The 144,179-nt window shown below is 37.1% G+C and overlaps 1 long non-coding RNA gene across 2 annotated transcripts; it reads left to right on the top strand.

Annotated features, from left to right (window-relative positions):
* Window positions 1–25,629: 25,629 nt before the first annotated feature.
* Window positions 25,630–111,424, top strand: LOC149165875 (uncharacterized). 2 transcript variants are annotated; one of them, XR_016260365.1, is made up of 3 exons: window positions 25,630–25,856; window positions 26,013–26,142; window positions 111,164–111,424. It is a non-coding gene; the product is annotated as an uncharacterized LOC149165875 (long non-coding RNA). The 2 variants fall into 2 exon arrangements; XR_016260364.1 differs by having other exon boundaries at window positions 26,013–26,257.
* The last annotated feature ends 32,755 nt before the right edge of the window (window positions 111,425–144,179 follow it).

The following is a 144,179-nucleotide window of genomic DNA, read 5'->3' as shown; positions in this document are numbered from 1 at the left end:
CTAAGTGAAACATTTATGGGTATAAAATAAATTGCTAGGAAAATGAAATCAGATCTAGTATTAGAAAACTAACATGGCATTAGAGCACTAAAACATTAAGGAGTAGCAAAAGAATTTTCCAACAATTATATTTTTTTTGGGGTTGGATCATTGGATTTGGAAATTGTGAGAATGGTTGCAATAGGGCTTTGGTTTGAAGACCTATTGGAGGTTGCATTACCAATAACCAAATTAGCAACACCATCCATAACCAATAACCAATAAGATATTAAGGTCTAGAGGATCATTTTGGATGGGGTAAAGGATTATGTGAGCCCTCATCTTTTTAGAAAGCAATCAACTAGGGAAATGTGGGAGGCTTTAACTAAGTTGTGCTAGAGTGACAATCACAACAGAAAATTGGTGTCAAGGGAAAACTCTAGAGCACCAAGATGTCCAGGTTAGATATCGTAGCATATTATCTCACCAAGATCAGATAGGTCCGTTATGAATTGGTTAAAAGTTGGGGAGGTTGTGTCAGATGAGGAGCTTGTGAGGATGGTTGTAAATGGCTTCACAAAGCCATGGGCTCTCTTCATTAAGAGTATTGTGGCATGAGAGAAGCTTCCAAACTCAGAGAGGTTGTGGGATGACTTCAACTAGGAGGATATTTTGAGAGGAGTCTCTACATGGTGGTCAGTATAAACAGTGACGATGAGACCCTGGCCCTTGTGAGTCAGGCAAAGAAGGGCAAGGGGAAGCCAAGAAGAATTCCATATGAGAGACTACTTCAGGATCTGAGAAAAAGTTAAGTGGGGAATCCAAGAAGAATTCCATATGAGAGACTACCTCGGGATTTGAGAAAAAGTTAAGTGCTTTGCATGTCACTAGCTTGGCCACAATGTAAGTCAATGTTTGAACCGGAGGAAGGGTAAGGGTAAGGTACAAGGAGAAACTTTCGCAAATTCACATATTAGTGAGTTGACCACCAGGTTTGAGGAATTATCACTCGTGTCTTGTCTTTCTGGCACCATAGCTAGGGGTGCATGGTTCATGGACAATGGTTCTTCTTGGTATATGACGGGATGATGAGATTTGTTCACCAACATTTCGGAGGGAGACTTAGAACTACATGTGGAACTTGGCAATAATTCCAAGTGTGCAGTAGAGGGGTTGGGACTTTTAGTTAGAGTTAGGATATCCCTTTGAGGTGACAAAAGTATTGTATGTTTGAGGGTTGACTAAGAACCTTCTAACAATCTTAGCCATGGAAAACAAGGGGAATGAGGGTTTTTTTCGAGAGGGACAGGTACTTGCTAAGTCAAGATATTTTAGTTTGAACACAGGTTGGGTGATTGGGAGGAAAGAAGGGAACTTGTACACGTTGAATGGTCAACTAATATGTGCCTTGCTTCATGACAATGACAACTTGTGCGAATTATGGCATAGGCTAATGGTACTAGCACTAGCACAAGTTTCGAAGTTTTGTTCATTGTCAAGCGTTGACCCATTGGATGAACGGGAAGTATACGAGTATCTATCTGTTCCTTTATGATCTGACTACCTACATAAGGTCGAGCCTGTCCAAGTTTTGTTCACAGATTAGTGCGTCTTGTCCCTTAATGTCGCTGCCCAAGAAGCCACAATGGATGACCAATTAGAGTATGACATAGACAAAGTTGATTTCGTTGTAGAGAAGTTGGACTGGGTAGAAATGTTGTTGCTGAGATGCATAAAACTGTTGGAAGCTTCTCAGGCTTTTGGTGTTCCAATCCCACAAAGGGCAAGAGAAAAGGAACAAGGTTTGTTGCAACGAATAAAAGTCTAGGAAGCGATAATTTTGGCACTAAATTAATTGGACTTTTTACTTCAACGATTGACAATGTATTACGTGGTTCACACAATCTCTTCAATTGTTGCTTACAAGAATTAAGATGTTATCTCTTGCCATCAAATCTTATAAAGGGTTCAATTCAAAAGAGATGAAGGAAAGAATCGTAGTTACAAACAATAATGATGAGAAATTGGTCAAACTGTTGGACAACGCCAGTTTAATGTTACTTGTAGTCCTTTTCCATGGACTAAAATATTCCAAGGATGATGGCACTTTGGTTAACATGGCATCTTCATTGTCAAAAGAAGGAATATGCGCCTTCCTTTTTGACATTTTTGGAAATGGGTAAAGTGAAGTCCAGTTTTCATATGAAAACTATTGTAAGGACATTCAAGATCACGTTGAAGATTTGTGAGTTGTAGTTTTGTATTTTAAGGGAAAGAATTAAAGCACCATCAACAACAAAGGTGACAATATTATCATTAAGAATTTAACATTATCATTAATATCACTTTTACTTTAAAAATTTAACATTGTTATTAATTACAGAGCTTTAGTAGGGCCCATTGTTATTAATTACAGAGCATTAGTAGGGCCCTAGGGTTGAAAATTAGGTTTCCCCGCTCATAAATTATTGTTTCAAGCAAAATTTCGGTGGGACGCCCAACCCTTTTGGAGACCCACAAGCACTCCTTTTGGGGAAATGCATCCCCCACATTGAGAAACCGTTCCCCCCTTCATCTTCCTAAGTTTCCCCAAAAGGGGGATATGGGGAAACATTTCTCGATGCATCCCTCATCCCGGGTGCATGGTAAACGTGGGATGTGAGCACCCCACCTTGGGGGACGCGTCCCCTTGGAACAGTGCTTCCAAGTATAAGCATATTTGCACCGTAGACAACTTTTTTTGGATAAAAGTATTGAGGGTCAATTAGGTAAAGTTTTCAAGCATAAGATCAATGAATATGGATTTATTGATGTCAAGGACAAATCCAAAAATGGATTATAGCACATGACAAGAGATAGCTCAATGGATTGGTTTTACAAAATCAGCAGTGCCTTCTATCCCTAGATGTTGGATGACCTTAACCACTTATGGCTACCAGGATGAGATTGTTCCTATAACAAGTGTTTTAATTTGATAAATCTTCAAATATTGATAACAAGAGGACGTTATTGTGAAAGGCTAAGAGAAAATTAGATGACAGGTTTACAACAAAGGTGGAGAACATGCTTGATGATTTTGAAATTGCAGCTAAGATTCAAGATAATTTCAAGGAATACCTTGATAAATTGAATAGCATTATTGAAATGGCTTTAACAATTACAAGAATAGTTTTTAGATTGTGGCCATCCTACAAGTATTTTGAACTTAATTTACAATGGCTAATGGCTAACTCCATTGAGGTATCAAAAGGCTTTTATTCTAGACTACATGGAAATCATAATCTTACATGGGTGTACCCCTTGGGTATTGGTGATATCCACTGTGTTTGAGCCCAAGCCCATAGAAATGACATCAAATAATGTGTTTTGAGGTGAAGGTTACAAATGTTGATACTTTCTTGGGCGGTGAGGATTTTGTTGATGCACTATTGCAATATTTAGTGCATAAATTCAAAAAAAATGAAGGCATCGATTTATGAAAAGATACGCTTGTTGTGCAGAGGTTGCCAACAGTCGGAAGTTAAGATTGAGCTTTATTCAATCCCTTGACAGATATTAATTTGCCTTTGTTCACAGTAGATGCCATTGATACAAGAGTTAAATATTTCATTTACTCGAACAAATTTTGAAATGTCATTTGATAAAAAGAATAAAGAAACCTTGTAGAGTTGTCTGAAGGCTAATGGTGTGACTCCTTTGGAGTTAGATTGTTAGATTGAGTACTATGGGTGGGAGGATTGACTCGGGTGTCGAATGTTCAACAATTAGTTGGTGAAATGTTTGGTAAGGATCCAAGCTAAGGTGTTATTCTGGACGAGGCACTAGCAATGGGGCTGCTGTAAAAGGTGGCCTTTCTTTACGCTGTAGAGAATTAATGTTCCATGAAGTCACTATGTTTTATCTCGGAATATAAACCTTTTGTTTTTGCAAAGATGGACTCAGGAATCTCAACCCTCAAATCATTCAAATGCAAATAGAGTCCATGGAGACACACTCAATCTTTACAAATGACGACGAAACATTGGCTACCTTACCATGCTCGTTGGAGGACATGCCTTCAAATCATTTTGCTACAAGGATCATAGTTTGTGAAATTTCGTTTGGAGGAACAATAAGATTAGGAGGTGAGGTCACTCCTTTTGGATTTAATGTATCTTTGGTTCACTTTGAAGAACAATGAAGACCTCGTGGAGATACAAGTCCAAGAACTTTTGTGACGATTTATTCACATGAGAACTGGGGCCTTGATTCATTTATCCACCCTAGTTTACAAAATTGGACACTTTAAGTTGGTATGCCATTTTTTTATTATCTATTGCACCTCTGTTTTGTAGAAATTTATTATCTATTGCACCTCTGTTTTGTAGAAATGTAACGAGGATTGTATTGTGATTACAACAAATAAAATAGGAATTTGGGTGTACGTCATTCTATTTTTTATCTATTGCATTTTTGCAATATACAATTTTGAATGTTATAGCAATTTTGTCTGTTATAGTGAGGATTGCAACTTTTTCATGTATAATTTTAAATTTTAAATGTTACAGCCTACAGGGAGGATTGTGGTGTAATTACAAGCAGCAAAATAGAAATTGGGAAAATTGTTTGAAAAAATGAAGAAAGAGTAAGAATGCTTTACAATTGACATAAGTTACTATAGAAATGTATTCTTCATTATGAAGGTTTAACATGGACGAATGATTTCTTTACTTCAAGAATAGATGTGGTCATCTTTTACTATAGAAATGTATTCTTCATTATGAAGGTTTAACATGGACGAATGATTTCTTTACTTCAAGAATAGATGTGGTCATCTTTTACTAAACTCAGTTTAGGTGGAGGAAGAGTTAAGAAACTATTATTCATGTTATTTTAATTGTATGTGTGTTATTTTTATCAATTTATTTTAATTGCACGTGTTGTTTTTTTATCAATTTATTTTAATTATATGCGTGTTTTTTTTTTCTCTATTTTTTATAGCTTTGATTTATCAAGAGTTTTAGATATCATAATTTGAAAAGAGCCTAACCTTTTGCTAATTTTCTCCCAAGTCATATAACTTCCTCGATAAAACATTTGTAATGTTTAACTCATGCAATACAAATAACAAAGAGTCTTGTGGGTTGTTATAATTCTTCATCCTTTCATACACACTATGGAGAGATGAACTAACACTTGACCACAAGATTATTATCTACTTGAAGAGATGGCCTTTGTTGTTGACAAGTCCAAAAGTTGAATATTGATTTGAAAATGAAGCTAACACGAATTATTGTGGCACCTTTATTTCTTTATGTATTCTTAAATGTTCTCGTAACACTGCACATGGTTAAATGTATAGAGTGTCGTTTTTTTAAATGATATTATTTTTTGTAAATTTATTATGTAAAACTTCACAACATTAAATGTATCGAATGTGTCGTTGTTCTAAATGATACTATTTTTTGTCAATTTATTACAAATGTCAATATTTTTTATTGTTGAACTTATCGCAATTGCGATTCTAAGAGTATTCCGGAATTGGATAGACAATAGAGGTCAATAATAAATTTATAAAAAACAGTATCGTTTAGAAAAACAACACATTCAATACATTTAACCTTTGATCACGTAAAGAAATAAAGATGTCATTTTCGTTCATCTGATTGTAAAATATTTCCAAAATCGATAATCAAGATAACAATAGTTGACTTCAATTTTATCCATCCAATTTCAGAGTATTTCTAGAATTATTTGATGAACATCTATAAGGTTAATGATAAATATGCAAATTTATCTATATTTCTAGATGTTATTAAACAAATTAAAATCTAATGAAAATCATATTAAATATATCTATAATATATTATTTATAAACTATCCAAAACTATCTAAAAATATATATACCCAATGTTTTAACAACTTAACCAATGAAAATCCTATTAAATATGTCTATTATGTTACTCATGAACTCTTTAAAACCCATGTGTGAACAACTTACCAATTTTGATTTCCTATTGAATAGATCCGTTACTAATTATTTATGATTATACAAAAAAAACATATTATTTAACAATTTTCATTCAATTTGACATTCTCTTTCCCCAAACTTATATATATATATATATAATCAATCATGAAACTTTAGAATCAAATTTGATAGATATAATAGTATAGAAAATTTGGATTACTTTGAGTGTTGATTGACATCCAAAATTAATTCAAATTTTTGAAACCACTGCATGGTCATATAAATTTACATTCCCATATCTAAAAAAGAAGATAATGTACCCCCAAGTTCAGTGTCATGGGGTGATTGCTCCAACCACTGCATGGTCGTATACATTTACATGCCCATATCTAAAAAAGAAGATTGTGTACCCCAAGTTCAGTGTCATGTTCAGTGTCATGGGGTGATTGCTCCAAAGCCTTTAAGATATATACTATAATACATGTCAGTATATGCCCATCTGCAAGATGAATTTTAAGCATCGGCTCAAGTGTTTTCCTAGGTATTTTTTACTGTATAAACTATATGAAAATGGTTTTTATAAGAAAACTTCATTTTAAGACAATAATATTTTATTTATTTATTTTTAATATTTAGATAAATTGATAATGAGATCAGTTTTTTTTGCTTGAGTGATATGGTTATTAATGGATTTAAACATGAAACTTAATAATCACATTTATTTTGGGATTTATACAGCGTGTAGTGGAAAAAATTCCGATTCGCAGCTCGCTCAGCTCTGCAACCTGTGAGATCCGCATCTGGCGGACTTTGAAGACTACGCGCGCACCCGCTCTCTGCATTCTCCGATCCCTGCGGGCGGGTCCGCCGAGGGCTCTAGCTTCTGGCTACAGTCGGCTAGGGTTTGATTTGCTGGCTCTCCATGGAGGAGCCGGCTCCCCCCTAGGGGTCTTCCTCCCCTTCTCCGCCTTCCGCCGTTGAGGCCTTCAGATCCTTGTTGGCCTCTCTGCCCAAGAAGAAAGTTGTGGAAGCTGCCAAGTTCGTGAAAAGGCTAGAAGATATCCCCGAGATCGCCCTTCCTCCTGAAGGTCCGATTCAAGTAGCATTATCTCTGGCGGATCGTGCTCTGGTTGGTCAGTTTACAGGTCTCTGGCCCTCCCCGAAATCAATAGAGAATTGGGTTGCTAGGAACTGGGCTCCGCTGATCAAGAACAAGGTAACATCTTACTTCCTCGGAAGAGGATACTTCTTATTTGAATTCTCAGAAAAAGAGGACAAGGATCTCATTTTCAGAAATGGTCCCTACTTCATGGGCCCTCAAGGGCTGTATTTAAATAAATGGACACTAGACTTCGATCCGGCGGTGGATGTGCCTTTTGCGGTCCCGTTGTGGGTAAGGCTCCCCAACCTCCCGGTTCACTGTTGGAACTGGGACTCTTTGAAGCATATCGGAAACACTCTTGGGAAATTCATAGACAAGGCCAACAACAAAGATCAGTATGACTGCGCCAGAATTTATGTGGAGATAGATCTGGAGGTCAGACTACCATAAGCCATCAAAATAAGGGTAGGTCCTTGGACGCATGTTCGGAAGTTGGACTATAAACAACTGCCGTTCAAATGCTGGAAGTGTCAAATCTACGGACATTTTGCCAGAGATTGCCCGTCCAAAGGGGTAGAGGAAAAAGGGAAGGAAGAAGGATGGAATCAGGCAAAAAGACCCAAAACTTCATCCAGGAAGAATGCAAATGTTAATGCTAGAGCCCCCCAAACGGGCCCTGCTCAGCATCCACCCATGGAAAGCCAAGGGAACAAATTTGAGATCCTTGGATCTGAAATCATGAATACGCAGGAGACAGAAATTCCGAAAGAAGTCTCTCCGCCTAAATCCAAAAGCGTACCAGAGAGATCCAAAGGGAAGATGTCAGAAGAAGAGGAGGAAACCCAAGAGTCTGAGGAATCGGAGGAAGAAGGGGAAATAGGGGATTCACAGTCTACCCCCAGAAGATCTACAAAAGGACGAATGTCAACAAAGGAAAAAAGAGATCAAGAAACATACAAAGACAAGCTTCAGGGCAGTGAACGTACGCTAGAGAAACTCCTAGCTAAAACCCCGAAGATGAAGAGGATCCAAACCCAGAGCTCCAAAGGAGCTCATCATAGCAAAAGTAAATGATGAAGATAGTCCCCTGGAACTCTAGGGGAATGGGCTCCAAAGCCAAGGAAGAAGCAATGAATAGTCTAATAAGACTGGAAGCCTCGGACATTCTTCTCATCTAGGGGACTAAACTGGAGGATTCAGCCTTCCTCCAAGCAAGCAGAAAATTTTGGAAGAAAGACGGAGCACATGCAACCTCTGCCCGTGGAGCATCGGGAGGACTTGGGTCGCTCTGGAATCCAAATAAGTTCTCTCTAATCTCTGAGTCCCTGAACACTCATTGGATTTTGTTAAAATTGCAGCACTTAGAATCTAAGGAAATTATTAGTCTGGTCAATGTATATGCTCCTAACAATGCAGGTGAAAAAAAACTATGTTGGGACTCCATCAAAAATTTGGCAGATCTAGAAAATTTGGAGAACATAATCATAGCCGGAGACCTCAACCTCAACCTCCTCTCGTCAGAAAAAAGAGGAGGAAATATTGTCAGAGATCCGGCAAGAGAATCAGTGGAAGATCTCATGCAAGATTGGGATCTGATAGACATTAAGTCGACTATTGGCAAGTACACGTGGTCAAACAAGAGGATTGTCTCGGGTCACATAGCTGCAAGACTGGATAGATTTTTGGTGCAAAGTTCCTTCCTGCTTCTTGGATTAGAAGCTAGATCGCGTATCCTTCACAGCAGCATATCAGATCACAAGCCTATTAGCTTGGAACTGCTGACCCCCAAGGACCTGGGGCCTATTCCATTCAGGTTCAACTCTCTCTGGATCAAAGAGGCAGACTTTATGGACAAGGTCAGAGACTGCTGGAAAGACCCAGTCAAGGGATCCACCTTCTTTGTGTGGGAGGAAAAACTCAGAAGAGTTAAATTCATGCTAAAAAATTGGGCTAATACCTTGCCCAACCCTGCTGCGGAAAGGAAAAAAATTCAAATCGGACTAGAAAGCCAGCATCTCCATCTTGAAACGGTTGAAATCACTAAAGAAGAATTGGAAAAGGAGGCCAAGCTTCAGCAAAATTTCCATAAGGCATGCCTGGCAGAAGAGGAGTACTGGAGGCTTAAGTCTAGAAGTCTTTGGCTCAAATCTTGCGACAGAAACTCTTCTTTCTTTGATAAACAAGCTCAAGCTAGGAAAGGACGTAACTCCATCACCGAAATAAAAGAAGAAAACTGTGTTCTGAAGGACTTTGCAAGCATAAAAAAGGCAGCTTCAGATCATTTTGAGAAGCTGTACAGGGAAGAAATAGGAGCTGAGCAAAACGACAGCCTGCGGGACGCTGTCCCTAGCCTCATCACCTCCAAGATGAACCAGGCTCTTGAATGCAAAATCACGCATAAGGAAGCTAAGGAGGCCCTTTTCGCAATGGATCCCGATAAAGCTCCGGGACCGGACGGTTTCACGCCTAGATTTTTACAAACCTGTTGGCAGATAGTTGAGAAGGAGTTCCTCAAAATGATTCAGAAATCCCAGGACTATCAGAAGATTGGGGGCTGCACAAATTTGCCCTCATCCCCAAGGAAAAAAGTGCAAATTCTTTCAACAGATTTCGCCCAATTTCCTTATGTAACATTGGGTACAAAGTGATCACCAAAGTGATAGCAAACAGGTTGAAAAGAATCCTCCCTAAAATCATTCCGGACAATCAAGGTGGGTTCATTCAGGGCAGGCCGCTAGTGGACAACTTCATGCTGGTGCAAGAGGCGATCCATTCCAGCGAACACCGAAAGGAAAAAGGTATGGTTATTAAATTAGATCTAGCAAATGCCTTTGATCGTGTTAGACATAGGTTTTTGTTTGATGTAATGCATAAATTGAGGTTCGGGCAAAACCTCATAAAGTGGATAAAAGCTTGCATTTCAGAGCCTTGGATTGCCCCTCTGGTAAATGGAAGGGCCGTTGAATTCTTCAAAGCCTCTAGAGGCCTGAGGCAGGGGTGTCCCCTTTCACCCCTCTTATTTGTCATTCAGGCTTCTGTCCTCAGTTTCTATCTGAATAAAAAGCAGCAAGAACAAGACATTGCTAGCCTGTGCATTGCAAGAGGGATTAAATGCATCAATCATGCCCTCTTTGTCGATGATACTTTATTGTTGGGTGCTGGTTCCCCGCATTCTGCGATGAAATTCAAAGCAGTTCTGGACGACTACTGTAAGGTCTCAGGAAACGTGTTAAACAAGGGAAAATGTGAGATATACTATTGGAACATCCCTACTTCAACTGCAAACTCCATAGCCAGATGCCTCAGATTTGCAGCCTCCACTACTTGGTCCTCATTCAAATGTCTTGGTCTGCCAATCTTCAACAAGAGGGCATCAAGCAAAGACTGGTCATCTCAGCTAGAAAAATTCAAAGCAAAAATGCAAGCCTGGGGATCCTCCTGGCTCAACATTGCTGGCAAAACAATGTTCATCAAGGCAGTTCTCAGCAGTCTTTCGATTTTCAAATTCTCTGTCCTCCTGGCACCTATGGGAATCATCAAAAAGATGGAGGAATTAATCAGGCAATTCTTCTGGAAAGGAGGCAAACAAAACGATAAGAGATTCTCCCTAGTCAATTGGGAAATAGTCACCAAACCAATTTTTGAGGGGGGATTGAACTTCAAAGATCTCAGAGCTCAAAATCTAGCCATGGGAGCCAAATTAATTTGGAAAATCATTGCTCCTAATCCAAATTGGGCTCAGTTTGCATTGTGGAGGAAATACTTCAGAGGAACAAGACTCAAATGTTTGGATTAGCCCAAAAACCAACTCAGAACTCCTTTCAGCATGTTCATTAACAGAATTGGTCCGATGATAAAAAATTACTCTTACTGGATTCTTGGAAATTGAAAATGAATTTAGCTGTGGAGTGACAGAATTCTGGATCGACCTCCGCTGGCAGATTTGAGAGACTTTACTGAGTTAAAGAACTGGCTGTCTGAAGCAAACGTCCACACCCTGTGGGACCTCTCGACGTGGACGGAGGATGCCTGGGCGGGTTGGAAACACCTCCCTATGCCCACCGCCTTGCAGCCTAAGTTGGCATCGCTTAACAATTTCTTGCACGGGCTGGGCCCTATCCACGCGCGCAGGCAGGACGTGAGAGGCTGGGGAAAAAACCGGGCAAGATACACAGTCTCTCAGGGATATTCTAAGTGCCTTGAACGTCCCCACGTGCCTCCCAATCCTGCCCCTTGGATTGGCATATGGAAATTCCCCTCAATTCCTAAAGTAGACCATTTCTGTTGGCTTCTTTGTCATCAAAAAATCCTCGCTGATGACAGACTTCAGAAAAGAGGAATCAATGGGCCTTCTAGATGCATGCTTTGCAAGGAAAACTCAGAAACTTCCCTCCACCTCATGATTGAGTGCAAATTCACAATCTCTATTTGGCAGGAGCTGCTGGATTCTTGGAATTATAAGTTCACCTTTCCTACTTCTGTTCAGGATTTGTTTGCGGGCTAGATGGCCAGATATCCAGGGACACACCCAAAAAACAAAACAATCAGGACAGCGTGGAGTGCATTGCCAAAATTCATCAGTTGGCAAGTTTGGTTGGAAAGGAATAGGAGGATATTCCGGAGCAAGAATCAGGACTATAGAATAGTTGCCAGCTCAGTGAAAGCCAGCTAACCGAGTGGCTGGAAGACAAAGGAGACGACTCAAATCTAAGCCAGCAAGATAGAGATTTGGGATCTGTCCTCAAGTTTAATTTTCAAAAACCAAGAAGTTCTCCTCCAATTCTCGAAGACTGGCAAATTAGGAAAAATGAAGAAGATTTTCAGGAATGGTTGTCCAATCAACTACTTCCCTCTCTCTTCTTTGATGGGGCAACAAAAGGGAATCCCGGAAAGGCCGGAGCTGGAGGACTCATCATCAATCCAGACAACTCATCTCCGCACAATTTCGCTTGGGGATTAGGCCATTCCTCTAGCATACAAGCCGAGGCATTAACACTCTTTCAAGGGGTAAACTTCCTCAAAGAGCTGGGAATTCGGGAGGCAAATGTCTTTGGAGACTCCCAAGTAATCATAAGAGCAGTGGCGACCAACTCCAACCCAGCAGATCTGCAGCTAGCAAGGTTAATTACAAGGATCAAAAGCATGTCAAAGTCCCTACATCTGAATTATTTTCATGTATTATTGCGAACAAATAATAAAGCAGCAGACATTGAGGCAAACAAGGCAGTACATTTAGAGGCTGGAACTATTCTCAAAGATAAGGAAATTTTGTGGGCACCAATCCCTTAAAGAGTCATGATTTACTGCTTTCTTCTACATCAGTTCGTTTGTATCTTTTAGCTTCGACAATTAGCAACAAAAGTGCACTTTAACAATTGTAAAAAGAGGACGCTGATAAGAGCAAGCGCCATTTCCCTCTTGGTAGAAAGGTATGCTGAAACTTGCACCTCCTTTTGTAACCGAATGTGTGACCTTTAGCCAAGCAGTTAATGAAATCCTATAACCGTTCTTGTTAAAATAAATAATCACATTTATTTTAATTTTCATAAATTTATTAAAAAAACTAATAATAAAAATAAATTAACTTTAAAATTATAAATTAAATTCTAAAAAATAAATTAAATTTTAAGATGTAAATTAAATTCTAAAAATTAGATTAAATTAAATTAATGTTTCAAATTTTTTTAATGTAGAGAATTTTGTTGTGTGAGAACAAGAACATTTTTCATATAAAAATTTTAAGACTTAAAACACATAATAGGTAAATAAATTTAAAATATTAAATTATTAAATTTTTAGTATTTTTAATTATTTTATACTTATTTAATTATTATAATAGCTTTTTATTAATTCATGAAACTACGTTTTGACCTGATATATAATAATGCATATGGGATATCAGAAATTTAAAAATGAAAATGTTCGATTTCCTTTTTTTATAAATCACATTTGTACTTTTGGTAATCTCATGTACTTTGTTGTTAACATTTTTGAAGGGAAAACTTGTACATATTTCATTCTTTTGTTACCAGAGTTTATAAATGGTTTGGATTATATTATTTTGAACTATTTACTCGATGTTTTAGATTATATTGTTTTGAATTATTTATTTTAAAATATTTTTTTGGAAAACAAGTGCAAATCACAAGTCAGGGGCATTGTGAAGATGTATTTTCTCATTTTCATGGTTGGCTAGTGTTGATGGCAAAGAGAACTATAAAAAATGGTTTAGAAAAATCAAACATATCTTTATTTTTAATGATTTATGGAAATGCATCTATAAAGGGGAGAATGATAATGTACTTATCAAAACCACATCAAATAAGGTGTTGGCTATTTGAGAGAAAAAGGACAACAAAGCATGAACCTTGATTATTTCCTCTGAAAGTGAAGAGGTGAGTTCATATAGTTCCAATGAAAAATTCTTATGTTGCATTGAAGAAGTTGAAAGATCTATATGATTCACGTTCATAATTGGAATTGTTCAATTAATGGTCAAACTCTTCAACCTTGAGTTGAAAGACGATGACCTCTTGGTCGTAGCCTCAGAGATTAGAGCCATCATGTCTTGGTCGTAGCCTCAGAGATTAGAGCCATCATGCATGATGTAGATGCCATTGGAGTGAAGATGAACACTCTTCTCACAGCCTTTGTCAAGGTCCCTTATTCTTCTTCATACTTTCACTATCTTGAAACCCCACAAGCTAGTGCGCAACTCAAGGTAATTACTTTTCACACCTTGTTGGAAAAGTTTGCAGAATGAGAGAGCTTTCAAAAAGAGGAAGACACCAACTCCATTCTTTGAAAAGCATCAACATTTTTTTTAAAGGGATATTTTTGACACTTTAAATATTCTTATGTTCTAAGTATGCACATTTTTTTAAAATATTGATTATTTAACAATTTTTCAAGTTGTCTTATTTCTCTTCTTGTTTTTTGTTCTAAGATATTTGTTTTTAATAGTTTTCCAAACATGTGTTTTTTGTTTTTCTTTGCAATATTTTTTTATAATGATTTTTTTAATTTTCTTTTGCAAAGTTAAAAAAATAATAACATTAATATTTTGAGGGTAGGATCTTTTATATATTTATATATTGTTAATTAATAGTTCAATACACAAAATAATTTTCACTAAAAAAACAACTATTTTAAACACTACACAAAAAATACACATTTTGGATATAGATATAATTAAAAAAACACATATTTCAAGACCTTTTTACTAAATTTTTTATGAAAAATTGAATAGATAACACTTTTTATGAATTTAATATTCAAATATGATGACATTTTAAGTGTTTTTTTTTTCACAAAAAAAGGTTCAATAAGATTTTAAGGGAAATAAAAATAATAATAATAATAATAATAAAAACATTAGAACAATTCTTTTTAGAAAAAAAATCGTCAAAAAAAATAAAATAATCATTATTATTATTTTTTTAAATCAACGCCCCCCGGGTGCTAGGTAGGTCAAGGTCGATTACGTGAATCAACCTTGCTTTGACTAAGGCTCGTGGGGCCTAGAACTTAATGGAACCTTCCAGAGCAATGAATGACACAAGGACAATGCCTTCCATACAAAACTTAGACAAGAATTTGACCTATCTAGGCCTAGCAATGACAGACATTCCGTCAAACACATCATGAACATGTATTCTACAGGTCATAATTATGTATCCGAACATGGGGATCTCATACTTATCTTAGAATCATCAAGAAGGTTTGATGCCCTCTCACAATAGCTGCATTATTATCTATTAGGGCATTACATTTATTTACTAATCAAAACATGATGAGAACTATAACTAAAGTTTGTGATAAAACCATGCTTATAACCAATACATAACTAGAATAATAACAATGATAGAACAATCATCAAAACCACATAATTAAAAGTACATTTACTCATGAATTACAAGGGAAAATAACTCTTATTAACATATCGAAAAGCCAACCAAGTCAGGGACTTCCACGTACCACTCAACCATAGTGTAGGAATTTACAAGGTAAGTTCCTTAGATAGAACACCAAAGGACACCACTCACAAATAGATCACAGATTAGTGCACCAATATTCTTGACGTGGTTAAAGCCCTCAAAGAGGGAAACAATCTACGACCTGAGCCAACACGGCCACTTCAGACAATTTATTAATGTAAAAGAAAGAAAATTTACATAAGCTTCTTATGAATGGCCACTTAACAAATGACCCTCCATGCTTTTTAAAGAGAGATCATGAACCAATCAAGTGTTAAGCCACAGATCAAGTGTCGGTAATACCGAGGAGAAAATGAACATTCAGATCACTTCATCTCTAGAACATATCGTGACCGTCAGATTGTAAGTTACAAAAAGTACATACTAAAGAAACACACTTTACCTAACTATACACTGGACCAAGTTGTACTTAATTATTTCCTATGTGTTGGAATAAGCTAACATCCCCCCTTAAGACCAACTTGGGATAGGATTAAAGGATGTACAAAGATGACACAATAGGAGAAGGAAAGAGGCATTAGAGCCTGTCACCCCTTAGTGACAACTTCCTAAACTCCAACCATAAATCGAAATTTAGTAAACTTTGCCTCTCTAAGAGTCTTTGTAAATATGTATGCAACTTGATCATCGGTTGAACAATATTGCACTTCAAGAACATGGTCATGAATGAGATTTCTGATGAAGTGCATGTGTAGTTCAATGTGTTTGTTGCACTTATGTTGGACTGGATCTTTGCATAGTTGAATGACACTTTGATTATCACACCATAGTGTAGTCGGATTCTTTTGCTGAAAACCGAACTCTAACAGGGTCTGATGAAGCCACAAGGCTTCCTTACTAGTTTCAACGGTGCCACGATAATCAACTTCTGTTGAAGAAAGAGAAATGTAACTTTGTTTCTTGCAAGTCCATGTAATAGGTCCATAACCAAGAGTGAAGACATAACCCGCAGTACACTTTCGATCATCAATGTCATCAGCCCAATCAAAATCAGTGAAACCAATCAATAGAGGAGATGATTCTGCACTGTAATGAATCCCAAACTGAATTGTACCTTGAACATAACGAAGTATTCTTTTAACTGCTTTCCAATGGCTTTCATGTGGGTTTTGCATAAACCGAGTAACAAGGCCAACAACAAAGGAAAGGTCAGGACGGGTATGGGCCAGATACAAAAGTTTTCCAACAAGCTGACGATATAAGGTAGCATCAACTTCAGGGGAAGTACAAGTGACTGAAAGTTTAGCTCGAGACTGAAAGGGAGAAGGGGCTAATTTACAATCTTCCATGTGAACGTGGCGTAGAAGATCACATGTATACTTGGACTGGGAAAGGGAAATGCCATCTTTGAATTGCAAGATTTGAAGACCAAGAAAATAATGCAAGTGTCGTAAGTCTGTCATTTCAAACTGTGTTTTAAGGCTAGACTTCACATGTTTTATAAGGTTGGGATCACTACCATTAAAGATAAGATCATCAACATAAAGAACAAGAATGATAAGATACTTACCCACTTTCTTGGTGTAGACAGTATTGTCAGAATGACACCTAGAAAATTCAGTATCTAAAAGAAAGCTATCCATTTTGGCATACCAAGCCCGAGGGGCTTGCTTGAGACTATAAAGGGATTTCTTAAGCCGTTATACAAGACTGGAGTCTGTTTGTATAAAGGCAAGAGGTTGTTCCATATAGATTTCTTCATGGGATTTAACATTCATCTGATGGACTTCCCATTTGAAAGAGGCAGCAAGGGAAAGAACAAGGCGGATAGAGTTCATTTTGGCAACATGGGCGAAGGTTTAAGTATAGTCAATGCTTTCAACTTGTGAAAAACCCTTAGCAACAAGATGAAATTTATGTTTATCAACTTTTCCATCTAGTCCAAACTTGGTTTTGTAAACCCATTTGCATCTAACAAGTTTTCGTCCCTTTGGAAGAGGAACAAGGTCCCATGTATCATTTTCCAATAGTGAATGATATTCTTCATTCATAGTTGCGTCCCAATCTGGATGGCTTGAAGCTTCTGCAAAGATGTCAAGATCATAATTCGTTGAAGCTTGAGTTAGTAAAGAAGAGTCTCTATCGAACTGAGAACATGTACGACGTTGATCTATAGGATCACCTACAAGAGCACCTGCTGCATCCCGAGTAGCACCGACCCATTTTGGAAGTTGAGGAGCCGAAGGAGGATCCCGAGAAGGTGGGGGAGGATTGTCATCCTCGCTGTTATCATTTGAAGAAGGAATATTTTCAGAAGTAGAAGGGATAGAGAGAGGTGCCACATTTTCTGAACTAGGCTCGTAGGTCGATATATTTTCAGCAAACTTTACACCTCTTCTAATGATAACATTTTTGGATTTAGGTTGAAGAAGTCTATATCCTTCGACATATTTAGAATATCTAACAAAAATACATTTTTCACTCTTAGGTTCTAAGGCTTTATGTTTCTCATCTGGAATATGGACCCATGCTTCACTTTCAAAAACACGAAAGTGACTTACATCTAGTTTAATTGAGCTCCATGCTTCTTCTAGAGTGATATTCTTTAAAACCTTAGTAGGAGTGTGATTTACTATGTAATTTGCATACTTAATTTCTTCTGCCCAAAAATCAAGATTAAGTCCTTTAGATTGAAGAATACAATTAGCCATTTCCTTTAAGGTGTGATTTTCCTTTCAGCTACACCATTTTGCTGTGGAGTATATGGAACAGTATGTTGCAATTGAATTCCATGCTCAGTGAAAAAGTTAATGAATTTGTTGTTAACATATTCTCTGCCATTATCAGATCTTAGCTTAAGAATTTGATGTCCAGATTGTTTTTCAACAAAGGCCTTAAAAACCAAGAACATGTTAAAGACTTCACTCTTGAGTTTTAAGAAGTATATCCAAGTGCGTATGGAGAAATCATCAATGAAAGTTAAGAAATACTTGTAGCCAAAGAATGAAACAACTGGAAGTGGACCACATAAATCACTACGCACAAGTTGTAAAGGGGTCGAGACATGCCAAAAGACATGTTTTTCAAAACTATCTCGATGAGCTTTTCCGAGTACACATCCAGAACAAACACCATCTCTGCAAGATACCATAGGAAGACCTGTCACCATATTTTCTTTACATAGATTTTGAAGGGAGCGATAATTTAAGTGACCAAATTGCTCATGCCAAAGTTTGCTCACTTCATCATTATGAGCAACAAATACCGAGGGAAAAGTTGATGACCCAAAGTTGTTAAACCTATACAACCTTGTAGAATCATCAACAATGCTAGTAGCTAAAATCTGTCTAGGATCTCTTAGATTCTTAATTACAACATCATGAGGTGAAAATTCAACGGTTTTACCTTCACCTGAATGAGTTCTCTGATATATAGATAGAAGGTTGCAGAATAAAGTAGGAACACATAATACATCATTAAATTGACCATTATCTAAATGAATAGTTACAGTCCTTACAACACTAAGAGATCTATCATCACCAACATATATATTTTTGTTGTTACTAAAGAAGAAAACATGGCTTTGTTTTTTGCCATGTGATAAGAAGCTCTAGAATCAATGAGCCACTCATGAGAATGAGAAGATGAAGATACATTTAGTTCATAACCAGACCGAGATGCTTGACAACCACATGCAGCAAGTGTTATTCCTGAAGATGAAGTTGAAGTTGAAGAGTGCTCCAAATGGATGTTATGCTTCTTCATTGCTGCTTCCAAGGCTTCCATCTTTTTAAAGCATTTGGATTCTAAGTGGCCAGCTCAATTACGAAAGTTGCAATGTCTATCAGTCTTCTTTCCTTTTTTTTTGGTTGCCTTATCATTTTGTTGAGTTGATTTTTTGTTTTGAGATTAAAATTGCTTAGGACCCTTGTTTGGTTTAGGACCATTTTTTTAGGATGTTGCTTCGTAGGATTCTTTGAATTTGGTTGTTGCTGGGTTGCTAAGGCTTTCTTAGAAGAGTTTCCAGTATTAAGAAGAGCAAGATGTAAGAGTTTTTTTTGTTCTCTTATTAAAGGATCACAAAAAACATCAAAAGAGGGGGACTTGTAGGCTTGTCCCTGAGAAATAAAGGCTTCTCTAGTAGAATGGAAGGTGGAAAGAAATACAAAGTAGGTTGATCCTAACTTAGTAAGAATGGAATAGATAAGGCTACCATCTTCTTTCTTAACATTAACACATTCCAAGAGAATTCTAAGAGTCTTGAATTTGGACAAAAAATCTTCAATGGAAGAAAAATTATTGGGGTCCAACGTAAGCAACTCATTTTCGAGTTAATGAGCTCTAATTTCATTTTTAATTCCAAAAACTTTATTGAGTTGTTTCATTGCTTTATCATGGGTATCAATTTCTGCGATATGGAATCTAAGGTCTGAAGAAATAGACATCTCTATCAACCCACGTGCTTGATCTTGTTTATTTTCTCATTTGGCTTGCTTATCTTCATCTTTAGGTTTAGACTCTTGGCTTGAGGCTATTCTATAAAGACTTTTACTTCTAAGTAAATCCACAATGTAGGATAGCCATTGGAAGTAGTTGGCATTGTAAAGAATAACTAAGCATGGACTTTCCATTTTAAAAGAAACTGAAGTTGTTGATGCTGAAGCTAAGTGTTCCAATGGAAAGATCTCGAAAAATCAGATTGATTAAAAAAACGGCTCTGAAAACAGCTTTCGGATGAAAATGTTATGACTTTTTGAAGAAAAGTTGTTGAAGATGTCGACGAACCATGTGAATGTTGAGAAGTGAATGATAATGTTATACTTAAAAAAAAAAAATCCTGAAGTCACTTTTACAATGATATTTTATGAACTATCCACTAAGTTGTAACTTAAATAAAAGATAAAATGATTTTAGAATTGTAAGTGATTCACTTTTTATAATGGGTGAGAATTTTTACATAAAGTAACTTTAAAACATAAGTTACATGTGTTTTTTGAAAATTAACTCAACAATTTATGTGACCCACTTTTATAAATAAGTGAAAGCCACTTTTATAATGATATTTTATCAACTATCCACTAAATTGTAACTTAAATAAAAAATAAAGTGATTTTAGAATTGTAAGTGATTCACTTTTTATAATGGGTGAGAACTTCTACATAAAATAACTTTAAAACATAAGTTACATGTGTTTTTTGAAAAAATAACTCAACAATTTATGTGACTCACTTTTATAAATAAGTGAAAGTCATTTTTACAATGATATTTTATGAACTATCCACTAAATTGTAACTTAAATAAAAGATAAAGTGATTTTAGGATTATAAGTGATTCACTTTTTATAATGGGTGAGAACATTTTTACATAAAATAACTTCAAAACATAAGATACATGTGTTTTTTGAAAAAGTAACTCAACAAAAAGAAGACTTGAATTTAAGATTTTTATTCTCAGAAAGTAACTTTGGACCAAATGAATTAGTTTAAAAGGTTAGTAATTTTTTGAAAAAAGGAAGGGCTTGTTTTTTTTGCTCACTGAAGCTTTGGAGTGCGTGTTTACTTGAAAAACTCAATTTTGCCTACAAAACAAAAAAACCACACAAACCAAAATGAACACATAAAAGTAGTCTAGGTTTTACGGCTTAAAGTAAGATTTGGCCAGAAACTATATATTTTCCTCATTGTTTCTGGTTTTCAGAGATCACACTAAGGTGCGACAAAAAAGAGCCTACGCATGAGAAAAATCATTTCTTTTTGTTTCTGGTTTGCCCAGATCGCACAAAGTCGTAGGGCAAAGAGCATACACATAAAATAAAAACCAGAGACATAAATAAACTAAAATAAACAAAGATAAATAACTAAAACTGCAAATAAAAACTGTGTATCTCTAGATCTTAAAGTGATGTAGCTAGGGCTAATGAAAACATTTTCGTGTGAAACGAAAGGGGTTCCTCACTGGAACAAATGTTCCTAACACTAGAACAATCCTCTCGACTTGAAAGTGGTTAGAAATGGTAGATTTAGGAAACGACAGTCGGATACACTTGTACCGACTTCGGATTTGGATCACCAACGAATGCGTCCCTCGAATAGCTCTGATACCATGTAGGAATTTACAGGGTAATTTCCTTAGATAGAAAACCAAAGGACACCACTCACAAGCAGATCATAGATCAGTACACCATTATTCTTGACGTGGTTAAAACTCTCAAAGAGGGAAACAGTCCACAACCTGAGCCAACGCGGCCACTTCAGGCAATTTATTAATGTAAAGGAAAGAAAATTTACATAAGCTTCTCTCATGAACGGTCACTTAAAAAATGACCCTCTATGCTCTTTAAATAGAGATCATGGACCAATCGGGTGTTAAGCCACGAATCAAGTGTCAGTAATATCAAGGAGAGAATGAACCGTCACATCACTTCATGTCTAGAACATATCGTGATTGTCAGATTGTAAGTTACAAAAAATACATACTAAAGAAACACATTTTACCTAACTATACACTAGACCAAGTTGTACTTAATTATTTCCTATGTGTTGGAATATCCTAACACATAGATTGAGCTGAACTAAATCTTTCTTTCAGTCAATCATCCTCGTGCCATATTCCAAGCATGAATGTGAGACTCACAACAAAACCAACCAGGGCTTCCTCAGGCTTTACTGCGTATTTCGCCATTACCGGTCAAATGATTTCTAACCCTAAAACCCTCATCTATACAACCAGGTTTTACCGTGTATCCCTCCATTATCGATCAAGGGATTCCTAGGCCCAAACAAAGAAACATACACTACCAAGTTTTACTGCAATCCTGCCAAAACTGGTCAAGGTATCAATAGGCCCTAAACAAGCTCGGATGCCTCCAGATTTCTTCAACAATACCTTGAGGAATTTTCCCATCTCCACCCCCAAGCTTCACTGTGTATTCTACCATTACCGGTCAAGGGATTCCTAGACCTTGAGAATTTTCCTGAGACCACCTCACTCGGTTCCAAAACCATCCGACAATCCAGCTCAACTAAATAAAAGTACCTCATCACACCATGGCTATCCAGAAATGACAAGGCAAGGTTAAAACCACTGTCACACCTGGTAAAACCCTTGCCAATGACAACAAGAGAACCAAATATACACATGCATATACCATGCATGCCAAAACTGGCAAGGAAATCATACATGCAACTCGATACCTACAAGTAATCCTGTTGTAGCCGCTTGATTCAACTCTTCCTTGCTTGATCTTTGCTTCCCTTTGCCTCCTTGTCCTTTCTTTGCCTTCCTTTTTCCAATGCTAGAGTGCTCTAAGTGTGCAAGAGTATGAGAGAGTAGAGAGAATAAAGAGAATAGAAAGAGATCTCCAAAACTGAATTGACAAAAGCTATGAACTGACCCTCAAAAGTCTTTTTATTAATGAGGCCTCTATTTTATTCAATTTCCATTATTTTCCTTCAATTTCCTCCTCACATGCAATATGTGACCTTTCACCTTCATTTTCTCTTAATTTCCTTTATTTTAATAAATAAAATGTCAATTGATGCATTTTTGCCTTTTCAAAGCCTTTGTTATTTCCTTTGCCATTTTCCGTTAGCCATAATAAACCAAATGAACACTCACTAGAATGTTTTGCCTAACATTTAGCTTGGAATACGTGTCCCATGACCTTGGTCATATTTTGTCTTTATTAACTTTATTACATGAACTTTTAACCCGGGGCTATTACATCAACTTAAGAGGGAGGATAAGTTCAAGGGATAAGAGATAAGGTATCCAAGATAGGATTAGATAGGAATTCAAGCTCTTTATTTGTGGTAAATAGTTAAAACTACCTTGGAAGCTTATGGAAGAGGAAGCTTCAGAGATATTTTTTATTTTTCTTGAATTTCTAAAATCAATGCACTTGCAGAAGGGATCAGCGCAGGTGTTCAGTTATGCAACATGCGTCCAATGCAGGTGGACAAAAGGTTAGGGTGTGTTGGGGCCAAAAACATGGTTTTTGAGCTAATTGATCTAGAAACGCATATTTTTTTAGAGAGGTGATGCTTAGGGCTTTGCAAAGGGATAATGACAAAGTGTTTAAGGATGTTGATTGATTCGATTTTCAGGCCTTTTGAGCGGATGTGGCAAAAATACTTGTAACAAAACCTTCTACCAATGCTCTGTAAATGAAACAAAAGAACAACCCTCCCCCAAGGGGGTATTCTTTATCCGAATCAGAGGTTTCTGATGAATGGACTCACTTTGAGCTTGCCAAAATATCATCCTTGTGGATCATGGATTTAGTAAGTGTTGATTAAGGAATCAATTATAGTTTTGTAACTTTTTGCATGAAATGTTCTGGATCATTGAGATTTTCAATACTCTTGACCTCCTGTTTGGGAGGCTCATCCTTGGTTCCACATTTTCTACTGCCGTAGAGGTAGGATTGAAGGGTTGCCAACCCTTTGCCTTACGATCTTGTGCGTTTTTCCTTTTTTGAGGTTGTTTGATCTATGAAAAAAAATCTTGTAAATGTCGTGTTTGGAAACAAATACAACATTTGGATGTTGTTTTTTCATAATTCAAGTTTTGGGTCCATGGATGGGATCCATGCTTAAATAAAATATGATAAGGGAGTCCTTTGCTTAGATCTATCTCTACATAGATACAAGCAAAGGTAAGCAAACCATTAATCATTCTTTCCGTATCCATTTTTTTGAAGGAGCCCAAGGAATTTTCAATGTCCATTAAAACCTTTTGGTGCTAAAAATGTATAGGAAGATTTGACAGCTTGACCCAACTAAGCATTTTGGTTACTACCATCGTTGAATAATCAAATTCTAGAAACCAAGGGGAGATGAAGAACTCTGACACTACCCGAAAACCATGACTCATCCCTAAGTACTTTCTCTACATTTTCATGACACACAAATTGTTCCACAAAGAATCCTTTGGAGCAAAGATATATGTCATAAATTTTGGTCTAGGTTGAAAAAACCCAGTGGTGTAGATCTTTTGATTTGGTCAGAAACCATTAAATCTACAGATAATAGCTAAGGATTGGAGTTTAGAAAAGATAAAATTTACCTCTTCAATATTGATATCTAATGTTGGCATTTGATTTGAGTTTTCAACAATATAGGGGCTTGGAAGGGATGAAGGTTGTTCAATTGAATTAGATTTTCCTCGAGCGACACCCTTGTATGAGACAAATGAAGCCGACTTTCTAGACCCCATAGTACTTCCATGTAGTCTTGAAAGCATAAATATATTTGAATTTTTAGAGATCCCATAGTTAGACAAAAGTGGTAAATTCTGCATATGTTTATCTCCATAGAACAAATGTTGCACAACTAAAGGGATTCCAAGGTGGTTCTCCAAGATCTACTTTAGAGACGCCATTGTATTAGAAAACCCCTCCTAGATCGGGATCAAATTTCCTTGTAGTGATTTAATTAAAACTTGAAACCTTGCCATAGGGGCAAAACATATTTTCTGATCCCGAAGGAGGAGTGTTAGGGGGTATTTATTCCCAATGTGCTCCATTCTGATTTCTGTTGTGAAAGTTTCAGAGGCAGATTGCTTGAGAAAAACCCCAGACCCTTGGAAACTTTTCATGTGTAGAGACAAGGGTAAAACATTTTACATTTTACCCAGATTACAGTCCTAAATCCTTCTTAGCACCACTTGCCTGCGTCAAATCATAAATTTCGACAAAGGCTCCATCATAGAAACTGTGAGGGAGAGTGAAGGAATGTTGTTTTCCAGCTTCTTACCTGAAAACATTTAGTTAGTCATCAATGAGATAAAAATTGCAATTACAAGAGAAATCGTGTGGAATGGTGAGGGTCGCATGCCAAACAAGAACGTTGGCACTCTAAAGACAAGACTTCATTTGCAACCCCTTTTTGTTATCCCACGCTTCCAGCGCGGGATTCGACCCGCAAACCATCAAGATCTAGCCCCATTACATGAAGTATGGAAGTTTGAAGCTCAAGGTTAACTACCAAATGCGGGTGAACAACGAGGGTTCAAATCCTTTGCTCACCATCAGTGCAAAATCCACCCCAACCATCTACTAGCAATGCTTCTTAGAACGACTTTCTCAACAAATATGAAAATATACACTCACTTATTAATATATATTCAATCTTAATTTCTTTACAATTAAATTGCCTTTAATCTAACTAGTTTAGATCCATTTTAACTCTGGATTTATCAAGCATCGAGAGTGATAAAATCTCTTGAAGTGCAAAACTTTTCTCAAATTTTGGGCTAAAAAAAATGTTTGCACTCTAAGAGATTTTATCCTTCTCAACACTTATAGATCCAAAGTTAAAATAAATCAAATTGATTTTCTTTTTATTTAGCCAAAATCATAATTTTTACATAACATTACAACCCAATAAAAATTACAATTACAAACCCAATAAAAATTACAATTACATTTGATATTTAATCATTAAATAACTAAAACCATACATTAACAATTAAAGTATGTATGGAAATTTTTAAATTTCCATACATAAAACTGGATTATGGCAAAATTATTATCCTACCTTAGATTCATCTAAACAATGACCTTGACGTGGAGCTCGTACAGTATTTATTTTTCAATCTACTTCAAGGAAAAGTGGAAGGAACTTACATGTAGAGTTACCGGTTTTTTCCACGCGGAATTTCCGTTAGCTTTTTCTCTACGCGAAATCCTAGGGCTTTAAAAATGTGTCCATCCCATGCGAATGCAAGAATTGCATTGTTGGTGACCTAGTGGATCCCTACTCTGTCCTTACTCCCAGAGCCCTATCTTACTGTTCTGATCGCAATCTATGGAACGATGACAAGTTTTGCAGGTCTTCGGAGCTATTTTCTTGCAGTATGAAGAAATTTATGTGTTCAGAGTGTACAGGTGTGGATACAGAAGGGTTGATTAGTAAACAATACAAAACCCATTTAATATTGAGTTGATAAGAGACATCTCAGTGTAGATCGTTGCTTGTTTGAGAACAAGCAACTGTATTTTGATGGCTATACTCATATGGGTTGTATGTTTGCTCTTTGCCAGCCCTTCCCCTATCCACATTCGTACTAGTTTGCCCACATCAATTTCTTTGACGGCAGTATGCAACGACATTAAGAAAAAATATGGAACAGGGCTCAAAAGCTTTCTGTCCGCAAAGGACTCGGTATATTAGGTATGTTGCCAAAGTATTCCAGATGCTTGAATCATTTGAAAAATGTTTAAGAATGCTTAACCCATGGGAGTCTGCCGATCTTTGTTCTCTGCACCCAGTTCGAGAAACTCTCCAGGTATGATCTCACTTTTATTTTGGATCGGAGGCATTTCCAATTTTTAGTTTGTGCCTTTAAACCCTCCCATGGGTTTTAAGGCTGGAGTGGGGGTCCGGCAGCATATCGTTTACTGGATTCTCGCACAGAGCCATTCAAAATGCATTTGACCCAGTATTCAATTTTTTTGTTATTTTTCTTTAACGGAAAGCGCCCTCCCTTAGGCTTAATTGGTCAGAGTGGCGTCATTGGGCTTATATATCATATTAATTATTTTCACGAATGCTGAAATTTGATGTTTACGCAGTGTGTTAGTGTTATGATATTTTTTTCTACATTCCGATGTAGATTTCAGATTTCCATGATATTTTTTCTACATTCCGATATAGATTTTAGATTTTTATGGTAGGTTAATAGTATTATAAAAAATCATGAATATAAAAAGTTATAAATGGGAGTTTATAATTTAACTAGTTTAGATTCATCTTAATTCTGGATCTAGTAAGTTTTGAAAGGAATCAAATCTCTTTTCACTCTAAAAGAGGTCTGCATCATAAGAGATCTCTTTTCACTCTAAAAGAGGTTTGCATTTCAAGAGATTTGATCCCTTTGGCGGTTGGTAGACCAAGTTTGGTAGATCTGGGGTTAAGATGGATCTAGGTTGATTTAATTCTCCTTTAAATAGATTATATTCCACATCAATACCTACCATGGGTCAAATAGCTTGGTAGATCTGGAATTAAGATGGATCCAGATTTAGGGTGGTTTAATTCCTCACTAACTAAGCTCTATTCCACATCAATACCTACCATGGGTCAAATAGCTTTGTAGATTTAGAGTTATGGATCTAAATCTAGGATGGTTTAATTACCTTTTAAATAGGCTATATTCCACATCAATGCCTAGATCTAGATCTAGCTTGGTTTAATTCCCCTTTAAATAGGATATATTCCACATCAATACCTACCATGGTTCAATAACATGAGCCATTTTTATTCTTATTCTTATTTTATTAATTTATGGCTAAGTCACAGGACACGTCCTCCAAGGTCCCGTGTCCCGTATTTTACGTGTCGGACACGAAAACGGCCCTAAAACGTGTCGAAAACGTTTTTCATCGTGTCCTGTAAAATGTAAAACGTATTCGCCGGTTTTCGTCGTGCCCTGCATCTGGAAAACACGTATTCCGTTGATAGAAAACATTCCCTGCATAAGCTGCAATTTTTTTGAAAGAAACAAATAATTTTTGAGTGGGGCAGCTTAATGATCAAGTCTAGGCCCTAGTATTGATATGCTATTCATGGTAATGTTAAATTCTTAAAGTAAAAGTGACATTTCCCTTAATCTTCATTTTCATCCTTTTACTTAAATTTTTAACATTACCATGAAATGACTTAGGATGTTTGAGAGTGGTTCCGGCCTCATTGGATTTCATATGGAGAAAGTAGAATTTTAGATTTCATTCAAAATGCAGCAGACTTATCAGTTTTTCAGGATTTCAGGATTGAGAGATTGTAATGTTTTCAGGTGACACCACCTGCCCGGGCTACCCCTGCCACCAGTAGAGGATGTGGTCTACCTCCTATAGCTCCTACTCCTAGTTCTTCAGCTTTTAGAGCATAGCAAACTCCACAGCACCAACATCTACATCTAGAGGGAAAGGGAAAGCTGTGGCATTTTCTCGCAAGAGGGGCAGAGGAAATCAATAGGATTAGACTTTAGTTATTTTCTTATGTGCTTGTAAGTTGTACATGAACAATGAACATTGAATATTCAAGAATCAAGACCAAGCATATCACATTCTAATTTCTAAATAGTAAATTTTGATTCTATTTATTTTTTTAAGGTGAACTATGAACTTTGAGAAGTAATTATATTTTAATTTGAATAGATAAGCTGCAACCTACAATTTAATATGGATAAAAATTTATATTTCGGTATATATATATAAAACGTGTCCTGTTTCCAGGTCGTTGCGTTTCGTATTGAATACTCTTTTTTACGTGTCCTCCGTGTCTCGTGTCCTCGTGTCATGTGACTTAGATTTATGGCTATTTTATTTTTATTTTCAATTTTGTTTTGGCCCGTATAAAAACTTTATTTATTTTTATGTAATTTAACTTAGTCAATGTAAAATATTGCATTATAATATATTATTTTATTAATTTATGGCTATTTTGTTTTTATTTTCAATTTTGTTTTGGCCCATATAAAAACTTTATTTATTTATTTATTTTTATGTAATTTAACTTAGTTAATGTAAAATATTGCATTATAATATCTTTACTATATACTATAATATCTCTACTATATGATTTGGAGAAAACCTCTCAAGATAAGATAGTTATATTTATGTCCAGCTAATGACCACAAAAAGTAGGTCAAAGAGACTATTGAGTACAAGGATGTATATACAAAACGGGAGAACCAAACGATCTCCTATAAAAGATACAATGCATGAAGTAAATCAACATCTGGCCCTAGCGGAGAAGATCCATGAGCTAATAGGTCTGAGGATCAAACTCATCTCCCCTAACATCCGAGGTTGAATGAATAACATTGAAGAAACTCAACAAAGTCTGTTGGCCTGATGAAGAGTCGATGGAAAAAACTCAACAAAATCTGTTGGCCTGATGAAGAGCCGATGGCCAGTGCAAACTGTCCTCTAAATCGTTTCTTGGGGTTTCGCACGTCACTGAATGCTGGAGGACATAGTCCGTCTCCCAGGAATGGACTTGAGACGGATTTGTTGTTGAGATCTCGTGTGGCAGGGTGAGGTCCCACGGATCCTCATTAATCTGGAGTCTAGATACGTATTGGTATCGATCGATTTCTTGGTGTCCCTGTCTGAAGGTAGTACCCTGGAAAATGTTGTGATCCTCTGTGTGAGGTGTGGTCTGATGGAAGGCGAGGTTGTAGAATATGCACTCGGAACCTGAGAGCCTCTTATATATATAGGGATACCTGAAAAATCGGCAAAAATCTGAGAATTTCTGAACAATTTTTAAAATATTAAAATAAATTTTAGTTTCTAAAAATTACTTAAATAAGAAATATATAAAATTATTCAGCGACACATTAGACACACTTTGCCCAACCTTGTATTACTCAAACCCATTAGTAAAAAATGTATGAAATTATTCAGCAACACATTAGACACACTTTGCCCAATCTTGTTTTCCTTATAGCATTTTGAGCATTCTAATGGAACAATAAAAAATACCTTTGAAATTAAACAAATCATTTTGCATATGTACGTAATAACCAGAACCTCAGTATTTAAAGCTTGAACTTTTAGTTCTTCTAGTGGGCGCATATGGGAGAGTTGGTTTATAGGATTCCTGATCCGGATCTTGGGAGGAGGCCCCCAAGATCTAAAAGATTGAAATGGATCTTGGGGGGAGAGACCCTCAAGATCTGAAAGATTGAAATGGATCTTGGGGGAAAGGCCCCAAGATCTGAAAACTTGAATTGCCAGAAGAAAAAGAAGGAGAATGCCCAATAAACAAAACCACAAAGAAACTTTTATTTAAAATAGTAATGGAAATAAACCAGCTAGGGCGATGGTAGCTTATCTCTGAGAAGATATGTGTGGCTACATGCCTTTGAACTGTAAAGGCTACATTGTGGCGGACCATCTGTCCTTTTACAAAATGTGACTTGTTACTTATAGTATTTTTCAGTTACAATACCACGGGTCAATTTCATGGGTGAATGAATACCATGGGTGGATTTTACAATACCACAGGCGGATGCCATTTACAATACCATGGGTAAATTCCATGGGTTGATGAATAATATGGGTGGATGAGTACCATAGGTGGATTTTACAATACCATGGGCGGATGCCATTTACAATCCCATGGGTCAATGAATAATATGGGTGGATGAGTATCATGGGTTGATTCCATTTTCCATTGGGATCATTCCTCCCTCCTTAAGAAGCAATGGTCCCCATTGCGTAAAGTTCCCTCCTGCGAAGCCTTTGTGGAATATGAAGAGCCACTGAAGATGTGGTTAACCCAAAACCTTGATAAACGAAGATCCGAAGATAGAGATACCCTGTAATGCTTGTGACCAACTATGATTCTAACTGTGTGCGGCCTAGCAAATGGACTTCGATGACAAGGATTTTATGTGGTTGACCCATAACCGTGATGTTGGTTGCTGATGAAGTAGCAGGTGCCTACATAGCCTGGGGTGGGAGGGCACGTCTCCAAATAACCCAAGCCGAATGCTGTTATGTTGAAACTGATGAATGTGAAGCAGGTGCCTACTAAAGTGGGGTGGGAGGGCACGTCTCCAATGGAAACCCACTCTGAATGCTGCTCCAAAGTTAAAATGGACATAACTCGGCCAATATAACTTAGAATATTTATTATAACCTATTTTTAGAAGCAGAAGGATCATTTTTCATCTTCCCATGAGTTGGAAATCCTTATCTGGACACTCTGAGATCTCAGATTCGCGCTGCAACAATTCCGTCATCACAAAAATTCTGATAAAATAGCTGATTTTAAATTAGCGATATCTCCCACATCCGAACTCCGATTTGACCCATTTTTTTTTTGAAATTCGGTGATTTTTTGAGAGGAATCTAGATCTGGTATTTGTTTTTGTAAATTTTGTACCAAATGTTTCAGATCTGATCTGAAAAGTCGCCGCCAAAAAAAAAATCCCTGCAAAAAAATGAAAAAAGAAAAATTATTCCTGCTTGACAGAAAAAAGTGCTCTGTGGAGGTTGTAGCACATGCCTGAAGTTTGTTGAATATTGCTGCAAAATTTGAAATTGAAATATGCATCAAACCCTCATTCCCATGGAATCATAACCTGCTCTGATACCACTGATCTGGATCTTGGGGGGAGACCCCCAAGATCTAAAAGATTGAAATGGATCTTGGGGGGAGAGACCTCCAAGATTTGAAAAAAATTGAAATGCCAGAAGAAAAATAAGGAGAATGCCCAATAAACAAAACCACAAAGAAACTTTTATTTAAAATAGTAATGGAAATAAACCAACTAGGACGATGGTAGCTTATCTCTGAGAAGATATGTGTGGCTACATGCTTCTGAACTGTAAATGCTACATTGTTGCGGATCATCAGTCCTTTTACAAAATGTGACTTGTTACTTATAGTATTTTTCAGTTACAATACCACGGGTCAATTTCATGGGTGAGTGAATACCATGGGTGGATTTTACAATACCACAGGCGGATGCCATTTACAATACCACGGGTCAATTTCATGGGTGAGTGAATACCATGGGTGGATTTTACAATACCACAGGCGGATGCCATTTACAATACCATGGGTAAATTCCATGGGTTGATGAATAATATGGGTGGATGAGTACCATGGGTGGATTTTACAATACCATGGGCGGATGCCATTTACAATCCCATGGGTAAATTCCATGGGTCAATGAATAATATGGGTGGATGAGTACCATGGGTTGATTCCATTTTCCATTGGGATCAATTCTCCTCACCAGGAGAAAACCCATAGGTAAGCAACTTTCTAATTGTATAAAATTTATATGTTGATATTTTATTCCACCTCAATATTGATAGATGGTTTTGCATGCCACAGGTAAAGAAGTTAAATATTTAATTGAATTTAAAATTTTCAGCACAACATTTAATTTGAATGTAAAATTGCATTTTGCCCAGTGGTAATAAATTCCCACCAATCTACCCAACACCAATTCTTGCACATTGCTATGTAAAATGCATTTGGCCCAGTAGTAGTAAATTCCCACCAATCTACCCAGCACCAGAACCTAACTGAAAATAGTTTCTTAATCATAGGGCCTCAATCTCTTTTAGCAACTAATGAGATTGTGCGGATTTCCAGAATCTCTTTTGGTCAGAATCTATTTTTTCCTTTGGAAAGAAGCTATTTTTTCACATGCCAAATGCCAAGTTGAGCCCCGAAGATTAATAATGAAAATCAAAATTGAACATATGGAAGATTAGTTGCCAGTTTATATATTGACTCCCAAGAAACTGTAATTATATCTTCGTCTTCAGTGATGACTTTGTTGATGAATTTTCCATCATCTTTAATTGTTCATGCTTAATCCTCTCTATTTTTCAATCTTTCGGAATATAGTTTCCCTCATTACATTGTTGCGCAAGTCCATCAGCTATACTGCACCTCAGCGTCACTCACTTCTACACAAACTCAGGAGATGTAAATAAATTTGTTTCATTCAGGAACGGAACTAGAACGGAAAGAAGAAAACATCGTTATCTATCAAAATTGTGCTGGCTATTACTGCCAAGGCTTAATTCCATGAAAAAAAAACCTATGCGGAGAACTAGAATAAAAGCATGCAAAACAAAATTTGGGCATTCTAATCCCATGATGAATGAGCTATACACAGAACTACCTGGGCATTCTCGTTGTCTATAGCTTATTGGAGTTTGATTCTATGAAAGTTTTCATATTAAATTTGAACATAACCATAGTTTGAATCAATCAGGTTTGGAGAAATATACGAAAGGTACAGCCAAAATTATTCTAGCAAATCTAGATCTAACATCTATAGTGGTTTGAGAACACTAATTCATTCTCTTTCTAAAACAAGAACAATTCATATCATATTGCCAAAGCTAATAGTAAATACCGTGCAGTGTGGTTTACATGCAAAACTATATTACCTCACTCATGTCATCCACCCAGGATTTCAGCTTGTGAAAACAACAGTTTGCGTGTTAGACCTAAACAATAATTGGAAAACACTAAGGCGGACGCTTAGCTAGATAAATAGACACATTGGAACTGACTGACTGAGACAGAGATCCATATGGTTTGTAATTTTTCAAAACTGGCTTGGCATGATTTTCAAAACTATTTGTCGATCAACTTCTTCGCCCCCCTATTGGGTTAGAAATAAAGCCTTCGCTCCCCTATTGAGGTACTCCTGGGAAATCTGAACATAGACTTCAGCTTATTGGGTTAGAAAATCATATTTTGTTTGATGGATCTGGTGCGTCAGCTCTGTAGAGGCGTCTAGAAGCTGGGATTTGGTCTCTTGAAGTTTGCTGGGTAGGAAGTGGGAAATTCAATAGTTGTCGGTGTCAAAATTCTGAAGTCTAGGTGACTAGTTTATGATCCCAGTGAAATAATAAATTGTTTGAATTTAATCAAATTAAATTCAAACTATATCATCAATCACAGAATAGCTGAAAATTAAATAGTGGAAGTATAAAATACAGTTTCTTTCAACTTTGTTTTTCAAAAACCCTTCACAGAAACTTGAAAACAGAATAAGCATGATTAATAAGGGGAGGCCTACCACAGTAAAGTAGGATAGCACTCCTAATATTGCCCGCTAGCAATCAGTGATTTAGGTACAACCCATTAGATCAGAGAAACCACATGCGTCCTCTGAAATATTTCTCTATCTTCTTTGAGCCTGAAAATGAAAGAATAAAACCCCTTCTGCAGTCAAATCACTTACTAATCCTTTGATTAGTGGCTCCCATTGGAGTTAAATCTATAATTCCAAAGCTTTTAGACCTAACGAGGTCTTGTTAAACTTTCGTAGCAGGGTATTTCCTTCAAACATTATTGCTTTGTTGATATGAACTCCAATTTAACTTTAGATGAGCTGAAGTCTCCAGTCATTTAACAAATATGGAAGTCAATCCATTCCTTGATGGTTTGCTTTTCTTGCAGTAAAATCTACAAGAACTTTGAAAATTGTAGTAGATTGTGTGAAGGCATGTGAGTGGGAGCTTGAACTCCCTCCCACGGCGATGACCATAAGAGACAAGCAAGGGCAGGATATGGATTTCATAGAGGAATACTCCATGATTTTTTTTTTCTTTTTCTTTCCTGGTTTTGGAACTCCAATTCTTTCTTAATATATTGAACGAGCAAATTAAAGGAAATAGTCTTCCGTAATTAGAATAATGCATTTATAACTGCTGGAATTATGCAGGGATGCCTTTCTATGTTTTGATCATTCCCTTCACTTTTTTTCTACATAGTCCCTTAACTTGTTTTCTACATAGTTCTATACATGAGACATCAAGTCATTGTATCTTGATTGGACATTTCTACCATTTCAACGCATTATGCAAATTATGTTTCTTGTATATCGTTATCTAATTTCTTTGTATTCATGTCACTATCATTAGATATGACTTAGGAAATAACTTATTTATTTTATTACTCAAGTTTACAAGTTGTTAGTGAAAGTTATAATACACCTCTATGAAGGAATGGACTTATCTTTTCGTTCTTTTCTTAATCTAAGTGGGTGTATAGCTAACATTGTGACAATCTTTACGCCTTACGACGTTCTCCTTTGAAAAGAACTCCCCGACCTGCCACTCTGTACGGTTGAGCACCCTTAGATCCATCACCTGTCAACGACCTTCAATCGCCTCAACTGTGAGTCGATTTCTTTATTTCGACTGACTGCCTGCATTTCTCCCGAGTCCCACCCCACTGAAACGTTGAGTGTGGGAACTCCCTGCTCTGAGTGAAAGAGATTTTGGGGCATTTATTTCCACTGCCTGCCTGCATTCCTTCCACGGCACTGAAACTCTGAGTGTGGGAGCTCCTTGCTCTCAATGGAAGAGATTTTAGGGTTTTATGATTTTCAATTCGAATTATGTGATTTTGTTTTTCCATCAATGGAGGCGGGGACTCTATCTAGAATTGGGTTGGCGGTTCTGGCAGTGATGGCCCAAAACCTACCCCTCAACATCGCAAACAAAGGTTTCCCGATCTCTGTTTACAATGGCACAACAAGCCACAAAACCCTGGAGCGGCGGGCAACGCAGGTCGCCGAGAAGGGTTTGGAGCAACACACTCAATTTATTGTCCCAGATGGCGAAATACTTGGAAATGGTGGCTGTGGTTATAAAGATTGTTACCGAGTTTCAATCTCACTGCCCTCAGACATCACGCATGTATTATCATCCAATGTCCAACAATAGACTTGTAAGCCTAAAAACGAGGGTGAGGGGGCTTCCTCTGGAGAAGGATTGATGGCTACCTCTCACGCAGGATGCCAATAGTCGATACAAGAGGCGAAACACTAGATGCCAAGATTCTTTGCCACTCATTGCCAGTTGTATAAATATTGGCAATAGTCAGTGGCGGTGATAGTCAATCTCGTTGGCAGGAAGGAGGCCTGGCAACTTCCTGCATCTCGCCCCGATGTCGCGTTTGAGATCTCTGTATCGTTATTTAGGCTACAATTTCTTCATCTCCTTCTGTAAGGAATACAATGAGATGCGCAATGGTCCCCTTACCGTAGTCCTCAATTTATTATTCATTCATTCTTTTTAACATTTGATCATGTCATATTCATTCTTTTTAACATTTGATCATGTCATAAAACCCATGACATTCTGTAGCATGTGTTCTATGTTTAGATGTATTCTTCTTAAAACCCATGACATTCTGTAGCATGTGTTCTTTGTTTAGATGTATTCTTCTTGTCCATTTCATTGAATTGAATATATTGAATACTGGACATTGTTGAGCTGTTGCAACATTTAAGCAGTGGATTTCGATACATTGAATAATTGTGGCACCCACAACAAAAAAGGAAACATCAGATCCCGGGGATCGTGGGGAAGGCGACGTAGGAAAGACGACGTTGGAGATAATGCAGCTAGAAGATCTTTAACTTCATTGCAGACAAAACTTCTCAAGGGCTTGACTAGATCGGAAGTGACGATATATATATTGTTGACAAAGGTAAAGAGAAGCTCATAAAGCCTTTGATGTCTTATAACGCGTTGATAGTTTTAGATGATGTAGATGATGTAGACCTGGTGAATAAATTTTTGCCTGTCCAAACTCATCCAGGGAGCTTAATATTGATTACATCTAGAGATAGGGATGTTCTCAGAAGGCTAAGAGTTGAAGAATCATCGATTTGTGAGTTATATAGTCTGAGCCCACAACACTCATTAGAGCTCTTCTGCTTCTATGCCTTCAACAAACTCTATCCAGCAAAGGGATTGAATCTCTGGTACTTAATTTCTTAGAAGACTGCAAGGGATTGCCCTTTTCATTAGAAGTATTTGGCGCACATCTCTATGGAACTACAAACATATAAAATTCAGATCTTTGAATATGTTTTGCTCCCATTCGTTCCAACAAACCCTATCCAGCAAAGGGATTTGAATCTCTGGTACCTAATTTCTTAGAAGACTGCAAGGGATTGCCCTTTTCTTTATAAGTATTTGGCTCACATCTCTATGGAACTACAAACATATAAAATTCAGATCTCTGAGTATGTTTTGCTCCCATTCGCTCCAACAATTCAGAAATGCAGAAACTTAGATTTGTGAGTTTTTAGGATGGAGGGTGTCTATTTCACAGGCCAAAATTAGGGTTCTAAAACTTAAGGCCTTACACTTTGTCTAGAAAACTTTTGCTGAAATAATGAATGTTATGTTACAAAAGAATTGGCCAGACCTATTTACTGTTGAAGAACAAGTGTGCCTTGCACCTGGATGTCAAATATTGTAGAAATTCAAGGGTTGTGGTAAGAGTTTCAAGTCAAACATTACATGAGATCAACTATGTGGATCATTTCGAAACCTTCTATAGTAATCATCTGTAAGAATGGATGGCTTAGAGCTTCTCGGGCACTTGATCATTCTAAAGGCTTGAATTTAAGAAGGTTTTCAAGCAATTCTGTCGAATGGTCTACATTTTGCATAAAGTTTTTCAATTAAAGCATTACAATGACATCACTGTGAGTTCATTCCAGATACATAAACAACCATATTTGCAACTTTTGTTATGCTCCATTTGTACATAAATGTTAAAAACATATAACCCACCAGAGGTTTTGTACAAACTTTCGACAAACATGGTGAGGGCCTATTCATTGGTACAATATCCTAATAAACACTATAGGCCTCTGTTCAGGATAGAATTGAGAGAATTTATGAAAGAAGTCATGTTTGCTCCTTTTTTTGGAAGTTTCACATTTTTGGTTAAATGACAACATATGTTGCCATAAATGCAATAAAATGTTTTCTGTCAATGGTTACTTTGTGATGAGTTGCGGGTGGTATGGAACTTGCATGCATTTTATGGTGAGACAAAAGTTTCCAAATCCATTTTGTGGGATGGGTCAAGGGGCTCATGGATCTCTATGGAAGGAACAATTGGTTCAACAATAATGAGGAATGTACAATGTTATGCTTGTAGGCAAAAATTTGTTGCTCACAAAAAATAAAAGATATGAAACTTCCAATGTCTACAACATGAGGCTTCCACAAGGCTAAGATGGAGCCAAAACCCTTGCTATGAAGATTTGTACATAGAAGTTTTTGGGCCCAAGGGAGCCATCATCTTTTTATTGAGTAAGAGAAGAATCCCACAATTTGATTTCCTAGAATTCAAAAGCTCGCTATTATTATCCTATTTTGAAGTGTATCTTTGAGACTTCCACAAGGCTAAGATGGAGCCAAAACCCTTGTCTCTCATCTCGACATCTTATCTATTTCAAGGATCGTCTCGGTTGGCTTCTATTGGAGTAATGAATAAAATAAGACAATTCATCTGTAAAATCCTTAGCAAGAAGGAAGAAGCAATATCTAGAAATGTTATTTCATCAACTGGACCACCATCGAGAAAATAAGGAGCACAAAGCACTGGAAATAAACGACTCACAGATATTGAATCAGGCAATGGGGGTGAAAACCTTTTGGTGATTTATATCAAATGGAAAAGCCCGGTGAAAATTGATTGTTCACAAAAAAAAAATACCTCCAATCGACTTGGCTGCACAGTTTAGACACACAACCTCAAGATATGAAAGCATCAGCAATTTGGAAACTATCAAGCAGTTTGGAAACTATCAAGTAGCAGTAAGCAACATACGAAGTAGTCTCTCATGGGTTCTATGAATGGGAAAAGCTCAAAATCTGGGAAGGCGACATTCTTGAAAAACAACCCCTACTCCATAGTCAAGATGCTACAAACCCAAAGTGGGCGATGGCACAAAAGGATATAATTCACCTCAAAGACATCACATAATCGGATGAACAAGGAAATGGATTGTGGAATAGATGGAAAATACCAAATCTTCTGAAAAGTTTAAATGATCAATGGTCCATACCCTTACAAAATTAAGTGGGTCAACTCTGCAAGCAGATCAATCCAGGGCAATAGAGAAGCTAAGTGAGAGAAGCTAAGTGCAGTCTACAGCCGACTATATATGAGATAGGTCACATCAACGTGTAATAGGTGTACATCAAAATGAAAAAAAAGAATTATTAATATTAAAAAGAAAAATGGCATATATAACAACAAAATTACTTAGCATAGTTTCATCTTAATCCGATATCTTCTAAGCACCAACGAGTTTGCACCTCAATTTTTATTTTGATCCAATGTTGCTTGGGAGCGGGAGCGACCATTTTCAGAAGGTCCCGGTTTGGGAGCGAATCCGGGAGCGATTTTTTAAAAATATATATATTTTTTATATTTTTTAATTTTTGATACATATATGTCAACAAAAACATGTAGAATGATGAATTAGACATAAAAAACATAAAAAAACATAGATTGATCATTGAACCATATCACATCAATCATCTAGAAATTATAATTGTTATCAACCATGTCCACAAGTTAGTAAAATACATATTATAACTGCAACATATTGAGTCTCGTGAATCATGATTCATCAAATTCAATCTTAAAGTTTCAACTTCAAGCTTTCAAAATTGAAAATTCAATAACATTTATCATCATTGATCACCAAAGTTGTACTTGTAAGCTAAGTAACTAAGTTTAACCATTACAAGAAGTAATATCTTAGATATTTCTAAGTCCTAACTTCTAACTGTTAACATGATATGAAATCTTATAAATTTATAAAATGAAACATGAATAATGAAATGAAATGAAACAACTTTAGTCTTTCACGAAGCATCATATTCATAATTCACAATCATTACCAATGAGTTATAATTGCCAAGGCCCAACTTCAAACTTCGAATTTTCATTGTCACAGTGATATATTGTTTACAAAAAATATCATTATGATATGAAAGAGTCAAGAGTCAAGAGTCAAGGACTCAAAACTCAACAGTTATGAAAACTAAAGTCTAATAGAAACTAAAAAGGACAAGTAAACTGTAAATCTACATGTGGCCCTTGCCACGAGAGTCTTCAGGAGTATGAGCAGGTCGTGGTGGTCTTCTAGGAGTCTCCCACACAGACCGACGACCAGAACTAGAACCTCCACGTGAGGGTGTAGATGGAGGTGGCGATAGCAAAGGAACAAGACTCGGACCTCGAGCACTGCTACTGGATGGTGGAGGTGGAGGTGGCATGGCTGCTGCAGCTGCTTCATCTTCATCACTTACAAGTTCCTCTTCCAGTTCTTCAAGATGTACAATGCCATCCTCCAAATTGTCATCCTCTGGGTGATTGTCCCAAATTTTATATGTGGGATCCTCATAAGCCCGATCACAGTAATGACTCAACAACCTCAAGTTGTAGTGCACATAAACCAAGCTTTCTGCTCGGTTTTCATTGAGTCTGTTTCTTTTCACATTATGTATGTAGCTGTAGGTGCTCCAACACCTCTCTGTAGAAGAAGTATTTACAACCTGTGAAAGAACCTTTTTTGCCAATTTTGGCAAAAGTCCCTGGCCGCCATATGTTTCCCACCATGTGAGAGTATCAAATCTATCTCTGTCGTCCATTGCATGGAAGTTACCATACAAATCGGTGCCATTGAAGTATCTGCCTATTTCAAGGCGCACAACTGCACATTCCTCCCTGTCAGGTACCAACTTTTCTAATGCTTCCAAATATCCTCTAGTTACCTCTGCATCTAAATGGGGTTTGGTCCTAACCCCACCCCCTGGTGCACGTTGGCCCAACCAAGATGTAGAGTAGTATTTTGGCGTAAGGATATACGCCAAGCAATGTAGTGGAAGATTAAGTCTATTCCACCGTTCACACACACAATCGTGAATCAGATTGTACAAGTCGGGATCTTTGTTATGAACAATATCTTTTATTTCCCCCAACATGGTATCCATCTGCTCATACACCTCACCAATCACTGGTTTGTCTGTATATGCAAACCGAATCATGTGATAAATGGGCTTGGTGAAATCCAATACTTGCCTCACACTTGTCCAAAACTGACCATCAAGAGCGGCCTCCTCCATCAGTTCAAAACCTCGCTTGTCAGCTGCATTTGTAGCCCTTTCCTTTAATACCTGCCAATGTGGACTTGATACCATGCTAGCCAATGACTCTCTTACCTTCAAAAGGCGCCTGAAGGTGAGGTAATAGCTACCAAATCTGGTCTTCGCAATCTTCAACAACTCCAATCTCGAGTGACTGCGGAAAAGGCCATGGGTATTGGTATGATTTGTAATAAATTTTATCATTTGTTTGCCTTTCTTGTACAAATCACCAATCCATTGGTATTGTGCATTTTTGTTTTTGACAACATCATGCATCAGAAGGTTCAATGTGTGAACCAAACATGCAGACCAAAATATGTTGGGGTATTTATCCTCAATAATTGCTCCCGCTGCCTTACAATTAGGAGCATTATCAGTGATGACTTGGATGACATTGTATGGCCCAATACGGTCAATTGTTTCAAATAATGCTTCTGCAATGTTGATGGCGGTCCTGAACTTGTCTGAGTAATCATGTGCAGTTAGAAAGATGGGAGCACTAACAGATACAGCTAGAACACTTATCAATGGCTTGCCTTTTACATTTGTCCATCTATCAGATACAATGGACACCCCATGGTCAGTCCAAGAACTTGTCATTCTATTCAAAGAATGTGATATTTTTGCTTTTTCATGATCAAGGCCAACGGTTCTTGCCTTGTCATACCCAGGGCTCTTGTATCCTTTAGGGGCATCATTTATGGCAGAAACCATTTCGTGCCAATAAGGTGAGCGAAGAACATTGAATGGTATCCCACATGCATAGAGAAACCTGTAAACCTTTGAATCCACATCATTCCTACACCCCTCATCAAGGAAATCTGATATGGTTCTACGCCTTAAAGATGATGACCCTGTGCCTCCATATCCACTGCCTTGGGAGGATGTTGAAGGAGTTCTTTGTGATTGTGAGCTTGGTTCAAAGAAACCCCTTGATTTTTTTGATTTGTATTGGGCTTCCTCCTCTTTCCTTATGTATTTGGCTCTATCTGCTGCTGACACCGCTGGACAAGTTTTGATTCCTATTTGTTTGTCTCCATCCCATGGCCTTTTCCCGCAGAGGTGTCTTCTAGCATGGGTGTATGAACCTGTGTAATCATTGTTGCAATGGGGGCAATAAAATTTAGTGGTTCCACCCCCTCTCCCTGTTTCAGCCCTGTTAACATATTTCCACAATGGGGTTTGGTCTTGTTTAGTTTTTTGAGGGTCATGTTCACCCTCCTCCAGCTCCTCCTCACCGGGGTTTTCATCAATTCGACTTTCTCCAGCTTCTTCATCCCCCTCTTCAGTTTGGCCCCTCCGTTTCCTACTCTCCAGCACCATAATAACCATAAAAGGGACCAAGAAGAGGAAAATGCCAAGAAATATAGCCAGGTCCATAGTGTTTGATGTTTGTAGGGTTTTGAATTTGCAAATTAATTTAATTTATTGAGACTAATTAATTTAATTTAAATTCATGATTTTTAAACTAAATAAACTAAATTAAATTAACTAAATTACTACCTAACTAAATTAAACTAACTAAACTAACTAAATTACTAAGTTACTTACCTCTTTGCAGGTTTGCTCCTCGCTCCTCGGCACTTGCTCCTCGCTTCTCCTTGCTCCTTTGCTCTTGCTCTCCAAGAAACTCAACTCAATGAAGTGATAATGAATTTTTTTTAGGCCCATTGGGCTTTTAAAACATTTTTTTTTTTGGTTGAATTTAATTTTTTTCGGGTCGCGGAATTTTTTCCGTCGGATCGCTCTCGGAGCGATTTTTTAATGTTCGGGAGCGATTGCTCCCCGATCGCTCCCAGGCTTAAAATTTCGCTTCAGGAGCGACGGAACGATCGCTCCCTACAGCGATCCCGAAAATGGCAGGGAGCGGAAATTTTATTTCGGAAGCGCGCTCCCGAGGCGCTCCGGAGCCGCTCCCGCCCGGAGTGCGATTCGGGAGCGGGTTCGAGGGGGGGAGGCGCTCCCCTGCAACTCTGTTTTGATCCCTCTCAATTCTTAATAATTCCAGGGATACATTAGATCATTTATATAAGATGATGTAATGGAGTAATGCATTTTTTTTGGAAGTCAAGGGGATGTGACCAAGCAATAAATTGAATGCCTTTTCATTGTTGAGACATAGATTCAATCTCCCCAAAAACATGTTGCTCTACTAACGTTGCCAACTTGTGTTATCTTTTTATTTTGATCTCTCCCAATTCTTAATAATTCCAGGGATACTTTAGATCATTTATTTCACAAGATATAATAGAGTAATGCAATTTTTTTGGAAGTCAAGGGGATGTGACCAAGCAATAAATTGAATGCCTTTTCATTTTTTAGACATAGATTCAATCTCCCCAAGATCATGTTGCTCTGCTAACGTGATCAATTTGTGTTATCTTGTGATATCCGATTGTTAGCTGAGCCTAAGGTAGTTTTTAACACCAAGGGCATGTCTTGGCCATTTTCATACAAGAGACCCCTGGGATGTGGCATCTCAAAGGAAGGTTCTTATACAAAAGAATATTCCACTCCCCAAAAATATTAACTTTTTGGAAGTTTACCATTGACAAGTTGTTTCTTGAAAAAGCATAATAAACTACAAATCAATATGGAACAAATCAGGCTGGAGAGGAAGGCAAGGTTTTCAGAATCTACAAAATAAATGCCTTGTGGAAGTGAACTGCCAAAAAGCAATATATCTCTGTTACACCGGAACCGCTCCGGAGAGGTGGGAAACCCATTCCAATGGTTCCCGCTCTTTGTGAGCTTTGGAACTGTTTGGGAAAGTTACCTTTTTAGGGAGAGTTGCAATGGGAGCTGGGGGAAAGTTTTGGGAGCTTTGAAGACTTTTTTTTGATGTTTCGGTGTTCCCTGGGGTTGACGAATACAAAGCTTGTAGAGAAATATGTTGAACTGCCTACAAAACATGAGCCTATCTTGAAACCTTCACAGGAAGAAAGGCCAAAGACATCTTTAACACTGATATCCTTAATTGAGAAACTGCACCAATCCCTTGATGGGTTAAGGAAGAGTGTGGCACCTCGACGTAAGGGCGATATCTAGGATGTCATGTTGATGAGTATGTCTTTTGATGTTTATGTATATATATTGCAGAAGATTGTGTGTGCATATTGTATGTGGCAATCAATGCTTAAACATTAGAGTTGTTCTTTCTCGTAAGAATAACTAGAGAAACATGTCAAAGTACTGATAATGACCTTGACATTTTATATATATAAAAAGGAGAGACTCTCAGGGAGAGAGACACCAGAGAATATATTTATATTCAAGAGAAAATATATATTTATTATTTATATATTTAAATTGATTTTAATATTTTAATACTTTGAATGAATATTAATTTTGATTTTTATATAAATTATATAATTAAAAATATTTTTTTATTGTATAATATTACTGTCCCGATTAGCCGTTTCCTATAAATTTTGGAGAAACCTCTAGCTGTTTCGGACACCCGTACCCACGCTCATGCAACATAGATATATATGCATGACCACGTTAGAAATTGCCGAAGATACGTCTCCGCATCGACTTTGGAATCTGAGAAAGAACGTCGTCGATAATTTGTTATCATCTGTAAGTGATCAGTCACTCAACCCTGTTAGTCTGAAGACTGAAACATTTCAATAAAGTTTTTGGATTAATTCTGGAATGAAAGTAGGTGATAACAGTTGTTTCTTCACAATGGACATGAAATAAACACTGTTCGGGGAATTCAGATGGTTCATTGTGAATATAATGGTCCTGATGTAGATGCATCTGAGGTGTATATTATTTACGCCAGTTCTTGAAGAATCAATTGCAATCGTTACACAGGGAAAAGTGTTTAATGACAACCAAAAGATGTAACTGCTAATGCAAAACCCTTTATCTGTGCTATCTGCTTAATAGGTAGTGCACCCAGGTCAATAGAACAAGGGATTAATTGGGATTTTACTATGCTGAACGGCTACTGAACCTCTTTCATATATTTATATGCTCTGCTGATGTGCATGAAAAACAAACTCATTTCATCTACTTTTAGGAATGTAGTAATACGAAATGCCAAAATCTCGGGATTTTATCAAGAACAGCTTGTCAGACAAGATTTTTCTTTTCGATGATTGAATATTTATAAAGTTAGTAAGAAAATCATTGAATGGGTGGACACAGTTTGTAGGACATGTATTAAGTTCCTTTGATGATCAGGAAAATCATTTGTACTTGAATTGTTTGCATGGCTGCCCTATAGCAATAACTAAGTCATCAAAACAACTTGAATATAACATCCTAAGATTTACAAAGTTTGAAAAAATAAGAACAGATATTAAAGACTGTGAACTAAATGAGTTGAGCAGTGACAACAATTGTGAATTCATGGTCTAAAGTTAAACAAATGCCATTTATGCTTAGATAATGAAGGACAAACATAAACATGGTGATTCCATGGTCCAAACAAATTAGTCTTTGAAATAAATCTTATCTATTATTGGACATTAAAGAACAAGAATGCAAGCCGATCCATCGTCTGCATGCATCAACTAATAGAAAGTTACAATTGTAAGAACATAAATACAATGAAGAGGAAGAAGCAACGATGGAAAGTGTATCAGATCCACGACCATGGAGGCTTATCTTATCAATGAAAATTCCATGAAAATACGGTGACAACATTTAGGCTTGATGGAATTCCTTATCCTATGAATTGGTTCTAAGCAAAAACAAAACCAACCTTGTGAAATCAGATTGAAAGGCCACATAAGTGATTTCCTTACAGATTCATTGAGAAAATTACTCAGATTATGCATAAGAAACAGAGAAGAGAATAGGCATACTTCATAGAGCTCATGTCTGAGAATCCTGTTACAGTTCCATACTGCTAATATAGAAGAAATTAACATATTCAACTTGGCATTGAAGAGAAAGCATTAGCTGCCATGGTTAATATGAACCCTGAATTATGGAATGAACCAACACTCCAACGCAGCACAGATAACACCATTCTTAACAAGAGGCAAATCAGATCCTCAAGCCCATTTATGCAACTTAGTATCATAGATCAACACCAACCCTTGGCAAGAAGGCAAAAGCAATATCTAGAAATGTTATCTCATCAACTGGACCACCATCGAGAAAATAAGGAGCACAGAGGACTGGAAATAAAGGACTCGCAGATATTGAATGAGGCAATGGGGGTGAAAATCTTTTGGTGATTGATATCAGATGGAAAAGCTTGGTGAAAATTGATTGTTCACAAAAATAGCTCCATTCAATTTGGTTGCACAGTCTAGACAGGCAACTTCAGGATATAAAAGCATCAGCAATTTGGAAACTATCAAGCATTTTGGAAACCATCAAGCAGCAATAAGCATCATACGAAGTAGTCTCTCATGGGTTCTATGAATGGGAAAAGTTCAAAATATGGGTGGACAACATTCTTGGAAAACAATCTCTACTCCATAGTCAAGATGCTACAAACCCAAAGTGGTGGATGGCACAAAATGATACAAGTCACCTCAAAGACATCACATAATCAGATGAGCAAGGAGATGGACTGTGGAATAGATGGAAAATACCAAATCTTCCAAAGAGTTTAAGTGATCAATGATCCATACTCTTACAAAATTAAGTGGGTCAACTCTGCAAGCAGATCAATCTAGGGCAATAGAGAAGCTAAGTGCAGTCTACAGCCAAGTATATATGAGATAGGTCACATCAGTTTGTAATAGTTAAACATCAAAATGAAAAAAAAATAGTTATTATTATTAAAAAGAAAAATGGCATATATAACAACAAAATTATTTAGCATAGTTTTGTCTTTATTTGATATCTTTTAAGTACCAACAGGTTTGCACTTAAATTTTTATTTTGATCCCTCTCAATTCTTAATAATTCCAGGGATACATTAGATAATTTATATCAGATGATGTAATAGAGTAATGCAATTTTTTTTTGGAAGTCAAGGGGGATGTGACCAAGCAATAAATTGAATATCTTTTCATTGTTGAGACATAGATTCAATCTCCCCATGAACATGTTGCTCTGCTAACGTGGCCAATTTGTGCTATCGGATTGTTAGCTGAGCCTAAGGTAGTTTTTAACAACCAGGTGCATGTCTTGGCCATTTTAGCTCATGTCTGAGCATCCTGTTACAGTTCCAGACTGCTAATATAGAAGAAATCAACATATTCAGCTTGGCATTGAAGAGAAAGCATTAGGTGCCATGGTTAATATGAACCCTGATTTATGGAATGAACTAACACTCCACCGCAGCACAGACAACACCATTCTTAACAAGAGGCAAATCAGATCCTCAAGCCCATTCATACAACTTAGTATCATAGATAAACACCAACCCTTCTTTTAGGCCTCTAGCACACCTCTCGCTTCTCCTAAGCAAATCATCAATGCAATCTCCAACTTGCAAAATATAAACATAGGTACCCATTGTAACACGAGAATTTTAGCACATTGTCCATCCTTAAAGGAGATTGAATAGGAGGAGGCTTAATCCGACTCCATGAATCATTCATGGTATCATATCTCCAGAAAGACAATTCAACTGCATCACTTGACAGCATATAAATATATGATCCCATCACTGCACAAGCAATCACACAACCCCCCATTGGCAGGGCCTTGGTCTTTAGCCAAGTATTAGTCTTGGGGTCATAGGAATCCATAGAGGCCACATAAGCATAAGACTGCAATGAGAAACCATTCTTTTTACCAAACCTAAGCCCTCCGATTGCATAAAAAATCCCATCCACAGCAGCACCCAGGCAGCCATATCTCTTTCTAGACCTCTTGGGATGTGGCATCTCAGAGGAAGGTTCTTACACAAAAGAATATTCCACTCCCCAAAAACATTAAATTTTTGGAAGTTTACCACTGGCAAGCCGTTTCTTGTAAAAGCATAATAAACTACAAATCAATATGGAACAAATCAGGCTGGAGAGGAAGGCGAGTTTTTCAGAATCTACAAAATAAATGCCTTGTGGAAGTGAACAACCAGAATGCAATATATATGCATGACCACGTGAGAGATTTGAGAATAGATTTCGCCGATGATACGTTTCCGCATCGACTTTGGAATCCGAGAAAGAATGTCGTCGATATTTTGTTATCATCTGTAAGTGATCAGTCACTCAATCCTGTTCGTCCGAAATATTTCAATAAAATTTTTGGATTAATTCTGGAATGAAAACAGGTGATAACAGTTGTTTCTTCACAATGAACATGAAATAAAGACTGTTCGGGGAATTCAGATGGTTCATTGTGAATATAATGGCCCTGATGCAGATGATGCATATGACAGTGAAATTGCTCGCCTGGAGGGCATTTTCAAGAGGTTGCAAATTATTGATACTGAAAATGCTCTCTTGGAACACATTTTGAGGAGGGTGGAGTTAAGAAAGCTCATATGGCTCCGCTGGAAAAGGTGTCCCCACTCTACCCTGTCCACCCTGCCTTATTGGTTTCAGTGAGGAATTTAAAGTTTCTGCAGGTGTCTGATAGCGAATCACTGGTAAATAGAAATTTGTTCCGTTGACCTTCATTTATTTAGTGGTCGCGAATATTGCACAACATTTTCTCGAACGAATCTGAAAGGTTATGTAGATAGAATCATGAATATTTAGGTTTTGCAGGTATATCTCCAACTGCCTGAATGTTTGGAGGAGTTGTGGACAGACAAATGTGTGAAATTGAAGAGCATAAGGGGGTTGGAGCAGGCGACCAAGCTTAGAATCTTAAATGTTAGTAGTTGTCATGAGTTAAAAGAGTTCCTAAGTATTGAAATGTTAGTATCCTTGGAGGAGTTGCAGGTAAAAGAATGCTTACAACTGAAGAACATATGGGGGTTAGCACAGGGGACGAAGCTTTTACGCTTACATGTTTGTGAGCGCTCTGAATTGGAAGAGTTGCCAAGTATGGAAACATTGGTATCTATGGAGGAGTTCTGTGCAAGGGGATGTGTAAAGCTGAAGAGCATACAGGCGTTGGAACAAGCAACAAATCTTCGATTACTAATGATTGATAGGCAACAAAGCTTCAATAGATAATTGTTTCTGGCTACTCTGAGCTAGAGGAGCTGCCAAGTATGGAAGCATTGGGAAGTTTGGAAGAGCTACAAGCATATGGTTGTGTGAAGTCGAAGAAAATCAGGGGCCTGGAGGAGGCGACAAAACTACAAAAACTAATTGTTTTTGGGTGTTGTCAGCTAGAGATGCCCAATATGGAATCATTAGCATGTTTGGAAGAGCTATTGGCACATAGATGTGTAAAGTTGAAGAGAATAAGGGGGTTGCAGCAGGTGACAAAGCTTCAAAAGCTAATTGTTTCCGGGTGCTCTGAGCTAGAGGAGCTACTAAGTATGGAAGCATTGGGATGGTTGGAAGAGGTATGGGCAAATGGTTGCCTGAAGTTGAAGAGAATCAGGGGCCTGGAAGAGGCTACAAAGCTTCAAAGCTAATTGTTTCTGACTGCTCTGCGCTAGAGGAGCTACCAAGTATGGAAGCATTGGGATGTTTGGAAGAGCTATGTGCACATGGTTGTGTGAAGCTAAAGAGAATCACAGGCTTGGAGCAGACGACAAAACTTCAAAAGCTAATTCTTTCTGGTGCTCTGAGTTAGAGGAGCTGCCAAGCATGGAAGCATTGGGATGTTTGGATGAGCTATGGGAAAATGGTTATGTGAAGTTCAAAAGGATCAGGGGACTGGAGCAAGCGACAGAGCTTCAAAAGCTAATTGTTTTTGGCTGCATCATAATGGATCCCCTAGTGGTGATATAGTTTGGATTAAAAATGTTTTTTGACAATTTCTATTTTTGGGGAACTGGTGGAGGCTTGAGCCATTTCCATAAGAGAGGAAGACCAAATGGTGCAGAGAGATGGATTGGCTTCTTTCCCCTGCTAATTACATAGTGGAGATTGTTCCAACAAGGCAGAATTATTCAAATGGAGGGAGCATTGGGGTAATGGGCATAACTATTTAATGCTGACATCATCAAGAGTGGGATCCCATGGATGTTAAGCCCCAAAAATGAAAATACTTCTGGACAAATAGAAGGATATGATTAGGGCATATCGCAACAAGACTATATTGGTTCCCTGTAAACAAGGATTTGCTATTGGAAAATCTGGAGATCACATCAAAAATGGTCCCATTTGGAGTAGCTGATCACAAACTCATATCTCTCTCTCCTGCAAACTCAGAACTATGGTCCCTTGTCATCAGGTTTAATCCTCTTTGGATTCAGAGTAAGGAAGCAAGGGAGGTAATAAGAGAGGCCTGATGAATGCAGACCCAAGGTTTGCCCTCTTATATTTGGGAGGACAAACATACATTGACAAAGATGGCTCTAAAGTATCGTGTCAAGGGAAATATATAATGATCCATCCGCCAATAAAAGGGAGATTATGCAACAACTAGCAGACCTATCTGGCTTTTTGATTGGGGCTTACTGTTTTACTTCGCTCATATTTTTCAAAATTTTGGAATATTCAAAATTTTACAATTGCTCATGTCACCATCTACCCAATGCCAGTGGATTGGAACCATATAATTCTGAATATATAAAAACAAATGAGGCAATAGGGGGTTTATTGGTTTAATTGAATGGGCGAGATCTAAGTTAATCAAGTCTCTTATCTTGACATCCTATCTATTTCAAGGATCATCTTGGTTGGATTCTATTGGAGTAATGAATAAAATAAGACAATTAATCTTTAAAATCCTTGGCAAGAAGGCAAAAGCAATATCTAGAAATGCTATCCATCAACTGGACCACCATCAAACAAAAAAGGAGCATAGAGGACTGGAAATAAATGACTCACAAATATTGAATCAGGCAATGGGGGTGAAAATCCTTTGGTGATTGATATCTGATGGAAAAGCCTGGTGAAAATTGCTTGTTCATAAAACATACCTTCATTCAACTTGGCTGCACAGTCTAGACAGGCAGCTTCAGGATATAAAAGCTCATTGTATTTGTTTAATTGTTAAGACAATTCTCTTGTAAAGTTGATTTTTAATGTGTTTGTACTTTTTCTGATGTGTGATGCTTGAAGGAATCTCTGCATCGCATAGGTGATCTAAATTTTTTGTATGCTGAAGGAGGTAACGCAGTAGTATATGACTTTGGTAATAGGAACAAGGTGCAAGGGAAGAAATGGTGGTTGCCACTTCCAAGAGTACCTGTGAATGCACTATCAGATGAAACATAGAGAAAATTGTTGGAGAGACCCTAGAAGGAAACTTTTAATATCATATGGACAGAATCATAAGAGAAGTATTGTTGTTTGTTTTCATTTAAGGAGAGGTATTGTCATCTACAAAGGCCAATCTGCTTGGGATTTTCTAGACAATATATGTAACTTCTTAGTGAATATGGACAGTTATGGTCCTTAATACTTCTCATGGTCGATATGTACATGGAAATAATTTAAAATGGAAAACAAATGATTAGAAAAAATATTTGGAAGTATGTTGGAGTTGTTTGATGTTGATATCTTGAAGGGATTGAGAAGTACTGTAGATGATGGATTACTTCAAGCACTTCAACTTGCCATGGGTTGTTGTGCACCTTCTTTGTCGGTGAGACTAGATATTAAGGTTGTTATCCAAGCATTGGAGGAGATAAGGCCTACGACTCAATCTGCTTCAAATACTCCCACTGATACTAGGAGTGAACTGGAGCTTGCATTTTCGCTTCATGTTCATTATTTGTACTCATCTTTAGTCAGTTCTCTACCTCTCCATTTGCATGCTTTACTCTGTTCTTTCTATTGCTTTGAGGATATCTTTAATGTAGAAGACATCTTTCAAAGCCATGGGAGTAAATGCCTTAGGAGGCAGGGATGGAAAAATCCACAATTTGCATGGTTGGACCCTACCAGTAGGGATGAATTTAATTAAGTATTACTTACTTTGTTTCCAATGTGCATAAGGGATTGTTATGATATCTAATACAATATAAATTTAACTGTGACATGAACAAACTCACACAAACTAAGGTAACACTAATTGAACCAATTTCTTAAGAAAATTATCAAAGTTATTCTCACACAAATGCGAGTAAATAAACAAAGTTCCATAACATTTTTACTTTTATCTTATATGCTATTCTTTCATACGCTACAACCTTATGACGTTTCCTTTGCAACATGTGGTGCAAATGCTAGTTATGATTATGCTCCTTTAACTCTAAGGGATTGTTGCTCTTTTGGTTCATGTTGCTCGCTTGCATGGTGTTGGTGAGTTGTAGGTGGATGCTCTCTGGGCTGTACTGGCATCTTCTAGCGTAGGTTAGTTGATGTATATTCTAGGTGCTAGGTTTTTTCAACCTGCTCATGCTTGTGGATCTCTGCTTTTCTGGCATGCCTTTTTTGTAATTAATATATATATATATATATATATATGTAAGGGAGTTTAAAGAAAGCATTTCAAAATTAAAGTAAGTACAAACGTATAATAAAGTACAACTATAATACATGTTTCTAAGTTTTCAACTTTTTTGTTGTTGTTTGGGTTCACCCTGTCCAATAGTTTGGACCTTTTGTATTTGTGTCTTGGTAGGGACTAGCATTTCTGCTAAAAATGGATTGCTAATGGCAGAAAACCACCACTGAATGACTTCCTCCTTGAGAACAAGTTTAGTTGAAAGTTAGGGTGGAGAAGCAATGATGCAAAAGATATTGTGTTTGTTGTAGGACCCAAGATACTTGGGGGTTGAATTTGCCATGCTTTATGGGCACTTGGGAACAAGGATTTGAATGGATCATTCCTCGAAGAAGAAAGAAGGTGTAGAGGACTTTTTAGTGTATGGAGTTGTCCCTTTCTAACTGGGAAATAGACTAAAAGATAGATTCATTGAAAACGGGAAGACTTGAGAGGATGGTCGCCATGTACTGGAGTTGGAATGGTATGGTGCATCTTAGCACTGGACAACTTGAAAAATTGGGGGTGAAGGATGTTTTTGGAAAATAGTAGGCATGGTAATGCATTGCATTTGAGGTTGCCTTAACGTATGAGATTCTTCATGCATGTTGGCCTCTGTAAGAGGACAATTGTAGGGGATGGAAGATGTTTGACCATAATGGCAAAAATGCTTAGGGAGATTCTTGGTCTATATCAGAACGAAATAGAGAGAATTGGATTCCTTTCGATAAATAAAATGCTAAAAGGGCATAAATCTCTTGATTTTAGGCCCATGGTTGTTGGAGAACTTGTTGCAGGGTCTAGAACATGGCCGTCATGCCTTCCATCATTTTGATCTAGAACTGTTATTTTTATTGTACAAATCATTGTGAGAAGTTTCCCATGAAGAGTTGGCATTATTGTTGCCAATTTCCATGGAGTTGAGCAATGGTGGGAGCTTGAGAGTTTACAAAACCTCTGTGAGAAGTGTGTGGAGTGATAGTGTTGGCTCTAGATGAGAATTTTACATCACTTTCAAACCAAAAACTATGATTTGTGGTTTATATGTGCAGAATGGGGCCAAACAAAGAAAATCAATTCTAGCACTGTTTCGTTGGTTTAATCAATGGAATGCATAGAAAACTAGTGAAACAAATGAGAAAGTCTAGTGACTCTACTTGTTGCGAACATGAGTCTACAACTATGGCAAGATTGCAGAAATGCAAAAAAGATTTAGAGAATCCCAATGATAATGAGTTACATTTGTACTGGCAACTTGAAATGGGGAGAGGTGGTTGTTGATGTCCATGTAAATCACTGTGACTGAGTAAGGTTTAGAGCTAAAGGATAATTTGTCACAAGGAAATTCCCGACATGCCAAAATGGAAAATCTAAAGAGACCTCAATCTTAAGGTTCTCATAACAATTGGCATGAGCATAATACCAACAATGATATATATATATATTAAAGGACAAATATTTAAGAATAAGAGAAGAAGATTACACCATTTGAAGGTTCTGATATGAATTGAAATGAGAAAACTACCAACAATGGATCGACACGTACATATACGAGTAAAACATAAAAGGACATATATGCAAGCATAAGAGAAGAAGATTGTCTGAACTTTACATATATGTTGTTATTTCATTTGTATTATCTATATATGTACAAAATTTTGAGAGAGTGATCAAGTTTAATACAATTTCAATACAATGAAACAATCAAGTGAATAATTTGGCCCAAGTTAGGTCAACCTTAAGTATAACTATAATACATGTTCGTTAGACTAGGTTTCATCAGTTTTTGTTTTCTTAGGCAGTGGAAGAAGCTTTGATACTTGGCGCCAAAATTTTGAAGTTTTGATATTTGATTTATCTTATGATAAAATAAATGATAAGATAATTTTATTATTGTCCGCAACAAACCAAAAGAGTAGGTAAATGGGAGTGGCTCTGGTGTGAGGTTGAGCATGGCACTGTCGAATATCTGATGCTAAGAACTAAAGGTTGCCTTAAATAATGTGGAAATTTGTTCCAACGAATGGATATAATTGATCATTTTGTGCAAATTCGTTGCTTCTTAATGGTAAGGTGCAAACTTATGACAATGGCTCAACAACCTATTCATGTGCTAGCTTGTCGAATGGACATGTTGGGCTTATGTGATTCATGATCATGGAATGAATTGGTACATCTGGCCGTGATGCCTGTGTAACACACATTCCTACCTATTAATCCTTAATGCGCTATCATGGAGGTGCATTTATATTTTTGGGCATTAAATGGAATGGCTCACATGAGCATAGGACTGATAGATTTTTAGTTTTGGTTTTCTTAATGTTTATATTTATGGTTGCAATAGGCCTCTTGTCAAATAAGATGTTATGGTTGAGAAGGCAGGGGTTGTCAACCCTTGAACTTCTTTGATAGCAAAGATGGCTGGTTGGTTGTGAAAGACTCTTTGTGAGTCTCAACCAAGAGAGCTTGGTTTGCTCTAGTTAAGGTAGGAAAACTCTACATCTGCTATTTATGATCGGAGGGTCTTATTGATGATGTGACCTAGATATAAGAGAAAAAGCCTTGACTGTAAAGTGGAGACTTAGAGGAAAGAGTCTTCATAATATCTAATCTAAGGTGTTAAAGAGTTCACTAAGGGACTCTTCAACTAGTGGAGAGTTTGTTGAAGGGTTTGATGTGTGCTTGTATGACAATTTTAATTGAATGCGAATGGCCTGCACTAGGCCAACTATTCTATTGAATAGATATGGTGTATCCTTGTTTGAATTCTTGCATGATTGATCAATTGAAAGTTATCCCAGCTTTAGGATAAGAAGGCGTGAAGGCCTTCCCATGTTTGTGCCTTAAGAAGATTGTGTTCCTTGTGAAGGTAGGCCCTAACATTGTGTTTTAGTTAGTACTGTGTTGGGCTGCAAGTTTGTTTATGGGGTTTAGGAGATAGAAGTTTCACTCATGTGGGGCAAACCATGAACAATGGCCTCTTTTGACTTCTTGGAAGAAAATCCTAGTAAATGGCTATTTGAATGCCTTCATACATTGGTGAGGATTTTTGTATTATCAAAAGTTCTTTTGGCAAGTCTCTTCCTATTAGGATCAGAAATTCAACTCCACTCTATTAGAAACTTGATTGAAATTCCTTAGAAATTTAGGAATTAAATTTGGAAATTTGGTGATGGGTGTTTGGCTCCAACCCTTGGTCATATGGTTTGGTAGGAGTTGTGAATGCGGGCTGGTGAAATCCAAAAGTAAGTTACCGACTCTAGCAAAGAGTTGAGGATGTTTCAGATATTTAGATATTCAAACATTGAGATTGTCAATGGATGCGTTAGCAGAGAGTTGAGGATGTTTTAAATATCTAGACTTTTGGATCGTCAATGAATGCAAAAACAAAAAGTGAGGATGATTTAGATATTTTGAGCATATGGAAAACTTTATCAGCATACCTTGACCAAAATATTAGATGCTAGATGGATCGAATTTTTGAATTGTGGAGTTAGAAAAACACTTAACACCATGGTTATGATGGATTCATAGGAAGTTGGTTATTTTGGATACCTCAATATTTTGATATGCAGGCAACTAGAATTTCTTTTTAAATGACCTGATTTAGATGTCGACAAAGCAATTTTTCTGGAAGTTACGTGGAGCCCATGGGAGCACTCTAGGATCCTCCAAATGTATGGGTGTTGATGTGGCATCATGATGTGTCACATTGATGTGGCACTAGGTATGAGTTTGGGTGATTTGGCATGTTGATCAGGTATGCGATGTGGTGTGTTGATATGACACTATGTGCCAAAGGAGATGACATGATGGCTAATGTGGTGTTACATGGCAGGGATGAGGTGGAATATGGGTATTCGAAAATCTAGGGTTTTGCGAGATTGGCCTTTTCGGGTTTTTATGGATCCAAAGAGATAGAAATATGGAAATCCAGATATTCAAAGTTTTGATGAAGTTGACTAGGTGCTAGGTCCAGATCTAGATGGGTCTGAAGGATTTGGGAGTATCTCAATATATTTGGAGGTTTGAGTATTTGGAGGCTTGGGTATCCGAATAGGTTGGCATTCTAGAAGATCAAAATTCAGAAGATCTTATAATGGGGAGTTGTGGAAAATCTCGGATTCTGATGTGAGGGTTTGTAGATGTGGTTGGTTGAGGTGTGGTCGTATGTGGTGGTGACACATTTGTAGGGATTTCCACATGTTTTTGATGTAGTAGTGTATGATGGTGACACAAGGGCAAAGGATTACCACATGTTTTCCACCTAGCAGTGGTACGGATGTTGATGTGGCGCTAAGAAGGGCAAAATCTTCAGAGGGTCATAACTTTGGATTTAGAACTCGAATTTGGATGAAATTTATATCACTGGAAAGTTTTTGATGAGTTGAAGATGATAATGATCTTAGGAAAGAGTTTTGAGGTGGTTGAAGGATGAGGAATTTTGATAATACCATCTCCATAAAGTAACCTTGGAGGTGTTAATGTTAATAGCTTGGAGCTTCTGCGTAGGCTAGGTGTCAACCATGTAGAGATGTCCAAAATCCTCTTTAAGTGCTTTCTCATGAGTAAGTGATTATTATTGTTTCTTCCCCAATTCTATCTTAGGAAAAACACATCAATTAGTTTAATTAATTAATGTTTACTGTTCAACTAAGTTTCCAAGGATAGATAATTTAATTATTTAAGTGATCTAGATCTTATCTCAAGTGGAGCTTAGTATCTAGTCCTAGCCATGCATCACTCAGAAGATCTTGCAGTTGATCTAGATCTTATCTCAAGTGGAGCTTAGTATCTAGTCCTAGCCATGCATCACTCAGAAGATCTAGCAGTTGAGATTTAGGTCAATGAGAAATTATAAAAGAAGCCTAAGGAAAAGGTGAAGACACATTATTCTTGGGAGAGCAATTTTCTTAAGCAAGAGACTCAAGACTTAAGAGAGGTGAAAAGTGTGCAACTACATGAATTTTGGGGTACAGGTTTGTAGGTTAAGTGCACAAGAGAAGGGTTGAGATTTGTTTGTGGTGGAGATTGAGGGTGTGTTGCGTGGAGCAGGATGCCGACACTTGTGAGGATGAGTTCTGGCAGGCAAGTTGTGAGTTTGGGGAGGATGTGAGGGTTTATCCCATACTTAGGAGGAGGCTGAGTAGTTACAGGTGGGCCAAATTGTGAAAAACAACAAGCATAGGTCAAGCTGAATTTCTAAGTGGGTTGAGTTGCAAGGTTCCATTGCTATATTTTTTTTGTGTACTCTGTATGGGTTGATTTTCTTGTTAAAGGAGGCGCTATTTTTCTTGAGTAATTGAGAGTGAAGGAGAAATTGTAATTTTTTGTTGTGTTTTGTGACTGATTTCACATTTATTTTTCGTTGCAAATTTTATTTAAAGTTAAAATACTAGTGTATTTATTTTCAAAAGTTTTCACAAAAAGATTTTACTAAGTGAAACATTTATGGGTATAAAATAAATTGCTAGGAAAATGAAATCAGATCTAGTATTAGAAAATTAACATGGCATTAAAGCACTAAAAATTTAAGGAGTAGCAAAAGAATTTTCCAACAACTATAGTTTTTTGGGGTTTGAATATTGGATTTGGAAATTGTGAGAATGGTTGCAACAGGGTTGAGGTTTGAAGACCTGTTGGAGGTTGCATAACCAATAACCAAATTAGCAACGCCATCCATAACCAATAAAATAAGATATCAAGGTCAAGAGGATCATTTTGGATGGGGTAAAAGATCATGTGAGCCCTCATCTTTTTAGAAAGTAATCAGCCAGGGAAATGGTGGAGGCTTTAACTAAGTTGTGCTAGAGTGACAATCACAACAGAAAAATGGTGTTAAGGGAAAGCTCTAGAGCACTAGGATGTCCAGGTTAGATATCGTAGCATATTATCTCACCAAGGTCACATAGGTCTGTGATGAACTGGTTAAGGTTGGGTAGGTTGTGCAGATGAGGAGCTTGTGAGGACAGTCATGAATGGCTTTGACAAAGTCATGGGCTCTCTTCATTAAGAGTATTGTGGCATGAGAGAAGCTTCCAAACTCGGAGAGGTTGTGGGATGACTTCATCTAAAAGGAGATTTTGAGAGGAGTCTCTACTTGGTGGTCAGTAGAAACAATGATGATTAGAACCTTGCCCTTGTGAGTCAGGCAAAGAAGGGCAAGGGGAATCCAAGAAGAATTCCATATGAGAGACTACTTTAGGATCTTTGAAAAAGTTAAGTGGGGAATCCAAGAAGAATTCCATATGAGAGACTACCTCAGGATCAGAGAAAAAGTTAAGTGCTTTGCATGTCACAAGCTTGGCCACTATGTAAGTTAATGTCTAAACCAGAAGAAGAGCAAGGGTAAGGTATAGGGAGCAACTTTCACAAATTCACATATCAGTGAGTTTACCACCAGGTTTGAGGAATTCTCATTGGTGTCTTGTCTTTCTGGCACCATGTTACACAATATTTTGTCACACCTCTTGCGCTTCCCTATGACATACCCTGAAGTGCCTGAAACATGACCATAATGCAATGTACTCATTCATATATGCAGTGCAGATCCTTCCTAAGACATTGATTGGAAAATGCCTTGAGGTTCTTATGAAGGAAATAGCTCTTAAACCCTAATTTGAGAATCATTGCTCTTATGAGGCTAAAAACGACGATGGTCACCTGTTGCACTATACCAGACCCGCGATGGCATCTGTCTGTTTGCTCGTATACTTGCGACGATCCCAAAAATGAAATTTTCCCTAAGAGGATGAGAAGCTTCGTGATCTAGAAGCTTCCAGAGCGATGAGCTGGAGGTTGTTTGGCATAGATGAGGTCTAATTCTCTCAACTTGGCCTCTTGGTATTATTCTATGAACTACCTCCTTGAGATGAGGGCCTAATCCTATCTTTGGAGAGGTCCTAACTCCCTTTCCCATCCTATATATTCATCCTCTCCCATTCCCAAATGGTTGGAGGTTGGGTTGGTCTATGTCTATTTGCACCCTTATGCTAAGATTGTGCCTATATGCTACTCATTTGGCTTGGAGAAGGAGTGCTTGGAGAGCTTAGCTTGGACTTGGATATTCATTCAAGGAGAGCCTATCAACATCAAGGCTTGGTTGTATGCTTCCCCTTATTTTCTAATAATAAACAACCGCTGGCTCATTTTTCCTAAATGTGTATGCTAATGTATCATTTAACTTAACATTCCTTGATCAGTTAAGTAGGTTGCTTTTGAATATGCTATTTGTATTTGCAAGCCTTGTTGTGTCTTGATCCCTTGTGCAGGTGCATAAATGTTGAGAGCAGCATGTGTCAGTGACTTCACACTGCCATCAGTGATCAAAATCTGCTCTTTTGCATTTCATAGTAGGAGTCCCATACTGATGAGTTTGCATTCCATTAGGGCATGGATTCACTAATGGTAGGGTTTTCTTCAATTTTTTCCCTCATGATCTGTACTTGCTGATCCTCTTTCATATATTTCGGTCATGGCTCATGTCCACTTTGCAATTCATTTTATTAGGTCTTAGGGTTTGGTCTCATTAGGTTTTAGGGTCCCACCATGGTCAAATTCAATAATTACATGCCAATAATGATCAACAAGGACATGAGGAGGCCAATAATGATTGGTAAAGCCATAATTTATCATTTTGAAAGCCTAATGTAGTTCTCACCTCAAAACAAGTGAAAACAGAGTATTTTGTTTTTATCTTCATTTATGATGTAATTTTATCTTTTCATTTTGTGATGTTGTCAAACATCTGCCACTGCAAAAATCAAGTCATCTTGAGCACCAATCCACTTGTAAGAGCAAAAGAAAACAAGCATGAAAAACAGAGTATTAAAAAAGATAAATAGACATTAGAAAAGTGGGTTTTTCAAAAGCAAAAATCAAATGGAGTTCATATAAAACGCTCCCATCCTAATTTCAAAATCATTATGCCATGTTTGCAAAAGCCAAAGGAGAGAAAAACATCAAATGAGCAAGTGTTTGTGAGCAAGGAAGTCAGGCGCTGCACTTAGAGAGAAAAACGTTGCGCTTTTGAAGTTTTTGGCCCGGCGCTGTGCTTAGGGAGGAGGGCGCTAGGCTTAGGGGCCATTTGCTCAGTTCAAAATATAACGAGCGTTGCGCTTAGAGGGTGGTGCTGCGCACTTGGGTAGTGGCGTTGCGCTTAGGCCAGCCAACCCAAAAAACGCTCCCAACTTCAGATTTACACCAAATTTCCTCCAATTCCACACTTGGCAAGTAAGTATCACTCCTCTCCCTCCAATTTGGTTTGCACATGTTAAGATTTTCATAAGTTTCCACTCATTATATAAAACCCTAATTCTCACCATAAACCCTAAATCATTTGGTTTATTTCACTACGTAGCTTCATAGCTACAGCCTTCCACATATCATCTCCTCCATCCTCACCTGCTTCTCATCACTTGTTTTTCATCCCCATAAACCCTCCTTTCATTCTCATAATTTGTGCCCTAGCTATAAATACATATAATCACTCATAAACTCTAAGGCCTACCCCTCATTCTGTTCATATTGGTCTCTCTACATTGTAAATTTTTGTGAAATTAAACAGTGAAACCATGGATAGAGGAAGTGATTTTGAATATGATGAGGAGACAACCAGTGACAATTTTGTAGAGAGACATAGGTAGAGAAAGCCTCACAAGGGAGGAAAAATCATAAGAGAAGAGCCCACCAGTTTAAGAGAATTGCAAGCTTGCCCACTTGCAATCTCTTGTTTCAGACACCTTGGATGTTTTGAATTCTGTGAACTAGTGGAAAGAGCTCAGTTTCATCATGAGTTGGCCAGACATTTTGTGGCTCATTTGCATAACTATGAGGTGACACTTGCCGGAGTAACCTTCACAATATAACCAGCTGTCATTACAGAGGCCACTAGAATTCCTAATGTTGGTGAGAAATGGTACAAGGCTCGGGATCTTAATGAGCATTACTATGAGCCTTACATCAAGCCTCAGTACGGAAACCAAGTGAATAGGCTTTTCCCCTTTAAATTTTTGGAGAACAGGTATGTTCCTTTGATGAGGATTATTATCAAATATTTCACTTGTGAAGCCAGATTCTCTCGGTTGTATACTTACCATATCAGATTCCTCATGCACTTCACCAGGGTAAAGATGATGAATCTCCCATATTTCTTATTTAGAAACATTGACAAAATAGCTTACCTTGTGCAGAAGAAGCCATACCCTCAGCGGTTGAACAACATCTATCATTACTCTTTGATCAAAATCATTGTTCTTCACCGTCTGAGTCTTCTTAACATTCCTTGGGAGACTTTCATTGCTCATGAGATGTTAAGAGGTCCACAAATCCCTTCACCAGTGCATCAAGAAAAAGGTGGGCCTTCTAGCCATGGGGAAACAAGGGAAGAGGTCAAGGAAACCAAAACTGCTGAGGTGCCAGTGTACTTGACATATTAGAGAGGCACAAGGAGACTTTTTGCAGCTGCTAGGCAAGTGTTTGCTCCACGGGATGTGGAAGGGACCTTGCCTTTGTCATCAGCCCACAGACAAATGTTTTCTCCTTGGGATGTGGAAGGGGCTTTGCCTTCTATCGACAAAATAGGTACAGGTTGAGCAATTGAGCAAAGGCAAGGAAAAAGTGCAGGAGGAGAACCTTGGTGATGAGGGGGAAAGAGAATTTGACATGACTAAGCATGAGGAGCCGTAGCAGCGCTATACTCATCATGGAGTTAATATCATTGACTTGGAGGCTTTGGATGAAGAAACCATCAAAGACATTATCATACAAGAAAAGGAAGCTCAAATACAAGCTTTGGCAAACAACTTAGAGAGAGCCAAGTTCATCATCAAATATTTGGAACAGGAAAACAAACAGTTGAGTGACAAACAGGTCCTCATGGCGCTGGAAATGATCAAAGCAAATAGGAAAATTGCCAAAGAGGCTCATGCCACATTGACTCCTATTGAGCAAGAAATTGAAAATGATAGGGAAACTTGGCTTGAAAGAGTCAACATACATCTAGAAGGGCTTATTGAGAAGGCCAACAGGGATAAGAAAATGCTTAGACACATGGCATACCATTACATGACCCACAACAAAATTTGTAACATAAGGATTAGAAAGTTAAAAGCTAGGCTAAGGAGAGTTTTGGAAGGCAAAAAGGAGTAAGATAGATTGAATATGTTGGCTGAAGCCTCCCCAACCCATCAAAGCAGTTGATGGTGGTGTCTCATGCCAAATTTGGGCAGCGTTTGAAGAAATTGTCATTTTGAAATTTTGGAAATACAAAACACAGAAAATCTGTCCGGTGTCACTGCGCTTTTTCTAGGGGCATCCAAAGCATAAATGGTTTACATTTTTGGATTCAGGGCATCAAAGACAGGCACCCTACCAATTTTCAGAATTTTTGGAGCAGATTTAGTCCACCAAAAGGTCCAAAAACACTCAAAATTTGACCTCTCTGCCAGTTTTTGGACACACAGAAGCAACCTTGGGAGAAATAGTTTTTGAGGGGGCAAATGAGCTCCAAATCTAGAAATTCTAGGTGTTCCAGAAACTAGACTTGAAGACCTTTCCAATGAGCTATCCTGGGCTCAATTTGGATGACGGGAAGGCCTCCAAAAGTGGACTCAAAGTGGCGTTGCGCTTAGGACCAGTGGCGCTGCGCATAGGGCATTTTTCACTTAGGATGATTTTTTTTGCCTAATTTCGCCTATTTTCTTGATTTCTCTCTCATGCAAGTGAATTTGCTGATGTAATTAATGCCATGGTTTGTAAATGTAATAATAAAACTATAGTAGATGGTAGATTCATTAGATGAAAGTGGTTTTGAGGGTAATGAATCAGTTTCCCTTCTTTTAGAGGCAAGTTGTTCGACTACCTAGATCCCTGGTCCTTGTTTGGAAATGGTTGAAACAACTCCACTTCTCATGGTTTCGACCCTTGATAGTTAGGATGAGTGATTGCAATGTCTATATCATGTATTTTCTTTCTCATTTGCAAGGGTTGGATTCCGCTGGATGCTCATGTACTGAACACTTATCATTTTGTAGCAGTTTTGGCAGGAAACTAATAAAGTTGCAGCTATTTTTATGGGATACCCGTGGTATGGCCTTTAGCATGTGTTTCTTCTTCTGTTAATACGTTCTCATGTTATTTATGTATGCCTCTTTCATATAATTGCTTTTGATCGGTTGTTTTCAAGTCAGATAGGTGGAATACATTAGGTTTTAATGCTCTGCCTTGGGAAAACACCAGTATTTCATGTTTTCTTCTATTTAGGAAGGATTCTTGACTTGCTCAGGCCCTTCTTAGCTCCTCACCAGTCTAGCGTTTCACTCCATCAAGCTTTAAGGTGCTGAAGATCATACCTACCTTGCCCCATAGAATCCCCTGCAATTTTGACTTAGTTTCCCAGACCCAAATTGCCCAGCTCCTCCTGATCTGGCAAAAACACCAACAAATTCAATCAAAACCTTTCGAGCTACTATACCTAGCCTAAAATCTTTACCTGATTCAGTTATCCTGACTGATATTCTAAAGGAGAGAGCCCTCTCCTGGCCTTGTAGGGCTAGCTACAAGGCTAAGCTTGGTTTGTGGTTACCCTAGAATTGCCTCCCTTCAGCGTGAGGTCAATCTAGGTGATAACATAGTGGTGACCATACTGGGGAAGTAGTTTTATGTTCCTTAGTAAAATGTATAAAGTTCAGATTTGATTGTTGATGGTGGACAACGATCAGACACCGGAAGGCTAAAATCATTCCCCTGACGACTCTAAATCAGTTTCGAGATCAGATCCAAGGACTCCACTGGAGGATGAATTTGACCAGTGGAAACATGAAAGGATAATATGGAAAGATCAAGTATTCAAGTTGGAATTTCATCCAAGACATTATGTTCTTTGTTATAAATTATTTCTTCTCTTTTCCCGAGAATGTCAAGAAGACTTTACAAAGTATATTGTATTTGAGAAAAGATCCTAGAGCTGCATTTGATTCTTTCCCTTTGAAGATTGTAAATACAAAATGTTTGCATGCCTTTGATCTTGATCAAGACCCTTCTTTTGAATCTTATGATGACTGTCTTCAAACTGATGAGCCTCAAGAAACCAACAGTGATTCTACATCTTTTGTACATATTCCTATACCTTGTAAAATTACAGATAGATACAAGCCTCCGATTTTAACTCCTATATCCCATGCTTTCCCTAAAAATCATTACCTATATCTACCAAGATTTGATGGTGACTATGACAACATCACTGCTGAGAGACATGTATTGAATTTTGAGCTTTTTCTTGACCTTTTTGAAGTTGATGAAGAGGATGTCAGTATTAGGCTTTTTGCTCTTTCTTTGCAAGGCAAAGTCAAGAGTTGGTTCAAAACTCTCTCTGATGCGAGCATCTCAGATTTCCAGCAGTTCGTCAAAGTTTTCCTCGACAAGTGGGTGGTCAGACATAACCCTTTCTTGATTCTAGAAGAGTATAACCAGCTGAAAAAACTGCCAGGGGAGACAGTACAACGGTTTTCTGTCAGGTTTAACCAAGTCTATTTTTCGATGCCAGTTAATACAAGACCTCTTCCTAGATCAGCTCTCTTACACTACATGGAAGCCTTTGATCCGGAAATGGAGTTTAAACTGAGAGAGGAACCTTGCAACACTTGAAGAGATGCATAACATCGCAGTAGATGCCGAGGCTAATTTGTTGATCAGAAGGGCAAAGTTGAAGGAAGAAGGGATGAAGAACATAGATCCAGAGGAATCGACATCTTTAGAGGTAAAGCTCGACATTTTGGTAAGTGCAGTGGAAGAGATGATGTAAAAGATCACCACAAGGAATGAGTATGATGTTCAAGACCATGGCTCGCTGATTGAAGAAAAACGAGTGGCTGATCCAAAACATTTTTTTTCTTATCCCAGTTGTCATAGATCTGATAATGATTGTTTTATAGGTCATCTTGGAGAAGAGAAATATGTTGATATGACATGTATGCTTGATGATGTGTTTTATACTGATGATTTCCCTAAGTTTGATCAATATGATGAGGATTATGTTCTCCAAACAGAAGCTAGTCTTGTAGACAAATCAATAGCTGGTTTGTGGAAGGAGGAAGTTCACTTTTAGCAGCTCGAATACAGTGATCAACTGTTGCATATCAGCTATGGAAGTGAGGAGGAAAGTGCAAAAAATGTTGAAGTAAGTGAAGGATCTTTGCCTTTTTGTTTTACTTCGTTTCAGTTCATTAGAGACAACTTTTGTGCAATCAGAAATCAATTGTCAACAAGTTTTGATCTGGACCATCTTGAGGGCAATGAAATCCTTGTTCAAGACTTCTCATATCTAGATTTGCAGCCCCTGAATGCCATTGATTGTGAAGTTGTAGATGAAGACTTGGAAGTTGGAACATATGATCAAATGATGCAAGATGATTCCATACCATTGTGTTTTGAATCATTTCAGTGTTTGAAGGGAATTTCGCATAGTATATCTTCAAATGAGAAGCCTGTAGAAAATCATGCAATCCCATTGGAACCAATAGAAAATGGGTTGCAACATTGTTTTCAAGTTTTTCACGATCCAATAGCTGATGTGTTGGATGATGTTTGCAGTCAAAGTCCTCCATTAGCTAACTTTGAGCTTGGAAAAAGTATTGATACAAACTTGATCTGGCAACCGGTTTCTTTGTCATTTTCAATAGGCGTTTCGTCACAAAGGCCAGGTGAAAGTTTGCATTCATGGTATGAGGAGAAGCAAAGTAATCCATTGGATGAGCTAAGTCCTAGTGCTCATGAATTTCAAGATCCTTATGCAATATTTTTGGAGTCAGATAGAGCATCCATATTATTCAATCTGGGAAAATTTGGATCTGTTTACAAGTTTTCATGGGAGTTTCCTTTCAGTAGTTCTCTCTTGTTGTTCATAAGCAAGCACTTGCGGAGAATTCAAACAACAGCTAGAATGTTTACTTGGTTGCATTGGTTGTTTCATTTCACCTGATTAGGTGATGAATGGAACAGTTAGAGTAGGTTTTGATTTAGCTTCTAGTCACAGTTTGAGTCATGAGTAAGTTTCAGTTTGCATTGTGTCAGTATTCAGTTTTTGAAAAGTTTTGACTCCTTTGCCCAATGGATAAGGCTACTAGGTCTACAATGTTCTTGACACCTCCAAGGAGCTACCATCCCCATTGGAGCCAATGTTAGTGTCAATGTCTTCACATTGCCATCAGTGATCAAAATATGCTATTTTGCATTTCATAGTAGGAGTCCCATACTGATGAGTTTGCATTCCATTAGGTCATGGATTCACTGATGGTAGGGTTTTCTTCAATTTTTTCCCTCATGATCTGTACTTGCTGATCCTCTGATCCTCTTTCATATATTTTAGTCATGGCTCATGTTCACTTTGCAATTCATTTCATTAGGTCTTAGGGTTTAGTCTCATTAGATTTTAGGGTCCCACCATGGTCAAATTCAATAATTACATGCCAATAATGATCAGCAAGGACATGAGGAGGCCAATAATGATTGGTAAAGCCATAATTTATCATTTTGAAAGCCTAATGTAGTTGGTGAAAACAAAGTATTTTGTTTTTATCTTCATTTATGATGTAATTTTATCTTTTCATATGTAATATTGGTTCCCAGCTGCTCCTAAGCATCTTGTGATGTTGCCAAGCACCTGCCACTGCAAAAATCAAGTCATCTTGAGCACCAATCCACCTGCAAGAGCAAAAGAAAACAAGCATGAAAAACAGAGTATTAAAAAAGACAAATAGACATTAGAAAAGTGGGTTTTTCAAAAGCAAAAATCAAATGGAGTTCATATAAAACCCTCCCATCCTAATTTCAAAATCATTATGCCATGTTTGCAAAAGCCAAAGGAGAGAAAAACATCAAATGAGCAAGTGTTTGTGAGCAAGGAAGTCGGGCACCGCGCTTAGAGAGAAAAATGCTACGCTTCTGAAATTTTTGGCTCGGCGCTACGCTTAGGGGCCATTTGCTCAGTTCAAAATATAACGAGCGCTGCGCTTAGAGGGTGGTGCTGCGCACCTAGGTAGTGGCGCTGTGCTTAGGCCAGCCAACCCAAAAAATGCTCCCAACTTCAGATTTACGCCAAATTTCCTCTAATTCCATACTTGGCAAGTAAGTATCACTCCTCTCCCTCCAATTTGGTTTGCACATGTTAATATTTTCATAAGTTTCTACTCATTATATAAAACCCCAATTCTCACCATAAACCCTAAATCATTTGGTTTATTTCACTACGTAGCTTCATAGCTACAGCCTTCCACATATCATCTCCTCCATCCTCACCTGCTTCTCATCCCTTGTTTTTCATCCCCATAAACCCTCCTTTTATTCTCATAATTTGTGCCCTAGTTAGAAATACATACAATCACTCGTAAACCCTAGAGCCTACCCCTCATTCCGTTCATATTGGTCTCTCTACACTGTAAATTTTTGTGAAATTAAACAGTGAAACCATGGATAGAGGAAGTGATTTTGAATATGATGAGGAGATAGGGAGCGACAATTCTATAGAGAGACAGGCAGAGAAAGCCTCACAAGGGAGGAAAAATCATAAGAGAAGAGCCCACCAGTTTAAGAGAATTGCAAGCTTGCCCACTTGCAATCTCTTGTTTCAAACACCTTGGATGTTTTGAATTCTGTGAACTAGTGGAAATAGTTCAGTTTCATCATGAGTTGGCCAGACTTTTTGTGGCTCATTTTCATAACTATGAGGTGACACTTGCCGGAGTAACCTTCACAATATCACCAGTTGTCATTTCAGAGGCCACTAGAATTCCTAATGTTGGTGAGAAATGGTACAAGGCTCAGGACCTTGATGAGCATTACTATGAGCCTTACATCAAGCCTCAGTACAGAAACCAGGTGAAGAGGCTTTTCCCCTTTAAATTTTTGGAGAATAGGTATGTTCCTTTGATGAGGATTATCATCAAATATTTCACTTGTGAAGGCAGATTTTCCCGGTTGTATGCTTACCATATCAGAGTCCTTATGCACTTCACCAGGGTAAAGATGATGAATCTCCCATATTTCTTGTTTAGAAACATTGACAAAATAACTTACCTTATGCAGAAGAAGCCATACCCTCAGCAATTGAACAATGTCTATCATTACTCTTTGATCAAAATCATTGTTCTTCACCATCTCAGTGTTCTTAACATTCCTTGGGAGAATTTCATTGCTCATAAGATGTTAAGAGGTCCACAGATCCCTTCACTAGTGCATCAAGAAAAAGGTGGGCCTTTAAGCCATGGGGGAACAAGGGAAGAGGTCAAGGAAACCAAAACTGCTGAGGTGCTAGTGTGCCTTGACATATCAGAGAGGCACAAGGAGACTTTTTGCAGCTGCTAGGCAAGTGTTTGCTCCATGGGATGTGGAAGGGACCTTGCCTTCGCCATCAGCCCACAAAAAAATGTTTTCTCCATGGGATGTGGAAGGGGCTTTGCCTTCTATCGACAAAACAGGGTACAGGTTGAGCAGCTGAGCAAAGGCAAGGAAATAGTGCAGGAGTAGAACCTTGGTGATGAGGGGGAAATAGATTTTTACTTGACTGAGCATGAGGAGCGGCAACAACGCTATACTCATCATGGAGTTAATATCATTGACTTGGAGGCTCAGGATGAAGAAACCATCAAAGACATTATCATACAGGAAAAGGAAGCTCAAATACAAGCTTTGGCAGACAACTTAGAGAGAGCCAAGTTCATCATCAAATATTTGGAACAGGAAAACAAACAGTTGAGTGACAAACAAGTCCTCATGGAGCTGGAAATGATCAAAGCAAATAGGCAAATTGCCAAAGAGGCTCATGTCACATTGACTCCTATTGAGCAGGAAATTTAAAATGATAGGGAAACTTGGCTTGAGAGAGTCAACATACATCTAGAAGGGCTAATTGAAAATGCTAACAGGGATAAGAAAATGCTTAGACACATGGCATACCATTACATGACCCGCAACAAAATTTGTAACATAAGGATTAGAAAGTTAAAGGCTAGGCTAAGGAGAGCTTTGGAAGGCAAAAAGGAGCAAGATAGATTGAAGATGTTGGCTGAAGCCTCCCTAGCCCATCAAAGCAATTGATGGTGGTTTCTCATGCCAAATTTGGGCAGCTTTTGAAGAAATTTTGTCTAGGGGCATCCAAAGCACAAATGGTTTACATTTTTGGATTCAGGGCATCAAGAACAGACACCCTACCAATTTTCAGAATTTTTGGAGCGAATTTAGTCCACCAAAAGGTCCAAAAACACTCAAAATTTGACCTCTCTGCTAGTTTTTGGACACACAGAAGCAACCTTGGGAGAAACAGTTTTTGAGGGGGCAAATGAGCTCCAAATCCAGAAATTCCAGGTGTTCCAAAAAATAGACTTGAAGACCTTTCCAATGAGCTATCGTGGACTCAAAGTGGTACTACGCTTAGGACTAGTGGCACTGCGCGTAAGGCATTTTTCACTCAGGATGATTTTTTTTTGCCTAATTTCGCCTATTTTCTTGATTTCTCTCTCATGCAAGTGAATTTGCTGATGTAATTAATGCCATGGTTTGTAAATGTAATAGTAAAATTCTAGTAGATGGTAGATTCATTAGATGAATGTGGTTTTGAGGGTAATGAATCAATTTCCCTTCTTTTAGAGGCAAGTTGTTTGACTGCCTAGATTCCTGGTCTTTGTTTGGAAATGGTTGAAACAGCGCCCCTTCTCATGGTTTCGACCCCTGATAGTTAGGATGAGTGATTGCAATGTCTATATCGTGTATTTTCTTTCTCATTTGCAAGGATTGGATTCAGCTGGATGCTCATGTACTGAACACTTATCATTTTGTAGCAGTTTTGGCAGGAAACTAATAAAGTTGCAGCTATTTTTATGGGATACCTGTGGTATGGCCTTTAGCATGTGTTTCTTCTTCTGTTAATATGTTCTCATGTTATTTATGTATGCCTCTTTCATATAATTGCTTCTGATTGGTTGTTTTCAAGTCAGATAGGTGGAATACATTAGGTTTTAATGCTCTGCCTTGGGAAAACACCAGTATTTCATGTTTTCTTCTGTTTAGGAAGGATTCTTGACTTGCTCAGGCCCTTCTTAGCTCCTCACTAGTCTAGCCTTTCACCCCATCAAGCTTTAAGGTGCTGAAGATCATACCTACCTTGCCCCATAGAATTCCTTGCAATTTTGACTTAGTTTCCCAGACTCAAATTGCCCAACTCTTGATCTGGCAAAAACACCAACAAATTCAATCAAAACCTTTCGAGCTACTATACCTAGCCTAAAATCTTTACCTGATTCAGTCATCCCGACTGATATTCTAAAGGAGAGAGCCCTCTCCCGTCCTTGTAGGGTTAGCTACAAGGCTAAGCTTGGTTTGTGGTTACCGTAGAATTGCCTCCTTTCAGCCTAAGGTCAATCTAGGCAATAACATAGTAGGAGCGAGCTCGTGATGAAAGTGATTCAAGGTCTGCAACAAAAGAGATCAAGATAGCATCAGAACGAGGTAGGCCATCTTATTCATCTCTCTTTTCAATTTTAACTTAGGAAAGTGTCCAGTAGATTGTCACTTCAGTTGCTAGACCCACTCATTGGGCTAGAGGGATCATCTCTGTGCGTAGAGAGGATTTACCTAGACAACAAAATAGTGACTCCACTGGGGAGCCTATGATGCTTTCCATTCAATCCTTCATCTTGCTTTTGTGATGAGTTTGATCAACCGTTAGTTTTCTAGCTTGTTTTCTTTTTTGTAACTATTTTCACTTGCTGGTGATTGCTTGAGAACATTGATTTTTGTCTGGTCTTGAAGATTTCTTATTTTTTCTTCATTTTTCTCACCCATCGCGAGTTTACCTCTCACAGTCGCGATGGCATCACGAATGTTTTAATTACAGTCGCGATGATCGTTGTTTTGCCTATGACAGGCGCGATGATCCTAGAGTATAAGAGAAAATAGGGTTTTTATTCTTGTTTTTCAGTCTTTGTGTCCTCTATCAGTGATTTTTCAGTGTTTATGGTGTTTTTGATTGATTGTCTTGATTAATTTGCAAAATTTGTCTCATTGGCTTTGAAGTGAAATCTGATTGAGTTCTAGGGTTTCTAGTCAATTGGTCATCACTTGCTGCTTGTTGGTGTCGTTGAGATACTTGTTTTGCTGATTGATTGAATGTTGTTTTCTGTGGAAATCATTGAAAACATCATTTTGCATTTGTTTTAGCTTGTATTTCGAAATTTACTTTTTGTGAAAATGCATTAGATTAGTTGCATTGAAAAGTTATTTTTTGAGATTCATCATTGTAAATAAATCACATTTTTTGGTGTTTGAAAGCTAAAAACTGTATTAGGTGCATCAAATCATTCAAAATGGAAAGAAAAACATAATTCCTATAAGTGCATCTTTATAAAGTAAAACCATTTTGCTTTCGAAAAGTTGCATTTAGGATAGTGAAAAGTCAAAATCATTTTTTACTTTTGGCATTACATTTGGAAGACGAAAGTGAAAGTTAGTGGAAGACATTTTTGTGTGATGCATTATTGATTGAATTTTCTTCCCTTGATTAGTCTAGCTTTCATAGAAATGAAAAGTTTTCCTTTTTTCATATAGTTGCATCATAGGTGTTCAAGTTACATCGTTAAGGCCTTGAAATCGAAACATAGTTTCAACATTAACTTTAAAATCTATCAATTAATCTAAGGAGAATTTGAAACATTAACACTCATACTTAGTGGTCTAGGCTAGAGATGTGTTCCGACATCTATAAACTTAACAATTGTCGTTCGCAATACTCTTGCATTAGACTATGCTAGCACGGAATTGTGCTCCCTATACTGTCGAGTATATAAATGAAGACCCTCATAGGTTGCAAACCATTAGCCATAGGAAGTTGAGTCTGCCGCCCTGTAAACGTGATATACCGAAAACAACATTCAGAGAGATTGTCTGCACGTACGTCAAGTCCATAGTAAATTTATTTGCTAAGGTGTATATTGCAGTTCACTGTTACTTGGTAATCCCTTTTGCCTAGAGTATCCTAAGTAGTCATTTCGATCTTTTCTGACTCCTTAAACTTGAAAAGATCATCGAGTACTTGTCCTTTCAAGCTCGTTAAACCAACGAAAGTGACTAGAGTCACATTTTCGTCATTTTCTCGACTCTTAAAACATGAAAATGCAAAGTTTTTGTTTCAAATTCTAAAATTAATTGACCGCAAAACAACATCCTTCCTGTGGAAATACTCCTTAGTAGATCTTAGGTTGATACCAATGGCAACATTTCCTGAGTCTACCAGTCAAGGAAACCTCTCTGATGGGAATCCTAGTCCTTTTCCGTCTTTTGGAAATAGTCATGTTCCCTATATGGCGACGTTGTCCCTTCCTGGATTGACCATTGGTCTGCCAGTTTGGTTATTTTCGACCTCGGTGGTTTCGAGTGTCCAAACTGCTTTTCAACCAAGTTCTCCTCCACCTGAACAACATCAACCTCATGTTGATCCTAAAGTTGACCCCTTTCCTTCTTTGCCTATTTCTTCACCCTGTTCTTCCTCTTCGCCTAGTGAAAGTCTGGATTCTAGTAACCAGGAAGCTAAGAAGAAGAAGAAGAGGACGAAGAAGAAGAAGCAAAATAAACAAGGGGGCAACCAAGCATCCATTGCTACGGATGCAACTAATGAATAAAAATCTTCCAATGAGCCCCGAAAAGTAAAATTCCCTTTCATGTTATGTAAGGGTGACCACCTTCTTCAGAATTGTCCTGGTATTCCCAAGGTCTTAGAGGTGTGGTCCATAGGTTCACATCGACCTTTGTCATCAGCCTCTGGAGGTCATGCTGGTGATAACCCTTCAACTAGTAACAACAAAGCTCATGGGAAATAGGGAAAAGTCAAATTTCCCTATAAGTTGTGTGATGGTAATCATCCCACTCACCTTTGTCCTTTAATGGATGAAGCTTCCAAAGAGTTGGAAAACCTTACAGCTTCTTAACCTCGTCTTCCGACTGAGTATCGAAAGCTTTCCCCTGATCCTTTGCTAGTTGATCCAATGATTGATCAAAAGTCATCTTTGGTCAACCCCACTCTCTCTGAAAGTGAGTCTCATGAGTCTGTTCTCGACCAACCATTGGTTGAGAAAACAGTGGAATTGGCTCCACCTTCAGTGAACCGTACCTTTCTAGTAGAGAGTGAACCTCATACTGCTTAGGTTCTTTTCATTTCTTAAGTTTTGAAAATCCTCCCGTTCCCAAGGTGCATGAGAGCAGTTCTCTTGTTCTTATAGAGCAAGGGGGCAACTCTCACGTTCCTACGACACCCCTTCCGAGTAGTTTAGTTACTTCTTTTGATTGGAGTTGACTGGCAGGATATCGCCTTCCATCTTATGTGCCTTGCTAGATTACAATACAGGCTTACCATATGGCGTACCTAGCACAGTCATTGACGAGGGCGCATTTGTTAGCATTCTGTCCTCAATTGCTTGGCAAGCTTTAGGTTCTCCTCAACTTGTCGTCGTCACCCAGAATTTGTTAGCTTTTAATAGAGGAACCAGTCAACTGTTAGGGATCCTTCCTAAGTTACTTATTACTTTGGGAGGAAACACTGTCTATATAGACATGATGGTTGTCCGAGGCCCTTTAGATTTTAATCTACTCCTTGGTTGTGACTATGTTTATATCATGGGAGCTCTTGTCTCTTCCCTCTTTCGAGTGATGTGTTTCCCGCATGAAGGAAACATTGTGATCATTGATCAGCGTACATTCATTGGTCATGAATCAACTCCCAATCAACCATCATCCCTAAGTGGTTTTCATTTTCAAGCAGTATCACCCCCGACACAAGTTGATTACGTGGCCACCTATTCCATGCCCGCGTCTACTGATGAACTAATAGGTGATGTAGTATTCCATGTACTGGGGGCATTGGAGCCCAATTTTTCATTTGGATCCCTGGACATGTATCCCTTCTAGAGTGTTGTTCTCCTATCTTATGAGAACCTCTTAGAAGCCATGGCCTCTTTTGGTCTGTGATCAATTCTTTGGAGTAGAGTTCCTTGTCTTGTGTCAAGCTTGTTAAAAATGAAACAAGGGCCTTGGAGCAGAGTTCCTTGTCTTGTGTCAAGCTCGTTAAAAAATGAAACAAGGGCCTTGGAGCAAAGTTCCTTGTCTTGTGTTAAGCTCCTTAAAAAATGAAACAAGGGATATAGAGCAGAGTTCCTTGTCCCGTGTCAAGCTCATTAAAAACTGAAACAAAGACTGTGGAACAGAGTTCCTTGTCTTGTGTCAAGCTCCTTAAAAAATGAAACAAGGGATATGAGGATAGTTCTTTTACTATGTCAACCTTGTTAAAAAATGAAATAGGTCCTCCTAAGCATGGTTCTTTTCTTGTGTCAAGCATGTTTAATAATGACACAATCCCCTTCCAATTCGAGTCTTTGATTAGATCTTGTAAAATCCCAGTCGATTCTTTCACTTGATCTCATAAGTAAACCTTCATTCCATCTACCTGCTAGTAACTAGTAGTCTACTTAGGTGAATGAGATGAAGCTTGGGGGGCATGTACCTCGAATTGAGTCATTACGCTGGGGGCATGCAAACTTATCTCAAGCATAGTTTATCTTTGTTTCAAGCTTGTGTAAAAATGAAACCAAATCCAAGCATAGTTTCCCATGTTTCAAGCTTGTGTAAAAATGAAACCATTATCCTTTCATACCTCTCGTGATTGTCGTTTTGTCAGCCGATTTTTGCTAGATGAGCCTTGGTTATTCCATTCCATCGCCACCATCTCTTTGGCCGATCATTCACTTTCACTTGGTTGTGTTACCCTTGCCTGAGGAACATCTGCGATGAGTGATCTTATTAGCCAACCTCTTGACCATTACATGTTTTGAGCAATTCCATCATTACCGGAACCAGTTACTATCCTTTCATACCACTCGTTCTTCCAGGCAAAGTCATCTTTCAACTCTTTTCTAACTCTCGAAAAATGAAAAGATTGTCGAGTACTTGTCGTTTCGAACTCATAAAAGTAAATGAAATAACGTCTACTCAGTATAAGTTTAACCCTTTTCCGGACTGAGATTGACTATTGTACGAAAAAGGAACACCTTTGTTGACATGGTCAAGAGGTTTTCTCAACTATTGTTTTCTACATTTTCGGGTTCGAGAGACAAATTACGAAAAGGGACATGATGGAGTTTTCTTTTTTCGTCTCTTTTTCAAACTCTCTAAACATGAAAAAGATACCGAGTTATTCTTCTGTCGGACTCGTTAAAATTTAAACGATGAAAGGCTCTCCACTGTGATGAGACCGAGTTTCTCTTTCCTATGGCTCGTAAAACTTACTAGGATGGATTCATTCGAAGAATGAACTTATACGACAAGCATATGGTTTGCTCTTCAAGCTTGTGTAAACATAAAGAGGTACTCATTAGAAATAGTGGGAAAAAAGTGAAAATGAAACATCCTTTGTATAGGCAACGTGTCGCTCTTAAACATGACACCCTTCTGTTTATCATGTCGGGTTTGGGATATCTTCACTCAGTCACTTGTCTTTCCGGTTATGGGTGATCCATTTTGCCTCTCATCTGACTATTCCACTTCGTCATTATGATCCTTAGTCCTATGTTGAGTCTAATGTTGCCACACTCTGGAGTCGTGTTGCCAATATGTCCAAGAGAAGTCCTATCTGCAGTGTACTACCTATACATTGTCTGACCTTTTGTCACAGTCTTGGATCATACTCTTTTATTCCACTTTATTCCTTGTTTTGTGTCGATGATTGGGGATTCATTATGGCCCTCCTTCGATGGGTCACTTCCTATCGACTTCAGCTCATTATCCAGGAAGATGACTTAGAAACTCCCTTTTAGTACCTTAGAGCTTGCATGCCTTAATGGAAAGTTCTTCACATCCGACGACATGTTTTCATCATTGGATTTCGATCGGGTGATTCCACGAGTGTTCGACTTCAGCTTCATTACCACATTCTTGAATTTTATTGTTGTATCTTGAGAGCCATTGCCATTATTGGTGGTTTCTCTTGTGCCTGTTAACGGTCCACATCATTGGTCGGTAATCAGACGATTTTCTAGCATGTTCGACTTCAACACATTTATTTGCATGTTAGGATTCTTACTTTGATCGGGTCGGGATGGAGCTCAAGACCCTAAGTCTTGTCTGATATGACTTAGGGTGCGTGGAGTTATATGTTATTCATGATTGTACACATGTTTCTGTTATGCGGGTGGTTGTGACCATACCGTGGGACTTTACATTAATGATGATCCTTCTATACCAGATGGATGCAACCATACCTTGGATCTTAGATTCACAGATGATCCTTATCATTTGGATGGTTGCGCCCATACCATGGATCCTTTCATATAGTCCTTATCATCCGGATGGTTGCGTCCTGTACCGTAGATTCATGTCTTGATCTCAGATATGTATATGTATGTGCATCTTTGATTTGCAGGTATCCTAACAATGTTTGTCCTTGTCCTTGCGAAATCTCGTAAAGCATCTCAGCCATCACTCCTCATTCTGCCTTCATGCTTTAGGGGGCATTTGTTACACATTATTTTGTCACACTTCCTGCACTTCCCTGTGACATACCTCGAAGTACCCAAAACATGACCATAATATGGTGTACTCATTCATATATGCAGTTCAAATCCTTCCTAAGACAGTGATTGGAAAATGCCTTGAGCTTCCCCTGAAGGAAATAGCTCTTAAACCCTAATTTGAAAATCGTCGCTCTTATGAGGCTAAAAACTGTGATGGTCACATGTTGCACTATAACAGAGCCGTGATGGCATTGCTCTGTTTGCTCATATACCTGTGATGATCCCAAAAGGGAAATTTTCCCAAAGAGGGTGAGAAGCTTCGTGATATAGAAGCTTCAAGAGCAGCGAGCTAGAAGTTGTTTGGCGTAGATGAGGTCGAATTCTCCCAACTTGGCCCCTTGGGCTTGTCCCTATGAGCTACCTCCTTGAGATGAGGGCCTAATCCTATCTTTGGAGAGGTCCTAACTCCCTTTCCCAACCTATATATTCATCCTCTCCCATTTTCAAATGGTTGGAGATTGGGTTGGTCTATGTGTATTTTCACCCTTATGTTAAGATTGTGCCTATATGCTACTCATTTGGCTTGGAGAAAGAGTGCTTGGAGAGCTTAGATTGGACTTGGATATTCATTCAAGGAGAGCTTATCAACATCAAGGCTTGGTTGTATGCTTCCCCTTATTTTCTAATAATATACAACTGCTGGTTCATTTTCCCTAAATGTGTATGCTTATCTTTCATTTAGCTTAACATTCCTTGATCAGTTAAGTAGGTTGCTTTTGAATATGCTATTTGTACTTGCATGTCTTGTTGTGTCTTGATCTCTTGTGCAGGTGCATAAACGCTGAGAGCAGCAGGAACGAGCCAGTGACACAAGTGATTCAAGGTCTTCAACAAAGGAAATCGAGATAGCATCTGAACAAGGTAGACCATCTTCTTTGTCTCTCTTTTCAATTGCAACTTAGGAAAGTGTCCAGTAGATTGTCACTTCGGTTACTAGACCCACTCATTGGGCTAGAGGGATTGTCTCTGTTCGCAGAGAGGATTTACCTAGACAACACACCATAGCTAGGGGTGCATGGTTCATGGACAATGGTCCTTCTTGGTACATGACGGGATGATGAGATTTGTTCACCAACATTTCAGAGGGAGACTTAGAGCTACATGTGGAACTTGGCAATAATGCCAAGTGTGTAGTAGAGGGGGTTGGGACTTTTAGTTTTAGCTAGAGTTAGGAGATCCATTTGAGGTGACATAAGTATTGTATGTTCCAGGGTTGTATAAGAACCTTCTAACAGTCTTAGCCATGGAAAACAAGGGGAATGAGGGTTTTTTTTCGAGAGGGACAGGTACTTGTTAGGTCAAGATCTTTTAGTTTGAACACAGATTGGGTGATTGGGAGGAAAGAAGGGAACTTGTATACGTTGAATGGTCAGCTAATATGTGCCTTGCTTCATGACAATGACAACTTGTGCGAGTTATATGGCATAGGCTAATGGTACTAACACTAGCACAAGTTTCAATATTTTTTTTCATTGTCAAGCATTGACCCATTGGATGAACGAGAAGTATATGAGTATTTATCTGTTCCTTTATGGTTTGACTACCTACATAAGATTGAGCCTGCCCAAGTTTTGTTCACAGACTAATGTGTCTTGTCCCTTAATGCTACTACCCAAAAAGCCACAATGGATGACCAATTAGAGTATGGCATAGACAAAGTTGACTTCTTAGTAAAGAAGTTGGATCGGGAAGAAATGCCACTGTTGAGATGCATAAAACTGTTGGAAGCTTCTCAGGCCTCTTGTGTTCCAATCCTATAAAGGGCAAGGGAAAAAGGGCAAGGTTTGTTGCAACGAATAAACATCTAGGGAGCGATAATTTTGGCACTAAACTAATTGGACTTTTTACTTCAACGATTGACAATGTATTACGTGGTTCACACAATCTCTTCAATTGTTGCTTACAAGAATTAAGATGTTATCTCCCGCCATCAAATCTTGTAAAGGGTTGAATTCAAAAGAGATGAAGGAAATAATCATAATTACAAACAATCGTGATGAAAAATTTGTCAAAATGTTGGACAACACCGGTTCAATGTAACTTGAAGTCCTTTTCCATGGACTAAAATATTCCAAGGATGATGGCACTTTGGTTAACATGGCATCATCATTGTTAAAAGAAGGAATCTATGCCTTTCGTTTTGACATTTCTGGAAATGGGGAAAGTGAGTTCTAGTTTTCATATGAAAACTATTGGAAGGACGTTGAAAATCCGTGAGCTATAATTTTGTATTTCAAGGGAAAGAAGTAAAGCACCATCAACAACAAATGTGGCAATATTATCATGAAGAATTTAACATTATCATTAATATCACTTTTACTTTAAGAATTTAACATTGTTATTAAATACAAAGCATTAGTAGGGCCTATTTTTATTAATTATAGAGCATTAGTAGGTCCCTAGGGTTGAATATTAGGTTTCCCAACTCATAAATTATTGTTTCAAGCAAAATTTCGGTGGGACGCCCAACCCTTTTGAAGGCCCACAAGCACTCCTTTGGGGGAATTGCATCCCCCGCATTGGGAAACTATTTCCCCCTGCATCCCCCTAAGTTTCCCCAAAAGGGGGATATGGGGAAACATTTCTCGATGCATCCCTCGTCCCAAGTGCATGGTAAACGTGGGATGTAATCACCCCACCTTGGGGGACGCGTCCCTGTGGAACAATGCTTCCAAGTATAAGCATATTTGCACTGTAGACAATATTTTTTGGATAAAAGTGTAGAGGGTCACTTAAGTAAAGTTTTCAAGCATAAGATCAATGAATATGGATTTATTGATGTCAAGGACAAATCCGAAAATGGATTATAGCACACGACAAGAGAGAGCTCAGTGTATCGATTTTACAAAATCAATAGTGCCTTAATCCTTAGATGTTGGATGACCTTAACCACTCATGGCTACAAGGTTGATATTTTTCCTATAATAGGGGTTTTAATTTGATAAATCTTCAAATATTGATAACAAGAGGACGTTATTGTCAAAGGTTAAGAGCAAATTAGATGACAGGTTTACAACAAAGGTGGAGAACATGCTTGATGATTTTGAAATCACAGCGAAGATTCAAGATAATTTCAAGGAATACCTTGATAAATTGAATAGCAATATTGGAATGGCTTTAACAGTTACAAGAATAGTTTTTAAATTGTGGCCATCCTACAAGTATTTTGAACTTAATTTACAATGGGTAATGGCTAACTCCATTGAGGTATCAAAAGGCTTCTATTCTAGACTACATGGAAATCATAATTGTACATGGGTGTACCCCTTAGGTATTGGTGATATCCATTATGTGTTTTAGCCCAAGCCCATAGAAATGACATCAAATAATGTGTTTTGAGGTGAAGGCTACAAATGTTGATACTTTCTTGGGTAGTGAAGATTTTGGTGATGCACTATTGCAATATTTAGTGCATAAATTAAAAAAAGTTGAAGGCATCGATTTATCAAAAGATACACTTGTTGCGCAAAGGTTGCTAGCTGAGGAAGTTAAGATTGAGCTTTATTCAGTCCCTTTGATATATATTAATTTTCCTTTGTTCACAGTAGATGCCATTGGTACAAGAGTTAAATATTTCATTCTCTATCAAAATTTGAAATGCTCGAGTCATTTGATAAAAAGAATAAATAAACCTTGTTGAGTTGTATGTAGGCCAATGGTGTGACTCCTTTGGAGTTAGATGGTTAGATGGAGTATTATGTGTGGGAGGATTGACTCAGGTGCCAAATGTTTAACAATTAGTTGGTGAAATGTTTGGTAAGGATCCAAGCTAAGGTGTTATTCCGGATGAGGCACTAGCAATGGGGCTAAAATAAAAGGTGGCCTTCTTTACGGTGTAGAGGATTAATGTGCCATGAAGTCACTTTGTTTTATCTCGGAATAGAAACCTTTTGTTTTTGCAAAGATGAACTCAGGAATCTCAACTCTCAAATCATTCTAATGCAAATAGAGTCCATGGAGACACAAATGATGGTGAAACATTGGCTGCCTTACCATGCTCGTTGGAGGAAATGCCTTCGAATCATTTTGCTACAAGGATCATAGTTTGTGAAATTTCGATTGGAGGAACAATAAGATCAGGAGTTGAGGACAATCCTTTTGGAGTTAACGCATCTTTGGTTCACTTTGAAGAACATTGAAGACCTCGTGGAGACACAAGTCAAAGAAATTTTGTGACGATTTATTCACATGAGAACTGAGGCCTTGATTCACTTAGCCACCCTAGTTTACAAAATTGGACACTTTAAGTTGGTATGACATTTTTTATCTATTACACCTCTGCTTTGTAAAAGTGTAATGAGGATTGTATTGTAATTACAACAAATAAAATAGGAATGTGGGTCTATGTTATTCTATTTTTTATCTATTGCATTTTTGCAATATACAATTTTGAATGTTATAGTGAGGATTGCAACTTTGTCATGTATAATTTAAAATTTTAAATGTTACAAGAAGGATTGTAGTGTAATTACAACAAGCAAAATAGAAATCTGGGAAAATTGTTTGAAAAGATGAAAAAAGAGTAAGAATGTTTTACAATTGACATAAGTTACTATCGAAATGTATTATTCATAATGAAGATTTAACATGGACGAATGCTTTCTTTACTTCAAGAATAGATGTGGTCATGTTTGATTAAACTCAAGTTTAGGTGGAGGAAGAGTTAAGAAACTATTATTCAAGTTATTTTAATTGTATGTGTGTTTTTTTATCAATTTATTTTAATTGTATGTGTTGTTTTTTTTTTATCAATTTATTTTAATTATATGTGTGTTTTTTTCCTCTATTTTTTTAGCTTTGATTTTTCCTTTTGCTAATTCTCTCCCAAGTCATATAACTTCCTCGGTAAAACATTTGTAATGTTTAACTCATGCAATACAAATAACAAAGAGTCTTGCTGTTTGTTATAATTCTTCATCCTTTCATACACACTATGGAGAGATGAACTAACACTCGATCTCAAGATTATTATCTATTTGAAGAGATGGCCTTCGTTGTTGACATGTCCAAAAGTTGAGTATTGACTTGAAAAATGAAGCTAACACGAATGGTTGTGACACCTTTATTTCTTTATGTATTCTTAAATGTTCTCATAAGACTGCACCAGGTTAAATGTATAGAATGTGTCATTTTTTTTAAATGATATTATTTTTTGTAAATTTATTACAAATGTCAATATTTTTTATTGCGGAACTTATCTCAATTGCGATTCTAAGGGTATTCGAGAATTGGATAGACAAGAGAAGTCAATAATAAGTTTATAAAAAAACAGTATCGTTTAGAAAAACAACACATTCAATACATTTAATCTTTGATCAATCATATGAGAACATTTAACAACACATAAAGAAATAAAGGTGTCATTTCGGTTCATCTGACTGAAAAATATTTCCAAAATCGATAATCAAGATAATGATAGTTGGCTTCAATTTTATCCATCCAATTTCAGGACATTTTTAGAATTATTTGATGAAGATTTATAAGGTTGATGATAACTATACAAATTTATCTATATTTCTAGATGTTATTGAACAAATTAAAATCTAATAAAAATCCTATTAAATAGATCTATTATGTTATTCATAAACTATCCAAAACGATCTAAAAAATATATACCCATGTTTTAACAACTCAACCAATGAAAATCTAATAAAAATCCTATTAAATATGTCTATGATGTTATTCATGAACTCTTTAAAACCCATGTCTGAACAAATTAACCATTTTGATTTCTTATTGAATGGATCTGTTATTAATTATTTATGTTGAATGGATCTGTTACTAATTATTTATGCACCACCCCAAAAAAAATTATTTAACAATTTTCATTTAATTTGACATTCTCTTTCTCTAAACTTATATATATGTATTCATGAAATTTTACAATCAAATTTGATAGATATAATAATATATAAAATTTAGATTACTTTGAGTATAAATGGACAACCAAAACACAATGGTCATATAAATTTACATTCCCATGTTTAAAAAAGAAGATAATGTACCCCAAACTCAGTGGCATGGGGTGATTACTTCAAAACCTTTAAAATATATACTATAATACATGTCAGTGTATGCCCATGTATTGGATGAATTTTAACTATTCACTCACGTGTTTTCCTAGGTATTCTTTACTATATAAATTTTATGAAAATTATTTTTATAAGAAAGCTTCATTTTAAGATATATATATATATATATATATATATTAATATTTAGATAAATTGACAATGAGATCTGTATTTTACTTGAGTGATATGATTAATTTTGATGATTATTACTACTCTTATAACTTTTAGGCTAATTACACATTAGAGATTTAAACATAAAACTTAGTAATCACATTTGTTTTACATTTTCATAAATTTATTAAAAAACTAGCCAAAAAAATTTAAGATTATAAATTAAATTATAAAAAATAAATTAAATTTTAAGATCGTAAATTAAATTCTAAAAATGAGATTAAATTAATTAATGTTTTAGATTTTTTTTAATGTAAATAGATTTTTGTTGTGTGAGACGAGAAACATTTTTTCATATAAAAATTTAAAAACTAAATAAATATAATATGTAAATGAATTTAAAATATTAAATTATTCAATTTCTAGTATTTTTAATTATTTTATATTTATTTAATTATTATAATAGTTTTTTATTAAATTATAATACTACTTTTTGACATGGTATATAATGCATTTGGGATATTAGAAATTTAAAAATGAAAATGTTAGATTTCCTTTTTTTATTAATCATATTTGGACTTTTGGTGATCTCATGTACTTTGTTAACATTTTTGAAGGGAAAATTTGTATATATTTCATTCTTTTGTTCTAAGAGTTTAGAGATGGTTTGGATTATATTGTTTTGAACTATTTACTTTAAAATAATTTTTAGAAGACAAGCAAAAATCATGATGAAGTAAGAGGTATTGTGAAGATGCACTCTCTCGTTTTCATTGTTGGCTAGTGTTGATTGGCAAGAACTATAAAGTATGGTTTAGAAAAATCAAACATACCTTCATTTTTAATGATTTATGGAAATGTGAGAGACCGGAACCTAAACGAGGATCGATGTTGAAGCTAGGGTTTTGCATTAGGGTTCCATGGTGGGACGCGCAGGGGGGAGCGCCGCTCCCTACTACAGGTAGGTAGTCACAGAAGGAGGCAAGGAAGCAGGAGGGAAGCATTTAAAAAACCGTTGGAAAAGATTTCAGAAGCAAAAGGCAAGGAGACAGTTGGAATAAACAAACACCAGGGTCAGGAAGGGAATCAACAAGAAATAAGTAAAGAAACGGAGAAGGGAGGCGGTAGCAGAAAAATGACTTCCACAAGAACCAAGGGAGTCTGCAAACCTAAATCGAGCATCATACCCCGGGTCATATTGAGTGATCCAGCGATTCAAGCGCATAGGGACCATATGAAATAACATGTGATTATCTGCAAGTTCATGGGGTTATGGCCAATGGAAAGGGCATTACACATCTGGATTAGAAGCCATTGGAAGCCAAAGGGAGAAATACATTTACATTTGGGTTCTAAGGGCTTCTTCACAGTGGTGTTCACGAACCTAGAGGACAAAGACAGAGTGTTTGAAGGGGGGCCGTATTTCTATGCTGCAGCAGGACTCTACATGTGACCATGGATGATGAACTTTGTCCCGGAACGTGAAACATTTACATCTGTACCAGTTTGGATCAGACTATACTCACTACCTCTGGATTACTGGCTACCAGAATCTTTGAAAACCATAGGCAACAAGCTGGGGAATTTTCTGAAGATATCAGAGGCAACTCTCAAAGGTAAATATACCTCCTTTGCCCGAATATGTGTAGAAATGGATCTATCTGGAGCCCTTCCGGAAGAAATAATTTTAGAAGTATACGATGAAGATTGGGTGCAAACGGTGGACTATAAGCACATTCCTTTTAGGTGCAGCAAATGTCATGAACATGGCCATCTATTTAGAGATTGCCCAACAAATAGTATGGAAGGCAATGGGAAAACCTCTCTAGATAGATATCACGAGGGTTTTACCAAGGTTAGGGCCAAAGGGAAAGGGGGTAAACGGCCACACAAGAAAAGCAGTGAAGACAAAAGTACAAGACACAATAGTTTCAAAATCCTAGAGGAAGTAGAGGAGAATGTGGAGATAGTCCATGACAGGAAAATGCATCTAAGGAGCAAGAAACAGAAGCTGAAATGGAGGATATCACAGTAAACAACCAGCAGAAGGAGGATCTACCAAGCGGCATGGAGATCAGTAAAGACTATGAGATGACTCCAAGTGAGGCAGGAACAGAGGACCATGAACTACAGGAGATTCTAGACAGGGAACATATGGATCTAGAACTATTTCTGGAACAAGGCAGGAACAAAAGAGTGGACTCCTTACCAAAAGAAGACTATGATCGAGTTCAGCAGCTCTTTCTATGGAGGGCACAATCGAAGGGAACTGGTGTCAAGAGAAACCACGAAAGCCAGGAGCAGAGTGGGGTCAAAATGATGGAGAACTTCCAGGCATAATCTCCAAAGAACTCAAGAAGGAAAAGACAGAATGAACTGCTAAACGAATGTGGAAAACTACTGATTAACTCAGGTAAGATGAAAGATCTTACCGGCTACTCCTTTACCAACCTTTCTTAATGAAGCTCACAACTTGGAACATTAGAGGCTTCGATAGTAGAAGGAAACAAAGGAATCTGAGTAACAAAATAAAAGAAGAAAAATCAGATATGATCTTCATTCAGGAGATCAAATGTTCAATGGAGAAATTAAGAGAAATTCATAGTAAATGGTTAATCAAGTATGAGTATTTAGAGGTTAAGGCAAATAACTCGACAGGTGGGATTCTTACGTTGTGGGATCCACAGAAATTTGGAATCCTGGATGCTTTATCTATCTTTGGTGTGCAATCCTATATGTGATAAAGAGATATACATGATAACAAATGTTTATGGACCTCAGAAGCAAGCAGATAAACTCAAGCTTCTTACCTACCTGGAAGATCTAAGAGCACGATATCCCAATATGCCTTGGATAGTTGCAGGTGATTTCAATATGATAAGATCTCTTTCGGAAAAAAAGGAGGCACAAGACAGCTAGGCAAAGACTCTAAAGCCTTCCAAGATTTCATCATGAACATGGGACTAGTGGACACCGAGACAATAAATGGAACCTTCACGTGGAATAACAAAAGGGGAGGGGCTTCTCAAGTGGCTTCAAAACTTGATAGATTTATTGTTTCTGAGGATCTCCTCATCACAAGACTAGCCATCACAGCGTCCATTCTGCCCTTTGGGGGTTCAGATCATTGGCCAGTTCAGCTAGAAGCTACCTTTATGGGCACTTCGAGGAACATGCCCTTCAGATTCGAGAATGCCTGGCTCTCACACCCCAAATTCACTAGTAACATTGACAAATGGTGGAAAGAGGATCTGAATATTCAGGGTACTAAGATGTACATGCTCCAGCAGAGACTGAAATATATTAAATCCAAACTTAAAGCTTGGAACAAAAAGGAATTTGGCGATATCCTCAAGGGTAGAATTGAGACTGAATAGAAACTCTAGAATATTAATCAGATCAATATCACAGAGGGCTTCAATGAAGAGAGGCAAAAGCTAACCAACTCTTTGCAGGAAGAATGGGAGGAGCAATGCCTACAAGACGAAACTTTCTGGAGATAGAAATCCAGGATTCAATGGATCAAAGAGGGAGAAAGAAACACTAAGTTCTTCCACAAGTCCACTATGGCCCACCGGGCACATAACATAATCACAAAGACTAAGGATTCTTAGGGTGTTGAGCTTGTCTCCCACAAGGACATGGAATCAAAACTGGTACAACAAAGGAGCCAATGGAGGATAGATCTAGGTTCATTAATTAGTTCACCCAGTATATTCCCAAGTTGGTCACTAGAGAGGACAACCATAATCTCAACAGGCCAGTCGCGGAAGAGGAGGTCAGTGAAGTGATCAAGGAAATGCAAAGTGGAAAAGCACCAGGGTCGGATGGATTCAATGTTGATTTCTTCAAAGCCTGCTGGGATACAGTCAAACAGGACATCCTCGAGGTTGTGGAGGACTCAAGAAAATACAAAAAGGTTCTGAAAGCACTGAATGCATCCTTCATAGCTTTAATCCCCAAAAAGGAAAATGCTATGACTCCGGATGGATTTAGACCCATAGCCTTATGTAATGTGGTGTATAAAATCATCTCCAAAGTGATAGCCAATAGACTCAAGCCCCTACTACCTTCCCTCATCTCGGAAGAGCAAACAGGCTATGTGGAGGGACGACAAATTCTCAACAACATCATCCAAGCACATGAGGTGGTACACTCTCTCAAAAGCAACAAACAAGCAGGCATGATTATTCAGTTGGACATTGTGAAAGCCTATGACAAACTCAGCTAGTCTTATATCAGAGCTACTCTGAAAGCATATGGCTTTGACCAAAATTGGATAAGATGGGTTATGGCACTAATCACCACAACCAGTTTTTCCATTCTGCTTAATGGAGCTCCTTCAAATACCTTCACACCTTCCAGAGGGCTCAGACAAGGCGATCCACTCTCCCCTTTCCTCTTTGTCCTCATGATGGAAGGGCTAGGCAGGGCAATCAAAATGGCAAATGTTGAAGGTCGAATTCAGGGGATCAAGCTCACCCCAGATGGAGAGGCTAATACTCATCAACAATTTGTGGACAATACTATGCTATAGGGCATACCCACAGTCAGGGAAGCAAGGGCAATCAAAGATATCTTAAACGACTTTGCTATGGCAGCAGGTACAAAGGTAAGCCTAAACAAGTCCAAAGTTTTTTTCTTTAACACTAATATTGCTATACAAAGAAACATTACCAGGATTCTTGGTTTTCAAAGGGAACAATTGCCTTCCAAATATCTTGGCATTCCTCTTACTGATAAACCTCTTAGCAAGAAAATATGGGAACCAATTTTAAATAAACTTCAGGACAAAATCAGAAAATGGACATGCAGATCCTTAAACTTAGCAGGGCGACTTGTGCTCACATAGGCGGTCTTTCAAGCCATTCCCATTTTCATGTTTGTAGCTATCCCTTCTCTTCAAGGTATTAAGCAGTATATAAGGAACATTCAGAGGGACTTTCTGTGGGGTAGAGTGGAAGAGAAAAAAGAAGTGGGCTTTAGTTGCCTGGGACAAGCCCTGTAAGCCCAAAAGCCATGGTGGCTTGGGGCTACATGATCCAGAAACTCTCAGTAAAGTTTCGGGAGCTAAGCTTTGGTGGTGATGGATCAAGGAGCCGAATGCCCCCTGGGCCAAGATTTGGAAATAGAAGTACGCCGAGCACTGGCAGGAAAATGATCTTATTAGAATGACAGGACAAATAAGAGGCTCACACATATGGAACCTTGCTTGGGAGAACAAAAGCATTGTTCAACAGCATTGTTTTTGGGAAATACGAGCAGGGGATCGAGCTCGATTTTGGGAGGAAAGTTGGCAACAAGAACCCATCCTTAATAGGATTGACCTGGCAGCCCTCAAAAGAGACACAGACAACAAAGACCTATTATTGGTAAAAGATTTCTGGGATCAGGGAAGGAACAATGAAAAATGGAGGAAGTGGAAGGAACTAAGTTACAATGAAGAGAGTCCTTTGAAGGCCATGGCAGAGGCTATCACCATGGACTTAAAAAATAAACGGATTCTGGTTTCCTCCTCACACGACCAATTAAGATGGGGGAAGAATAACGAAGGTAACTTTAACCTCAAAGAGGCAAAACAAGCAATCACAGGATTCAACTTTGTAAATGCTGATAAAGTCTGGAAGGAGCTTTGGCAAACTCCTCACTGGATGAAAATAAAGTTATTTATCTGGCTTGTGCACCAAAGAAAGATCCTAACTTGGGAAAACCTCCTCAAGAAAGGCTTCAGTGGCCCTTCCAAATGTCACCTATGCGGCTCACATGAGGAAACGATTGAACACTTGCTCAACCTCTATTCTTTTTCTGCTAAGGTGTGGGACTGGGTGGCCTCAAGCTTCAGACAAACCGACAGGGACAGTCTCAGCATATCCAACACTCTGAAAAACTAGAGGAAGCACTTCTCAGAGAATGAGATCATCAACAAAGCCTGGATGCTAGTACCAGGCTTTGTCATTTGGAATGTTTGGAAAGAACGCAATAGGCGGATCTTCATAAATAAAGCTAGCGAGCCACAACACATAATCAATCAAATTCTAAAACAGCTTAAAGAAACAGTTAAAAGCCTTTTGAGGTCAATTCCCACGAATCCTCCTCTGCCTCACGAGGAGATTATTATTCTTAATTTGGGTCTTCAATCCATCAATCCTCAAGGAATAAGGAAGGAAGTGAGAATAATTAACACAGGGGCCAGTAGATGGCAGCCCCCTCCTTAGGGCTTCTTTAAAGTAAACATTGATGGAGCTTCTAAGGGCAATCCAGGGGAAGCTGGCTTTGGGGGTGCTATAAGAGGTCCTCAGGGGTACACAAAATATATCTTCCATGGCCACTTGGAAAAGGGTACCAATAACATGGCTGAACTTCTGGCATTAGATCAATGCTTGGAGATCCTGGTGGAGGCAAATTTACAGAATGTTATCATTGAAGCAGATTCGGATTTGATCATCAGAGCAGCCAAGAAGATTCACAATGGAACTTTGCCAGATAAAGTGTCGAAGCACTGGAAGCTGCTGCAGGTTTTTCACTGTATCCACTCTCACTTGCAGACCCTTAAAATGATTAGATTTGTTCATGTTAGAAGGAAGATCGGTTGGCCAACGAAGGTGTGGCCAATAAGGGCAGGGATTCTCGACATGCATGGGAGTTGTTACCTGAAGGGAAACTGCGAAAGGACTGTTTCACCATGGTAGCCAAAGATTGCGATTTGTGGATGAATAGCGCTGACCGAAGGGATTCAGGAGACAAGAGTGAGGTTGATATCACCTAATTCGTCCATAATTTTGGGATATGGTTGCTCTCCACAACTTTGTTCACTTTCGGATGAATGACGAAGGTTTCAAGTCGGGCAGTGACATAGAACGGACTGCTTGGGTGTATTTGGCTCAGCGGGTCTCTGTTGGCGACTCCAGGCGGAAGGCTCAGCAAGGTCTGTGAGAATGTTCTGGCTTTTCCACGAAACCTTGAATGCAATACCATAAGTGGTATTTCGCGCAGGACTTAGATGGTATCTGGTATTTTGGTAGGCGCATGCGATTCCACTCAGTGGGTAACACGTGGCATCGAGAGGTGAGAGAAAACCGCTCTCATCGTGCGGTTAACCTCTGCGCTTTTCGTCTATGCGATATCCCCGATGACCGTTGGATCAGGATTATGTATTCTACAACTGAGATGGAGCGGGCTTGTTGCCTTAGGGCTTTGGACCTGTTTCTGTTTTTTGGACCCAGTTTAGAGTTGAGGTCGGGTCCGTTTTGCAAGGGGCAGTGGGGTCCATGGTGGGTCCCTGTATGGACCCTGGGCTTTCCACGAAACCATGGACACAAAACCCCAAAACCTTATTTGGTATATCGCGCAGGACATGGTTGGTATCTGGTTTTGTGGAAGATGCATGCGATTCCACTCAAGGGGTAACACGTGGCAACGAGAGGTAAGAGAAAATCGCTCTCATCGCGCGGTTAACCTTTGTGCTTCTCGTCTGCGCGATATCCCCGCTAGCTGTTGGATCGGGACTTTGCTTTCAACGGCTGGGATTAGTTGTGCTAGTTTCTCGATTGTGAGTCCCTTTGTGGATTCCTTTTGCTTGTTGGTTGTTGGATTGGGGGCAGGTTTTCAACGGCAAGGATTGGTTCCTTCCTGTTGCCTGAGGGTTTCGAACCTGTTTTGTTTAGTGGACTTTTCTTTGTTGCCATCGGATCCATCTGGTGGATGCAATAGGCACCACTTTGTGCTGTTTGTAAGAATCTTGTAAGCTTCAGTCACTGAATTTTGCCACCCCTGCTGTCTGGAGCACTCTTTATATTATGTAATTTGATCATATTAATAGAAGGTTCGTCTCTTACTTCTAAAAAAAAAATGATTTATGGAAATGCATCTATGAAGGGGAGGATGATAATGCATTTATCAAAACCACATCTGATAAGGTGTTGGCCATTTGAGAGAACAAGGACAACAAAGCATGTACCCTGAATATTTCTTCTGGAAGTGAAGAGGTGAGTTCATATAGTTCCAATGGAAAATTCTTATTTTAAATTGAAGAAGTTGAAAGATCTATATGATTCACGTTCATAATTGGAATTGTTCAGTGAATGGTCAAACTCTTCAACCTTGAGTTGAAAGACGTAGCCTCAGAGATTAGAGCCGTCATGTCTTGGTCGTAGCTTCAAATATTAGAGCCATCATGCATTACGTAGATGCCATTGGAGTTAAGATGGACACTCTTCTGACAACATTTTTCAAAGCCCCTTATTCTTCTTCATACTTTCACTATCTTGAAACCCCAGAAGCTAGTGGGCAAATCAAGTCAATTAGTTTTCACACATTGTTGGAAAAGTTTGTAGAATGAGAGAACTTTCAAAAAGAGGAAGAAACCAACTCCATTCTTTGAAAAGCACCAACATTTTTGAAAAACATCAACATTTTTTTAAAGGCATATTTTTGACACTTTAAATATTCTTATGTTTTAAGTATACACATTGTCTTTTTAAATATTGATTATTTAACCATTTTTCAAGTTGTTTTGTTCCTCTTCTCTTTTTTGTCCTAATATGTTTGTTTTTAAGAGTTTTCCAAACATGTGTTTTTTGTTTTTCTTTGCAATTTTTTTTATAATGAATTTTTAAATTTTTTTTGCAATGTTAAAAAAAATAATAACATTAATATTTTGAGGTAAGAATTTTTATATATTTATATATAATTTTATATTCAAAGATGATGACATTTTAAGGGTTGTTTTTTTTTTTTTTTTGGGGTTCAAAAAAATTGATTCAATAAGAGTTTAAGAAAAAGAAAAGAAAAGAAAAAACATACAATTAAAATCAATTTTTTTGAACCCCCCCCCCAAAAAAAAAAAAAAAAATCCCCAATCGGGGTGTGCGCTCGCGGACAGAGCCAATAATGAAAAGGACAACAATTGATGGTGCCACCACCTCCCACACGCTTGAAGCGCTGGAAGCGATGACCGTGGACAGGTTTAAGGCAAGCAGGATGAGGGAAGGTGGCAGTGGCATGCAGTTGGGTTTTCTAATTGCAAAGAGGGATAACAATTCAAAGGGTGTAAGAACAAAGGTGACGACGACGAAAGTGGCGCAGCGACATTGGGAAGACAAGGTGGTTCGACAACTTCGAACGCGGGTTATCGGGTATGTTAACTAACTTTGCCTACAATCCATTATGCTTCCCTATCTCTGGTTTGTTAACTAGGGCTTACATGGGGGCACGGGGTTTATGGGGGGAGCAATTAGGGCGGTGGGATTAGCCTGGAGGAGGAGGTCTGCGAGAATAATCCCAGTTCCATGGGGTCTGCACGAGTGTCTCTCTGTTTCAACATTATGCTCTCTCCCATGGGGATTATTGGGTTGGGTCGAGAAGGAGTCTGCCTGAGTGAATTCCTGTTTATTGTCTGCTTGGCAAACCTGGGGGTCGAGGGTAGGGAAGTTGTAATTGTCTTTGTGTTAAGACCACTTTGGTTCCTGGAATGCTCTGATGCTAAGCCCCTAAGGAGTGTTAGTCGGGGGGGAGGCTGTAGCGGGATGGGGTCTTCTAAATTTGGGGAATTGGCATGCTCAACCGGCTGAAGGGAAGGGAGTGGTTAGTAGGCTGTGGGAAGGATGCATCGCAGGGGATGGGGTTTCGATGTCGGGTCACCGGGAGGACCAAAGTCCAGCTAAGCGAAGGCAAAGCAAGGGGGATGGGGACAAAGGGAGTCAGTGAGGGGCAAAGGAGATGAGGGGCATGGTTCCTGTAGGCTTGGCTTCTAGGCTACAAGCTTGGTAGGTGGCCATGCACCTCGCTTCCAAGACCACGGTCATAACGTGCATAAGGCAGGGGTCATGCAGGGGTATCTTGGGAGTCTCGGGTGGAGGCTCCTTACGTTCGGGGGTTATGTGCATAAATTGTGGGTGGCAGATTTGTTGCATTGACAGAACCTTTGGATGACAGAAATTCAGAAATTAACGTTTTGGAAATTATGGTTTCTTGTTCTTGTAACAGGTCAACCGAGAGGTAACTTTCCTTGGCCAAGAAAAGCACAGAGGCTAGTCTATGGCCAACGTCTGAAGTTGGCAGGAAGGTATAGGGGTATTGAGGCAATGGGTTGAGCAGCGACAGCCAAGGGCTAATGAAAGAGATTGCAGGGGAGCGAGGCCGAGCTAAGCACTGTGGGCAAACGTGGTGGCAGAAAGCCCATGGCCAAATTGATCTAGGAAGCGGTGGCTTCTTATGCAGATGGCACTAGAGGGGAAATCAAACATATCATAGCAGAATAGGAGGAAGATATAAATCACCAAGTGAGCATGGAGGCAGTCGGAACAGAGGATTGGAATAGCCTGATTCCGGATACGGGACACATGAGAGGTCGAGAGACGCAATACAAGCAGACCTTATATCTGTGTTGGCTTATGAAATGCCTCTTGGGCAAAGCCATGGAACAAATTTGGACGAATAATTTCCAAATTACAAACAAGACTTTCAAAAATTGCAATTTCAATTGCTGAAACAGGATGACTGCCTGGACCGTATAGAGAAACATTTCCCATGCTTGTTCGTGTCGACTGAGCTGTCAGACTCCAGCGCGAAAGATCCAGTTTCGATTACTTCGGCATTCGCCGAGCGGGAGGAATAGAATGCTAACTCTTGGTCTTTTTTTTTATTAGTTTTCATGCGGATAACTTTTAATTTACAGTTTGCAGTCATATATATATATATATATATATATATATATATATATATATATATATATATATACACACACACACACACAACTAGAATATGGTTGTGGGCATGACAATCAAGTTTATATAGCTTGGATAGATAAAGTATTTTTTGCTATTGGATGGCTTATAATGTGGTTAGGTGGTCAACAAAGTTGAGACCACCTATCCAAGATCTATATGGTTGTAACTTGCTTACTTATTTTATAATGAAAAAAAAGATCTACCAAGCTTAACAAAAAGAAAACATAAAAAAATAATAAAAACATTAAAATAGTTCTTAAAAAAAATTGTTAAAATAAAAAATAAATAACATTAAAAAAAAAACAAATTAAAAAATCGATGCCCCTTGGGCCCTAAGTAGGTCAAGGTTGATTCTGTGAATCGACCTTGCCCTACCCAGGGCTTGTGGGGCCTAGAACTTAATTGAACCTTCCACAACAATGAATGACACAAGGATAATGCCTTCCAAACACATCATGAACATGTATTCTATAGGTCGTAGTTACATTCTGTCAAACACATCATGAACATGTATTCTATAGGTCGTAGTTACATATTTAAACATAGGGATCTCATATTTATCTTAGAATCATCAAGAAGGTTTGATGCCCTCTCACAATAGCTGCATTATTATCTATTAGGTCATACATTCATTTACCAATCAAAACATGATGAGAACCATAACTAAATTTTGTCATAAAACCATGCTTATAACCAACATATAACTAGAATAATAACAATGATAGAACAACCATCGAAGCCACATAATAACAAGTACATTTACTCATGAATTACAAGGGAAAAAAACTCTTATTAACATATGTGAAAGTCAACCAAGACAGGGATTTCCACGTACAACCTGACTATAGATTGGGCTTAACCAAATCTTTCTTTCAGCCAATCATCCATGTGCCATATTCCAAGCATGAATGTGAGACTCACAACAAAACCAACTAGGGCTTCTTCAGGCTTTACCGCGTATCTCGCCATTATCGGTCAAGGGATTTCTAGGCCTAAAACCCTCATCGATACAACCAGGCTTTACTGTGTATCCTGCGATTATCGGTCAAGGGATTCCAAGGCCCAAACAAAGAAACATACACTACCAAGCTTTACCGCAATCCCGCCAAAACTGGTCAAAGTATCACTAGGCCCTAAATAAGCTTGGATGCCTTCGGATTTCTTCAACAATACCTTGTGGAATTTTCCCATCTCCACCCTCAAGCTTTACTGTGTATCCTACCATTATTGGTTAAGGGATTCCTAGGCCTTTGGGAATTTTCCTGAGACCACCTCACTCGGTTCCAAAACCATCCACCAATCCAACTCAACTAAATAAAAGAACCTCATCACACCATGGCTATCTAGAAATGACAAGGCAAGTGTTGGGTCTAAAATGCGGATGCAAATTAGAGTTTCATTTACTATCAATCTGGGGAAGTAAAACTTTGAGGAACATCCACCGTATGTGGACTTAGAGACAAAGTAAACTAAGCTAGGTGAAGAAATGCCAAAGATCTCTTACATGAGGTCTTTCATTGGGATCTCCAACACCTATTTAGTCATTTAACAAAATGAAATCTAAAAATTAAAAGACATTATGACAAGCGTAAGAAATATTGAAGCTTTCTTATAGGAGACTATTCATTAATATTTCTAACCATTTTAATCAATAAACTAAGAAATGAAGGCATTTAAACATATTCAAATTGATTACAGAAAATATTAAAGCTCTCTTACAAAATACTATTCATTTATATTTCCAACATCAAGATTTTTAAACTAATAAAATTAAAAACATAAATGAAAGCTTACTATGCCAAAACAAGTATGCAAGTGAGGCAATGGGGGCCCTCCATAACTCCACAAGCACACCTAAAAAGAAGTCAAATGTAGAAGAAAATATAATCCACTTTATTTATCATCAATTGCAAATTGCAATTACAAGCTTCAAGTTCTACATTCCAAGAGATTCTAAATCTCCATTACAATGATCCTAAAATCTAAAATTACAAATGAAGGACTAAGTTTCTAAATTCTAAAAAATTAAGATTACAAATGAAGAAGATAACACTCTTATTTATACAACAAGATGAGATAACAATCTCATAATGATGATCCACTATTCCCTCCTTTGATCCACATATTTCTCAACCAATGGTGACACATAACTCTATCCTTCATGATCTTCTCCATGAGGTCCATGATCTCCTCAAATTCGAATTTGAAAATAGAGTGCCACATAAGGGTGTCTTAGAAGCTTCATTTGTACCTACACATGTCAACAAACTCATTCTAAGTGTTAGATATGAGTATATGGATATTATTTTATAAAGTTTAACCACAAATTCTCTTAAAAATACTAAGAATTAATAATGTTTTGGAAAACACAATGGTAACCCATTTAATGATGAAAGTGAAGCTAATGTGATGCCATGGTGGTGGAATAGAGGTGAGAAAATGTGTGAATGGAGAGAAAGTGGATGTTGAATGGAGTGAAAGTGGATGTATTTTAAGGGTAAATTTTGAACATGTTTTAAAAATGGCAGTGAAAACGAAATTTTCGTGCAAAAAACGCTTTGAATACGAAGAAGTGTTGATACTGGAACGATAATTTTTTTTAGGGTCACTTTTCAACATTTTTAAAAAACGCCAGTAAACCCGAATTTTTATGTACAAAAAAACAGTGGTTTATGAAGAAAAAACACACTAATGTTTTTGATAGAATAACGTTTTTCTTTCTTAAGTATAAATTCAACATGTTTTCAACCATAACATGCTAGATACAAAAAAATTTGGAATTTTTTCAACCATAAATTAAAAAACCATGACATTATGAACAAATTACATGACTAAATGAATCAAAATGTCATTATTTGTATGTTGAATGAAACATACATTATATCTTTAATTTAATGTTGCATTGTAGATATTCTAAACAATAAAAATTATCATAATTAAGACATATAATCCATCAACATAAAAATAACTCGTAACTTCTTATTTAACACCATATGGAAATCAAAATTTTTATTTCAAGATACGATGCAAACATTATTGAAAATGAAATTAACTTAGAAAAATATATAAAGCACACATAATAAACCAGACACAAAATATTGACGGAAAAAACTTCAGCCTCATGCTTCCTCACGTATTCTCTCTCATATTTTCATTCCCTAAAATAATTGAATATATTGTTACAAATAAATAGATGAGAGATAGTGTTCTCAAGATAGTGCGTGCTATCTTAGACACTTTTGGTTGAGATAATTTCTCACGAGACACACACCAATATAGGAGTTACCTAAACTAACTCCTATCTTAGAGGAACAACCCAAGAGTTAGGCACAAATTCCTAACTTGGAATATTTAATTTATTTATTTATTTTTGGATTTATTATTGTTTTGTGAGAAAGGTTAACATTCCCCCTCTCAATGATAAATCCAAAATAAGAACGAGGAACCATCTTCCAAGTTCTCATGTTCATCTCTGAATGTCGCTTGATAATTCCATCACGTGCCAAGCCGCAAAAGGATCCAACTGTCCTTTGTTTGAAAACAGTATCCGGTGTCCACTGACACAATTTTGATGAACGTCCACTGGCGTATTTGCTGATGATGATCGCCCACTGGCTGATGATGTTGAAAAACAACTCAATGTTGCTTTTGCTATGATGAAAGCTGCTCACTGCTTCTTTGGCTGTCGATCGCCCACTAGCGAATTTGCTGATGCTCACTGCTGATGAAAAAAGCCCACTGGCTGATGAAGATGCCCACTGGCTACTTCGCTGATGTTGTCGAGGCTTTCAATCTGACAACCACTTGTCAATTTCATTGACATTTTCCCCCCTTTGTCAGCTGAAAGGAGAGGCAATCTTCTCCAAAATATATTTGAACTCCCCCCCTTCAGGTGTAGGAGAGTTTCACTGTTGTACTCCCTCGTTCAATTGCATGAGAGTACCATCATCGGTTCACTGCTGGTTGCACTATGTGCGATTGTAGTCGGTTGTAGAACTGAGACAATCTTTTGACTGTGGATGACCATTCCCAAGGATCGATCCATTCATAATGTATCTTCAATCTGGCTGATTTTTGTTCGTTGCGACATTTTGCTGAGGAATGATTGGGCTTGCCACAATGGCAACAAGGATGGAGATCAAAACACTGATCTTCCATATGACTGGTTCTTTGACAATGAGAACATTTCAGTTGGACATTAACTTCAGGTTGCGTGCAATTCTGTTTGTCTGCAATTTTCTCAGAACCTACTGAGGTGAGTTGTTCAAGAAATCCTGCACTGATGAACTTAATTGGCTTGGAATAATCTGGGATATGTAAGTTGGTGTCATCAGTGACATATCCTAAGCCTCGTCGATTCTTGTTATTTTGAATTTCTTCCCAGGGCTTGATGATGGGTTTGGAAGAAATTTGAATTTGATCATGAACAACTTCGACACTTGAAGTTGTTTGGATGAGTGATTTGGAATCAACATCTTTATCTTCATTTGTATGGTTGAATGACCTGGAAGAAGCACTCTTTTGTTGCAGCTCATCTCTTTATAGTTATGACTCTATTTGAAGTAACTCAATGGTTTCATGTGTTTGTTGTAGATGTCGTGAAAGATCAGCAAGAGTTTCTTTGCTGATGTGCACCATGTCTTCATCACTAGAGATGATCAAACTATGAAGAATGTTTAACCACTGAATATGTTGCGCCATCTGAACTTGCTCACTTGAAGTCAGGCTCTCTTGTCGTAGATGTCGTGCTTTGAACTGTTTCACTTGATTTTGTTACTTGAATGACACGCTCGCTTGCTATGGGACTTGAATGACACGCTCGCTTGATTTGTTTCTTATTGCACTTGCTGGGAACACTTGTTAGAGTTGTATAACTTTCTTGCTTAAACTCTGGAATTCATGGTCACTTGATGTCGATCTCAACTTGCTTGATTTACTTGATAACTTCACGCTCACTTGAAGGAATTGCCACGCTCGCTTGACGTCGATCTCAACTTGATTTGTGTTAGAGTTGAACTTGTTTGGTTGCTGCAATGAACTTTGTACTGTTTTGACGCAAATTGCTTGAATGAATACTCACGCTCGCTTGCAGGAGATGTGAACTTGTTTCTTGTTTGCTTTAGAATTAAAATTCGTGCATTCACTAGATTCTGCTTAAAGGAAGGGTGTCGAACACTGTCGAAAATGCACCCAAAAAACACTTAATGATCTAATGAATCACTACAATGAATTCAATTTGACTTAATTCAAGACTTGGGTGTTGGTTTCAACCAAGAATGCACCCTTACAATTCAATGTAATTTGAGTTTGATGACAAGTTCAATAATGTTGATGTAGACTGTGCTCTGAAACGTTGAAGTTTACAGATTCATTAACTTGATTGTAGTGATGTAGACTTTGCTTTGAAATGCCAGAGTTTGCAGATTCATGAACTTGATTGTATTGAGTGAATTTGTTTGTTGAGGTAGAATGTCGACGTTGAAAACTTTGATTATTTGTTGTAGTGACGCAAATGCATGTGTTGAGCTTAATTATCCTTCCTTGATGCTATTCTGTTACAAGTGTTGTGCTTGCTTGCATTGAACTTCATTTGTGTTAAATGAGATCATTTATGTGTCAAAACTAGACGCAAATAAAAAATGCAACAACATGAAGCATGCACCATCATCAACACACTCTTCGTGCACCTAAGATCCCCTTATTCAATTTCGGGCGGATCTAGGACACAATCACCACAAAAAATATGTCTTTATTAAGTAATAAGGTCATCAATCTTTCTTCTTTTACAACATTTCCACTGAAGCTTTCTCAAACAATGAGAATCTGACGCTTGCAAATTTTAGAAGCAAATGCATTCAAAAAACTGACTCAACCTCCTACAACAATGAGCTTTCTTTTGGAAAACCGATCAATTCAAACTTAGAGAGAAAGAAAAATCAATCCTTATCACTCCACAAAATCACTTATTGCTCCAAATTACAAAAGTTTTGGACACTTACATTTATGTCCATTTCATAAAGTCATCTCCACTTATATGTTTTTCAATTTTCTTAAAAACAACCATCAACCTAAAAAATTTTATTATATGTTCTTTTACTTTCTTTAAACTATCCAATTCAAAGTGTGAGAAAGTAAAAAAAAAATTATCGACTTCAGAAATTCACCTTTAACTCCACAAAACTCAACTTATCACTCTCAATATCACTAGCCACTCCAAAAGAAAAAAACTTTATGTTAAACACTTATCTCTCAAAAAAAATTTACCATTTTGTTGTCGCTTCTTCTTATTTGTGCACAGGCTGTGGCAGCCTATGATACTCAAATCTAGTTCTTTTTGTGTGGAATTTCTTGAACCTGCAAAGGCCCACACATAGGCATGAGTGTTATTGCTGAAGTTGATCAACAGCAAAGTGACTCCCCTAGCATTCTTGGCACAATGTGCATAAGCGCGTACGTATTCTGATCCTTCTGAAGTTGTGTCAAGAACACGTGTTCCCATAAATCGATGCCAAAGAAGTGCACTGTAATAATCAGGATTAGGTGAGAAATCTGTTGTGTTTAAAAGGCCATAGCCATCCAAAGTTTCGCAAAATTCCTGTCAATTGATTTACGGTATCTGTCTCAAGATGAGTTAAATTGCGCAGCCCAGTGGTCAGACGAGGACACAGAACTACAACTCAAGGATATTGTAATACCTATGATAGACCGCGCTATATTTAATGAAAGTTCTGGTAGTCGCAAGCAAACATATTCGAGACTATGGTTTTCTCAGAGAAAAGAGAAACTGGGGCTAAGAAATCCGAAGAAAGCAAGGATCTACAAGGCTCTCAGAAGGCCATTTATGTGTCATTCAGTACAAGCTTTTCCATCATCATCTCCATCCTCGAAATGTTCAGACGTCAAGCGATAGAATATTTGCAAGAGCTTCAGCACGTCGGTCTCACAGAATAATACACGGCATGTTAATTGCCAATATTCGGCAGATAGCAGAATGAAGCGGTTGTATTTGTCCACAGAAACAAAGATTCTAAAAGAAAACCTTATAAAAGAAGAGCCTACAGAAGTTGTACAGGAGTTGTACCTTAAAATTATAGACTCATTGAAGGCTAAAGTTAGGCCTCCGAATGCTTGGCGTGATTCATTACTGAAAAACTGTAAGAACAAGGAGGATGTGGAGTTGGATTTTGAAGTCTTGGAGAAGCTTCGAAAATTGAACTGGCAGTGTTCCAATTGGGCCCAACAAATTACTTTAACAGTTGTTTCTACATGCATTCGTGCAAATTCTCCACGCCTTGGGTTAAGAGCACTCTGGATATGAAATCCTGTCCTCCTTAGACTACGCTTTCCTAATATAGTTCAACAACGACATCAAACCCTAGGGCATTGCCCACAACACGTCAGATTTACGCCTTGGTTAGATTTGACATTCCTTTAATCGTTTCTCTGACTGCCTGATCTCGCCTAGGGTTTTCATGTAACCCGTTATCCGTTGCATCTCTAGATTCTGCATGTTTAACCTCTCAGATCAGTTACCCGGATTAGTTTGTTGCATTCTTACAACTCTCTTCTTTGGTTCAGTCCCGAGCGCGAGTCGCTTATGTCCACGATGCGTGCCCTCCGTAGCTTTCGTAAAAATCGTGCATCTTTCTGCAGGTTCCAAACGGCCATGCAATTGGGATGAGGGGTGAAGGTTGGCGCTTAGCACACCATGGACAGTGACGTACTACCATCTACAGGGCACAAAACTTTTCTCACAGTGGAGTGATTCCCTTAAGCGATTTCACAATTAGACCATGGCGCATTTTCATCAACGCAGTCTATATACAATGTATTCTCCACTCATTAACTCTGACCTCATGTCCGTCTATGCAGCGAGAAATCTTAATAACGACTTCACACGAGCATACATCTTTCAAGTATCTCTCACATCATCTGATCTCACAATTTCTTAATCAGCGACAATTCCAACACACAGATATTGGCTCCGATACCACATATTGAAAATGGAATTAACTTAGAAAAATATATAAAGCACACATAATAAACTAGACACAAAATATTGACGGAAAAAAACTTCAGCCTCATGCTTCCTCACGTATTCTCTCTCATATTTTCATTCCCTAAAATAATTGAATATAGTGTTACAAATAAATAGATGAGAGATAGTGTTCTCAAGATAGTGCGTGCTATCTTAGACACTTTTAGTTGAGATAATTTCTCCTTTGGTTGAGATAATTTCTCACCAAACACACACCAATATAGGAGTTACCTAAACTAACTCCTATCTTAGAGGAACAACCCAAGAGTTAGGCACAAATTCATAACTTGGAATATTTAATTAATTTATTTATTTTTGGATTTATTATTGTTTTGTGAGAGAGGTTAACAAACATTAGTGATATAAACTATCTTAGACAATTATTCAAAATCAGTGATATTTTCTTGCACACCATCAGAATTCACATTTTTAGATGAATGACTGGATGCTCACAAAGATGTTCCATATTCTTCTCTTTCATAAACTAGTGCCCCATCTGAGTCCACATGCATGCCCACCATTTCAGGTTTCAAAATTCTTCTAGATCTACGACTGGTTTCCGCAGATTCCCATCTCAACATTGTTCCTTCTGGTAACAACCTTTTCAGAATCTCTATCGTCTTGAAGCGAAGAGTTCCTCTCTTTGTTAAATTGAAGTCATAAACAAATATGTCAACATCTTCCAATTTTATGATGTCTGTGTGGCGACGATTTATATTTGTACCCTTTCTTTTTCTCTTTTCGCCATTTTTTTTGTCAACTACCATCTCTGGCTTATACACACCATTGAATGGGTGTGTATTTGTGGCATACCAATGTACTTCAACACTTGTAACATCCTCATTTTCTATAAAGACATTTATAACCTTAGCAACCCAGAATGGATAGCCATTGGGATCTCCATCTGCTAGCATTGCAATCATGCAACCCTCCTTAATATCCTGTACTGAACCCCTGTAAAGGTCTTCCATGGCTTCACGTTGTGCACGAGATCTTCTGGAACCAATATACATCTCTTTTTCCTCTGCCTGTGAAAAATTAATAATACCTTGAGATTGTTATTGTTCAACAATGTTTATTTCCTCATGTTCAATTGACACATTTTGTGGCTCAATAAAATGATTTTTCAAAGGTATATCTTCATTTGTTGTTGTTGAAATGATATCACTTTGATTATTGAAAAATGACTCCTACCAAACTGAATCAGCAATGTCAAAGTACTCATATGTATATCTAATACATTTTTTAATTTCTTCTAGGCAATCAAAATAATTTATATCTCTATTCTGTTTGCATGCATTATGAACTTCACCAACTGATTGTAATAACAATATTTTTGATGCAAATATTGGATGATCTGGAATGAACTTCAAAAATTCCAAACTTGATGACAGTGCCCATTCTGTAGTAGTTGAATACTTCTTGCCCCATATTAGTGGTTTCCCATCAATTTTTTTGATACGAAATTGATGTTGGAAGCTAATGTCATTAAGTTGTTCAATGCATTTCTCCTCACCATGCGATCTCAGAATAAACCTTTGCATGTCAACAATCTCTTTCAACACATCAAAAGTAGGCTCTGGCATGTATGATTTCTTAATACATTCAATTAATGATGGTAAGCTCCCAACTTCCTTCCTCCTCAATGTGACTGAAAAACGACTAAACAACTTATCAATATGGTCATGAGTGTGCCCAACAAGAAGGAAACGAACCTTTACCTTCTGAAAAATTTTCAATTCAACAAACATGTTTAAATATCCAAAAACAACCTGATTTTTGTTTTCACGGCAAGTGTTGTCCAATTGTAGATACAAAACTTCAGGAAGATTACCAGACCAATGAGAAAGTACATCATGAATTATTGTTATTGTCAGATTTGCATCATTATGAATATTTGGAGCTGTGAAGTACACCCTTGGCAACATTTTCCCATTGAAGACCATAAAACTGACCAAGTGATACTGAATAAAATTTTCCTCCTGTAAATTTTTGAATGTGCGAACAAAATGTGGTAAAAGTGTTTTCTTCTAGTCCATACCATCAATTATCAAACCCAAATATTTATTCGGATTATCATAACACTTCTTTTGATGCTTGTACAACCTTTTCCTTTCACTTGTTTGTTGTTCGCGATGCTCTTGAAGTTCTTTGACAATTGAATCTACACAAAATAAAAGAAAGCCATTAAGAAATATGTTTTCATAGTTGATGACTATACAATTTTAAAAGTTAAAGTTATGAATGCTTACCTCTTTCTGACCCTTCACATTTGTCCATTTTTTATTTAAGAGAAGCACATGTACTGCAAATCCTCATCCTTGTCTTCTTAGGAATACAGACATTTTTTAATTCTTTCTTCCATACCTTCACAAAATATTGATATGTAATAAACCGATCATGTCCCTCAGCACCTTCTACATATTCTTTGTATAAGTCGTAGATTTCTCGTCTTGAAAAATTATCTGGAATATGTATTGTCTCTCTATTTGGCATACGCTCTCCATGCTTTGGAAAGAAACCTTTCGTCCATGACATTGCAGTGTTTGATAATGGCCCAAACTGTCGTTTATGACGTACTTCTGAATAAAAGGTGGGATCCTTTTCCAAAATTTTTGAATTCTCGAGAGACAAAAATTCCCCATCGAATGAAACATTTTGAAAGTCTTTCTACAGATAAATAAAAACCCAATATGATAATCATAATCTAACAATGTTGATTGCATGCACCCAACTAAATATGAATTTTGCATGCTTTTATTCATTGACAAATATCTCTTCCTTTTCTCTAATGCAAATTTGAAATCCATATGTTTCAAATAATCTTTTTGACAACATTCACTTGAAATGAGAGCGCTAATAGAACTTCTTCTCGTTAGATATTATGCTCTACCCCTTATATAGCTAGAACATTTTGCATTGATACGAAAAGGTCTGCTCCTACTCCTTGATACAATATTTCTTGGCAACATCTCCATCATTGGATCATCATTAAGAGGAATGTTATCCACACTATGATCAGTTGTGCTTTTCAAATACTGACTTGGAGGATATTCTTCATCTTCCCCTTCTTCATTGCTACTGTCATAGTCCTTAGAATTGGGACTAAATGGAAAATTTGACTCAATGTTTATTGGATATTCTTCCTCATGTGCATTGTCAGTGCTGATCTCATAGTCCATAGAATTAGGACTATGTCGAAAATGTGATTGTTTACTTATTGAAAATGCTACATCCTGTCCTTTGTCACTGCTACCTTTATAGTTATTAGGATTAGGACTAAGTGCTTCATCCTGTCCTTCATCACTACTGCTCTTATAGTCCATAGGATTAGGACTAAGAGGACACCATGACACCCCATTATTTTGAAAATTTTCATCATGCTCTTCATCACTACTGCTCTTATAGTCCATAGGATTAAGACTAAGTGGACACCTTGACACTCAATTCTTTTGAAATTTGTCATCATGTTCCTCATCACTGCTGCTCTCATAGTCCATTGGATTAAGACTAAGAGGACACCGTGACACTCCATTCTTTTGAAATTTTTCATCACGCTCTTCATCACTACGGCTCTCATAGTCCATAGGATTATGACTAAGGGACATTGTGATACTTCATTCTTTTGAAATTCTTCATTATGTTCTTCATCACTGTTTCTTTCATAGTCCATAGGATTAGGACTAAGTGGACATTGTGACACTCTATTCAGTTGAAATTCTTCATCACTGTTGCTCTCATAGTCCATAGGATTAGGACTAAGAGGACACCGTGACACTCCATTCTTTTGAAATTCGTCATCATGCTCTTCATCACTGTTGCTCTCATAGTCCATAGGATTAGGACTAAGAGGACACCGTGACACTCCATTCTTTTGAAATTCGTCATCATGCTCTGCATCACTGCTGCTCTCATAGTCCATAGGATTAGTATTAAGAGGACACCGTGACACTCCATTCTTTTGAAATTCGTCATCATGCTTTTCATCACTGCTGCTCTCATAGTCCTTAGGATTAGGACTAAGTGGACATTGTGACACTTCATTCTTTTGAAATTCGTCATCATGCTCTTCATCATTGCTGCTGTCATAGTCCATAGGATTAGGACTAAGAGGACACCGTGACACTCCATTCTTTTGAAATTCGTCATCATGCTCTTCGTCACTGCTGCTCTCATAGTCCATAGGTTAGGATTAAGAGGACACCGTGACACTCCATTCTTTTGAAAATTTTCATCATGCTCTTCATCACTGTTGCTCTCATAGTCCTTAGGATTAGGATTAAGTGGACACCGTGACACTCCATTCTTTTGAAATTCGTCATCATGCTCTTCATCACTGCTGCTCTCATAGTCCATAGGATTAGAACTAAGAGGACACCGTGACACTCCATTCTTTTGAAATTTTTCATCATGCTCTTCATCACTATTTCTCTCATAGTCCTTAGCATTGGACTAAGTGGACATCGTGACACTCCATTCTTTTGAAATTCGTCATCATGTTCTTCATCACTGCTGCTCTCATAGTCCATATGATTAGGACTAAGTGGACACCGTGACACTCCATTCTTTTGAAATTCGTCATCATGCTCTTCATCACTGTTGCTCTCATAGTCCATAGGATTATGACTAACTGAACATCGTGACACTCCATTCTTTTGAAATTATTCATCATGCTCCTCATCACTGTTGCTCTCATAATCCTTAAGATTAGGACTAAATGGAATCCATAACTCTTTATTTATTTAAAAATCTTCATCTCCTCTTTCATCAGTGTTGCTCTCATAGTCTTTAGGATTAGGACTAAGTGGAAGAATTGACTTTCTATTCATAGTGGAAGAATTTCCATTATATTCATCAATATGACTAAAGTTGTTACGCAATAAAGATGTTGATGCTGTACAAAGCGATACTTCACTATCAGAAGAATCCATTTCTTTCAAATAGAAGAGGTTGAATGATACAAATGCAGACTTTCATAAAGATATTATATAACTTAGATAATGAAATTTTCCCTCCAAAAATTTTGTTTTATGTATTTCCCTTCACTATTTTATTCTACAATTTATTGAAAAATTTTAACTAAATTTTTATATGAAATAAATCTTTAAATTTAAAAACTTTTACCTAAATTATTTTAACAGTTAAACTATATAATATTTAGTAAACAATTGATTTTTATTTTTTTTAGTACCTTCTAAAACAAATTAATCCCACATTCGCCGCGCTATAAAACAATTCCATAATATTCGTTTTATCATAGTTTCCTATATCGCCGTAAAAAAATTAACATGTTAATTTATTTTTTTTAAACAAATTAATCCTACATTAACTGTACGGTAAAACATCTATGTAATTTAACCTATATAATACATTTCATTATCACTATTACTTACATCACATCAAGGTTTTCCGAGGTTCGTTAAAAGACTTTGAACAATTTTGTGGAGCAGCTACATTGCTATCAACAACATATTTAACTAAGGATTATCGCATTTGAAAGGTTAGTTAATTTTTTTTTCTTTGCAAATTTTAAAACTAAATAAGTTTAATGAAGTTTAATTTTATTTTTTTTCAATTAAAATTTATTGTGGACCAAATTTATTCACTACATCCGCAGTGGGTATGGTGGGCCCGTAATGCTCACGGTAGCCAAATGGGTCCAGTAATACTCACGGCGGCTGAACGGGCCCATAGGTTGGGGGCGATGGGGATGGCTACCTAGCCCTCCGCCCCACCCCACCAGCCCGCGGGGTGGTGGGCCACCAAGGTGGCGCGGGGAGAGCAAGAGTCACCCCGCTACCCTGCGGACGGGCGGGTCGCCGAGGTGGCGCGTGAGGGCGCTGCCCCGCCACACCGCGGGTGGGCGGGTCGCCAAGGTGGCGCGGGGGGGAGTTGCTGCATCTCCCCCCTGCGCCAACCCAGCGGCCCGCCCGCGAGGTGGCGGGCCGCTGAGGTGGCGCGGGGGGGAGTTGTCGTCGCCCCGCCACCCAGCGGGCGGGCGGGCCGGCAGGGTGGCACATGGGGGAGTTGTCGCAGCTCCCCCCTGCGCCACCCAGACGACTCGCCTGCCACCCCACGAGTCGGCGAGTCGCCAGGGTGATGCGGGGGAGCTGGCCACCTCGACAGCCCGCGACCAGCCCCACCCTGGCGTCTCGATGGTCCGCGGGGTGGCGAGGTCACCGGGGTTGGGTAGGGGGCAGTGGTTGGGTTGCCATGGTGGGCTAAGGGGCCGGACCCAACGGCCGGCTCAGTTGGCCGACCAATTTTCAAGGTGCGGCGACAGGGTGATGTATTTTTTTATTTTTATTTTTTGAAATTGTTATAGTTTATAAAATTAATTATCATTTATTGTTTTTGTTGTTAATTTAAGTTACTATGTTTTTGTCATTTACTGATTTATGTGTGTATTTTTTTCAAGAAAATGGCATCAAAGAATATTTCTGTGAATCTTTGTGGACCAAAGACTCTTAAAAGTGAATCTTCAAACAATATTGGTGACAAGCCCCACCTGAGCTGATGGCTACCAATATTTCAAGTGCCTCAAATGATAAGAAGATGATTTCATATTGGAAGAAATCAAAAGAAGTGAAACTTCCATCGAAAATCTGGTATGTGAAAGAAAGAGAAAGCGAAAATGTGTAGATATATCTTAATGTGATATACTTAATGATAATGGAATTTATGACGTGACGGGAAGAGTCATAGACATGTGTTCGGTACTGGACAGTGAAGTTGTTTACATACTTACAAAACCGCCCAAGTCACATGAAAAGATTAAATACTAGTTATCATATTCATTATATGACACGAGAGTGATATCTACAAAATTGTGTAAACAAATTGTAAATGAGATGAAATAAAATATCGTAAGTATTGTTATTTATATTTGTGTTTTGCGTTCTTGTATTTGTTTCGCTATATTTTTTTAACTTTGTTTTTATTGACATATGATATTTTTTTTGGCAGAATTTTGTTGAAAGTTGTTCAATTAAGTTGGGAGGCATTCATTTCATATAGCATGATATTATGAAAATTGTCAGCACTTTCTACTCAGTGTCAGAAAAAGATATGACAAACAAGCAAAATGTAGTAATTCATGACGCTACAAAACTACATCCAAGGGATCAAGGAAAAAATTCTTTAGTGGATAAATCTAGCAAGAGTAGACAAGTTACTTTTGAAGATGAGGAAGTTGAAACTGACAGTGAAGAATATGTTGTCGTTACTGAGGATGACATTGGAACTGAGAAAAGTTGTAAAAGACCAAAAGTAACAATGCCCAAGAATAAATCTGTTACAGTTAATGATGAGAATGTTATGAAGAAGAAAAGTAAAGTTGAACATTTTGAAGTAGTCATTACCAACAGTCAAGAACCTAGTGAAACTTCAAAAGAAAGTAGAGAAATCATTACACCAGGAGCTGATTTAGAGGATGACATTGTCAAAACAAAACAAAATGCCATTCCACAGAACTTAACAAAGAGAAACTTAATTGAGGGTGGTCGCACATTTCAGCTTAATGTCAAACAAATCTATAAGGTAAGTGAAGGACAATGTCAATATCAAATCAGAAAGCCACACCATCCGCATGTTCACAACTTGAAGACATTGATGAGATACAATCCATATGCTCGTGTGGTTAATTATGTGCTTCTTGTTGATCCAATTCAAGTTCCCAACAAAGAAGCATTTGATAAGTCAAAATGTTTTGAATACAATTATTATGTGCTCAGGGGGAACCATTCTGTAGAAGCTCAAAGACAATTGATAAAGGAATATCCCAATAACCGACGTTTCAAAACAATGAAATGTATCATTTATATTGGTTTATTAGATACAAAAGCAAAGTTAGTAGCATGAGATCATAATTCAGATAATGAATATAGGATGTCTATGACTTTCATCCAAAGGGTTGGATTTGTTCCTAGTGAATTTGAAGAAAAATGTGGCGGGGATAAGATAAATGTTACTGTAGATTTCCGAAATGAATGTTGTATGGAAATAGGCTATCAAGTTGAAGAGAAAATCAATTCAAAAGGTGACAAAGGACAAATTTAGTGATTTATTCAGAGGTGTTGATAACATTTTCCACTTGGCATTTAGAACTAGAGAGATATGGGAGTTGATTAATGAGATTTTTAGCATGTGGGAGAACTTTGGCATTAAAAACCAAAAGGTCAAAAAGTCTAATCCATTGATATGTAGCAATAGTAAATCAGGTGCTGAAATGAAGCAACTTCCAGAAGATATGACTATCACACCTTTGAGAGCATTACAAGGAGTGAAGAATGAAAAACTTGTCAAAGTAATATTATCTCATGTGAAGTCAGGGGAATTATCATTAGAGGAAATGTCTGAAGAATTTCAAAAGTAAGTTTGTTGAATTATTTTTATTTATTTCTAGATTATAATTTTCTTTAAATATAACATATTGTTATTGGTAGTATTTGTTATACATATCATTATATTAACTTTTTTTACTTTATCTATGCAGTCACAAAGTTTATATGAAAATTCAAGAACAAATGGTCAAATTGTTGAATGAAGATAATTGGGATGATGTTGTACGCAACTATCCAGATTAAAGTTCTACATCAACATTAAATTTTTTTTATCTTGCGTTTAAAAATGTACGTTGATTTATACATTTATTTTTATTCATCTGTATATTACTTTTAATTTATAACTTACACATATATTTGTTTATTTTATAAAAGATGAAGAAGGATGATAATGGAGCACTAGATAGTTTCAGAACCTTTATTGAAAAATAAAGATCGAAAGACTGAAGAGGCAACGTCTTAAGAATGTTGAACTTGATCCAACTCTTACTCATTTCATTTGAAATGGGCTAGACACTATTCAATATCAAGTAATACAAGGCGAGTGTGAAGACATTGCTAAATTCATACCTAAAAGGGATTATGTCTTAGTTATTGCAGATATTCCCCATGGTTTCAATATTCCAAACATTGACTATGATAGTGACCCTTATACTTATCAAGCTTTTAGTAAAGTGGTTGCGGGATTTCTAAAAGTCACGTCATCACTATTATGGAGATTTGTGACATTTCATTCAGGCAGACAATTGACAATGTTATTGTCAAGCTTCAAGGAGAAAACAAATTCAAAGATGCATCTTACATAGTAAGACGTTTAAAATGTATATTTGATTAATGTTAAAAAATTCATTTATATACAAGTTAATTGAACTTTTACTATTTCATGTTACAGGCAAAAGTCAAATCTTCTTAACCATGAAGATCAACCATTTACAAATGATTGTGAATTCATCCATATTGATAGTTGAATAAAAGATGATAGCTATATATCTATGATTTTTAATCGGGTAGATGGAAAGAGTCATAGTCAAATATTGACTTATGATGTTGTTGTGAGAAAACTAACATATGAAGACAAAAAAGCAAAAAGAGAGATAGTTAACATTTATAAAAAACCATAGTTATTAATTAACTATCTTATAGACATATGTTCAAATAAAAGAGTTTGGGTTTTGGATTTATTTTCTGACTCAGGTAAATTTTATTATATGGAATTGAATTTCAATATGTTATTTATTAATTTATATGTCATTGTATTAATTTACTTCATTATTTCTTTCGTGCTTGATAATTAGGTACGACACTAGTGTGTTGCCTTCAAAAAGGAAGAAAATGCATTGTCATTGAAAAATATCCATTACAGTGCAATTTTATTCAACAAAGAATTAATGCTCTTGAATTTCTTCCAGATGCAATGCAAGAAATTGAGTTGAAGAAAGGGGACTTTAGTGAATCACGTGTGACAAAAAAGGCAAAAGAACCCCAACCACCATTACATGGAATGATTGGAAATGCATACGTTGAGAGACTCGCAGACATCAAAGATCCATTAGAGGAGAAAAATGAGCAAAATGAAGCAAAAAATATTGTAGAAGAAGACAATGATGAAACTCCAGAGGACGAAGAGTTTGAATTACATGACATTGTTGATTAAATTTACTTTATGCTTGGAAATCAAGTTCATTTTTTGTAATTCTTAATTAGTTATACTTGTAATGTTTTGACTTTGACATTTTATGAGAAGTATAAGCACTCAATTAAAGTTGTTATGCGTTTAATATTTGTATTATGTGATTTTCGCATTAATTTTTATGTTAATCAGTATTTTTTGAAAAAACACAGTGATTATTATTTTTTTTACATGAAATTCACTAAAAAAAAACAAAACAAAACAAAAAAAACACAAAACTATTATTTAACTATTTTTAGTTAAAATTTTCCTATAAAAATTGTGATTTTGACATATCATCTCTAGCAAAAATTTATCAAAACATGTAGTTTTTTAGTTATATTTATGTTAAAAATGTTTTTTTTGTCAATTGTTAAAAATTATTGTTTTTTAGAAACAATTATTTTATGTGGATTGAAATATTAATTAACGATGTATAAATATTTAGAATATCGAAAATTCAAAATATCGATCTTCTTTTTTAAATATGCAAAACAATAAAAACCTCATTACAAAAAAAATGAAGAAGAAGATCACTTCAAAAATTATTAAATTTAGAAAATAATTATTTACATTTCATACATTAGAAAATTTAAAGTGAAAAAATAGGTCTTTTAAAAAAAGGGCCTAATGCAGAATTACCACTTTTTTAAATCAACATGAAAATCACTACCATTCTAAAACATAATGTACATAAAAAAAATTTAAAGTACCAAAAACTATGCTCTAAAAAAAACATGTGTGTTCTGCATCACCCTTTTTCAAAAGCGGGTCACTTTTTTGCTATTTCTACGAAATGGGTAACAGTATCAGTTCTCGTTTCAAAGTTTACATTGTTTTTGTTAATCTGTCATGCAACATGTCAAACCATTAAGCTATTACAAGAAGTTGCAAGAACTTGTAATTTTCTGGAAATTTCGTTTATGATCATGGACTTGTTCTTTAGAATTTCTCATGAAATTAGTCTTTTTGAAGACCAATCGCCAACACAATTTAGTCTCCTTAATGATCAGTTGATCTCCCAAATCCTGCAAAAAAAAATGGCATAAAGAACATAAGTGTGTTCAAGAAGAAATGGCCATTCCCTTCCTGATTCTTACGCAAAAATTGTATGCCAAAATGAAACAGATTAAGGAAAATCGAAAGCATAATTTTAGTCCAATTCATGATGTTGATAACAGTCCATTTTTAATAAATATCCATGAAAATTAAATTAACTCCCTGTTTGTGTCAGAGGACTTATGGAATGTGCATGGCAAAAAGCTTGGCATTATAGCTTTTTTTTTGTCCTGCAGATTAGTACGTCACATAAAAGCTTACAACAAGAATACAAGCATAACTTTTAATGCCAATAATAATTCTCCAAATGTTCGATAAATGAATCCTCCTAATTTGCTTTAAAAGTGTGGAACCATCTGTGTGTCCAACTGTTAATGTACTGAATCACTTTGCCTTCTTGTTCAACTATATTGTATAGCACTGTCAACAATTCATTGTAGCCGATCGACGTGCCATTCACCTTTTATACACGGTTTCAAAATATATGGTGCATGTCAATGTACTAAATGTTAGACTGCTTATTTGATACTGATTGAGCGATTGTCCAATCTTATTTCAATTCTTCCTCAACTAAGTACTACAAACAAATTCGATCACCATGAAACCAGAAAATTGAATTCACTGTGTGTAAAAGCAATGTTCGAGGAAATAAATCCACCAGACGAATTCAAAAATCAAGATGAATACACAACTTGAAATACCTTCTACTAAAATCAAACAAAGTAACCAGAATCAAACAAGAAAGAAAGACCAGCAACCAAGAAAAAATCCTGATAAGTTGCCCATCAGATTTTATGAATTGAACCCGAGGTGAATCGAACACACAAACTTCTGATCTGAAGTCAGGCACGCTACCATTGCACCACGGATCCATGGATGAGAATTCCCTTTTTCTCTATAATTTGTCATGGATTTTTACGATATAGTCGACCTATGATTCAATGCAGTGAGCATGGATTGAACACACGACCTTCAGATCTTCAGTGTGCGGTTTAGAGCTCAAATTTAGTCCAACACGGTGATAAATCCCAATGAACATTTAGGGGGCTATGGAGATAATTGTCGACCTCAACTCAAAGTTTTTCACAACGTCGAGTTTTTGAACCAACATACCACAACACAAAACAATAATGATTTTTGATGGGAAGAAACTTGATAGATAATTGAAATTCATTTTGTCTACGGGGTTTCATTTTGAAATTTATGTTTTAAGTAGACTTCAATTATAATCATGTGTATCGATGTCTTTAAATAAGCCCTCAATAGAGTTGCAACAATGGTTTCAGATTTCATGCGAATAGGAGCTTCAATCAAACTAGGAACAATAAATATTTTTCCAAGAGTAGCCCTCAGATGTTGGTGCGAGTTTGCTTTGAAACGGATGCCTAGAAGACCTACGAAAAACCAGAACCAAGACAAATCTAAACCTAGAAAAATCCTCGAACGTAAGCCAAAAACCCACAAACAAATTTCGACCTCTCAAGCTTGTTATTTTTCTCCACAGGGCCAAGACTTTCAGAGCACAATACTTTTAGATTAACATTTAATTCTTGTCTGAGTTGAGGGCTAGTCGAATTCCACAATCGTCTATGAACGCTACACTTATTTTCCTTGTCAAAAAGCAGCAATTACCATCTCGGAACCATGCAGAGCTTCGTTTTATGGTGATTGTCTTGCAACAAATCTGGGGTTATCATTGGAAAGAACAACGCAAAATGTTAACAACGCAGATCATAACACAGTTCCCACGCAGATCACTTACCTCGACTGATTTTCCGGAATAGTCTTCTGGGCAGGTCACTTACCTCGAATTTTTTTCTGGAGATAACCTTTGTTATGTCAACCTCCTAGCATTGTTCATCGCATTTTTTACTCTATACACAGCTTCCTTCCTCACATTACAGTTTGTCCTTTTAAATGAAATCGAGGAATGAATCAATGAACGAAGGGATGGAATGAAAGTTCATACAATCGTTGAGAATCAACAAATCGCTCAAATCGAGCCACAAAATCTACATGCAAAATCGCTCAAATGGATTTGTGCTAGATTGCTATTTTGGCACGTTATGGTTGACTTATGAAGGATATACCTTGAATGCACAGTTCCCTCCACTGCGCATTCATAACGCATGTACGCTAGTTTGATTGAGATAATTTGGGAGTATGTCTCCACTTGACTCCACACATGTACGCAGCTCTACAGTGCAGCTCCTACACATTATAGTTGGTAGCGTGCACATAGAGATATGCACAATAGTTTGGAACAATTCCCTTGTTCACACGCAGCAGTATTTAAGAGGTATCATTGCATGGGATTGTGATTGAGATTCATTGGGAATTTGATCCCCCCATCCACCTACCTTCAGTCACACATGGCAACCTATCAGATTTGCATATGAGGAAACAAGGATACGTTGTCCATTTTTTATGCCACATACAGCAGGTTGAGTTACACATGGAGCATCTCTCATACACTTGTAATTCGATTTTCTGCTTTGGGATTTCCTCCTTCTCCACTTGTCATTGGGTTCCTCATTGAAATATTCTCCATTTTTTCTATTTAAATGAGCCTTGGGCTCCTCATTAGATAATCCTTAGACGAGCTATTGGTCTAGCGAAGCTATGGCAAAATTTGTGTGTTTCCAATGAAATATAAATGCAAAAAAACAAAAATGCATCGAAGCATCACAAATTAGTTCAACACACTGAGTGATTCCATAAATTACAAGCCAACCTCTCTAAGTTCCATAAATTTCAAACCATCCCCACTGAAGGAACAGGTAAATAATATGCGACACTGCCACTTATGCCCATGCTTCAAATACCTTCTTTTCTTGTTGTTGTTGCAGTTGTACCTGAGACCCCATATACCCACAGATTAGAATAAATAGAAAATTCTACAGTGACAAATTGGTTTTTTTTAATTCATTGGAAGACATGGGCTAGTGAGCCTAAAATTCGAAGGCTTTTTTTAGGACAGAGTCTAAAGAAGATTTTTAGGCAAATATCGTTGTGGTTGCAGCGGTCAATGTTGTTGGAGTCGTTGCAAGAAATATTGTAACTGCCACAATGAGTTCCATGCAGTTATATGCTAGTATTATTGCTGCTGGCACTAGTTGTTCTATGAGCGTCGTATATGTGGAGCAGTGTTATTGAGTTTGGGTGCTTTGTTTATAAAGACTTGATTCTAAAAGTTTTTAGAACTTTTTATAAACAACATTTATTTGTTGCTTGTCTGCTTCAATTTCTTTATAATTGTTTTCAATTTTAACTTGAAATTGCGAGACAGAGGATAGAGTAATCGTGTAAAAGCTCCCTTGTCATGAAATAATCGGTTTCAAAAAGATTAAGAGCAAATATTTGTTTGCAATTAGATCAAGACAAATGGATTTTTATTGCAGATTTCTTCCTTAAAGACTGACATTGAATTGTTTATATACAGATTTGGCTTGTTTGAAGAAATGATCCCAGCACATCAAAGCAGAATATAATGAATATTTTGCTATAATGAATATTTTGTACATCATGGAGCTGCAAATTGTGTTTTGTTAGGAGTAAATAAACATATTAATCAAATCACTAAACTACGGATTTAATTTTTAAATTTGGAATCGAAAATAAACAAATTAAAAAAAATAAATAAATAAAAATAAAAATGATTTTGATTTCTTATAATGTTGTAGTTTTAATGATTTGTGCAAATTCCAAGCAAGAGATTTTTATTGATTTGTGCAAAATAAATCAATAGATTTTTTGATCTTTCCTGATCGCTCGAAGCACAGGAAGAGAGCATACTAATCTATTGATTTGTTTTTTTATTATTTTTGCAGGTTAGCGTGGATGAAATGCAAATTTATTCATGAGAAATGATGATTTTTTTTCAAAAAAAAACAAGACTAAAAGTCTAGCGAGATCTCGTTTTATTTTTCCAATCTATTCTACCTTAACTTGCTTCAAAGATTTTTTTTTTTTTGTTTCCTAGGTAAAAGAATGCTTCTACTGAAGCCACCTATGGACTAAGAATTTGAATTTGCTCACATCAAGATTTAAAAAAAATTCTGATTATTTGCAAGGATGTGAGTAACCTGTTTTATTCTTGGATTTGGTGCAAGGTTCTTTTAAAACCAATTTTCAATATTGTTCTTGCTCTCCAAGAAATAGCTGTTTAACATCTTCAAAATTCTCATCCATAGATGAATTAGTAAGAAATGGGGGGTTTGATTAAAAAAAAACTGAATTTAAAATCAAACTAAGTATGAAAAATAAAAAAAACTCAAACTTGAACAGCTTTATGAAGATCCTGCTATCACCAGGTTTCACAAGTTAGTCCATAAAAAGAAATTGCAATAAAAATAACTTCCTAAGTCTATCTCTAAATGATCCTCCCCAACAACGGCGCCAAAATGTTGAGTCTAAAATGCGAATGCAAATTAGAGTTTCATTTACTATCATCTGGGTAAGTAAAACTTTGAGGAACATCCATTGTATGTGGACTTAGAGACAAACTAAACTAAGCTAGGTGAAAAAATGTCAAAGCTCCCTTATAGGAGGTCTTTCATTAGGATCTCCAACACCTATTTAGTCATTTAACAAAATGAAATCTAAAAATTAAAAGACATTATGACAAGTGTAAGAAATATTGAAGCTCCCTTACAAGAGATTATTCATTAATATTTATAACCATTTTAATCAATAAACTAAGAAATGAAGGCATTTAAACATAATTCAAATTGATTACAGGAAATATTAAAGCTCTCTTACAAGAGACTATTCATTTATATTTCCAGCATCAAGATCTTTAAACTAATGAAATTAAAAACATAAATGAAAGCTTACTATACCAAAACAAGTATGTAAGTGAGGCAATGGGGGCCCTCCATAGCTCCACAAGCACACCTAGAAAGAAGTCAAATGTAGAAGACAATCTAATCCACTTTATTTATCATCAATTGCAAATTGCAATTACAAGCTCCAAGTTCTACATTCCAAGAGATTCTAAATCTCCATTACAATGATCCTAAAATCTAAAATTACAAATGAAGGACTAAGTTTCTAAATCCTAAAAAATTAAGATTACAAATGAAGGAGATAACACTCCTATTTATACAACAAGATGAGATAACAAACTCATAATGATGATCCACTATTTCCTCCTTTGATCCACATATTTCTCAACCAATGGATCTTCTCCATGAGGTCCATGGTCTCCTCAAATTCGAATTTGAACATAGAGTGTCACATAAAGGTGCCTTAGAAGCTTTCTTTGTACCTACACATGTCAACAAACTCATTCTAATTGTTAGGTATAAGTATATGGATATTATTTTCTAAAATTTAACCACAAATTCTCTTAAAAATACTAAGAATTAATAATGTTTTGGAAAACACAATTGTAAGTTACCCATTTAATGATGAAAGTGAAGCTAATGTGATGACATGGTGGTGGAATAGCGGTGAGAAAATGTGTGAATGGAGAGAAAGTGGATGTTGAATGGAGTGAAAGTGGATGTATTTTAAGGATAATTGTTAAGCCCAACAGCAAGGTTGAAACCACTGTCACACCTGAAAAAACCCATGCCAATGACAACAAGAGAACCAAATATACACATGCATGTACTATGCATGCCAAAACTAGCAAGGAAACCATACATGCAACTCGATACTTGCAAGTAATCCGCTGTAGCCACTTGATTCAACTCTTCCTTGCTTGATCTTTGCTTCCCTTTGCTTTCCTTTCTCCAATGCTAGAGTGCTTCAAGAATGTTTTAAGTGTGCAAGAGTATGAGAGACTAGAGAGAATAGAGAGAGAGCTCCAAAACTGAATTGACAAAAGCTAAACCAACAAAAGTTGTGAACTAATCCTCATAAGCCTTTTTATTAATGAGACCTCTATTTTTTTCAATTTCCATTATTTTCCTTCAATTTTCTCCTCACATGCAAATGTGACCTTTCACCTTCATTTTTTCCTAATTTCTTTTATTTTCATAAATAAAATGTCAATTAATGCCTCTTTGTTTTTTCAAAGCGTTTGCCATATCCTTTTCCATTTTCCCTTAGCCATAATAAACCAAATGAACTCTCACTAAGATGTTTTGTCTAACATTCAGCTTGGAATACGTGTCCCATGACCTTGGTCATATTTTGCCGTTATTAACTTTATTACATGAACTTTCAACCCGTGTATATTACATCTACTTAAAAGTGAGGATAAGTTCAAGAGATAAGGTTTCCAAGGTAGGATCAAATAAGAATTCAAGCTCTCTATCTGTGGTAAATAGTTAAAACTACCTTGGAAGCTTTTGGAAGAGGAAGCTTTAGAAGTAATTTTTATTTTTCTTGAATTTCTAGAATCAACGAACTTGCAGAAGGAAGCAACCTACGCTGATCAGTGTAGGTGCTCAGTTATGCAACATGCAACTAATGCAGGTGGACTAAAGGTTAGGGTGCGTTGGGGCCAAAAACATGGTTTTTGAATTAATTGATCTAGAATCTCATATTTTTTTAGAGAGGTGATGCTTAGAGCTTTGCAAAGGGATAATGACAAAGTGTTTAAGGATGTTGATTGATCTGCTTTTTAGGCCTTTTGAATGGATGTGGCAAAAATACTTGTAACAAAACCTTCTATCAATCCCCTGTAGAATAAATAAAAGAACAACTCTTCACCCCCCATTCCCCCTACACCCCCCTCCCCTTAAGGGGGTATTCTTTATCCGAATCATAGGTTTCTGATGAATAGGCTCTCTTTGAGCTTGCCAAAATATCCTCCTTGTAGATCATGGATTTAGTAAGTGTTGATTTAGGAATCGATGATAGTTTTGTAACTTTTTGCATGGAATGTTCTGGATCATTGAGATTTTGAATACTCCTATCCTCCTGCTTGGGATGCTCATCCTTGGTTCCACATTTTCTAGTGTAGAGGTAGGATTGAAGGGTTGCCAACCCTTTGCCTTACGATATTGTGCCTTTTTCCTTTTTTGAGGTTGTTTGATCTACGAACAAAAATCTTGTAAATGTCATGTTTGGAAACAAATAAAACATCTGGATGTTGTTTTTTCTTAATTCAAGTTTTGGGTCCACGGATGGGATCCATGCTTCAATAAAATATGATAAGGAAGTCATTTTCTTAGATCTATCTCTACACAGATAAGAGCAAAGATAAATAAACCATTAATCATTATTTTCATATCCATTTTTTTGAAGCAGCCCAAGTAATTTTCAATGTCCATTAAAACCTTTTGGTGCCAAAAAGGTAGAGGAAGATTTGACAGCTTGACCCATATAAGCATTTTGGTTACTACCATCGTTGAATAATCAAATTCTGGAAACCAAGGGGAGATGAAGAAGTCTGACACTACCCCAAAACCACGACCCATCCCTAAGTACTTTCTTTACATCTTCATGACACACAAATTGTACCACAAAGAATACTTTGGAGTAAAGATATATGCCATAATTTATGGTCTAGGTTTAAAAAACCCACTAGTGTAGATCTTTTAATTTGGGCCAGGAACCATTAAATATGCAGATGATAGCTAAGGATTGGAGTTTAGAGAATTGATATCCAATGTTGGCATTTTATTTGACTTTTCAACAATATAGGGGCTTGGAAGGGATGAAGGTTGTTCAATTGAGTTAGATTTTTCTCGAGCGATATCCTTGTATGAGACAAATGACGCTGACTTCCTAGATCCCATAGTACTCCCACGTAGTCTCGAAAGCATAACTATATTTGATTTTTTAGAGATCCCATAATCAGACACAAGTGGTAAATTATGCATCCGTTTATCTCCATAGAACAAATGTTGCACAACTAAAGGGATTCCAGATAGTTCTAGACACCATTGTATTAGAAAACCCCACCTAGAGCGGGATCAAATTTCCTTGTAGCAATTTAATGAAAATCTAAAACCTTGCCACGAAGGCAATATCTTCAAACATATTTTCTGATCTCGGAGGAGGAGTGTTAGGGGGTATTTATTCCCAATGTGCTCCATTTTGATTTTTGTTGTGAAAGTTTCAGAGGCAGATTGCCTGAGAAAACCCTTAGGCATTCGAAAAATTTTCATGTGTAGACACAAGGGTAAAACATTTTACGTTTCACCCAGATTATAGTCATAGATCCTTCTTAGCAACACCTGCCTGCCTCAAATCATAAATTTTGACAAAGGCTCCATCATAGAGGCTGTGAGGGAGAGCGAAGGAATGTTGTTTTTCAGTTTCTTACCTGAGAACATTTAGTTAGTCATCAACGAGATAAAAATTGCAATTACAAAAGAAATTGTGTGGAATGGTGAGAGTTGCATGCCAAACAAGAACGTTGGCACTCTAAAGACAAGACTTCATTTGCAACCCCTTTTTGTTATCCCATGCTTCTAGTGCGGGAGTCGACCTGCAAACCATCAAGGTCTAGCCCCATTACATGAAATATGGAAGTTTGAAGCTGAAGCTTAACTACCAAAAGCTGGTGAACAATGAGGGTTCAAATCCTTTGCTCACCATCGGTCCAAAATCTACCCCAAACATCTACTAGCAATGCTCCATAGAACGACCGTCCCAACAACTGTGAAAATATACAGTGACTTATTAATATATATTCAATCTTAATTTCTTTACAATTAACTTATCTTTAATTTAACTAGTCTAAATCCATCTTAACTCTGGATCTATCAAGCATCGAGAGTGACAAAATCTCTTGAGGTGCAAACTTTTTCTCAAATTTTGCACTAAAAAAAATGTTTGCACTCTAAGAGATTTTATCCCTCTCAATACTTTATAGATCCAAAATTAAGATAAATCTAAGTTAGTTTTCTTTTTTATTTAACCAAAATCATAATATTTACATAACATTACAACATCTCTTCCATGGTGAATTAGAGATATTTTATCCCTTGCCATCCAACAAAATTTACAATTACACTTGATATTTAATCATTAAATAACTAAAATTATACATTAACGAAAATCTAATTTAATTAGATTTAAGTATATATGATTTTTTTTAATTTCCCTACATAACACTGGATTATGGCAAAAATATTATCCTACCTTAGATTCATCTAAACAATCATCATGACATGGAACTTGCAGAGTATTTATTTTTCAATCTACTTCAAAGAAAAGTGAAAGGGCATACATCTGGAGTTACCAGTTTTTTCCACGCGGAATTTCCGTTAGCTTTTTCTCTACGCGAAATCCTAGGTCTTTAAAAATGTGTCCATCCCAAGCAAATGCAAGAATCGATTTATGATTGCGTTGGTTACGGCTGTAAATTCATAATGTCATGGCCCCAGTGGATCCCTACTCTGCCCTACAAGTTTTGCAGGGCTTCGGAGCTATTTTCTTGCAGTATGAAGAAATTTATGCGTTCAGAGTGTACAAATGTGGATACGGAAGGGTTGATTAGCAAACAATACAAAACCCATTTAATATTGATTCGATAAGAGGCATTTAGTGTAGATCGTTGCTTGTTCGAGAACAATCAACTGTATTTTGATGGCTATACTCATATGGGTTGTATGTTTGCTCTTCGCCAACCCTTCTCCTATCCACATTCGTACTAGTTTGTCCACATCAATTTCTTTGACGGCAGTATGTAGCAACATTAAAAAAAATATGGAACATTAACGCTCAAAAGCTTTCTGTTCCGCAAAGGACTCGGTATATTAGGGTATGTTGCCAAAGAATTTCAGATGCTTGAATCCTTTGAAAAATGTTTAAGAAGGCTTAACCTGTGGGAGCCTGCTGATCTTTGTTCTCTGCACCCAGTTCAAGAAACTCTCCAGGTATGATCTCACTTTTATTTTGGGTCGGTGGCATTTCCAATTTTTTGTTTTTGCCTTTAACTCTCCCATGGATTTTAAGGCTGGAGTGGGGGTCCTGCGGCATATCGTTTTATGGATTCTTGCATAGAGCCATTCAAAATGCGTTTCACCCAGCATTCAATTTATTGCTATTTTTCTTTAATAGAAAGCGCCCTCCGCCCTCCCTTAGGCTTAATTGGTCAGGCTTCAGAGTGGGGTGGGTTTATATATCATATTAATTATTTTCACGAATGATGAAATTTGATGTTTATCCCGTGTGTTAGTGTTCTGATATTTTTACTACATAGATTTCAGATTTTTATAGTAGGTTAATGGTAAAATATTATAAATAGGAGAAGTTTATAATTTAACTAGTTTAGATTTATCTTAGTTTCGAATCTATAAAGTCTTTTTTCAGTTTAGGTTTGCATCTCAAGAGTTTGGATTTTTTTGGCCATTGGTAGACCAAACTTGGTAGATTTTGAGTTATCCAAGTTCGGAAAGGGATCAAATCTCTTTTCACTCTAAAAGAGGTTTGCATATCAAGATATTTGATCCCTCTTGGCCATTGGTCTATCATGGTAGAGCAAACTTGGTAGATCTGGAGTTATCCAAGTTTTGAAAGGGATCAAATCTCTTTTCATTCTAAAAGAGGTTTGCATCTCAAGGGATTTGATCTTTTTTGGGGCTTGGTCTAGACCAAGTTTGGTAGATCTGGAATTATCCAAGTTCTAAAAGGGATCAAATCTCTTTTCACTCTAAAAGAGGTTTGTATCTCAAGAGATTTGATCTTTTTGAGGGTCGGTAAACCAAGCTTGGATTTAAGATGGATCTAGGCTGGTTTACTTCCAGGATCCTTGGAGTTAAGATGGATCTAGGCTCGTTTACTTCTCCTTTAAGTAGACTATATTCATGAGTCAATAGCATGAGCCATTTTTATTTTTATTATTATTTTAGTAATTTTTATTATTATTTTAGTAATTTATGGTTAATTTTTTTTTAATTTTGTTTTCCACAATATAAAAAGTTTACTTTACATTAATCTTCATATTTAATTTAATTTTTATTTATATGTAATTTAATTTAGTCACAATGTTAAATATTACATTACAATATCTCTACTATATACTATATTATATTAATCTAGAAAAAACCTCTCAACACAATAAAATGAATTTTAACTTATTATTTTAAAAATATTTAAAAAAAAATTGGTTTCAAAAAATTAAGAAACCTATTAGGTAAGAAATATATAAAATTATTCAGCGATCCATTAGACACATTTTGCCCAATCTTGTTTTCCTATAGCAATTTGAGCATTCTAATGGAACACTAAAAGATACCTTTGAAATTAAACAACTCATTTTGCATCTGTACCTAATAACTAGAACATTAGTATTTAAAGCTTGAACTTTTAGTTCTTCTCATGGGGGCATATGGGAGAGTTGGTTTATAGGATTCCCCTAACAAGGAGAAAACCTATAGGTAAGCAGCTTTCTAATTTTATAAAATTTATAGGTTGATATTTTTATTCCACCTCAATATTGATGGTTTTCCCTGCAACAGGCTGACAGACATTTAATTTGAATGTAAAATTTCAACACTAATTCTTCCATATTGCTATGTAAAATGCATTTGGCCCCGTGGTAATAAATTCCTACCAATCTACCCAGCACCAATTCTTGCATATCCAGTGGTAATAAATTCCCACCAATCTACCCAGCACCAAAACCTAACTGAAAATAGTTTCTTAATCATATGGCCTCAATCTCTTTGAGCAACGAATGAGATTGTGTGGATTTCCAGAATCTCTTTTGGTCAGAATCTATTTTCTCCTTTGGGAAGAAGCTATTCCTATATGTGAAGTTATGCACTGACAAATTCTAAAAGTATGGAAAAAGAATGTTGTTCACATGCCAAATGCCAAGTTGAGCCCCGATGATTAATAATGAAAATCAAAATTGAACAAATGGAAGATTAGTTGACGGTGTATATATTGACTCCCAAGAAACTGTAATTATATCTTCGTCTTCAGTGACGACTTTATTGATGAATTTTCCATCTTCTTTATTTGTTCATGCTTCAATCCTTTCTATTTTTCAATCTTTTGGAATATAGTTTCCTTCATTACATTGTTGCGCAAGTCCACCAGCTATACTGCACCTCAGCGTCACTCACTTCTACACAAACTCAGGAGATGTAAATAAATTTGTTTCATTCAGGAGCGGAACTAGAACGGAAAGAAGAAAGCATCGTTATTTATCAAAATTGCGCTGGCTATTACTGCCCAGGCTTAATCCCATGAAAAGAAACCGATGCAGAGAACTAGAATAAAAGCATGCAAAACAAAATTTTGCATCGTTATTTATCAAAATTGCGCTGGCTATTACTGCCCAGGATTAATCCCATGAAAAGAAACCGATGCAGAGAACTAGAATAAAAGCATGCAAAACAAAATTTGGGCATTCTCATGAGCTAAACACAGAAGATTAAAATTGGCAACTAGGGCCAAAATCCATGTCGATAATCTTATCATCTCAGCTGATATTTTTATTGGATCCCTCTCATCGAGAGGTGTAGGATTCATCTAAAAATCATTGAATATACTCTTCATGTGATCTCCTCTTCTCTACGTCTTGGGGTTTTTGGTGAAAGAGAGACAACAAAGTTTTTGGTGAAGGAGAGACAACAAGAGTATACGCTGGCTTTAGCTTAAGATGATGCCCTAGCTGCAGTACGATGCCCTAGCCGCAGTGAATCTAACCGCAGAGAGGATGATGCCCTAGCCACAGCCAAATGGAGAGCTCTAGCCGCAAATTGAAGGAGATCTATCTGCTGTCTTGGGGAGCTCCAATACGCAGTCTAAAGAAGCCCTAATCCATTGACTAAAGGAGGCCCTAACTGCCGTTGAGAGGAGTCTAATCCACAGCACGGAGGAGGGCCTTATACGCAGGTCAAGAGGAGACTTAAACGCAAGTCCTAACCGTCTAAAGAGATATCTAGCCGCAGTCAAGAATGCCCTAATCCACAGCAAGAGAAGGAGCCTTAAGGCAAGAAGAAGGGTCTCTGTTTTAGGGCCGCAGGTTAGGATAACTTCAGCGAAGAAGGGAAGGGGAAGGACGTTAGGGTCATTCTCATGACTGTTTTGAAGTGCAAATGAACAGCATTAAGGCCACATTACAGGAGTCTACTTCTGGGCTGTTTGTAAGGGCATTTGTGGCAAGGTTCATCTCTGTCTTGGGCAGCGGATTGCACGGAAAACATTGCGGATGGACTTAGCCTTTTTGATGGGCTGTTGGGTGTGTATAGGGGCTGGTTCTAGCCTTATATTCCAGTGTTTGACAACAGCTAGGAAGGGAGATAATACCGCAGTCTATTATGCCTGATCAAATGGGTGTAAATAAATAGGGTGCTGTAGCAGACAGAGTTTGTGCCCCAACCAGGTTAGTGATGAGGCTGTTCATGAGGACAGTTTAAGGTGACCTATCTAATAAGCAGTCACAGCTAGAGCAACAGCATGATGATTAAGAGCAGCAAGTTATGTACAGCATACAACTCAGCAGTGAAGCAGCATGATGCAGCTCAGGAACATGGTATGATGTTGCAATATGATGAGGTGCTGCGTATGGACGAGATGCAGCACAATGATAGGTGAAGGAGTCACTTTAGAGAATTAGTTGAAGCAGCATGTCTTCAACCGATCTCATGTAGAGATGATCTATTCTTTTATCTAAGTCAAAGTGTTGACTTATGTTGTAAATGTAGTTTCTCTCTCTGCTGAACTATTGAAGAACATAAAAGAAGAATTGACGAAGGGTTTCCCCACATTGGGGTTTGTCCCTGGCTGGCGCCACATCTTGTGCCCTCTTGTCTTGGCTTGTCTTCTGCGATTTATATTTATGTTCTATATGCAGTTTACTTTAATGCTGACTTTAATGCTGATGTGATTGCTAATCTGGAAAAGATATTGAGCTAATTGTGAAAATTGAAATAAATTGCTCTAGCATAGAACATACCTAAAATTAACACAGAACTACCTGGGCATTCTCGTTGTCTATAGCTTATTCGAGTTTGATACTATGAAGGTTTTTCAATTAAATTTGAACATAACCCTAGGTTGACTCAATCAGGTTTGGAGAAACATACGAAAGGTACAGCCAAAATTATTCTAGCAAATCTAGATCTAACATCTATAGTGATTTGAGAACACTAATTCATTCTCTTTCTAAAACCAGAACACGTCATATCATATTGCCAAAGCTAATAGTAAATACCGTGCAGTCTGGTTTACATGCAAAACTATATTACCTCACTCATGTCATCCACCCATGATTTCAGCTTGTGAAAACAACAGTTTGCATGTTAGACCTGAACATAATTGGAAAACACTAAGACCGACGCTTACGTAGATAAACAGACATATTGGAACTGACTTACTGAGACAGAGATCGATATGGTTTGTAATTCGTCAAAACCGGCTTGGCATGATTTTCAAAATTATTTGTCATCTCTTATTAATATGTTGAGCAACTTCTTGGCCTGCCGAGCTACCTTTTCATTTAGAGGAACCTCTAAGAGGTTGTCCTCCAGAGGAGTGTCTTTTGAAGTAGCGTCTAAAGTGTTTGAAATAAAGCCTTCGCTCCCCTATGATGGGGGAGGTACTTTTGGGAAAGCTGAACATAGACTTCAGCATATTGGGTTAGAAAATCACATTTTGTTTGATGGATCTGGTGCGTCCGCTCTGTAGAGACATCTAGAAGTTGGGATTTGGTCTCTTGAAGTTTGCTTGATAGGAAGTGGGAAATTCAATAGTTGTTGGTGTCAAAATTCTGAAGTCTAGGTGACTAGTTTATGATCTCAGTGAAATAATAAATTGTTGAATTTAATCAAATTAAATTCAAACTATATCAGCAATCACAGAATAGCTGAAAATTAAATAGTGGAAGTATAAAATACAGTTTCTTTCAACTTTGTTTTTCAAAAACCCTTCACAGAAACTCGAAAACAGAATAAGCATGGTTAATAAGGGGAGGCATACCACAGTAAAGTAGGATAGTGCTCCTAATATTTCCCGCTAGCAATCAGTGATTTAGGTACAACCCATTAGATCAAAGAAACCACATGTGTCCCCTGAAATATTTCTCTATCTTCTTTGAGCCTGAAAATGAAAGAATAAAACCCCTTCTGCAGTCAAATCACTTACTAATCCTTTGATTAGTGGCTCCCATTGGAGTTAAATCTATAATTCCAAAGCTTTTAGACTCAACGAGGTCTTGTTAAACTTTCCTAGCAGGGCATTTCCTTCAAAGACTATTGCTTTGTTGATATGAACTCCAATTTAACTTTGATGAGCTGAAGTCTCCAGTCATTTAACAAATATGAAAGTCAATCCATTCCTTGATTGTTTGCTTTTCTTGCAGTAAAATCTACAACAACTTTGAAAATTGTAGTAGATTGTGTGAAGGGATGTGAGTGGGAGCTTGAACTCCTCCCACGGCGATGACCATAAGAGATTAGCAAGGGCAGGATATGGATTCCATAAAGGAATATTCCAGGATATATATATATATATATATATATTAATATATTGAACGAGCAAATTAAAGGAAATGGTCTTCGGTAATTAGAATAATACATTTATAACTGCTAGAATTACGTAGGGTTGCCTTTCTATGTTTTGATCATTCCCTTCACTTGTTTTTTACATAGGTCTATACACGACACATCAACTCATTGTATCTTGATTTGACATTTCTACCATTTCAACGCATTATGCAAATTATGTTTCTTGTATATCGTTATCCAATTTCTTTGTATTCGTGTCACTATCATTAGATATGACTTAGGAAATAAGTTATTTATTTTAATACTCAAGTTTACAAATTACAAGTTGTTATTGAAGGTTATAATACACTTCTACTCAGGAATGAACTTATTTTTTCGTTTTTTTCTTAATCTAAGTTGGTGCATAGTTAACATTGTGGCTATTTTTATGATTATACTCCTTTAACTCTCAGGGACAGTTGCTCTTTTGGTTCATGTTGCTTGCTTGCGTGGTTTCGGTGAGTTGTAGGTGGATGCTCTCTGGGATGTAGTGGCATCTTCTAGCCTAGGTTGGTTGATGTATATTCTAGGTGCCAGGTTTTTTCAACCTGCGCATGCTTGTGGATCTCTGCTTTTCTGGCATGCCTTTTTTTGTTGTTTGTAAAAATATATATATTTTTAAGGGAATTTAAAGGAAGCATTTCAAAATTAAAAGAAGTACAATAGTATAATAAAGTACAACTATAATACATGTTTACAAGTTTTCAACTTTTTTGTTGTTGTTGTTGGGGTTCACCCTTTCCAATAAGTTGGACCTTCTGTATTTGGGTCTTGGTAGGGACTGACATTTCTGTTAAAAATGGATTGCTGGAACCAATGGCAGAAAATCACCACTGAATGGCTTCTTCCTTGAGAACAAATCTAGTTGAAAGTTAGGGTGGAGAAGCAATGATGCAAAAGATATTGTGTTTGTTGTAGGACTTGGGGTACTCAGGGGTTGAATTTGTCATGCTTTATGGGCACTTGGGAACCAGGATTCTAATGGATCATTGCTCGAAGAAGAAAGAAGGTGTAGAGGACTCTTTAGTGTATGGATTTGTCCTTGTTTAAGTGGGAAATTCCCAAATGCTTCTTGGAAAATTGTCGAGGGAGTAGAAGGTTGTGACAAAGTGGCTTTGAATAGACTAAAAATGGATTCATTGAAAGTGGGAAGACTTGAGAGGATGGTATGGAGATGAATTCTGGATATAAACCAACACCATGGCGTTGCCATGTACTGGAGTTGGAATGGTATGGTGCACTTTAGCACTGGACAACTTAAAAATTGGGGGAGAAGGATGTTTTTGGAAAATAGTAGGCATGGTAATGCACTGCATTTCAGGTTGCCTTAGCATATGAGATTCTTCTTGCATGTTGGCCTCTGTAAGAGGACAGTTACAGGGCACGGAAGATCTTTGACCACAATGGCAAACATGCTTAGGGACGAGATGTGGACATTGTTCCAAGAGGATTGGCATAAAATGTTAAAAGGGCATAAATCTCTTGATTTTAGGCCCGTGGTTGTTGGAGAACTTGTTGCAGGGTCTAGAAGATGGCCATCATGTCTTCCATCATTGTGTTCTAGAACCGTTATTTTTGTTGTACAAACCCTTGTGATTGTTCTGCGAGAAGTTTCCCATGAAGAGTTGGCATTATTGTTGCCAATTTCCCTTGAGTTGAGCAATGGTGGGAGCTTGAGAGTTTACAAAACCTCTGTGAGAAGTGTGTGGAGTGATAGTGTTGGCTCTTGATGAGAATTTTACATCACTTTCAAACCAAAAACTATGATCTGTGGTTTATATGTGCAGAATGGTGCCAAATGAAGAAAGTCAAGTCTGACACTGTTTCGTTAGTTTAATCAATGGAATGCATAAAAAAATAGTGAAACAAATGAGGAAGTCTAGTGTGACTCCACTCGTTGCGAATAGAAGCCTACAACTATGGCAAGAGTGCAGAAATGCAAAAAAGATTCAGAGAATCCCAATGTAACCGAAAATTTGAAATGGGGAGAGGTGGTTGTTGATGTCCCTGTAAATCACTGTGACTAAGGTTCAGAGCTAGACCTCAATCTTAAGATTCTCAAAACAATTGGCATGAGCATAATACCAACAATGATATTTAAGCATAAGAGAAGAAGACTGTTGGAACTGTACACCATTTGAAGGTTCTGATGCGAATTGAAATGAGAAAACTACCAACAATTGGATGATACATACATATACGAGTAAAACATAAAAGGACATATCTACAAGCATAAGAGAAGAAGATTGTCTGAACTTTACATATATGTTGTAATTTCATTTGTATTATCTATATATATGTACAAAATTTTGGGAGAGTGATCATGTTTAATTAATTTCAATACAGTGAAACAGTCAACTGAATAATTTGGCCGAGTCAGGTCAACCTAAAGTATAACTATAATACATGTTGGTTAGACTAGGTTTCATCAGTTTTTGTTTTCTCAGACAGTGGAAGAACTTTTGATACACTTTGAAATTTAATTCTTACTTGTATCAGTTGTGATTCTTACTATGTAAAAGAGTCTGTTCTTATTCCTTAGGAGTTGTTAAGATCTTGATGTTTCCTAGATTGGTGTTTGATGTTTCTTAGATTGATGTGTGGTTAAGATATTTTCTCAACAGCATGATTGTGTGTCCAAGTTAATTTATCTATCTTGAAACAACACTTCATGTATATATGTAATATTACTTGATCAATACAATATAGTGTGCACTGTCAAAATTTAAATTTAACTTGGTATCGGAGCCCGTGAGAGCCTGGGCCTTGGTCCTTGGACCCTGGTGTGCTGAGGAAATAAGAGAGTATATTTATATTGTTTTAGTTTTCGTTTGTCCATCCATCAAGGTTGTGACTGGGCTGGGATTGTTACGGTTCTCTTATATTACGAGAGGAGGTTGGCAGAGATCCCGTGAGGGGCGAAATGGCTTCTCTAACGCATGGAATTCTGTGGAAGTTGTGCAGGTTTGCAGAACCTGAAGCCGTCGGTGCAGTTCTTGTCACTGCGGCTGATCGAGCATTGGTGTCCCAATTCATTGGACCCCAAAACAAAGCAAGAGCCCAAGTTGGGGTTCCTCCCCTTGTGTGGGATGACAGAGTTACCGGCTACGCACATGCACATGCCAACCAGAGAAAAGTTGATTGTGCTTTGCAGCAATCGAACGGCCCATATTGCGAAAATCTCTTCCGGGGATCAAGACTCGCCAGTGATTAATTATCATGGACAGGCCGTTGCATTAAATGCTGGCAGCAATTCTAGGTCGTCTACATTTTTTTTGGGAGTTGTCTATAATGCGATTTTTTGGAGATTCCAATGACAGAATCTGGCGGAAGAAATTGAGGTTAAATCTTGATTTGTTGCAGTTAAAATGGTTTTTTAACTGCATATTTGGATTCAGCACCCTGAAAAACCCCTGGGACGCTTTCATTGTGCAGAAACTACCTATCATATTTGCGATTCCAATAAATTCTTGCCGGATTTCGACCGGAAAAACCCGCCGAAAAGGCTTTCAAAAAGTCGCGTTATAGACTACTGCTGTTTTTTTTAGCTGTGCACTGAAATCACAGTTGGAGTTTTTATTGGCGGTAATGACAAGGCTTCCAAGGATGCCAAGATTGGCAAGAAAATGGGTGAGCTTCAGCTCACAGTGCAGTTCGTTTGCTCATCTCTGGTGAACATGATGCCTCTGGATCCATGGATCAAGGATCTTCTTGCCGCACCTTTGAGTTGAGAGGCGTAGGGGACGACGGAGCTTGGCGGAAGTGTGGACAAGAAAGAGCGTTGTGAGAAAGGCTCCCGTGTGTTCGAGAAAGGGCGGTGAAGCCGACGTGAAGGACAAATCTCTGTCGACGAGCTTGGTCGTGCCCGGGAGAACCTGGGCTTATCTATGTCGCTGCCCGATCTGTGTGCGGAGCTAGCTAAAAAGGCACTCTTACCTGCGTTGAATTGATTGAATATTGAAACACGGTGGAGCGTGGAGTTGTATTTATAGAGCAAAGCTATGTTTGTACCGTGGAGCTAAGTAATTGCGTTGGAATTCTGCCTTCGAGACCTGCATGTCGAGCGGTCAACATCGAGTGGATTTCTTATGGTGGTCAAATACTCTTGGAGAAGCAGGATGTGCTGCTACAAATTGTCAAGAAGAAAGAGGGTCAGCTCACCTGGTCCGTGCACCGTTTTTCGGCCAATCTGCCCGATCTTTCATAAGTGCGACCCGGAGACTAGTGGTTTATGCCACAATCCGCAAGTTTCTTGCATTGCCGTCCGTGTTCCCGGGAAGCTGGGCCTCCTGGGAAGAGGCGTACATGGATGCCTCCGATGCTGAGCTTGTCGTTGAGCAGGAAGTTTGGGCTGCCACTGATGTTAGGTTTCAGATCAGGCAGAGTGATGGACGAGCCATAACACTTCGAGAAATTATAAATACTCGAGGGGAGCGATGGGAACTTCAGTTAAAGGGCGCTGGTAAAACTCCATATAGTCGTTTTGATGATGACCTTCTTGTTCTTGCAACCATAAATATCTAATTTATCTACTTTAGTCGTGGTTTTTTTAATGTTTATGGTTGCAATATGCCTCTTGTCAAGTAAGATGTTATGGTTGAGAAGGCAGGGGATGTTAACCCTTGAACTTCTTGGATAGCCAAGATGGTTGGTTGGTTGTGAAAGACTCTTTGTGAGTCTCAACCAAGAGAGCTTGGTTGGCTCTTGTTAAGGTAGGAAATCTCTACATCTGCTATTTATGATCGGAGGGTCCTATTGATGATGTGACCTAGATGTAAGAGTAAAAGCCTTGACTGTAAAATGGAGACTTAGAGGAAAGAGTCTTGATAGTATCTAATCTACTCTTGAACTGGTGGAGAGTTTGTTGAAGAGCTTTAGGTGTGCTTCTATGACCTTTTAATTGAATGTGAATGGCTTGTTCCAGGCCAACTATGGGACTGAATAACTATGTTGTATGATTGTATTCTTGTTTCGATTGTTGTGTGATTGATCAATTGAAAGTTATCCCCGCTCTACGATAAGAAGGTGTGAGGGCCTTCTCATGTTTGTGCCTTAGGATGATTGTGTTCCTTGTGAAGGTAGGCCTTGACATTGTGTTTTGGTTGGTACTGCGTTGGGCTACAAGTTTGTTTATGGGGTTGAGGAGAGAGAAGTTTCACTCATATGGGGCAAACCATGAACAATGGCCTCTTTTGACTTGGACTCCTTGGAAGAAAATCCTAGTAAATGGCTATTTGAATGCCTTCATACATTGGTGAGGATTTTTGTATTATCAAAAGTTCTTTTGGCAAGTCTCTTCCTAGTTATGATCAGAAATTCAACCCCACTCTATTAGAAACTTGAAATTCCTTAGAAATTCAGGAATTAAATTTGGAAATTTGAGGATGGGTGTTTGGCTCCAACCCTTGGCCATATGGTTTGGCAGGAGCTGTGAATGCGGGCTAGTGAAATCCAAAAGTCAGGATCTGACTCTAGCAAAGAGTTGAGGATGTTTTAGATATTTAGATATTTGAACATTTAGATTGTCAACGAATGTGTTAGCAGAGAGTTGAGGATGTGTTCTAGATGTCTAGACATCTGGATCGTTAACGAATGCATAAACAAAAAGTGAGGGTGATTTAGATATTCGAACATCTAGAAAACTTTATCAACATACCTTGACCAAAATCTTAGATGCTAGATGGCTCGAATTGTGGAATCAAGGAGTTGGTAGAACCCTAACAACATGGTTATGATGGATTCAAAGGAAGTTGGTTGTTTTGGATACCTGAATATTTCGATATGCGGGCATTTAGAACTTCTTATTAAAGAAACTTTTAGAAAGACCTTGATTTGGATGTCGACAAAGTAGTTTTTCTGGAAGTTACGTGGAGCCCATGGGAGCACTCCAGGACCCTACAAATATATGAGTGTTGATGTGTAACATCAATGTAGCACTAGGTATGAGTTGGGGTGATTTGGCATGTTGATCAAGTATGCCATGTGGCGTGTTGTGCCAAAGGAGATGACATTATGGCTAATGTGGTGCTACATGGCAGGGATGAGGTGGAATATGGGGATTAAAAAATCTGGAGTTTTGCGAGATTGGCTTTTTCAGGTTTTTATGGATCCAAAGAGATAGAAATATGGAAATCCAGATATTCAAAGGTTTGATGAAGTTGACTAGGTGTTAAGCCTAGATCCAGATAGATCTGAAGGATTTGGGAGTATTTAAATATATTTGGAGATTTGAGTATCTGGACGCTGGGGTATCTAGATAGGTTGGCAATCTAGAATATCAAACTTCAAAAGATCTTATAATGGGTAGTTATGGAAAATCTCGAACTCAGATGTGAGGGTTTGTAGATGAGGTTGGTTGAGGCATGGTCCTATGCGGTGGTGACACGTTGGCAAGGATTTCCACGTGTTCTTGATGTAGCAATGTACGATGGTGACACAAGGGCAAAGGATTACCACATGTTTTCCACCTAGAAATGGTGCGGATGTTGACATGGCGCTAAGAAGGGCAAAATCTTCAGAGGGCCATAACTTTGGATCTAAAACTCGAATTTGGATGAAATTTATATCATTGGAAGTTCTAGTTGAGTTGAAGATGATAATGATCTTAGGAAAGAGTTTTAAGGTGGTTGAAGGAATAGGAATTTTGCTAATCCCATCTCCATAAAGTAACCTTGGAGATGTTGATGTTAATAGCTTGGAGCTTCTGCATAGGCTAGGTGTCAACCATGTAGAAGATGTCCAGAATCGTCTTTAGGTGCTTTCTCATGAGGAGTAAGTGATTATTATTGTTTCTTCCCCAATTCTAACTTAGGAAAAACATATCAATTAATTTAATTAATTAATGTTTACTATTCAACTAAGTCTCCAAGGATAGATAATTCAATTATTTAAGTGATCTAGATCTGATCTCAAGTAAAACTTAGTTTGATCCTAGCCATGCATCACTCAAAAGATCTAGGTCAACGAGAAATTATAAAAGAAACCCAAGGGAAAGGTGAAGACACATTATTCTTGGGAGAGTGATTTTCTTAAGCGAGAGACTCAAGACTTAAGAGAGCTGAAAAGTGTGCAGCTACATGAATTTTGGAGTACAAGTTTGTAGGCTGAGTGCACAAGAGGAGGGTTGAGATTTGTTTGTGATGGAGATCAAGGGTGTGTTGCATGGATGAGGAGCCCGACACTTGTGAGGCTGAGTTCTCGCAGACAAGTTGTGAGTTGGGTAGGATGTGAGGGTTTATCCCATACTTGGGAGGAGGCTGAGTAGTTACAGGTGAGCCAAATTGTGAAAAACAACAAGCATAGGTGCAAGCTGAATTTCTAAGTGGGTTGAGTTGCCAGGTTCCATTGCTATATTTTTTTGTGTATTCTATATGGATTGATTTTCTTATTAAAGGAGGCCCTAATTTTCTTGAGTAATCGAGAGTGAAGGAGAATTTGTAATTTTTTGTTGTGCTTTGTGAATCAGTGCATATTTATTTTTTGCTGCAAATTTTATTTAAAGTTAAAATACTAGTGTATTTATTTTTAGAAGTTTTCAAAAGAAGATTTTACTAAGTGAAACATTTATGGGTATAAAATAAATTGCTATAAAATGAAATCAGATCTAGTATTAGAAAATTAACATGGCATTAGAGCACTAAAACTTTAAGGAGTAGCAAAATAATTTTCCAACAATTATATTTTTTGGGGGGTTTGAATATTTGATTTGGAAATTGTGAGAATGGTTGCAACAGGGTTGAGGTTTGAAGACCTGTTCGAGGTTGCATCCAACTATAGTCCTTGGAAGGAGAGGATAACATTAGTGTTTATGGAGAATGGGATCTAGGAGTTGCAAATTAGCAACACCATCCATAACCAATAACCAATAGGATATCAAAGTCAAGAGGATCATTTTGGATGGGGTAAAGGACCATGTGAGCCCTCATCTTAAATTAAAGCAATCAACCGGAAAAATGTGGGAGGCTTTAACTAAGTTGTGTTCGAGTGACAATCACAACAAAAAAATGGTGTCAAGGGAAAGCTCTAGAGCACCAAGATGTCCAGGTTAGATATCGTAGCAAATTATCTCACCAAGATCACATAGGTCCATGATGAATTGGTTAAAGTTGGGGAGGTTGTTTCAGATGAGGAGCTTGTGAGGACGATCATGAATTGCTTCACAAAGCAATGGGCTCTCTTCATTAAGAGTATTGTGGCATGACAGAAGCTTGCAAACTCAGAGAGGTGGTGGGATGACTTCATCTAGGAGGAGATTCTCAAAGAGGTTGTGGGATGACTTCATCTAGGAGGAGATTCTGAGAGGAGTCTCTACATGGTGGTTAGTGGAAACAATGGCGATGAGAACCTTGCCCTTGTGAGTCAGGCAAAGAAGGGCAAGGGGAATCCAAGAAGAATTCCATATGAGAGACTACCTCAGGATCTGAGAAAAAGTTAAGTGCTTTGCATGTCACAAGCTTGGCCACTATGCAAGTTAATGTCTAAACCAGAAGAAGGGCAAGGGTAAGGTACATGTAGCAACTTTCGCAGATTCACATATCAATGAGTTTATCACTAGGTTTGAGGAATTCTCACTGGTGTCTTGTCTTTTTGGCACCATAGCCAGGGCTGCATGGTTCATGGACAATGGTCCTTATTAGTACATGACAGGATGATGAGATTTGTTCACCAACATTTCAGAAGGAGACTTGGAGCTACATGTAGAACTTGGCAATAATGCCGAGTGTGCAGTAGACAGGGTTGGGACTTTTAGTTTTAGCTAGAGTCAGGAGATCCCTTTGAGGTGACAAAAGTATTGTATGTTCCAGGGTTGACTAAGAACCTTCTAACGGTCCCCTTGCATGGAAGACAAGGGGAATGAGGGTTTTTTTCGAGACAGACAAGTACTTGTTAGGTCAAGATCTTTTAGTTTGAACACAGGTTGGGTGATTGGGAGGAGAGAAGGGAACTTGTACACGTTGAAGGGTCAGCTAATATGTGCCTTGCTTCATGACAATGACAACTTGTGCGAGTTGTGGCATAGGCTAATGGTACGAGCACTAGCATAAGTTTCGAAGTTTTGTTCATTGTCAAGCATTAAGCCATTGGATGAATGGGAAGTATACGAGTATATATTTGTTCCTTTATGGTCTGACTACCTGCATAAGGTCGAGCCTGTTCAAATTTTGTTCACAGACTAGTGCGTCTTATCCCTTAATGTTGCCCAAGAAGCCACAATGGATGACCAATTAGAGTATGACATAGACAAAGTTGATTTCGTTGTAGAGGAGTTGGACTGGGAAGAAATGTCGCTGTTGAGATGCATAAAACTGTTGGAAGCTTCTCAGGCCTCGTGTTCCAATCCCGCAAAGGGCTAGGGAAAAAGGGCAAGGTTTGTTGCAACAAATAAAGGTCTAGGAAGCATTAATTCTGGCACTAAATTAATTGGATATATTACTTCAATGATTGACAATGTATTACATGGTTCACACAATCTCTTCAATTGTTGCTTACAAAAATTAAGATGTTATTCCCCACCATCAAATCTTATAGAGTGTTCAATTCAAAGAGATGAAGGAAAGAATCATAGTTACAAACAATCATGATGAGAAATTGGTCAAACTATTGGACAACGCCGGTTCAATGTAACTTGTAGTCCTTTTCCATGGACTAAAATATTCCAAGGATGATGGCACTTTGGTTAACATGGCATCTTCATTATCAAAAGAAGGAATCTGTGCCTTCTGTTTTGACATTTCTGGAAATGGGGAAAGTGAAGTCTAGTTTTCATAATGAAAACTATTGGAAGGACGTTGAAGATCCATGAGCTGTAGTTTTGTATTTTAAGGGAAAGACTTAAAGCACCATCAACAACAAAGGTGGCAATATTATCATTAAGAATTTAACATTACTATTAATATCACTTTTACTTTAAGAATTTAATATTGCTATTAATTACAGAGTATTAATAGGGCCATAGGGTTGAATATTAGGTTTCCCCACTCATAAATTATTGTTTAAAGCAAAATTTTAGTGGGATGCCCAACCCTTTTGAAGGCCCACAAGCACTCCTTTTGGGAAAATGCATCCCCCACATTGGGAAACCGTTCCCCTTGCATCTCCTTAAGTTTCCACAAAAGGGGGGATATGGGGAAACATTTCTCGATGCATCCTCATTCCGAGTGCATGGTAAATGTGGGATGTGAGCACCCCGCCTTGGGGGACGCTTCCTCGTGGAACACTGTTTCCAAGTATAAGGATATTTGCACTGGAGTATTTTTTTTAAATACAAGTATAGAGGGTCACTTAGGTAAATTTCTCAAGAGATCAATAAATATAGATTTATTGATGTCACGGACAAATCCGAGAATGGATTATAGCACATGACAAGAGAGAGCTCAATGGATCGGTTTTACAAAATCAACAGTGATGTTGGATGACCTTAACCACTCATGGCTACAAGGATGAGATTGCTCCTATAACATGTATGTTTTAATTTGATAAATCTTCAAAGTATTAATAACAAGAGGACGTTATTGTCAAAGGTTAAGAGCAAATTAGATGACAAGTTTACAACAAAGGTGGAGGACATGCTTGATGATTTTGAAACTGTAGCTAAGATTCAAGATAATTTCAAGGAATACCTTGATAAATTAAATAGCAATATTGGAATGGCATAACTGTTACAAGAATAGTTTTTACATTGTGGCCATCCTACAAGTATTTTGAACTTAATCTACAATGGGTAATGACTAACTCCATTGAGGTAATAATCTTACATGGATGTACTCCTTGGGGATTGGTGACACCGACTACGTGTTTGAGCCCAAGCCCATAGAAATGACATCAAATAATGTGTTTTGAGGCAAAGGTTACAAATGGTGATACTTTCTTGGGCAATGAGGATTTTCGCGATGCACTATTGCAATATTTAGCGCATAAATTCAAAAAAAAATGAAAGCATCGATTTATCAAAAGATACGCTTGTTGTGCAGAGGTGAGGTTGCCAGCAATCGCTGAGGAAGTTAAGATTGAGCTTTATTCAAATCCCTTTGACAGATATTAATTTGGCTTTGTTCACAGTAGATGCCATTGGTGCAAGAGTTAAATTTTTCATTTACTCGATAAAAAATTGAAATGCTTGAGTCATTTCATAAAAAGAATAAAGCAACCTTGTTGAGTTATATGAAGGCTAATGTGACTCCTTTGTAGTTAGATAGAGTATTATGGGTGGGAGGACTGACTCGGGTGCGAATGGTTCAACAATTAGTTTGTGAAATGTTTGGTAAGTATCCAAGCTAAGGTGTTACACCGGATGAGGCACTAGCAATGTAGCAGCCATAAAAGGTGGCCTTCTTTACGGTGGAGAGAAGTTAATGTTCCATGAAGTCACTCCCTTTTATCTCGAAATAGAAACCTTTTGGTTTTGCAAAGATGAACTCAGGAATCTCAACTCTCAAATCATTCTCATGCAAATAGAGTCCATGGAGACACACATGATAGCGAAACATTGGCCACCTTACCATGCTCGTTGGAGGAAATGGCTTTGAATCATTTTGCTACAAGGATCATAGTGTGTGAGATTTCGATTGGAGGAACAATAAGATCAGGAGATGAGGACACTCCTTTTGGAGTTAATGCATCTTTGGTTCACTTTGAAGAACAGTGAGGACCTCGTGGAGACAAAAGTCAAAAGAACTTTTGTGATAATTTATTCACATGAGAACTGATGCCTTGATTCATTTAGCGACCTAGTTTACAAAATTGGACAGTTTAAGATAGTATACCATTTTTTTTTATTTTTTTTTAATCTTTTGCACCTCTGTTTAAGAAAAGTGTAACGAGGATTGTATTGTAATTACAGCAAATAAAATAGGAATTTGGGTGTACGTCATTCTATTTTTTATCTATTGCATTTTTTTTTGCAATGTACAGTTTTGAATTTTGAATGTTATAGTGGGGATTGCAACTTTGTCTTGTATAATTTTAAGTTTTAAATGTTACAGGGAGAACTGTAGTGTAATTATAATAACTAAAATAGAAATTTGGGAGAATTGTTTGAAAAAATGAAGAAAGAGTGAGAGTTCTTTACATTTGACATAAGTTACTATAGAAATGTATTCTTCATAATGAAGGTTTCACATGGACCAATGATTTCTTTACTTCAAAAATATATGTAGTCATGGTTTATAGAAATGTATTCTTCATGACAAATGATTTTTTTACTCCAAGAATAGATGTGGTCATGGTTTACTAAACTCATGTTTAGGTGGAGGAAGAGCTGAGAAACTATTATTCAGGTTATTTTAATTGTTTGTTTATTTTTTGCTTTTCTTTTTGTTGGCTTGTTATTTTCAGGGAATTTTATTGTATGTGCCCTTTTTTTTCTATATTTTGTTTTTATTCAAGGGTTTAAGATATCATATTTTGAATAGAGCCTAACCTTTTTCTAATTCTCTCCCAAGTCATATAACTTCGTCGGTAAAACATTTATAATGTTTAACTCATGCAATACATATAACAAAGAGTCTCACGGGTTGTTATAGTTCTTTATCCTTTCATACACACTATGGAGAGATGAACTAACACTCTATCACAAGAAGAGATGGCCTGCGTTGTTGACAAGTTCAAAAGTTGAATATTGACTTGAAAATGAAGCTAACACGAATGATTGTGACACCTTTATTTCTTTATGCATTCTTAAATGTTCTCATAACACTACATAGGGTTAAATGTATCGAATGTGTCATTTTTCTAAATGACACTATTTTTTGTAAATTTATTACATAGCACTGCACATGGTTAAATGTATCGAATTTTTCGTTTGTCTAAATGATACTATTTTTTGTAAATTTATTATAAATGTCAATATTTTTTACGGCTGAATTTTTCTCGAATGTGATTCTAAGAGTATTCTATAATTGGATAGACAAGAGTGAGGTCAATAATAAATTTATAAAAAACAACTTTGTTTAGAAAAACAACACATTCAATACATTTTAGCTTTGATCAATAAAGGTGTCACTTTAGTTCATTTAATTGCAAAATATTTTGAAAAATCGATAATCAATATAATGATGGTTGACTTCAATTTTATGCATCCAATTTCAAAATATTCCTAGAATTGTTTGATGGAAATCTATAAAGTTGATGATAATTATACAAATTTATCTATATTCCTAAATGTTATTGAACATATGAAAATTTGTTTAAAATCCTATTGAACAGAGCTATTATGTTATTCATAAACTATCTAAAAATATATATATACCCATGTTTGAACAACTCAACCAATGAAAATTATATTGAATACATATATTATGTTATTCATGAACTATCTAAAACCCATGTTTGAACAATTTAACCATTTTGATTTTATATTGAATGGATTAATTACTAATTATTTATGGACCATCCAAAAAAAACATACTTATTATTTACAATTTTCATTCAATTTGATATTCTCTTTGTGCGTGCACACACACACACACTATATATAATCTATAATCATGAAATTTTACAATCAAATTTGATGGATATAATCGTATAGAAAATTTGGATTGCTTTGAGTATTGATTGGCATCCAAAATTAATTCAAATGTTTGAAACCACTACATGGTCATCTAAATTCACATTCCCTGCTCCAAAAAATAAGACAATGTACCCCAAGCTTAATGGCATGGGGTGATTGCTTCGAAGCCTTTAAGATATATACTATAATAGATGTTGATATATGCCCATGTGTAAGATGAATTTTAAGAATCCGCTAAAATGTTCTCCTAGATATTCTTTACTATATAAACTTTATGAAAATTATTTTCATAAGGAGGTTTTATTTGAGATGATAATAATAATTTATTTATTTATTTTTAATATTTAGAGAAATTGGTAATGAGATTGGTTTTTTACTCGAGTGATATGGCTAATTTTAACAATTATTATTATTGGGTAATATGGTTAATTTTGACAATTATTATTATTGCTATAACTTTTAAGTTAATTACACGTTAGAGATTTAAACATAAAACTTTGTAATCACATTTATTTTAAATTTTCATACATTTATTAAAAAAAATAGCAATAATAATAATAAATTAATTTTAAAATTATAAATTAAATTCTAAATTTTAAGATTGATTAAATTCTAAAAAATAAATTATATTAAATTAAATTAATGTTTGAGATTTTTTAATGTATAGAATTTTGTTGTGCGAGCCCACGAACATTTTTCATATAAAAACTTAAAACATATAATATATGAATGAATTTAAATTTTTAGTATTTTTAATTATTTAATTACTATAATAGTATTTTATTAAATTATGATATTATTTTTTGACATGGCATCCAATGCATATGAGATAGTAGGTATTTAAAAATGAAAATGTTCGATTTCCCATTTTTTATTAATCACATTTGGACTTTTGGTGATGTCATGTACTTTGTTGTTAATGTTTTTGAAGGGAAAACTTGTACATATTTTATTTTTTTGTTGCCGGAGTTTATAGATGGTTTGGATTATATTGTTTTGAACTATTTGATTTAAAATAATTTCTAGAAAACAAGTAATGTTTGAGGAAGTAAAAGATATTTTGAAGATGTACTTTCTCATCTTTGTTGTTGGTTAGTGTTGATTCGCAAAGAGAATTATAAAGAATGGTATAGAAAAATCAAATATGTTTTTATTTTTATTTTTAATGATTTATGGAAATGTATTGATGAAGGAGAGAATAATAATGTATTCACCAAAACCACATGAGATAAGGTATTCAGTATTTGGGAGATCAAGGACAATAAAGCGTGTACCCTAATTGTTTTTTCTAAAAGTGGAGATGTGAGTTGTTATAGAGTTGCAATGACAAATTCTTATGTTGCATTGAAGAAGTTGAAGGATCTATATGATGTTCAGAATTGGAATTGTTCAATTAATGGTCAAACTCTTCAACCTTGATTTGAAAGACAATGACCTCTTGGTCGTAGCATCAGAGATTAGAGCCATCATGCATTATGTAGATGTCATTGGAGTTAAGATGGACAATCTTCTCACATCCTTTGCCAAGGCCCCTTATTTTTCATACCCTCACTATCTTGAAACCCCACAAGCTAGTGCACAACTCAATGCGACTACTTTTGACACCTTGTTGGAAAAGTTTGCAAAATGAGAGTTTTTTTACGAGGAAGACATCAACTTCATTCTTTTAAGAAACAATGTGATTTGCTCATAAAGGGAAGAATCAATCACATGATTCTCAACATAGTTACCGATCAAACGAGAACTTCACCGATTACCCGTTTTTTGAGGTAATTGTTGGAAAAGTTTGCAAAATGAGAGTTTTTTTACGAGGAAGACATTAACTTCATTCTTTGAAGAAACAATGTGATTTGCTCATAAAGGGAAGAATCAATCACATGATTCTCAACATAGTTACCGATCAAACGAGAACTTTACCGATTACTCGTTTTTTGAGGTAGTAAAAAAATCATCCGATTTTGAAAAGTGTTGATTCATAATACTTTTTTTGGGGAGCATATTTTCGACACTTGAATTTTTCTTATGTATTAAGTATGAACATTTTGATTTTCATGTTGGTTTTGAAAAGTGTTGATGTAACATCAACCCTTTTTTTAGATAATTTATTTTTGACACTTTAAATTTTCTAATGTATTAATTGGATATTTTTTCTTAAATGTTGGTGATTTTCATACGGATTTTGAAAAACATCAACAATTTTTTTAACGCATATTTTTGACACTTCAAATATTTTATGTCCTAATTATGCACAATTCTTTTTTAAATGTTGATTATTTGACAATTTTTTAAGTTTTTTTATTCATCTTCTTATTTTAATCCTACGATGCTTGTTTTCAACGGTTTTCCAAACATGTGCTTTTTTGTTTTTCTTTGCAATGTTTTTTTATAATGAATTTTTTAATTTATTTTTTCCAAAGTTAAAAAAAAAATAATAATAACATTAATATTTTGAGGGTAAGTGTTTTTATATATTTAAATATCGTTAATTAGTACTTCCATACACATAAAATAATTGTCAATAACTCAACAAAATATATATATATATATATATATATATATATTGGACCATAACAAATTCTATGAATTTTATATTTAGAGATGATGACATTTTAAGTTGTTGTTGTTATTGTTGTTTTTTTTTCAAAAAAAAAATAAAGTAAAAATAAAGAAAAAGAATGTTAGAAAAAAATAAAGCAAAATCTTTAAAAATAAAAATTAGAAACATAAAAAAAATACAATTAAATATTAAAAAAAAACACTGAAAATAAAAAATATTAAAACCAATT

Source organism: Pinus tabuliformis, chromosome 5_1 (assembly GCF_031772625.1).
Source record: "Pinus tabuliformis cultivar Carrire ecotype Pingquan chromosome 5_1, CPIR1, whole genome shotgun sequence".
Taxonomy (NCBI): domain Eukaryota; kingdom Viridiplantae; phylum Streptophyta; class Pinopsida; order Pinales; family Pinaceae; genus Pinus; species Pinus tabuliformis.
The sequence above is the reverse complement of the archived record's forward strand: the minus strand, read 5'-3'. Positions and strand labels throughout refer to the sequence as shown.